This window comes from Schistocerca americana, chromosome 11 (genome assembly GCF_021461395.2).
Source record: "Schistocerca americana isolate TAMUIC-IGC-003095 chromosome 11, iqSchAmer2.1, whole genome shotgun sequence".
NCBI classification, from domain to species: domain Eukaryota; kingdom Metazoa; phylum Arthropoda; class Insecta; order Orthoptera; family Acrididae; genus Schistocerca; species Schistocerca americana.
The window spans coordinates 31447072-31591250 of NC_060129.1; the positions used below are offsets into that span (position 1 = coordinate 31447072).

The 144179-nt window shown below is 42.9% G+C and overlaps 1 protein-coding gene across 2 annotated transcripts; it reads right to left on the bottom strand.

Moving 5' to 3' along the window:
* Nucleotides 1–4831: 4831 nt before the first annotated feature.
* Nucleotides 4832–120113, bottom strand: LOC124553977 (zinc finger protein 43-like). Of its 2 annotated transcripts, XM_047128001.1 has the most exons (7): nucleotides 120020–120042; nucleotides 115191–115279; nucleotides 92236–92326; nucleotides 90983–91045; nucleotides 67951–68043; nucleotides 19971–20008; nucleotides 4832–6428 (listed from the first exon to the last, which is right to left on the bottom strand). In XM_047128001.1, exons 3-7 carry the CDS (start codon nucleotides 92320–92322, stop codon nucleotides 5090–5092), a joined length of 1620 nt encoding a protein of 539 aa, XP_046983957.1. In that variant the 5' UTR covers nucleotides 92323–92326; nucleotides 115191–115279; nucleotides 120020–120042; the 3' UTR covers nucleotides 4832–5089. The 2 variants fall into 2 exon arrangements, with proteins under 2 accessions (XP_046983957.1, XP_046983958.1); XM_047128002.1 differs by lacking the exon at nucleotides 92236–92326 and having other exon boundaries at nucleotides 120020–120113.
* Nucleotides 120114–144179: the final 24066 nt, after the last annotated feature.

A 144179-nucleotide genomic window follows, 5' to 3' on the forward strand; every position in this document is an offset into this window, starting at 1 on the left:
TCACACTGTTGAGGCAATGAACAAATTTTTATTTAGGCCCACTGGGAACAGGTTACCATATTTGGTAGCGCAGTCAACTATAGTAGCAGGTCTCTGCTGTGACCATGCATTTACACTTCAGACTTATCGAGTTTTTCTAATGGTATACGTTTTTTCAACTTTCTTATTGCATATGTAGCACACCCACCATTAGGTTATCTGCTCATATAACTTACACTACAGCTTTCAACTTTTCTGCTAATTTGCCTAAAACACCTTTTGTGCTGGCACCCAACCAACAGCCTGACTACACAACCAAAAACAATCAAAGTTACCATTGACCATGGCACTGCACACATCACTGAGAGCAGTACGCTGGAATACCTATAAAGAGTGGTTGACCCAGTGTCATCTCTCTTCCAGTCACTGTAGTTGTCCTCACAATGGTTATATGGATCATATGTAATCAAAGATATTGTGAACCATTCAGATCACGTGCCGCACGAGCAGCTGCTGTTGGGTAATTTTATACTCAAGTGGATTTTGCATCCTGGCACAATTCAGTCATGACTTGTTTACAACTAAGCATTAGGAGATGGGATGCTGGTATGTATTAGTCTGTTTCTATTGTATAATTTATTCATTTTGCAACATGTGAGAGCATTACATTCCACTTAGCTAAGGATGAAACCAATGACATATTACTTAAGAATCAATATCAATTAATTACATGAAATAAGAATTAATGGAACAACGCTAGTGTCACAGTTGTGTTAATAAGATTAGTTTATTATGGCTATATTATCTGCTTGTAATGTATCCTTCAATAACTTTGCAATTTAAACTTTTATACTACAAGCTGCAAAGATTATAGGAAAAATAATGAATCTTATCAATATGATTGAGCTAAACCTCCTTTTGTATTGAATCCATATCCTAAAATTTACTTGTCTTTGACCATTCTTGTAGAATAGTTTATTCTGTCGTGATTAGCTTCTGTTATGATTTTATTAGGTGCCGTTACACTCTTTAATTTATGGGCATGTACTGTTTTTGTAGACTCAGTTATTTAGGTAGTTTTCCACACAACCATTGAATATGTTCATTTTCTGCCTACATCTTGTGTACCAGAGAAATGCTATATGACCCATCTTTAGCTCACACAGTTATTCAGTCCATACTGTGACCTTTTAACACGTTACTACTAATTTTACTGTTTTTCTTAGAGATTCATAATATGTATATTCGCCACACATAGTAGTGTATTTTCAAACTCATTGGAATATAAGGCTATTGTCCAGAAACCCGGCTTTTCCTTCCTTTTATTGGAACATAATATTTATTACAAATGTATGTGGATGTTGCCTATTATGAATACTTACAGCAGTTATGGATGTCCTATCATGAGAAAGATGGAATAAAATGTAATCACATCACTACAAAGTGTCATAGCTTAAGTGTAGCGAAACAGAACAGTGGCAATCAATTATAACTATCTCCAGTTGTTACACATGCACTTTCACCAATAAGAAATAGGTAGGAAATCAAAAATAAAAACAATCGTTCTGAAAATAAAAATGAAGCATGAATACAGATTTCCAAAAAGTCATGTTTATTTACACACATTAAGGAAACTAACCACAATGGAAACATCTTTGAATAAAATGCAGGAAATATTTAGTACTCATGTTCCGAGCTATCCCAAGTGTTGTTCTTGTGTATACGAATAACTGGAATCAAATCGTAAGACCTAATGTTTGTATACCTACTTCATTTTGTGTAGAACTTACATGGTATTAAATAATGAAAAAATAATTAAGAGCTTTAGTGCATAACACGTACCTACATCATCTCTCAATCATGTACAGAGCTTTGTGAAACAAAATTTGCAAAAAATATAGCTATTGTGCACTGGTGTAAATGGCAGCCAAGAACAATGAATTTATTAGATTACACATTTTAGCATCTGACCCATTTATGTGAAGATGCACTGATGAGCAAAAATGTCATGAATACTTCCCGTGAGGAGAATGAATGCCATATGTTGTACATACATGATGCAATAAGCAGATTATAAGTATATAAGCAGACCAGAAATTAACAAGGAATTGTTCTACCAATTACATGTGTCACGAACATGTAAACCCTATGACATAAGTGACTTTAGCAAAGGGCAGGTTACAGTGGCATTGCAGTTGGGAACTAGAACCTAAAAAGTGGTGAAGCTGGTAGGCTGGATCTATGCTACTGTTGTGAACGTCCGTGGAAAGTGGCTGAAAGGTGATAAATCGATAACCTTACGAAAACATGTAATACACCTACCCCATCACAAATCATGGAGGTCAGAGGCTTGCCTGCTCTGTGAAGCTGGACATGTGGCAATATGTGGCATATCTAATTATAGAAAACAATACTTGAGCAACCATGCACGGTTTTGAACCCACAATTCAATGTACATCGTTGAACATAGGGCTCCACAACATATGGTAACTGTGTTTCCATACCAATCCACCAAAATGTTCAATTGCAACTGCAGGGATCATTGAGGCTACAATGAAGGTCAATGCAAATGTCAACTGTCAGGATGGATGACATTTCCTGTTACACCAGGTCAGTTGCCACATCCAGATATGCTATATCTAGGTGAATGGCACCAGGTGGAGAGCCCATTATGCCATGGGGACAGTCACTTGGGCTCGTTTGGGAGATCTGGTAGTAATTGAAGGGATCATGACAGTTGCTGACTATGTGACCTTTGTAGCCACTGCACAGATTGCTTCATGCCTGGGTGTGCTCTCCCATGGTGAAGGCATCTTCCAGGAGGAGAACTGTCCATGTCACATGTGCAGAATGACTCTACAGTGGTCTGAGTAGCATGGTACCTAACACATCTTGACCACACCATGTAGCTGATCTGAACATGTGGAATGCAAATGGTATAACATACATCCCGAAACACATAAATGACATGTTAAGTCTACATCATGTAGAACTGTCGAAGTATTGTGTTCCAAAGGTGGTCAAACATGCTATTAAGCATGTTGCTACATTTGTTGTTACGTTTACTGCTAGAGGATTAGTACTAACCAAACATAAATGTTCATCTTATTAATGACATCCCTTGAGAAAACATATCTGAGTGAAATAATTCTTATAACCATGTTTCTCCAGTGTCGAGTGTACTAGCGTGAATGAAGGAAGTGCCATTAATATATTTTTACTGTCACTGTTTCTAAAATACAGAGTTACAAGTAATACATGATGACTATGCAAGTCCTCACACATCCTTGGCCTGTCTATTGCATGGTACCTATGATTACTGACACACATACGGTTTTATCACAATATACAATCTTCCTGTCTCGAGACTGATAGGAAAAGAACAGCAGTGTTGATGACAAATATACATTTGAGTCCTGTTTCTGGAGTATTAAGTAATACAATTTATTGATATCCCAAGCTGCAGATATTGATTTTTATATTATCACATTATCTGTTACCAATCTATAGTACACATTGTTTCACAATTATAGATTTCTATGTTATTTCGCAGGCATTATAATTTATTGACCCCTTGCTTCATCCATTATTTTACAGGCCTTGAGGGCACCAACAAGGAAAACCTATTTACATAAACTACCACTTGCTTGTAGTTTCTTTCTGATGTGAAGTAATGCATATCTCTTGAGAGTGCCCAACTGAGTGAAACTTTTGTCACAGATATCACATTTGTGAGGTCCCCTTCCAATGTATTCTAATGCATCTGTCTTGAGATCAGCTGATCTAAGAATGATCACTTCATCACTTTTGTGAGGTCTTTTCCCAGTGTGTATGAATGATGTGTCTTGTGATTAGAGATGGGTCGAACTTGTTGATTCCCGTGAACTACTTCATTCATTTCACTCTTTGGCGTGAAGCGTTCAAATGAAGTAGTTCATTCGTGAAGTACGGAAGCCTGGCGAAGTTGCCCAGTTCGCCGCTCAGCCGAGGCTACGCTCGCTTCGCCTCGCTCGTACAATAAAGGTTCGTAATACTTCATAATTTTACCAACAGATGGCCAACTATACAGTAACGTGCACGCAACGTTTTACGCTCTTACAGCGTCTGAGCTAACTTAAATAGAGCGTGGTCGAAGGGGACAAAGGAAAGATAAACAGAGAAGCCTGTCACATATAAAGAAGGTATTACATTTAATCTTGCTCGACATTTTCTCATGGAACGCCCAAAAAAGTCTTTATCAGCTAAGTGAAACATTATTTGTTGTATTCATGGACTGAAAAACTAGGGCTACCAACAAAATGCAGTCTAATTTCATGTTCCTTTTAAAATTTAATCCAAAATAGAGTATGTTTACCACTGTCACGAAGTCTATATCTATGTTAAGCAATTATTCATAAGTTTTCCTGTAGATTTTATTTTGTTGAGAATAATATAACCCCCCAAATTCAAAACGTAAACTGTCACCTGTAGTAATTGGTATGATTTGAGGTAAAATCCGTCTTTCAGTGTTATTAACACAACTTTTATTTTCATGTTGGCTGTGCGTGCTCACATAGCTGACGCTGCCTTTTCCCCGCCCCTCACCTCCACAATCCCAAAACCTATCGTTTCCCACAAACGCCGCGCGATTCGTCGACAGGCAGTAGAGGGCGGACTGAAGTGAAGGGAGAATGAGTGACGTAACGCCGATGTAATGGGAAGAGGGAGAGAGGAAGAGAGTGAGTGAACTTGTAGAAAGTGTGGAGTGTGTTATCTGTGAGGAGTTTGAAGTACCAGTTCATTGAAATTGAGTGGTTAGTTCACACTTCACTGGAGTGAAGCGTTCATTTGAACGACTCATTCACGAGCTCCCCATCACTACTTGTGATAGCCTGCCCTAACAAAAGATTTCCCACAAATATCAAATTTGTGATGTTTTTTTTCCACTGTGAATTAATGTATGTTTCTTGAGATAACCTGACTGGGCAAACGATTTGTCAAAAATTTCACATTTGTGAGGTGTCTTTACATGTGAATTAATGTGCGTGTCTTGAGATTTCCCACAAATCTCACATATACGAGGTTTCCCTCCAGTGTGAAGTTTCTTGAGAACGCTTGAGAAAGCCAAAGATTACCCATAAATGTCACATTTGTTAAGTTTCTTTCCAGTGTGAATTAATAAATGTCTCTTGAGGTCCCTTGAGAAAGCAAAAGATTTCCCACAAATCTCACATTTGTGAGGTTTCTTTCCAGTGTGAATAAATCCATGTTTCTTGAGATAAGTTGACAGCGCAAAAAATTTCCCACAAATATCGCATTTGTGGGGTTTCTTTCCACTGTGAATTAATGTGTGTGTCTTGAGATTAGCTGACTGGGTAAACGATTTGTCACAAATCTCACATTTGTGAGGTTTTTCTCCAGTGTGAATTAAACTATGTTTCTTGAGATTTCCTGCACCAGCAAAAGATTGTCCACAAATCCCACATTTATGAGGATTCTTTTCAGTGTGAAGTAATACATGTGTTTTGAGTCCGCTTGACAAAACAAAACATTTCCCACAAATCTCACATTTATGAGGTTTTTTTCCATTGTGAGTTAATAAGTGTTTCTTGAGGTCCCATAAGACAAAAAAAGATTTTCCACAAATATGACATTTGTTAAGTTTCTTTCCAGTGTGAAATAATGCATGTCGCTTGACATAGCTTGGGAAAGCAAAAGATTTCCCACAACTCTCACATTTGTGAGGTTTCTTTCCAGTGTGAATTACTCCATGTTTCTTGAGATTGCCTGCACGAGCAAAAGATTTGCCACAACTGTCACATTTGTGGGTTCTGTTTGCAGTAAGTAGATTACCCTGGAAACTGACATTAACAGTTGTAGATAAAGTTCCATAATGATTTGTTTCCTCTGTATCATTTGTCATAATTGTGTTACCTTTGTCATTAGCAGACTTGTCTGCAGCTTTCCACGTTTCCTTGTATGAATTCAGCTTGTTGAGTTCTGTGACACAAACGTCTGGCTCACTATCCGAGAAGTTAGCGCTTTGATGCTCATCACTATAGCCATATTTTTCATGGTTGCCTGCAGTTGAGAAATGGTAGTTCTCACTCATTCTCAAATGTTTTTTCAAACTAACATTACTGTGAAATACTTCACCACACCACTTACAAACATACGAAGGTGGTTCCATACCATCAATGTGCATAAACACATGCTTTATGAATCTGTATTTTGAAGGAAAGCTCTGTTGGCAGAAATTACAGCTATATACATATAATTCCTTTTCCCACATACTACAGTTATATCGCGTGGCAACTGAGCAGTTCTTATCAACAGCCATATCTTCTGTATTGGTACCAAACTGTTGTGATGACTTCTCCATGTCTATCATCAACTCATCCTGGACCAGTCTATGGTGACAAGTTTCTTCACATGATATGCCACTGCTCCCACCAGTACACTGAGTCAATCTGAAGAGTAAGGAGGCGGATGTTAAATACTGATATACATACAACAAAGAAAGAATATTTAGGCGTCTGTAAATCCAGTACTATAAGAGAGAATTCATGAAAGTGCAGAAGAAATTACATATATAGTAACTGTTAGAGATTTAAAATTATAATATTCCACCAGAAGGAAGGAACTGATGAGGAAAAAATAATGATTAATCTGAGTCACTGCCAATTTGCTTTGAAATTTTTAGATGAAAATTAAAATAATTCACTTTCAAGTGTTACAGTCTTTTTAAAATACAGTGCTACAAAGTAACAGTTACACCCATTTATTAATTGTATAAAAAATTTCAGTTATATGTTTTAACTGAATAAGATTTAATTAACAGAAATAATTTTTAAATGTTCCTCTTCTATTATCTTAGCTCTGTAAATGGCTTTCCTTTGTCTGGAAAACACTTTCACCTTTGGAAATTTATTTCACCTAGCAAACAGTTTTTTTTGTTTGATTCCCAATGAGTCAAGAACCAGTGCAAGCATTATTATTTTGATTAGGTATCTTGTATGGATGTTAATCAGCTGGATAATGACTGTTCATGAACAATAATTGATGTCACATCAATCTATGGAAAAATGCGTACTGATGAATGAATGTGAATGACACACTTGCAGATGGTTTTAATCTAAGACTACGTTTTTGGCACTACAACTTATATGAAGCCTTGTACAAATGGAAATGCTGACTAAAAAGATTGAAATGGGTGTAAATTTTCCAGTATATTTGCAGTGAGCCTTTTTGAAAATTTTTACATTTGGTCACCTGACACTACAGAACACAAATGACTTAATAGACACACACATAAATACCACATCATCACCCATTAAACACTGCAGGTTGACACTACATATCGAGTGGCAGTGACAATAGCTAATGCATGAGCTACCCCTGTAGTATCTGGGTCCCATAATTCCACCTGCAGTTAAACCCTTTCCCACAGAACAGAAGTATGATGCCTTTCAGGTCTCCATGTGCATCATGTTGCACATGAAAGATCACAAACTACTGAAGGCATGCATGCTCCAGTGTTTACTTTTCCTCTGACTGTAACTTCTAACTTTTTTGCATTGTGTTTGGTATATAGTTCTGTTTGGCATGGTATCTGGTGAATTTCGAATGTTTTTAAACTCTTAATTGGGATCATACGGGTTTTTTAACGTAACCAGTATCGTTGTGTGTCAGATTCTAGAAGTTCACAACTGAATCACTAAACATTGTAGCTTTTTTAAAACTCAGTTACATGTACTTTCATACATATGGAAGTGAAGTAACAGAATATAAATAATGAAGAAAGAAATCAAAAATTATGCAAGTGAGGTTTCAAACAAATACCTTTCTATTTTTTAAAATAGTAGAAATAAAACTTACAATTAAAATTTTATACTATGCCAGTCAACCATAAAACAAACCAGAATAAGAACCTGAATTTCTGGAAAACTTCAACAATACATAAATTTTGATGGTAATTGTTTTTCAATTGTTTTAGAGACCTCCACGTAAGCATTGTGTAGGTACTGGGTACTTTACTTGTGTCATATCCTTAATCTTTACTGCCCAACATTTTTTGTGGCAGGTACATTCATAGACTACTGATGCAGTCATGATGGAAGCGCACATGTATTTTAACAACACACATACTACAGCCTGAAACAGCAACACTGCACATCTGCATGGATGTGTTGACTTAGCTGCTGCAGCTACATACAGCGCCAGTGGCCACGTAGTTTGCCTGGCTGCCGCTAGAGCTCGGAGGATCACGCTATAGTTTTAACTAAGCGCGATCCGCTGGAAAAATGCAGGATGTGGGCCCCATGTTGGATTATCAGCACACTACTTCCTGCCGCGCCCAGTTATGAGCTAATTATTTCCAGGAAGTGTGACGTATGGCGCTCCTCTTATCAGTACTTGCAGCCAGCTGAGCTGTGTTCTGACTACTTGTACTGGCTTTATATAACGAGGCAGCTGCATTTAATTTAAGTCGAGGCACCTGCATGTTTTACACATCCATGCATTATTATTATTGTTTATTCATCTTATCAATCATTATCTCTGCAGGAGTTCCGATTCCAGGGAAGGTGGCTGGGTTGTTTTGAATATTTATTTATTAATTTTATATACACTTCTACACATTGATCTTGCCAAAAGCCGAGAAGTGATTGTTCTTAGTGTTTTAGCTCTCTGGGTTACTCTGGGATGCTCTCTGGGAGAGTTTTGTATTTATTTTCTTGACTATATCTTTATCTCTTACCTTTAATTTTTAATATTTTATTTTCTTTTATATTATAAAGTTGCTACGCATCCTTATCTATCTCGTGGGGATTTTTTTTTAAATTTTACTTCAACTTTCACTTAAAATTCTTATCTTTTAGATTAATTATTTATTAATTACAAGTGGGGAGAGTGAGTGAGAGAGTGAGGGGGAGAGTGAGGGGGAGAGTGAGGGGGAGAGTGAGGGGGAGAGAGAGTGAGGGGGAGAGTGAGGGGGAGAGTGAGGGGGAGAGTGAGGGGGAGAGAGAGTGAGAGAGTGAGGGGGAGAGTGAGTGAGAGAGTGAGGGGGAGAGAGAGTGAGAGAGTGAGGGGGAGAGAGAGTGAGAGAGTGAGGGGGAGAGAGAGTGAGAGAGTGAGGGGGAGAGGAGAGTGAGAGAGGTGAGGGGAAGAGAGGAGAAGAGTGAGGGGGAGGAGAGAGTGAGAGAGTGAGGGGGAGAGAGAGTGAGAGGGAGAGTGAAGGAGTGAAGAGAGGGAGAGAGAGGGGGAAGAAGAGAGTGAGGAGAGTGTGAGAGGGAGAGGGAGGAGGGAGTGAGGGGGGAGAGGTGAGAGGAGAGAGTGGAGTAGGAGAGGAGGAGAGGAGGAGGGGAGGAGGGGGGAGGAGAGGGAGAGGGAGAGGGGAGGGGAGGGGGAGGGAGTGGAGGGGAGTGAGGGGGAGGGGGAGGGGAGAGGGAGAGGGGAGAAGGAGGGGAGGGAGGGGGGTGGGGGGGGGAGAGGGGGAGGGGAGGGGGAGGGGGGAGGGGGCGGGGGAGGAGGAGGGGGAGGGGGAGGTGAGGGGAGGGGGGAGGGGAGGGGAGGGGGGAGGGGACAGGGGAGGGGGAGGGGGAGTGGGAAGGGGGAGGGGGGGAGTGGGTTTGGGGAGAAGAGGGGAGTTGACAGGGAGGGGGAGGGGGAGGGGGGAAGGGGAGGGGGAAGGGGACGGGGAGGGGGACAGGGAGGGGGAGGGGGAGGGGGAGGGGGAGGGGGAGGGGGAGGGGGAGGGGGAGGGGGGAGGGGGAGGGGGAGGGGGAGGGGGAGGGGGAGAGGGAGGGGGAGAGGGAGGGGGAGAGGGAGGGGGAGAGGGAGGGGGAGAGGGAGGGGGGAGAGGGAGGGGGAGAGGGAGAGGGAGAGGGAGAGGGAGAGGGAGAGGGAGAGGGAGAGGGAGAGGGAGAGGGAGAGGGAGAGGGAGAGGGAGAGGGAGAGGGAGAGGGAGAGGGAGAGGGAGAGGGAGAGGGAGAGGGAGAGGGAGAGGGAGAGGGAGAGGGAGAGGGAGAGGGAGAGGGAGAGGGAGAGGGAGAGGGAGAGGGAGAGGGAGAGGGAGAGGGAGAGGGAGAGGGAGAGGGAGAGGGAGAGGGAGAGGGAGAGGGAGAGGGAGAGGGAGAGGGAGAGGGAGAGGGAGAGGGAGAGGGAGAGGGAGAGGGAGAGGGAGAGGGAGAGGGAGAGAGAGAGAGAGAGAGGGGGGGGGGGAGGATAGGTCTGAGATGACAGGAAAGCAGCTACAGCTTGAGGTCCACTGGACAAACGGGATATGGGAGGGGGTGGGGGGCGAAGGAGGGAATGAGGACTCCTCCCTGTGCTTTGGCTAATTGTATGTGTAGGGGCTCCTATTCCAAGTGCAGTTCAGATTCATGTCATATTTCACTGATATGAGCCTCTGCTACCTCCACTCTCATGGCCAGTGCTCCATCAACTTTCATGAAGTTGACACTGCCCCATGCATCTCACGTCTCTGAGCCCATTACGTCATATCATGATACTACAACTAACATGTATGAAGTGCTGCATAGTTAAATTGTTTAAAATGCCTGTCCATCCAGGAACTATGATAATTTCTCCACACTCTCCCTTATTTTGCGAGGGTATACAACGAGCTGCACTTCTTTCAATTTCTTTCGTGTCCCACACCACACTGCAATAGTCCACAAGATAATAGATAAGCATAATGTAAGCTGGTTCTTTTGTAGACCTGTTACGTTTTCCAAGTGGTCTGCCAAGGAATCAGTCTTTGGTTTGCTTTCTCCAGAGCATTATCTATAAGGATGTTATGATTTAATTTATCCATAAGTGTATTTCCTATGCATTCAGTTGAGTTCACAACTTTTAGGTTTGTATGATTTATCGTGTGAATGAAATTTAGCGCATTCCTTTCCATACTCACATGGTTGACTTCATACTCTTCATTATTTACAGTCAATTGCTATTTTCCACATCATACACATATCTTATCTATCACTCGACAATTCGTTTTGATCATCTGATAACTTTACAATAAGGTAAATGACAACATAATCTGCAAACAATCTAAGAGAGCTGCTCAGATTGTCTCCTAAATCGTGTATGTAGGTCAGGGACAACAAAGGACCTATAACACTTACTTGGGAAACGTCAGATATTAATTCGATGACTTTCTGTCAGTTATTACGAACTGTGACCTTTCTGGTACAAAATCATGAATCAGTGCACACAACTACGATGATACTCCAGGGGCACACAATGTAATCGGGAGTCACTTGTGAGGAATTGAGTCAAAACCCTTCTGAAAACCATAAATATGGACTCAATGTAATGTCATCTGTCCTACTCAGTCATTACTTTGCGAGAATAAAGAGCTTGTTGTGTTTCACAAGAATTATGTTTCCCGAATAAGTGTTGGCTATTTGTGAAAAGTGTCGTCTTCAAGGTAATTCATAATGTTCAAACAGACTATATTTTCCGAAATCCTACTGCAAACGACGTTAGTTGTATGGGCGTGCATTTCATCGGATTACTCACATTCCCTTTCTTGGTTTCTGGTGTAATTTGTGCAACTTTCCTGTCTTCGAGTACCAATCTTTCTGCCATTGAAGAGTTGTATATGACTGCTAAGTATGGAGCTACTGTATCAGCATATTCTGAAAGGAACCTGGAGGCATTGCCTCTCTGAAGTGTTAAGCTGCTCCACTATATTTATCCTGAGACGGAATTTAGGAAATCCGTCTTCAGTGACTCGCTTTAGTAGCACTGTCGTCAATAACTTTACCATTGTTATCACGCAGTGAAGGTATTAATGCACCTTTACAATTGTGTACTTTACATACAACCAGAATTTCTTTGGGTTTACGATCAGATTTCGAGACAATGTCGTTCTGGAAACTATTAAAAGTCTCTCTAATTGATTTTGCGCTAAATTTCGAGCTTCTGTAAAACTTCGCCAATCTTGTGGATTTTGCGTTCTTTTAAATTTGGCATCTGTAATTCATTGCTTCTGCACCAGTGGTCTGACCTGTTTTTTGTCAGTACCACATTTTATTAATTTGACGCGTATCTCTCAGTTATTACTCATTTGACTTTAAACCGCATCTGGACTAAGTTTAGAAAGACTTATCAGACGGAGTCGAAACTGTCTCTTCGGAATGTGTCAAGCGAAATTTTACCTGCTATAAGGGTGAATTTTGCATTTATTTTGGTGAGTCTCGATGTTACAGTATTCACTCTTGTGAACTCTTCATGGCTCAACAACATTGTGGTCACTAATCCCTGTTTGATCAGGGCTATTAAGATGTCAAGGATGTTTTCGCAAGTATTTACACTTTGAGTGCGCTTCTGTACCCATTGTTCAAAATAAATTTCAGAGACACCATTCAGTACGGTTTCGGACGACGTTTTATGCCTACCACTGACATTAAACATTACCACTGACATTAAACATTTGCTTTCGCCAATATATCGAGGGTAGTTTTTCTTCCAATTATTCGCAATATTACGGACTGTAATGGTAAAGTTTTGGCCAAGTTTCAAGTTTAAACAATCTTTAGACAAACAAAGGAGATTAGTGAGTGTAAACGTAAGCTTCCGCGTCCGTTGTTACAGTCAATAAAATTCTTCTGGGTTTGAAGCCGCATTGCCAACTATAAAATTTCGACATTTCGGCGACTGTTGCAAGACGTCTTCTTCAAACCCAGAAGATTTTTACTGACCAAGATTAGTGAGTGTATAAGATTGGCGAATATAAAATTGCATGTGGCTGTGGGAAGGTTTATATTGGAACAACGATAAGAAATGTCAATACCCGCTAAACGGAACACAAAAGAAACTGTCGACTGGGATATACTGACAAATCAGCTGTAGCGGAACAAGTTTTTAAAGACGGTGATCATGAAATAAAATTTAGTGAGACAAGCGTGTCAGCCAGGACATCTATTATTATGCATGTATGTATAGGAAAGCTAGAGAGATTCAGGAACACCACAATAATTTCAACAGAAAAGAGGAAGGCTTACAGTTACACAGGATACGGTGGTCGCCTTTCCACCAACCATTTGACGATCGATTACATTCGATGGAGAATAATGACGCTAGTCAGAGAGACTTATAGTCGGTCCCAATTGAACGTATGTTGGTGCCCTCTATATGAACGAGAATTCCACTGTCTGGCAGCCATCATTGACTCACCTCCAAAGATATTCCCGCAGTTGGCAACGAAACGCCAGGAAGTAGTAGTTTTACAGATCGAAAACGGCCCAGAGCTTTTAACTCGTCACTACCCATAATACCTCAAAGGAACTATCTACTTCAATTTCACTACAAGGTAAACTACTTCCACCAGCGATGAACACTACACCAACTGTATCTCATCTGTTCTTTGTGAACATAGTTAGGTCTCTTGAAAAATTTCAGCGGAACTTATTTCCATACCTTTATTGTGGTTGTATCTACCCTCTTTCGGTGTTCTACTTGCAGCCTTTGAAACTGAAGCCCTTTCTGCATTTACCTGAGACCCGCTAACCTAAAAAAAAGCCCCGTCTCCTCTACACATCCCCATACTTATGGAACTGCTTCCTTTGTGTAGTTGACTCCTGACCCACTTAGCAAAAAATGCATGGAAGGTTCATAGAGTGACAAATACAGGATTGTAACTGTACCAGCAGTAGCAGTTCCACATAGTGCAGGTAAAATAACCGAAGTTCAGTCTTAAAGACTAAACAACCTACTTCTAGAGTATACAAATTGTGGTAACTAAATGAAATCATAGCTCAATTACGACTGTTTACAGCTTCAGCTGGTGAAGAGAATGCTGATCACATAAACAAAATATTATCGATCTTACTTGAGCTTTGAAAAATATGCATCGTCGAGTAATTGTGGAGAGAGTCGTCCACGAGCTTTACAGATCTGCATGCAGAATACTTCTGATAATACAAGAAATGGATTATGCATGGCAGGCTGATCTCAGATACGCAAGACTACTTAAAATCAAATAATGGTTTCAAGTACATTCTCACGGTCACAGACACACATTCCAAATTTGCTTGGGCCTTACCTTTGAAAGTAAAGACAGAGAAGGAGGTTTGAGAGGTTTCTAAACAATTGTTGCAGACAGGACTAACTCGACTCCACAATAACCTGGCGGAATATGTTGGAAGTGAATCTTACGACAGGCATTTCAAAGCAGAATTGGAATGTTGGTTAAATCACTATTCAACATTCTCCCATTTGGAAACTAGTATTGCCAAATGGTTGAACTGGACCATCAAAAACCGGATGTGGAAGCAATTTAATCTTCAACGTATGTGCAAATGGCTGAACATACAGCCACAGATATTTGACAAATATAATCGCATTATTCACCACAGAATTAATAACAAACCTATTCATGTCACAAACGAACTACGGGATAGCTTTAAACCCATTATGTTCCTCATAGAGCAGATCGTAAGATGTTGAGGGAACAGGGTTTTGATGAAATGGCTTAGTTTCTCATCGAAGCTCAACAGTTGGGTAACACTCGCAAACTGCTATGTAATACGAAAAGCAAAGCTCAAACCATGCAGTAATGTGACGAGTGCTAGGAAATGTATCAACAAAGTTGGAGGTGATATTCTCGAGAAACTGCCATCAGAAGTTTGTATCTCTGGATATAATTTCTGTGGAGCTGGAACAAAATTGAAATAGCACCAAGATTATGGTGATAAGGGCTTCAACGCATTGGAAAATGTGTGCAAAGAGCACATCATCGCCTACACTACAAATAAAGATCACCATATTGCACACCAAATATTCACTGATAAGTCTGCACAGGTACGTCAAGGGACGGATATTCATGGAGGACAACCAATTTCTGCATATGCTGTTGATAAGGCAATGTTTGCTCGAATTTAAATTGGGTACTGGACTAACCTTCAAGCAATACTGAATGCATCTCACTGCATACTAAAGAAGAAGAACTATGGGATGTTTAAAAATTTGGTGACAGCTCCAAAAGGTTCCTTGAGGCAGAAAGGAAGGAAATGAGGTGTTAAAACGCCCAGGTTCCTACCTATACCAAAGACATCTGGTGGAATAATTCTGGCTTTGATACCTACATTTGCTGGGCTGTCAGCCACTGGTTTCATTAGCTAGGAGAGCTGATATATTTCAAGCACTAGAGAATGCCTGAAAAAGTGAAAAGTAATTACAATCAACTAAAAGGCATAATATGACCATGGAGTCCATCGCTATAGGTAAAGGCCTCTATTTACAATACAGAAGATGGCTTGGGTTGTACATTAAAAAACGCCCACAGCAATGGTTCTGGAAAGAAGGATTAAAAGCATAGATCTGCTTAGTCTCGTCAGAAAATTTAAAATCATGAGATTTTACAGCGCGTTTATGTAGGATACACTGCCTGAGACAATGTGCAAAACCACAAAACGTGGAACAGGAAATTTAGATGTTATTCGAGGTATGGAGCTCTTGGTGATTTTAGGCCACCTGAAGAATTGTGTTGTCACTTCACCAATAGGAACCAGCTGTTGTACAATGTTCGACGCTACCATGACTTCAGTTCATACCTCTGAGGATATTTCTGACTGATATTTTTCATGAAAATTGCATAAAAACAAGCAGTATGCAAGTCTCTGCATCATTTGAAGCTTTGATGTACTGACGTTCACTCTAATCCTAATTGGGCTAAATTGAACGCAAACTACTTTCCTCCAATATATGAGCAGGGGGTAGTTACGTACAGCATTGACTGGCTGGAAACACACGAAACCATAGCTAACGTCACTGACTTAAGGAGACAAGTCGATGTAGAACTGAAACCAATTGTAAAACCCTTGACGAAAAGGGAGCTGAGATGCCTGGAGCGAGAGTCCATATGGTTAATGGGGATAAAAAAGGCAATGATACAACGAGCATTCAGGCATCCCGTTTTGCTGGATAAATGTGTCTGACAAATCCGAACCATATAAACCTAGAGACAACTTTGTCTTTGAACACTTCCTCTAGCAAATGTGGCAGATGGCCTCTGAAGTCCCAGATGTATGGACTACAGGATACCAGAACTCCAGCAGATGTATCATCATGATTGTTCAAAATGTGGAGAGCACAGCTCCACAAGCGAAACACATTGCTGCATGCCTCAGTCCACCAGGGAACAGAACATGCTACAGTAAACTTTAAGTGCATGGTACGGAACATATTTCGCCGGTAAGGATAACGTTTGGAAGATACTTTACGTGGTCATCACAGCTGTGTAAATGTCGTGAGAGGGGGGGTAAAGCCACCAGTTGGCCTTGGAAAGCTGCCAATTGGATCTGCACTCAGGTGGGATAGGAGTTGGCAAATGGATAGCACACAGAAATTGATCACTTGAGTATGTGTCAGAGGGAATGGGCCATTCAAGATGATGAGCGAGCTGGACAGTGCAGAACGAGAAGTTCAAATGGTAATAAATGTGGTTGGAATCTGAAAGGAACGTGAGTGCTCCAGTGCTTAGATATGATTCAGGAAGTCAGCTAAGAGGGAACCTCTTGGACAGGTTCTCCCAGAGCACCAAAGCAGATGGTGGGCATTGAAGTCGCCAAGCAGCAAAAAGGCGTGAGGGAGCTGACCAATGAGCTGGAGTAAGTCCGACTTAGTAACAGCAAATGACGGAGAGGTGTAGAAGTTATGTAGAGAAAAGGTGAAATGAAGAAGGAAAATGTAGACTGCAACAGCTAGCAGTCGAGTGTTCAATGAGTTGGATGACCAGCATGGCTCCCTGGGGGAACATCACAAAGGACAAGAAGGAAACATGAGCGATCAAAGGGGTTGTGAGGACAATTTTCTTCTTGGAAGCAGAAAACAAGCGGACACTGCAATTCCAAGAGCAGCTGTAACTCCCTCCTTGTTGGATATAATGCCACGAATGTTCCATTGGAGAAGAGTGATAATGGGGAACGATAATTGGGGAGGAGGGAACAAATGAAGGTTAGTCACCTTGGTAGCTGCTGAGTGCCAGCCTACAAAAATCCACTGCTACAGGAGGCAGAGGCTGGAGAATCCTGTTCCATGAGCTCTGCAAACATATTGGCATTCTCCCTTTGTCAGCCTGTGAATTCTATGGCAGAAAACCAGTAGGCAGTGGGCACCAGCAAAATGGAGGTCAGCCATGTGAGAGTATATGTTGCAACACCACTGAAGACAATCTCTAAATCAGGTAAGGAGAAAACAGTTTGTTTTTGTTTGAGCTCTTAGAACTTTCTAGTTGGCAGATGAAGACTGTTTTTAACTGTAGAAAGTCTTTTGCAGGAGTACTGCTTTTGTCCTTTCAGCCTGGCAGTTGTGTAACAGGTTGTTTCACCACCAGGGGCAAAGATCTGATGGCTTGTTGCGCAGCTGTAGGAGCAGATGGGGATGCTACTGTGACCTGGGTGACTTCACTACTGCAATACTGAACTTGGGGTCGCAAGTCTGTGTGGGCATATCCACCATTATGCATAGCATAGCAAAAACAGTACTGTAAATGCCAATCGTAAAATTCACAGATTTTGACTAGCTAAAAACCGTGAGTGACAAAGTGGAGTTTGATGTCTACCACTCAAATCTCCTATACAGCTTGCTTGTTAAGACACATGGGAAATTCAAGGTATTACAATTGATACAGCAGAGAGGAGGCGGCAAACTGCTGCCCTCATAAGCATCTCTGCCAAGAGTAACACATTTGGCCATGTTTTGACAAGATACGTGTTTTATTATAATGTTGACACTTGTAGGAACTCGTCTGGTTTGTAATGTACGGTTGGACCGTGACGACTACATAGCCTGCCTTAATCTTTGAAGTAAAAATTACTCAGTAAGGCCATCAATCATCAGAATGTAAATAATAAAAAATACCTTGTGAAGAGTTCAGTGTAAGAGGGTTCTCCACACGAACAGGATAGTTCTGTATACAGGGTGTTACAAAAAGGTGCGACCAAACTTTCAGGAAACATTCCTCACACACAAAGAAAGAAAATATGTTATGTGGACATGTGACCGGAAACGCTTACTTTCCATGTTAGAACTCATTTTATTACTTCTCTTCAAATCACATTAATCATGGAATGGAAACACACAGCAACAGAACGTACCAGCGTCACTTCAAACACTTTGTTACAGGAAATGTTCAAAATGTCCTCCGTTAGCGAGGATACATGCATCCACCCTCCGTCGCATGGAATCCCTGATGCGCTGATGCAGCCCTGGAGAATGGCGTATTGTATCACAGCCGTCCACAATACAAGCACGAAGAGTCTCTACATTTGGTACCGGGGTTGCGTAGACAAGAGCTTTCAAATGCCCCCATAAATGAAAGTCGAGAGGGTTGAGGTCAGGAGAGCGTGGAGGCCATGGAATTGGTCCGCCTCTACCAATCCATCTGTCACCGAATCTGTTGTTGATAAGCGTACAAACACTTCGACTGAAATGTGCAGGAGCTCCATTGTGCATGAACCACATGTTGTGTCGTACTTGTAAAGCCACATGTTCTAGCAACACAGATGGAGTATCCCGTATGAACTCATCATAACGTGCTCCACTGAGCGTAGGTGGAAGAACATGGGGCCCAATCAAGACATCACCAACAATGGCTGCCCAAACGTTCACAGAAAATCTGTGTTGATGACGTGATTGCACAATTGCGTGCGGGTTCTCGGCAGCCCACACATGTTGATTGTGAAAATTTACAATTTGATCATCAGAATCGAGGAAGTACAGTACATACTGACGAAACTAAAATGAGCTCCAACATGGAAATTAGGCGTTTCCGGACACATGTCCACGTAACATCTTTTCCTTATTTGTGTGTGAGGAATGTTTCCAGAAAGTTTGGCCATACCTTTTTGTAACACCCTGTATGTGATGCTATAAGCAGTTGAGCTTGAGAATCACAATACATCTTCAGAAGCAAAGTTGTATTACATAAATGGGAATAGGATTTCACAGGGCTTGCAACTGCAACACCACCTTTCAGAATAATGCACACATTAACTGTAGCAAAGGACGGAGCACCTCCAGTACATGATACCATGAGGAACCGAGGTGCAGTTGGGAGGGTCTTCAAATCTTTAGCCTCATTCTGTTTATGTTTAGTAGACACGCACTAAGATGGCGAGTCATTGCAAAATAAATAAATAAATAAATCCCCATGATTGCCAACATCTATAATGGCATGCTCCTTCCAACTGGGGCACCCCCAGAGGGGGGGATTCACCCCACCCTAAATGACTGTTCACACCTCAGGTCACACCCCCCGATCTCCTGACAGAGGGACCAACTGGGATTTGGGAAGGTAACAGCTTAGGCTGTTACCCATTCCTCGGCCTGGACTGTATCAGAGTGTATGTGCGAACCCTACCTGTTGACCTGGAGCTTGGAATTATGCATTACCTTGTCACCTGTAATGCGTCTAATGAATGGGCCAGCCTTCAGGAACACACCGGGACGAAGGAGAAACCAAGAGATTGAGGATTCACCAGCTACTTAAGATTCTTCTTGATGGTGGCCAATACACTGTCACCACTACAAGCTTGTGTGCTTCCTGAGCACCACTGTGGCACAGCATTGAAAGAGCTGTTCAACACTATATTCATTAATCTGGAAGGCCAGGAATCAGCTCCAATTTTTGGATATATAGCCACTCACCCTTCATTCTTACTTTTCTATTGCAGTGTATTAGCTTGGACTCATCAAGATGAATCTGTTGAACTTCAGTGATTTTCATGTGACATTCTGAATTCAGCGCAATACAGCTGCTGACATTCCACCTGAACTTTTATTTACCTGTACAGATATTAGATGTTTGCTCTATTTACCTAGGAACAGTCACATAATGGTTGTTGCAAAGAATAGCATTACTGACCATACTGCCTTGTAATGTTGTTGCTTATCAGTAATACTGAGTAATTACAGTAGGGCATTTTATATCTGAGGTACTTTCACAAGTAATAAAAATTTATATTTCTCAAAAAGTTCTGCAGTGAATTATGAAAACTTACCTTGCACTATCAGATGTGTATCTTGTTGAGGTTTCCACCTGAAATATATGAAGAAATTGCCTGTGACTTACAACTGATGAGACAGTAAATAAATGTAATTCAATTAATGCCCACCAACATGAGAGTGGTCCACAAAATGCTGTAAGTGAGGCTTGAAAATGATATTAAAGAGGATATGATAAACTGTTTCAGTTAATGAAACAGAATGTTAGTAGGAATTCACTCTCCATTTCCTCACTTTGTCTTCAGTACTGTAAATATCTACACAAGCCAGTAATTTGGTTGTAGCCATACTTCCTACTAGACACTTCACAAAGAAAAGTGACCAAAACATCTTTCATCTGTCATGTACTTATGTCTTATGTAAGATTGTCATTAATTTTTTTTTTAATTATGAAAAGTGACCGATGAATCGATCATCGTGACACATTTGGGCCTTTGTGCTCTGGGCAGCCCAGACCAACTTGCAGAGGTGAGAAGTGACTTCTAACCCCAACCGTAAGTTCACACTCAGAACTACATACACACTTGGACCATTAAATATACAAACATTAATAAATATTGGCAGACTCAAAATACTTTCAGACATTGTAAGTGGACAACAAGTTAAAATTGGCATAACAAAAAAGCACATTCACAGATGAAGAAATACCACATTCAGAGAACTATAGATTTTTCACAGAGAACACAGGGAATAAATTCGTGAAACTGCTCCAGCTCTGCATTCATAAATGGCAAGTCTATTTTGCAATCAGTACCAAATTTTTTATTACCTCCAGAAAGACTCTCTCCCTGCAATAATTCAATATTTAGATGAGAGGTACACAATAATTAATGCACATGCAATAATAAATCAGGGTAACAAGGACAATGCAGAAAGTAAAACAGTCCTGAGAACAAAATTGGGAAGCATCTGATGAAGTGCTAGAGGAAAATACACAAATTTTATTAAATTTTTATCCTAAGACTGGCACAGGATGGAGATGAGAACATTTTCTGCCTAAACTGCTGTTAAATGTATTTATTCACAACTGGAATTTTGACTTATGCCATTCTCCAGTGACATTTTACTATGAACTACATCAAATTTATTAAATGTCATACCTAGTGCTTAGGGAGTGGATATTAAGATGTGCAGTATGATATGACTGACAGAAATTAGTACATGAAGTACTACCATTGTCTGGACATACAGATACGATGACTCCTGTCTTGTAATGAATATGCAATTTGTGAACATGGCTAATACAAGAAAAGTATTACCTCAAAAAGAATTATAAAGGACTCAGATGTCACACTGGGCTACCACTTGAGAATTGTACAGCTGCCAAATTAATTTTGAATAAATACATTCCATAACAGTCCAGGGAGAAAATGTTTATGTCTGCCTGACTGTGGATGTAAGAAAAAAGGAAAAGTGGTAAGAAAAAGACATTTAGCTACACTGCTGGCAGATAACCCCCCACCCACATACACCACTAAAAAGATATGAGGTCAACAATAATATGATTTGAGAATATCAGATAGCTTATGTGCCAATAACGAAGTAAAATTCCAAGAAGGTGATTTCCAGAGTCGGACATAGATACATGTTGAAATTGACTATTATCACCGAATCATGAAAGTAATATTCCTGGCCTGTAATAACAGATAGCCATGTTCACAGAAGATTAAAAAAAATTCCACGAAAAGTTCAAGGAGAAAACAACACTAACAATTCCAAAATAGGAGATATATCAGAGATAGCTTACGACAGGATGGTCCTCTGAAGGGCAAATTCTTAAGGACTAAAGGAGCAAAATACTATTGGAATACACCTGCAAAATTTTAGAAGGCTTATGACTATAAAGCAAGACTGCTTTTATTCAAACTTCTTAAAGAATCTGAAATACAGAAGACAACACGGGTCCTCTTAAAAGAACTACAGTCTCATTTGAGATACCAACAGACTTTAGCCAAGGCAAAGGACTAACTCCATTCTTCTTTCAGACCATACTAGAAAAGTGAAGATTGAACAGATGGAGCAGTTGTCAGAATCCAATACCAGAAGTTGAATACTACTTGGTTAGAAAATGGATGTCAAAATTGTCTATTCAACTATTGTAGATAATTTAGCAATACTCGCTATGTAGAGAAAGCACAAAACAGAGAGAAAGAAAAATGGTAGGAGAAGCATGACTACTCGTCTCCTCTGGTAAGAAGCAGTAGTGGGTAACAACAGGACAGCAATATCCAAATCAAATACGAAGTATCAGTGGAAGAAAAATTTTAGGATCTATGAGAAGTCATGTAGCCAAATGGTGGGGAAAATGGAGCCACAAAAGGTAGACTATGAAAGATGGTCTTTGTATTTCTGTTAACAGAAGATGTTTACAGTAAAAATTCTTTCTCCAAAATTGCAGAACCTCCAACTTGCAAGACAGTCATTTGGCCAGAATACAGATCTGCATCACAAACACTAATTTTAGAATCAACAAATAATAGTGAAAATTATGAAAAAAAAAGATATTAGGAAACAGATCACCAGGACAAACATTTAAACTCAGAAACAATACAGAAGTATTGATAAATATGTAGGAAAATAACTGGAGACAAAATTTGGCAAAGATGGCTAATGAATCTTATCATACTAAAAAGAAAAACTGTGCAGCAGTACTAAAAGCTTCAGAAAAGAACTCCTTGGCTTACAGAACTGCACCAAGACCTACAAGAAACTTGTATAAAGAAGCAAGAAATTTAAAACCAAATACAGAAACAGAATTGAGTTGATAAATATCCCACAGCAAAATAATTCCAAAAAGAGAAGATAGAAACTGGATGTCAAGTGAGTGGAAACAAGAAAGTGTATAGATGAAGGAGTAGTATAAAGAAATGTAAAGCCTTAGCTGGCCTGTAATTGAGAAGGGTAATAATATATAATATTGTTCCACATTTCTAGTACCATCTTAGTAAAGCACAGCAATTGTATTTGCACTGCAAACATATCACAGCAAGTAGGTCAAAGTGTCTCTGTAAATATGCAAGGAACAGTATTTCGAGTGTTTTGTTAGGTTACAGCAGTGCTCAGAAATACTTTGCAGTTGTGTTATGCTGTCAGTACTGATTGCATGCAGTCAAAAAGAGCAACACATGTATGTGCCACTCCAGCAACAGCTTCATGCTGCTGTGGTTACATATCTAGTGAACGAGCAAGATCATACAACAATTTAAGTATATATATATATATATATATATATATATATATATATCTGTGTGTGTGTGTGTGTGTGTGTGTGTGTGTGTGTGTGTGTGTGTGTGTGTGCACGCGTGCGAGTGTATACCTGTCCTTTTTTTCCCCCTACGGTAAGTCTTTCCGCTCCCGGAATTGGAATGACTCTTTACCCTCTCCCTTAAAACCCACATCCTTTCGTCTTTCCTTCTCCTTCTCTCTTTCCTGATGAAGCAACCGTCTGTTGCGAAAGCTTGAATTTTGTGTGTATGTTTGTGTTTGTTTGTGTGTCTATCGACCTGCCAGCGCTTTTGTTTGGTAAGTCTCATCATCTTTGTTTTTAGATATATTTTTTCCCACGTGGAATGTTTCCATGATCCAAAATTCACCTCTTTTTTCTAAAAAATTCTTTTCAGACCAAAACCGAACTTTTTGAGTGCCTAAGCCAGAGCCTGGATCTAAATTCAAATGTTTGACACTGAACATTTCTCATTTAACATTGAAACACGAACAAATATATACTTAATATTTTGCTCTGGTGAACTATATTCCTCGCACACCAAGAGAAATGCCAATAATCTGTTATCCATTGGTACTACCTTCCTGTGAGAGTAAGCTAACGACTGTAAGGCAGTATTTAAATTCACATTGATACAACTTTTGCACTAGTACCTTTGAGGAATTGTAGGACTTTTCCAAGGTCAATGCCATGATAGCAAGTAGAATTTTTGTCACACATTTAAACATACTCATAAACTCATTGATGAACAAAAGATGAATAGGGCCAAAATAAGTGAGGAACAGAAATAAACAAAGGATTCAACAAATGAAATATTCTAACTCTGCTGACCATTCTCTCAAAAAACCAGATTCATAGCTAACTGCTAATTTGTCACTTTCCAGCTATAAAATATTATTCACAAATATTACATAGAAAACCACTAAAATTGAATTCAACACTAATATATCAATTTTTATAAACACTGATTACAATAACACTAAATTGTACTACTGGTAAGCCAAAACTGCCACAAGCATAACAATACATCAAACTGTACTGTGAATACCTAATTTGTCTGGAACTCAACTGGATCCAGAGTATCTAAAATTTGACAAACTACTCAATTTGACCACAGCTAAATATACTCCACACTTCCATCACAAAAATACAGCATATTTTACACTAAACCCTTACCTTTATCCTTAGTGAATATGTCTTAAGTAGTTTCTTTGACAAATTAACTATTATGCAGTATGAGATCAAGATACGTCCACTTCAACTGGTTGTAATTCATACTTGGTATGTGCTACATAGTAACCAAAAACACCATGTAAATGAGCAGGAAATTATTATCTCACCTGGTATGATACACTTGTTCGTATAGAAATATTTTCTTGTATTTACTTATTTTGACAGTTGCATATGATGGCAGTTCATGTTTTCACTGATATTTAATGTAATATTTATCTCAGAATATTTCATAAGGTTCTACAGTGATCAGCATGTGGAGGTGCTTATCTCAAGCCAGGCTTCACAAAATCCTCACTAGAGTACCAACTAATCCAGAAGGTACATTGAGGAAGGAGGAGGGGAATATACAAAGACAGCACATGAGACACTGGAACTGCTCCGCAAAACTTACTTTCCTCAATATGCTCTGGCTGATAACGTAGACCAGAATGTGACCCCTGAAAGACAATGGTTCTCAGGCACTCGAAGAGAGGACTGGGAATTGGCTAAGGAGTGTGTCAATTTCAGTAAAATCCAGTGGGCAGTGGGAACATTCTAACTGGTCAAGCAACCTGGCCCACACGGCATCTTTCCAGCTCTCTTGAAAAAAGTAGGAGAGAATCTTGAAAGAGTCCTGTGCAGGTGATTCAGGGTTAGCCTAGCAGCAGGAGCCATTCCCAATGCCTGAAGGGCAGTGAAGGTTGTCTTTATTCCAAAGTCAGGGAGAATTGATCATAACAAGGCAAAAGGATATGAGACCAATCAGTCTGGCTAATGTACACGTTGGGGAGAGGAGGTTAACTAGGGCTCCTCTGCATTCAAACCCCAACACATAACCAGGTATATCAAGTGAGACAGCTCTCCATCTATTTGTTGGGAGGGTGGAGAAAGGACTTTGCTTTCAAGAAATAGCTCTCTGCATCTTCCTGGACATCAATGGGGCTTTTAGTAATTCAACCTTCCATTCCATGGTTAGGGCAGTGAAGGTGCATGATCTACTGACCCCTATATGTGGGTGAACTAGGGCCACACTTAGTGGAAGAAGGGTAGTGGCCTGAATAATGAATGAAATGGTAATTAACGCTACTAGAGGTTGTCCACCAGGAGACGTTTTGTCCACTTTGTGGAATCTAGTGGTGAATGAACTCATTTAGGAACTAAATTCCAGTCAATGTTTTTGCCAAGGATAAGCAGATGACCTTGTCATAGTAATACTTGCCACAAGGTGCACTTGACATTGTGGAAGACTGGTGCATTAAACAGGACCTACAGGTTAATCCTAAGAAGACTGTTGTACCAATCACAAAGAAGCATATCCAACACTCAAGTTGGAATGTAAAGCTTTTCAATGAAACCCTACCTGTGAAGGGGATGGTGAAATATCTAGGGGTAATCTTAGATGATAAACTAACATGAATTCCTCAAATTAAGATTATCTGCTCGAAGGCGAATTGTACTCTAGTGAGTACCAGAATGGCTTGTGGCAAAAACTGGGGCCTAAGACCCTGAAGTATGCACTGGATGTACACCACAGCAGTTACACTTAGGATCTCCTATGGGGCCTTAGTGTTATGGAAGAAAGTAGAAAATCAGGTTGCAGCTAAGGAGTTTGCTAAGGTGCAGAGACTGGCCTGGTTAGCCATAACAGGGAGAATTAGTAGTACACCAACTGCTGAGATGGAAGCCATGCTGGACATGCCTCCACTACACCTTTGGGTTTAGATGAAGGCAGCAGATGGTGCATACAGACTCAAAACTGGTAAAAACTCGATCTCAATGGGATATCCAGACACACACACACTAAAATAGTGAGTGGGGCAAATATAGGAATGGCTGGGGAAATGCAGGCCGACTATATAACTCCAACTGCTTCACCAAGCCTTACAATATAATAATTGGAAGCAGGGAGCAGTGAGAAAAAACAGTTCAACACCATATGGGTAGAAATCAAACCAAGGTGCTGGGGTCAAGGTGTCTCGGATTCAGCGAAGACTGGAAGGCATCATCACTCTAGGAAAACTGGCCTTGGTATCCCAAGCTGAAATTACTGAAATCAGGGCGTGTGTGAAGGAGAATATACATAGGTGCTACAAGGACCGTAGCATCTATATCTATTCAGCCAGGCAGCCTTGAAATCATTGGTAGCTCCTGCAACTAGATCTAAGATTATTGTAGTATGTCGCAGTGCTCTGGTGGAGGTAGGGGAAGCAATAGGTTAAACCTAATGTGGGTCCCTGGCCACTCAGGGATCGGTGGCAGTGAACAAGCCCAAAGACTGGCCAGGATGGGGGCAAAGACTCCATTCATTGGATCCAAACCTGTCCTTACAATCACCATGACTATGATCAAACTAGGACTACAGAACTGACTTAGAATACTGGAGCAAGGTCTATAAGCAAAAACATGGTAAGATAATGATACCAAAGCCTTGTTTTAAAAGAAGCTCTATAATCCTAGGCTTGAACAGGAAAAAGATTAAACTTATGGTTGGGATGATGACCAGCCATGAGAATTTCAAAAAACACCTACATACCACAGCAAGAGGGGCAGAAATGTTGGGGGCAACTAGAAGGGGAGAAATTGTGTCTAACGAAGAACTGGTAAAGGGACTCCTTGCACTACCTAAGGGCACTGGTTGGCTTTACTAGATACACAGGGAGCAATACCACACTAACTGTTTCAGTGCGGGCAGTGCCATGATAGATCAAAGCTGTTTTAGCTTCCCTGTCAAAATCAAACCAAATCAATCATCCTTAGTGAATTTGTGTTTAGGTATTTTTTTGACAAATTGACTATTATGCAGTGAGATCAAGATGGGTCCAGTTCAATTGGTTGTGATTCAAACTTGGTATGTGCTACATAGTAACCTAAAGCACCATGTACACGAGCATAAAATTATGATCTCATCTGATATGACAAACTTGTTTGTACAGAAATATTTCCTTAGATTTGCTTATTTTAACAGTTGCATATGATGGCAGTGTAACATTTCTTCACTGATATTTAATGTAAAATTAATCTTAGAATGTTTGATAAGCCTCAAAGTGAACATCATGGGAAGGTGTTTATTTCAAGTTGTTTAGTTTCAACAAGAACAATGTACTTTCGATCACTGTTATTTCCATTTACTTTTGTAAGATGCTTTGGAGGTTTTAAATAAGCAGTGCTGCTGTGCCTCATGCTCTTTGGTAATATATTTGTGTTTCTCACACAGTCTGGGCTGGTGAACAGTTTCTGTTAAGCCTGCGTAGGTTTTGACAGTAGTTGAACTGAAGTCTCTGGGCAGCCAACCAGTTGTGCGATTTAAGTTCTCTAAAATTGTATGGACGATATGATTTTGAGCAAAACTTGAGGATTTTCACATTTTCTCATTGTTGTATGTTTTTGTGACTGAAGAACTTTCACTTTGTGCAACTGATAGTTCTGTTTTGTGTTGAATTTTGATCAGACAGTGACACAGCATGAAATGGCTCTGAGCAATATGGGACTTAACATCAATGGTCATCAGTCCCCTAGAACTTAGAACTACTTAAACCTAACTAACCTAAGGACAGCACACAACACTCAGCCATCACGAGGCAGAGAAAATCCCTGACCCCGCCGGGAATCGAACCCGGGAACCCGGGCGTGGGAAGCGAGAACGCTACCACACAACCACGAGATGCGGGCCACAGCATGAAAGATAAACTTATATTGACCCAAAGTTGGAACTTAGATTTTAGTTCTGATTTCAAAGTAGCTCATGTAACTGGGGAATCTGTCAAATATTCTTAATTATTCACATAATTGAACTGCATTATCTTCAGTCTGAAGTGTTCAACCTTGCTATGTGAACCTATATAATTCAATTTAATGATTTTAAGTATGGCTATTTCTACTTTTGTGTCTTACATTGACAGTATACACCATTCAATTTAACTTTGCCACTGTGTTTATATTTCCTTATTATTTAGTTTTCACTGCATTTAAATTCCATTTAAACTACTTGTTTAAGTATACATTAACTATTGCAATATATACCTAACTTCATACTTTTAGATGTTGCTTGACTGACAAAATATAGTGTAGACAGCTGGTGGTTTTAACAGGGTAGATACTCAGTGGTGGATGGCTGTGACCCATGCATGGGACTGTAGAGGTACATTCCAACATCAGATTTGGTCACTAGCCTGAAACTTAGTACATCACAGGACCAATTTCAAAACATTAACATTACACATCTTAAATGAAATTTCACTGTAAGGAGTAAGCTCACAGTGTCAGTAGCTGGACTTATATCTTCATCAGTGACTCTACTGGCACACAAATTGAAGGTAACAGATACAAGGCCAAAAATTCAATTTGCTCTTCCAAAGTTATATTATCATGGAATATTGTAATGCAGTTCCTCCTTTCAGTACTGGCATAAACGTCAAAATGACAGATTTTGAGATGATCAATAACTGTTGATTTTATACTGTGCAACCACTTAATAGAAAAAAGGCACCTGGACCATATGAGATGGCTGTATAATACTGCTCATATTACAATGAACTTCTTCCTTCTCTAACAGCAGCATATCATATGTCTCTGAGCCCATAAAACTTTCCTAGTGATTGGAAGGAGGCACCAGTCAATCACATTCTCTATCTGTGTCACCTGATAGATGCACATAATCATAGCAAAATGAAGCATGTGCATGAATAACGCTGTAGGCCACATTTTGGAGTTTTTAGGAAATCAACAAAAACCATTAATAGTAATGTAATAGCAGATATGTGTTGTTTGAAGATGCAGACTGTTGAAAATACTTGCTTTTGCTTTTTAAAATTGCACTAAGGGTAGGTTTTAGAAAATAGATAACTATTGTAACAGAAAAACAGTGATATACAGCATTACTGCAGATCACTCTGTATTCTACTGTAATGATCAGGTTGCCTAGAATCTGAAAGTTTTAAATAGGTAAATTATAACAAGACACAAACGGATTTTTATTGTACACTTATTACTTTGGTATTAAAATAATAGAACATGAGTTTGTTATCAAGTTGAGACCCAAAGCTGGCACATTACACTCATATTGTACACAATGTTTTTTATAAAATGCCTGTATTTTGATTCCATGTATTTCGTCACATCCAATAGATCACTTTTATTCTCCTTACAAGTTTCAGTACCCCATTGTAGAGCAACAAAAAGCAAAACGCAACAGAATTTCTTTTACTTCATGTTCACACCCACGTTTCAAAATGAAATGGCTTCCACATGGATGAAGCATCCTTATGCCTCAAGGATCGTCACTGCATAACTTCAACCGGAGCACACCAGTAATTTTCAAAGCATGTGGTGTTTTGATAACCAGCTCAACAGATCCTGTGCCCTTGAAGTCTCCATCGTCTCCTGAATGGTCAGTTTTGAAAGTTCAACAGAGGTCTAAGCTGTGACATGCTTCCATTCTAAAGGAGCCCTAACTTTTGACCCTTTATTTTCTCAATCATAGCGAAGTTCCTGTCACAATGTAGGAAACTGTGACTCGAACATAATAACTTTTTATGTTTTTCTACGCAGTACTTGCAGTTGACCAGACCGAAATAAAGTGCTAAAATTCTCCAGTTAATCTTCTGCCCAACATGGTGGTCATACCATATAATTAGTTTGTGTTCCACACCTTCTTCAAGCATAACAAATTTAATCAAACCAGAAACTATTTTGGCTGAAGCAAATCTTGCATCAGATCCATCCCCTAAATTTACTGTGTTAGTTAAGTACCGAAGTCACGAACCATGAAATTATACCATGGCAGCTGTCTCTGGCAGAATACCACGGAATGTGCCAATGTATGACAAAGTAGAACCTGTTGTACGTCAACACATGTAACATTTATATTGTTGTTCTTTTGTAGCCATTTCTGTGTTGTCTTTTAGCAGTCTGTATGCTCGGTCTGCTTTTGCATGGCAACTGACCTAGGTTCCATGTTGTGCGTTTGTATCTCACCTGAAGCTGTGAGCATAAACGAGCGAAAAATTCTGAACAGATTGAGATTGTGGTACAGAAATTCTTTCGGAGATTTATTCCTACTTTGAGAAACTGAAACCGAGTTCCCGAATCAGAGACTTGTCATCATTTGATATGGCTGTGACCTACACAAATATTTTCCTCAAGCATCGTCAGGAGTTGCCACTCCACTTTCGAGTTTATGTTGAAGAGAGAGTTTTCATTGCTGGGTGAGTCAGAATGCGTAAAGCAATGTTTTTTGACACACTTCTTTTGACTGGACTTCATATTTCAAAGTAGCTTGTTTCAATGATGTACCGTCTGTCTTACCTTCCTTTCGTCTGCCTGGCACACCTATGTATGCGGAGTTTATCAGGTTAATTGACTTTTCATTGTGCAACAAGGCATGGTATTCTTTGTACAGCTTTAACTTAATTTACATACTTGAATGTCCTAGAATCCTTCTTTTGAACACACTTCAGTATTGCATACATACCCCACATTGTCTTTTAATAATATAGCAGTGTGTATTCTACTATTTCATCAATGATAAAGACAGAACTGTAGTTAGTTTTATCCATGTTACTTATTTTTACTATAATATTGTCAGAAGATGCAGATCAGGTATGTTGTTAGAGCCATGTACTCTACAGGCCACATATGATGTCATTCAGGACACACGTTATTCTATTAACATATGTCCTTTTACAAAACCGAAGAAACCAATCCAGCATTATTCCACTCACTTGTGTTGGTGGCTGTTTCGCAGGAATTACCTTACCTTTTGTGATTTCTGTTCCAATCCACCATCATGAAGTCTTTTTCTCTTAATATGCTGCCAATTACCCCAAGTTAATTTTCCTTTCCTGTGCATTATTTGCACTTTTTCGACCACTTACTGTTAGTGTTACTTTGCTAAACTATGCAATTCCTGTAACACCTTGCAAGCAGACAAGATTGTGGTCATCTCTCACTGTGATAACATTGTGTCCTCCAGTACCTGGTCTCCACTGATTCCACATCTGCCTCACTGTTGATGCAGCTTGCCTCGTGTGAGCCACAACATGACAAAAAAAAAAAAAACAGAGTGAGACCTACACTACTACTATAAAATGACCTTCACTCATTTACGCTGCATTTGTGCATTGCAACATACAGGTTAGAAACCACACACTTACAAAATGAACGAAACATAAAAGCAACACCAAAACAGTATTTCACGAACACTTTACCTACTCAACAGTGTAGTACTTGTTGCTCAGGCATTATGTGGCTCCAGTGGAGTGGAGTAACAGACAACTTGAGAATGTCTATCCTTAAAAGCTGTCCTTTCAGTTGGTCATAACTGCAAAGTATTAGAATTATGGCCCAAATTTCAATGTCTCATCAACTACAGCACTGATGTCCTCCAAGTATAGACTCAAGTAATGGAAAACCATTGATGGAATGTAACAATATTATGAAGAACAGAGTTAGTTGGCTGGTTGGTTTTAGGTATAAAGGGACCATACTGCAGAGTCATCAGTCCCATTCTCTTGACAAGCAAGGCTCAAAGTACAAAAAACACCCAACACCACACCTAAAAATAAAACAAATGGAACGAAAAAATGGGAAAAACATACACCACAAGGAGAAGCAGAAGTTATTAAAACCATAGAGCATATGGTCTAGGCTGGCTGATCACAGTAATAAAAGAGGATGAGCCAGCCACTCTGCAACACATTAAAATTTCCACCCCAAAAAGGCAAGGCGAGATGAATACATGTAGGGAAAACACGACCGCAAAGACAAATAAATGCAAAGAAAGTGTGACAGAGTTAAAATGGAGAGAAGGTGGCGACCTCAGAGAGAAGGCTAGACACCCACACTATATGGTATGATAAAACAACCTCTCAGGAACAAAATATAACACTAAATCTGCTGTTGAAGCACTGTTGTCCAATACTGAAGGTAAGGTGCTGGGAACGTTAAAAGTCCACCACAGAGCGACTAGATGTGGGCAGCCCAGCAAGATGTGCATGACAAGTCATATGTGAGCCACAGTGACACCGAGGTGGGTCCTCGCGACAGAGGAGGCAGCGATGTGTTAGCCGCACGCAGTTTATTGTGCGTACTGAGATTATGCCATTCCATCTCCCAAACCTGAAAAACCTTGTGGTGTAATAATGATTGCAGGTCACTTACAGGGATGCCAATCTCCAGAAGTGTTTTCCATGAAGCCTGTTTGGCTAGCCTGTTGGAAAGTTCATTACCTGGGATTCCAACGTGGCATGGGGTCCACACAAACAACAGGGATCAACTGGATCGTTCCAGGGCACAGATGGACTCCTGGATGGTCGCTACCGAAGGATGGTGAAGGTAACACTGGTCGATAGCTTGTAGGCTCCTCAAGAGAAGAAACGACTCGCCAGGGCATGATCGGATGTGCTCAAAAGCACAAGAAATGGCCGCCAGCTCTGCAGTCCAAACACTGCAGCTTTCGAGCAAGGAGTGCTGTTCAATATGACCTCCACGAACAAATGCGAAGGCAAATTGACCATCACCCATTGAGCTGTCAGTGGCAACCACTTCACGGTTCCGGTACAAGTCAAGAACCGAGAGGAAATGACAGCACAGAGCAGAAAGGTTAACTGAGTCCTTAGGGCCCTGTGAAAGGACCAGGCAAAGTTTTGGCCTCAGTGTACACCATGGAGGTGTACGTGAATGGACCTACAGCATACGTGGTAAAAGCAAGGACTCCAGACAGAAGAGATCGGATGCGAACCGCCATCTTAAGCCCTGACCTGGTCCCCCGATGTTGGAGATGAAACGCCGTGGATGGGAAAAGGAGATGGTAGTTCGGATGCTCAGGAGAACTACGAATGTGTGTAACATAACTGGCAAGCAGTTGTGCACGCCTAACCTTCAATGGAGGAACTCTGGCCTGGTCACTGGACTCGTCCTGAAACCTCCTGCTGCCAGTCGAACATCAAAGTAGCACACTGGGTCGAGTAAATGTAATGTTCAGGGTGCCACCAAACAATAAACCAGACTCCCATAGTCAGGACAGGATTGAACAAGGGTTATGTAGAGCTGCAGCACTGTAGAGTGATCTGCACCCCAGTTGGTGGTGTTTAGGCAGCAGAGGGCATTGAGGTCCTGCCAGCTCTTCTGCTTCAGCTGATGGAGATGAGGAAGCCACATCAATCGGGCATCGAAATCCAGTCGTAAGAATAGATATGTCTCCATTACAGTGAGTGGACCATCGTTAAGGTGAAGTTCTGGTTCCGGATGAACAGTATGATGCAGACAAAAGTGTGTGACACATAACTTTGCAGCTGAAAACTGGATCTGGGGGCTCAGGCCATGACTATGCGTCATGAATGGTTCCCTGAAGGTGCTGCTCAGCAACACCAGTATTGGAGGAGCAGTACAAAATGCAGAAGTCTTCTGCATACAGAGAAGCTGAGACCAATCGCCTGACAGCTTCTGCAAGACCGCTAATGGCCACTAAAAATACAGATACACTCAATACAGAGCTCTACAGGATGCCATTCTCCTGGACATGCTGGAAACTGTGAGGAGGCACCAAATTGGACACGGAAAGTATGGAGCGATAGGAAATTTTGGATAAAAATTGGGAGCGGGGCCTGGAGACCCCACTCATATAATGTGGCAAGGTTATGATGTCGCCAGGTCGTGTCTTAAGCTATTCGTAAATCAAAAAAGATGGCAACCAAGTGTTGGCATCTGGGAAAGGCTGTTTGGGTGGCTGGTTGGTTTGTGGGATTAAAGGGACCAGACTGCTACGGTCATCGGTCCCTTTTTCCAAATCCTAAAAACACCCACAGAGAATGAAACCGATTAACAGAATAGAACACAGACGACACAGAACAAGAGAAACGGAGATAAAGACCAGGCAAAACGAATGAAATCACACAGTGTGATGGTGGTTAGCCGACCATAGGAACAAAAAAAGGAAAAGCCAACCACCGAGAACACATTAAAAACCGAGTTTAAAACCGTAGGCCAAAAGCCAGAATCAATACAAAACAATAAAATAAAACACAAACACTCATATTAAATGATAAAAACCCCCTGCCTTAATAAAACGTAAAACTAAGCCAGCCATAGCAGGGTCATCAGATAAAAGGGCAGGTAGCGTGTCAGGCAGTGCGAACGTCTGCCTGAGCACAGCTAAAAGCGGACACTCCAATAAAATGTGCACCACAGAGAAAACGGAGCCGCAGCGACACAGAGGTGGTCCTCACGGCGCAATAAGTGGTCGTGTGTCAGCCGAGTGTGCCCAATGCGCAGCCGGCAGAGGACAACAGACTCCTGGTGGGAGACCCGAATGGACGACCGCCACACAGTCGTCGACGCCTTGAAACGACGGAGTTTATTTGGTACGGGCAGGTTGCGACATTCAGCGTCCCATAAATCGAAAATTTTGCGGCGTAATAGGGCCCGCAAATCAGTCGCCGGGAGGCCAATCTCCAGAGGTGGTTGACTGGTGGCCTCTTTCGCCAGGCGGTCAACATTCTCATTCCCGGGGATCCCAACATGGCCTGGGGTCCAAACAAAGACCACAGAGGGGCCGCAACGGTCAAGAGTATACAGGGACTCCTGGATAGCCATCACCAGACGAGAACGAGGGAAACACTGGTCGAGAGCTCGTAAACTGCTCAGGGAATCGCTACAGATAACGAAGGACTCACCTGAGCAAGAGCAGATATACGCTAGGGCTCGAAAGATGGCGACCAGCTCAGCAGTGTAAATGCTGCAGCCAGCCGCCAAGGAACGTTGTTCGGAATGGTCCCCTAGAGTGAGCGCATAACCGACTCGACCAGCAACCATCGAGCCGTCAGTGTAAACAATGCCAGAGCCCTGATACGTGGCCAGGATGGAATAAAAGCGGCGGCGGAAGGTCTCTGGAGGGACTGAGTCCTTCGGGCCCTGTGCCAAGTCGAGCCGAAGGCAAGGGCGTGGCACACACCATGGGGGCGTGCGCAGAGGTGCCCAAAAAGGAGGTGGAACAGGGAAAAACCCAAGCCCAGAGAGGAGCTCTTTGACGCGTAAGGCGATCGGACAATCCGACCAGGGCCGACGTTCTGGCAGATGGACGATTGACTGCGGGAACAGGACACGGTAATTTGGATGCCCGGGCAAGCTAAAAACATGGGCAGCATAGGGAGCCAGTAATTGTTGGCGTCGTAACCGCAGTGGAGGGACATCTGCCTCCACTAGTATGCTGTCCACAGGGCTGGTGCGGAAAGTACCAGTGGCAAGGCGTATCCCGCTGTGGAGAATTGGGTCCAGCACCCGCAACGCAGATGGGGATGCTGAGCCATAAGCCAGGCTCCCATAATCCAGACGGGACTGGATTAACGCCTGGTAGAGCCGCAACAGGGTAGATCGGTCGGCACCCCAGCGGGTGTGGCTCAAGCATCTCAGAGCGTTTAGATGCCGCCAACACGCCTGTTTAAGCCGTCGGATATGAGGCAGCCAAGTCAACCGGGCATCGAAAACCACCCCCAAAAACCTGTGTAATTCCACCACTGAAAGAAGTTCGCCGGCAAGATAAAGCCGCGGCTCTGGGTGGACAGTACGTAGCCGGCAGAAATGCATAACGCAGGTCTTGGCTGCCGAAAACTGGAACCCATGAGCTACAGCCCAAGACTGCACCTTGCGGATTGCGCCCTGTAACTGACGCTCAACAGCTGCAATGCCAGTAGAGCTGTAGTAAAGGCAGAAGTCGTCAGCATACAGGGAAGCGGAGACAGAATTTCCCACGGCCGCAGCGAGCCCGTTAATGGCTATTAGAAACAGGCAGACACTTAAAACAGAACCCTGTGGCACACCGGTCTCCTGGACGTGGGAGGAACTGTATGAGGCTGTAACTTGCACGCGGAAGGTACGATACGACAGAAAATTTCTGATAAAGATCGGCAGAGGGCCCCGAAGACCCCATCCATGAAGCATAGAAAGGATGTGATGACGCCATGTCGTATCGTACGCCTTCCCCATGTCGAAAAAGACAGCGACCAGGTGCTGACGGCGGGCAAAGGCAGTACGGATGGCCGACTCCAAGCTCACCAGATTGTCGGCGGCGGAGCGGCCTTTACGGAACCCACCCTGAGATGGAGCCAGAAGGCCACGAGACTCCAGTACCCAATTCAAGCGTCGGCTCACCATCCGTTCGAGAAGCTTGCAAAGAACGTTGATGACGCAAATGGGGCAGTAGCTGTCCACCTCCAAATGGCTCTTGCCCGGTTTCAAAACGGGGATGACAATGCTTTCTCGCCATTGCGATGGAAACTCACCCTCGACCCAGAGACGGTTGTAAAGGTCGAGGAGGCGTTGCTTGCAGTCCACTGTAAGGTGTTTCAGCATCTGACAGTGGAGGCGATCTGGCCCGGGAGTGGTATCAGGGCAAGCAGCTAGGACACTGCGAAATTCCCACTCACTGAATGGAGCACTTAGCCCAGACATGCGATGGAGAGACATGGAGGCCAATGGTGGACACATACCGCTCCCAGCACTCCTGCTTGCTTTGGCGGATAAGGAGGCGGGCTCGTGCACGCAGCCGTTTGAAGGCGATAAGGTGGTCTATGGATGGATGTCACTTGTGACGCTGTAGCGCCTGCCAGCGATCTTTAATCGCTTCAGCGATCTCAGGCGACCACCAAGGCACAGTCCGCCACAGAGGGGACCCAGAGGAACGCGGAATGGCAGATTCGGCGGCAGTAACGATGCCGGTGGTGACCGATTGAACCACCGCATCAATGTCATCATTAGAGAGAGGCTCAACAGCGGCAGTGGAGGAGAACAAGTCCCAGTCAGTCTTATTCATAGCCCATCTGCTAGGGCGCCCAGAAGAGTGACGCTGTGGTAGTGACAGAAAGATCGGAAAGTGGTCACTACCACACAGGTCGTCATGCACTCGCCATTGGACAGACGGTAAGAGGCTAGTGCTGCAGATGGAAAGGTCAATGGTGGAGTACGTGCCATGCACCACGCTAAAGTGGGTGGAGGAACCATCATTTAAAAGCGAAAGATCGAGCTGTGCTAATAAATGCTCAATGGTGGCACCTCGACCTGTCGCCACTGAACCACCCCACAGAGGGTTATGGGCGTTGAAGTCGCCCAGTAGCAAGAAAGGTGGCGGCAATTGGGCTATCAGAGCAGCCAGGACATGCTGCGCGACAGCACCATCCGGTGGAAGGTAAAGACTGCAGACGGTAACAGCCTGTGGCGTCCACACCCGAACAGCGACAGCCTCTAAAGCTGTTTGTAGAGGTACAAACTCGCTGTGAAGAGAGTTAAGGACATATATGCAGACGCCACCAGACACCCTTTCATAAGCTGCCCGGTTCTTATAATAATCCTGATAGCCACGGAGGGCGGGGGTTCACTTTGCTGGAAACCAAGTTTCCTGAAGTGCAATGCAGAAGAAAGGGTGAAGGCTGATAAGTTGGCGGAGCTCAGCTAGATGGTGGAAGAAACCGCTGCAGTTCCACTGGAGGATGGTATTGTCCATGGATAGAAAAGGCGTGAAGGGACTGGGGAGGCAGATTACGCCTCCTGAGCCCCTGCTGCTACTGAGTCACCACCTGTACAACAGCCATCCACTGCGTCCGAGGGACTGGCGAGATCCAGGTCCTCAGCAGACGGCAGAATCTCCACCTCGTCCTCAGACGCAGAGCTTGTAGGAAGCGGCGGGACGGGTGCCACTGCAATGTCGGTATTCTTGGGGACGTTCTTCTGTGTCTGTTTCTGTTTCCCTCGTTGTGCCTTCGGTGGTTCAGGCTTGGAGGGCTTCACAGGGTCAGCCTAAGGGACGGACGACGACCGTGAGGCCCTACGACCAGGGACTGGTGGTTGGTTGAGCCACTTGCGGGTGTCTGCTGTGCCGCTGGTCGGAACTTGCGAAGGGAGGTCCCCAAGGGACCCCTTCCTTGCGAGAGGAGCCGAAGAAGTCTTACGCTTCTCTGGCTGGGAAGGGGGAACTAATGTCCCCGATTGTTGTGGGGGTGTTGCTCCTGAAGTAGATGGAACAGGAGCAACAGGTTGTGAAGTGCCCCCCACAAGCAAGGGGGCTGGTGGATGCTGACCGATCTTAGAGCCGATTCGTGATGATGCGAGAACCGTCGTTGCAGCAGCAGCATAGGTTGACGTCATTGCCACAGGATGGAGCGGCTCGTATTTCCGTCTAGCCTCGGGGTAGGTCAGGCGGTCCAGGGTCTTATATTCCATTATCTTCCTTTCTTTCTGGAATATCCTACAGTCCAGCAAGCAGTGGGAATGGTGTTCTCCGCAGTTAACACAGATAGGAGGCGGGGCGCATGGAGTATCAGGATGCGAAGGATGTCCACAATCCCGACACGTGATGCTGGAAGTACAGCGAGATGACATGTGCCCGAACTTCCAGCATTTAAAACACCGCATTGGAGGGGGGATATATGGCTTCACATCACAACGGTAAACCATAACCTTAACCTTTTTGGGTAAGACATCACCCTCAAAGGCCAAGATGAAGGCACCGGTGGCTACCTGATTATCCCTCGGACCCCGATGGACGCACCGGACGAAGTGAACACCTCATCGTCCTAGGTTGGCGCATAGTTCGTCAGACTGCAGAAGAAGATCCCTGTGGAATATAATACCCTGGACCATGTTTAAACTTATATGGGGAGTGATGGTGACGGAAGCATCCCCCAACTTGTCACAAGTGAGCAACCTCCGTGACTGGGCAGAGAATGCTGTTTTGATGAGAACCGACCCAGAGCGCATTTTTGACAAGCCCTCCACCTCCCCGAACTTGTCCTCTAAATGCTCCACAAAAAACTGAGGCTTAGTTTGCATAAAAGATTCACCATCGACCCGCGTACAGACAAGGTACCGGGGTGAATAATCTCCACTGCTGTCTTTAGCCATGCGTTCCTCCCATGGAGTGGCCAGGGAGGGAAATGATCGTGGATTGAATTGCTTGCCGTTGAGGTTAGACCTCGATCGCCTAGAGACTGCTGGTGGAGACCCACCAGCGAGAGATGATGTACCACTCTTCATTGCGGGTCATCCAGCCTGATGCCACCCACTCCGACCAGGGGCTCTCCCCACGGGCGCCACCCAGCCGCAGCAAAGACCACCTGGCAGGATGGCCTTTGCCGGGAGTCCCGATGCCTCAGAGGGATAGGCATCGACTCCTCGGCATACGTGGGGAGGTAGCAGCTCAGGCATCAGCAGTGCGATCCCTGTGTAGTCAGGGGGCTACCACCAAGAGGGTACATGACAACCCCACCACAACGGACTGGCTACTAGGCTGGATGTCGGGTGTCGAAATATCCATGTACATCACGAGGGCAAAGATGGAAGTGCACAATGGAGGGAATGTATGCTACCCAGAACACACTGCAGCCAATGTGGCTGGACGCTCGATGGAAGTCCAACTCCATGACAATATCGGGTGTGCCAGATCTTAGGGCAAGATGGATATATAATACACCACGTAAGGCGTCCTTCCCCAAATGGTACGCACTAACAGAAAATTTTGAAAGAGAGTGGTCAAACCCATTAGGGTACCAACACATTAAGGCCGAAACGTTTGAGACTCCTTTTAGTTGCCTCTTACGACAGGCAGGAATACCGCGGGCCTATTCTTACCCCCGAACCCGCAGGGGGGTGTTTGGATGGCAGACGAGGGAAACTAGATAATCAATCGTACAGTGACCCTGACGAAAAGCACCCTGACATGGAGCCAGTAGGCCATGTGACTCCAGGACCCAACACAACCGCTGACTTACCATACATTCTAACAGCTTACAAATAATGTTGGTGGGGCTGATGGGCCGATAGCTATCCACATCAAGTGGGATTTTGCCGGGTATGAGTACTGGAATGCCATTGCACCAGATCCGGTTGAAGATGAAGAGGAGATATTACTTGTAGTTGAACAAAGATGTCTGATCATCTGACTGTGGATCTTATCTGACCCAGGAGATGTGTCAGGGCAATGTGCAAAGATGCTGAGGAACTCCCACTCTGTAAACGGAGTATTATAGGTTCAATGTGACATTCATTGAACTAAAGAGCTTTCCTTTCCATTCACCGTTTGAGGGTGCAAAATGATGGGGGATAATTCTCTGAAGCATAGGCTCAACCACAATGCTCAGCAAAGTCTTCAGCAATTGCGTTTGGATTGGTAGATAACACGCCATTGATGTTAATGCCAGTCTGATCTTTGTCCAAACTTGGGAAAGTGACTTATGGCACCCAATGGTCGACACGTACCTGTCCCAACACGCCTGTTTCCGTCTTTTTATAAGATGGTCAACGTGGGCAGCAGCCCTTCAAAAGCTATTAGCTGCTCTAGGGAAGGGTGCTGCTTATGTTACTGTAGAGCTCGCCAACGCTCTTTAATGGCCTCAGCGATTTCCAGCGACCACCAAGGTACTGACTTTCATTGCGGGCACCCTAAAGAACAAGGGTTCGTGTTTTCTGCCACAGAAACGATCGTTCTAGTGACCTGCTCAACTACCACATCGATGGTACCATGTGGGGGAGTTTCAATGGTGACAGCAGAGGTGAAAGCTTCCCAGTCTACCTTGTTTAAAGACCATCTTGGTAGACGTCTGGGGGAATGGCGCTGGGGGAGTGACAGGAAAATGGGAAAGTGGTCACTACCATACAAGTCATCGTGGGCTCTCCAGTTGACAGATGGGATAAGTCCTGGGATGCAGAGTGATAAATCAGTGGCCGAGTAAGTGCCATGAGCCACACTGAAATGTGTGGAGGGCCCTTGTATTTAAGCGGCAGAGGTCGAGGTGAGACACAAAAGTTTCGACATCTCTACCTCTGCCATTAAGCACAGTGCCACCCCACAAGTGGGTTATGGATGTTAAAATCTCTGAAGTAGGAAACGTTTAGGGAGTTGATGAATCAGTGCAGCCAATGTGTTCAGGGGTACTGCACCATCTGGAGGAAGATGTACGTTGCTGACAGTTATTTCCTGTGTCATCCTTATCCTGACAGCCACAGCTTTAAGAGAGGTTTGAAGGGGCACAGGTTCACTGCATACTGAGTGCGGTACAGACACGAACTCCACCTGACACTATTTTATTCACTACGGTTCTTGTAATATCTCCTATAGCCACAAAGCACAGGGGTTCGCAATACCAGGAACCAGGTTTCCTGGAGGGCAATGCAGAAAGCAGGTGTAAAGCCAAACAGCTGCTGTAGCTCAGGCAGGTGGTGGAAAAAGCCGCAACTGTTCCACTGGAGGACGACGTTACTGTAAGGCTGGGAAGGTATGAAGCATGCTTGAAGGCGGGTTAAGCCTCAGGGTCACCTGCTGCCAATGACTGAGCATTTGTATCCATTCCTATTGTGGATGAGGCATCAGTGGCATCCAGGTCCTCAGGAGATGCTGAGATCTCCACCTCATCCTCAGGTGCAGAATTGGTAGGTGGTGGTGGTGGTGCCACTGGAGGGTTCTTTTTCTTAGCAGACTTTTTTGTTTGTTTGCCCTCTCACTTCTCTTTAGGGGCTTGCTGGGAGGACTTCTCTGAAGTAGCTTCAGGCACAGAGGAAGAATGTGAAGCTCCTCATTTAGCAGCTTTTGGCTCCTTTAGCCACTGGCGAGTGTCTGCTGCGGCATTAGTGGAGACCTTGGGAGAGATGGTCCCAAGGGATCTCTTCTGCGCGAGATGAGCCAGAGGATGATGTTGCTTCTCCAGCTTGGGGCAGGGGACTGATGTCCCCTGCGTTTGTGTGGTCCTTGCTCCTGAAGTAGGTACTTATGATGGCGATGGTAATGTAGCTGCAGCATATGTGGACATCAACTGAGTGGGATGTAATCATTCAAATTTACGTTTAGCCTCTTGATAAGTCAAATGGTCCAGGGTCTTGTACTCCCATGACTTTCCACTCCTTTTGGAGTACTGTGCAGTCTGGTGAGCTGCGGAAGTGCTGCTCACCGCAGTTGATACAAGTGAGAGGAGGTGCAGAGAAAGTATCTGGATGCAGTGGACATACGCAGTCTCGACATGTGACGTTGGAAGTTCAACAGGAAGACATATGCCCAAATTTCCAGCACTTAGAGCACCACATAGGGGGAGGGATGTATGGTTTAATATCACAGCAGTAAACCATCACCTTGACCTTCTAAGGCAATGAATCACCCTCCAAGGCCAAGATGAAGACACCAGTAGCGACCCTTTTGTCTTTGGGTCCCCTGTAAACCTGCCAGATAAAATGAACCACCATTCTAGAGTGGCGTGGAGCTTGTCGGACTGCAAAGAGGAGGTCGTGGTGGAAAATAATCCCCTGGATCATTTTGAGGCTTTTATGGGGAGTAATGGAAACAGGAATATCACCCAGCTGGTCACAAGCAACTGATGTCTGGGATTGGGCTGAGGATGCTGTCTGAATCGAGACTGCACCACTTCTCATCTTTGCCAGTGCTGTCACTTCCTCAAACTTATCCTCAAGATGTTCAACAAAAAATTGAAGCTTCATAGGTAGAAAGGAGTCCCTGACCATTCTGCTACAGACTAAATACTGAGGTGAATATGGCTCTCTTCTTTCTGTTGCACTACATTCCTCCCATTGTGTAGCAAGGGAGGGAAATGATTTACGATCATATCTGTCAGCATTGTACTGGATCTTGCCCTTCTTAGAGACTGCAGGTGCTGTACAGTCACCAGCAAGAGATGACTTAGTACACTTCATTGTGTGTCAGCCACCCTAATGTCACCGACTCCGATCAGGGGCTCTCCCCATGGGCGCCACCCAGCCACAGCAAAAGCCACCTGGCATGATGACCATTGCTGGGAGTCCTGATGCCCCAGGAAGACAGGTATCTACTCTTTGGCATACGTGGGCAGTTTACAGCCCAAGCATCAGCAGTGCTATCCCTGTGTTGTCAGGGGACTACCACTAAACGGGTACATGATGGCCCCACCCCCAACGAACTGGCTACCATGCTGGATATTGGGCTCAGAGAAATCTAATACTGTCATGGAGGCAAAAGAGTTCAGGAGACAACGTAAGAAGATGACATACCCCGGAAAGTGTCCTCATCCAAATAGTTGAATTGCAGGTGGAGATGCAAAGCCATCACAAGAGGCTCAGGAGATCAAATCTAAGGGCACTACGGATAACTCATGCACCACATAAGGCATCCTCCCCATATGGCCTGTGCTTCTGTAGAATTTGGAAAGGCAGGTCAAACCATAAAATGGTAACTGAACTAATAGGGCCAAAAAGTGAGAGACTCCTGTTAGTCACCTCTTACAACAGGCAGGGATACCTCAAGCCTATTCTAATCCAGACCAGCAGGGGGAAGCAAAGTTGACACTCGTCATATTGCAGAGATGCTAAGTCACTGATAGGCACAACAAAAAAACTTCTGGCCCATAAGTCTTTCGTCCAAACACACACACACACACACACACACACACACACACAAAAGACTGCAACCACACTGTGAGCAGCAGCAGCACTACTGCATGATGGGGGTGGTGACTGGGCAGCGGTAATGAGGAGGCTGGAGTGGGGAAGGATAGTAGGGTAGTGGTGATGTACAGCACAGTGCTGCTGGGATGAGTACAAGGATGAGGTGCAAAGAGGGTAGGGCAGCTATGTGCTAACAGGGGGTTACACGGTGGGCAGGGGAGAGGTGGGGAAGAGGCTACCAGAAAAGAAGACAAGTAAGAAGACTGGGTGTGATGGTGGAACGAGGGCTGTATGGTCCTGCAATGGAACTGGAGGGTGAATAGGTGAGGACAATGGCTAATGAAGGATGAGGCCAGGAGGGTTATGTGAATGTAGGGAGAGTTCCCACCCTCACAATTCAGAAAAGCTAGTGTTCGTGGGAATGATCCATATGGCACAGACTGAACGAGTCATTGAAATGAAGGGTCATGTTTGGCAGCATTCTCAGCAACCACGTGGTCCACTTTTTTTGTGGCCATTCATGCAGACAGATGTATTGTCGGTTGTCATACCCACATAGAATGCAGCACAATGGCTGCAGCTTAGCTTGTAGATCACATGACTGGTTTCACAGGTAGCCTTGTCTTTGATGGGATAGGTGATGCTTGTGATGGTAGTGGGAGGATGTATGGGACAGGTATTGCATCTATGTCTATTACAGGGGTATGAGCCATGAAGTAATGGGTTGGGAGCAGGGGTTGTGTAGGGATGGACGAGTAGATTGTGTAAGGTTGGTGGACAGTGGAATACCACTGTGGGAGGTGTGGGAAGGATAGTGGGCAGGACATTTCTCACTTCAGGGCATGGCGAGAGGTAGTCAGAACAATGGTGGAGAATGTAACTCAGTTGCTCCAGTCCTGAGTGTTACTGAGTTACACGGGGAATGCTCCTCTGTGGCCAGATAATGGGAGACTGCAAAGATAAGGCACGAGAGATTTGTTTTTGTACAAGAATGGGAGGATTATTACGATTGGTGAAGGCTTCAGTGAGACCCTCAGTATATTTTAGACTAAGAGGCTGTGGGCTATAAAGTACACTTTCAATTTTAACCACTTTTTAAAAGTAGCATTGTTACAAATATTAATATTAGATTGCAAAGCCAAGCTAAAAAAATTTCTTAGTGTATAAAACCGAACAGATGTAAAGGCCCCTGAATATCAAAATTTAGCTTCTCCTTCATGACCACTGTCTTCTTCATACAAGAGATGGTCTTCACTGCCCATCAGAGCATTACTTGTGCTGTACTTCTCGAAATATTTGACCATAATGTCTTCTCTTACTCTACACCATGTCTGTCTTTTCCATTGATACACTTGATTGATTGTAGGCCTTTTCAATGCTCTCTCTGGTGATAGTCCTTGTTGGGTTTTGTCTGTAGCATGTCAACTGAATTTGGTCAGAAAAAACGTGACAGCAGAACTGAGCCGCAACAGAGCCAGCCGCAGGTGGTTGGGAGTATCACATGCTGCACACCAAAACATGACCGACTGGTGTTAGGCATCATATAGCAACAGCCAACACTGCAGTACATTAGTGGAAGTTCAGGAGCCTTTCCTCACCTGCCAACAGTCGTGTTAAAATATTTGCCTGAAGCTCTCAACGAATACAGTCTGGAATGTATAAACATTCAGCCATTCGTGTACTAAATGATTCTTCTCTCAATATCAGAGCAAACAACACCCACAAGCCTGTGACACCCAGAGTGACATTCCTAGAATGCAGTATGGGGTCAGCCGTTTGAACACTACACAGGGTAGCCTGCTATGAGGCATGAGGGAGCAGGCTGCTCACTGGAGGAAGTTCACAGCCATCATCAGTTGCACCACTGTGGTGTCATCACTGTCGCAGCCAGAGACTGCTGACAGCGGCATTGAGTGACCCCATATTCAGCCTTGCTCCTTGCACTCTCAGCAATGCCAGATGTCTACTATTTCACATGAGAGGCAATTGGAAGCCTCTACCAAGCTGTTCCTGATGCACTATGGTTGAGGGCTGGAAAAACAAAAGCAATTAAACGTATCTACAGTCGCCCTGACGTCTCATTTCACTCTCCACATGTGACAATCCAAGAGTCATGCAGCACTGATGTCAGAACTTTGTCATCTCTTTGTAGACCTATGTTAGAACCTACACCTTATGTTACAGTGAATCAAAAAACAAACAAAAAAGAAAGTTCTTATATTTTGGTCATGGAAAAGACATCTGACAGTCGTGAATATTATGAAGTAGACTGTATAGCAAATAGAGAACACATGGATATTTCTATGCTTAGAGGTAATGGAAGATATGATTAGTTTGTGATTGTTAGATGTGCACAGTGTAACCTCAAGGGTCACTAAGTGCAATGTATGAAATCACTTCTAGGAAAAGGTTACACATGTAACCTCTTGGGCCATACGACTAGACAGTGCTGGGAGTCAATACGGCTCATAATTACACATAAGAATAAAATTAATGTATTTTGTCTTCTTGTCTTGTGAACGTTAGTTCTCAATGTGAGTATTGTCAAGGACAAAGCTTCAATAAAACCAGACACATCAGGTGTGTCATAACCAGAAACAGTATGCATATTATTAGAAAATGTAGCACAATTACCAGCAGAAAATAACAAACTTTGTGGGTTGACAAGATCACTATCGTTCAACAGATTGTAAATTTGTCAGACAAAAGTTTAATTGCTACTTGTCCTGGTAAAGCAACCGACAATGAGCAGCTCTTCACCTTCAGTACCTTGCTCAGATGCAAGGTTGGTCTAATGAAGTATTATTGACTGTTCCAAAGAGACTAACAGGGGAAGTATAAACATATTTAGGGTATACAGGAGCTCTGAAGGGAGCCACAACATTCCAAGAATTTAAAAAAGGGTTAATTCAAAGATATATGGAGCAAAATATTGCAGACGCTATAGGGAACAACTAGCAGCAATAACTAAAAAAACAAAAAACTGTGGAACAATTTGCAGATAGGATGACGAAAATTAATGCATTAGGGTAGGAAGCTGAGGTCACTGACAGTTTGCAAGAAGCAGAGCAGAGGGTCTTCAATTCTTTTGTAAGTGGACTGACTGCATGCAGAAATGACAAAGTGTGTGTGTGTGTGTACAGGATGTCCCACAGATTTGCGCACAGCAGTGTGGTTAACTACAGAGTGTGAAGAGATCAATTTGTTGACTGGAATGTAGGGCAAATGGACAGTGTTTGCAACTAATATAAAACATTTCCAGTTTGGACAAACAGGCCATGTAAGGACAAAGTGTCACCAGCGTCATGGTGATGTGAATAAGTAACAGTTTTAAAAGTAGGGACAAGTAAGGTATTAAACACTAGCTGGGACCCCTGGTCCACCTATGGTCTTCCTAGTAAGGCTAGATGCTACAAAACTGTATGCAGAAGTGGATGTGATAAGAAGAATAGTAGGGAAAAAGGATTCCATGATATTATGGGACACACAAGAACATGTTTCAGACACCAGTAGCGATCTGGTGGAATTGAAGCAATTGGACCTACCACAGCACAGACTGCAAGGAGTGGGAATAAAGACATCACACCATTAGGACAGTGGACTTAGGCATCCACCTGGATACAGCTTAATTGAAACAATAATTAGAGATTGTGGCACACTAAATTGAGACCTATGACATGATTCTGGGATTAGATTTCTTTTATCAGCATTGTGCCATAATCAACTCCCAGCTACACAGGGTGGAACGTGGTAGAAAAATGGTTCAGTTAGGTTAAGTCAATGTAGAGAGGCGGCAAGGAGCGTGTTGCGAAAGGTGAATCAATTAAACCATGAACACCCATAGAAAGACTTGATACGCATGATTATGTATCTAAGGGTACAGGGAAATTACTTTGGGTCACTGTTGAGTCTAGCTTGCTGGTAGGAATTTTGTGTGTGATGGAACCATTAGAAGAGAATGAAGTATTAGATCAAGTGGGTTGCTTATTTAACAGACATATCATGTACATGCCTGTTTCTATGTACCATTTAAGCACATAGGGCATATGATTAACAAATCATTTGTTAATTGCTAATATGAATATCTTGGAGGAAGAAGAAGAATGGGACATGTGGGGAGTCAGCCATGGAGAATTGCCAGCAAAAAAGAAGCCTCTAGAGGGAAGCAATAGGAAACAGGTAACAAAACTACTTTTGGAATTCAATGATTTATTTTTTCCAAATGAACCAGTATCAAGTACACATATTACACAACACTACATACCAATAGGAAATAAATCCTCAGTCTACCACAAACCATACAGAATAGCTAGGAACTTTCAACCAATCTTGGAGCTATTAGAGATCAACAGTTGAAAGATGGACTGTAATGTCAGCGGTGGGTAGGAATAGTTGTGCAAAAAATATAGGTTTTGGTTTGATTACAGACACATAAATGCGAAAACCATAACGGATGCCTACTCTTTCCCAAACATCACAGAAACTGGATAATTTAGAGCTATGCTAATGTTTTTCAACAATGGATTTGAAGAGTAATTATTACCAGCTAGAGCCTGCACCACAGGACTGACACAAAACAGAATTTCTGGAACCCTGGGGCCACTACTAAATCAGACGGATGCCATCCTCATTAAAAATGCACCTGTAACAGTTGAGAGATTGTTGGACGCAATACCCAGAAGTCTGAAACCATGGCAATGCTCTGTATATCTTGGTGACGTAATTGTCTATGGAAGTGATATCAAACAGCATATGCAGCGATTAAGGGAAGTGTTCTTAAGGTTAAAAGCACTGAAGTTAACAATGAGTACAGAAAGGACATACCACAAGATGGAGTTAAGACAGACCCAAGATTAATTAGAGCTGTATGGGAATTTCCTGTACCTTAATCTGTAAAAGAGTTGCAATCATTCTGGACTTGTGAACTATTACCAGTGGTTGACAAAAGGATATGCCAATATTGCCAGAAGGTTACTCAATTGTTAAAAGAAGGGTACCAAGTTTGTGTGGTCAGAACAGTGCCAGCATGCTTTTGAGGAGTTAAAAGAAGCTTTAACATTGAGTCCAATTGTGGCGTTTTCTGATTTTAATAGCGAATTTGTTTTATTATGTGATGCATGAAACCATGCACCAGGCTGTATCTCATCAGAAGAGGTGGAACGTGCAGAACATTCGGTAGCTTACGCTCAAGGCAACTGAATTCTGAAGAATGAAATTATTCCACAATGGAGAATGGACTCGCATATTTCAAATTTTATCTGTACGGTAAGCATTTAGAGTAATAACAGATAATGTGGCATTAAAATGGATGTTGGGGTTAAAGAATCCTTCCCGAAAGGTTGATACGACGAACAGCAAGACTAAGATTTTGAACTTGTGCATCAAACTGAGAAGAAGCATGGAAATGCAGATAGCTGAAGTAGAAAAGCAGCAGTGTTACATATTACTCAGAATATCAGGGAACTACAAACCCAAGTAGAGGTCTTGAATACAGAAGTAGTTATTACAATGGTTGCAGTCCATAGAATATAGTGTTTCAGCTAGGGGTAAATTTGTTGCAAGAAGAGCAGTATTTAAAGCGTCTAAGGAAAGTACAGAAGGAACTGTCACCGAAGATGAGGTTCGTTTCAGAATCTGAGTGCAAAGACTTTTCCTTTAATTTGGAGTAGCCACAGCAACAGTGAAAACTGATGGAAGAAAAGTTTCCATTTCCATTTCTGTAACAATAGCAGGGAAACAAGCACATCATGAGTGCTACATAATTCATGCATAACTCGTCACAAGGGGAACACTGAACAAATTTGTAAGAGTAAAAACTCAGCGACTGTCATTAACTGCAAAAGATGAAGGAAGATATGTAGAAATGGAGGAAGCAAAGTTACAAAAATGCCACCGAGAGAAAATCATAGTCTGTCCGAGTATGGTAATAAGAGTGGGGCTGGATTCCTGTGCAGTGAAATTGCTAATGGGACAAAGTAGGAAAGAGAATGCAAATAAAAAGTGGTCCAGCCACAATCGTACTTTCAGCAGGTCAAGGCACATGGATTGTACCCTAGCTTTGAGAAGATGGTAGTAGCAGCCACTTGTTTCAAGAAATGGAGGGGCACATTAACGAGGGTAGAATGAAAGGTGAATGCCTTCGTATTAAATAGAACAGCATTCTACATAATGCGGCCTACTTTCTGCCTGTCCACCACGGCTGCAGGGATAACTGGGAGAGGTACATTAACGAGGGTAGAATGAAAGGTGAATGCCTTCGTATTAAATAGAACAGCATTCTACATAATGCGGCCTACTTTCTGCCTGTCCACCACGGCTGCAGGGATAACTCACTTGAGTATTTCCCAGTCACATTTCTACTGGCCAGAGAAGCCCATGGAAGTGCCACCTGCCACAAATCTGACCAGCTTAAATAAAACTCTAGGGCCAGAACTAAAGTAATCTATAAACACAGTTCTGAACCAGCAGGAGGGACCAATCTCCATGGAAACCTTAATGCAGCATATAAATTCATACTGTGAAAATCAGCACCGGAAAAAGACAACACTGACTATTGTCACTAGTTCTGATGAGCCTGGTGGTGTTCTGGTACATAGAAGATAAAGAACACCGCCATGTTCAGACCCAGCCATAGTTCAGATTCCACTGCGTTGGATAACCAAAACATAAAAGCAGCAGAATGAAGCAAGATGCACAGTGATATAATATGAACAATAATTTATTTATTTTCGCTTTTAAGTGGGGAGTAGAGAGTTGGAAATGACTGTGCAAGGTAACTAATTGTTAGAATGATACTTAAGAGGCAAAATAAGGCTGGAAATAACTGTCGCCAGTAACTCTGATGTAATAGGTAGTATAGTTTGGTCAACCCGAGGGACAGAGTCTTGTTAAAAAGGTCAATGTAGTGTATCAACCATCAATGGCAGAAAAATATGCCAGAGCAGAAGTGAGTTGAAACAGAGCCAGCTGCAGACAGGTGAGAGTGGTATGCATTGCAAAGCAAAACATGGGCAACTTTCTTTGCAAAGCAGAGCCAGCAGGGCATAGTATAGCAACAGCCAATGCTGCAACATGCTAGTGGAAAGACGTATGTTTTTCATCACTTGTCACCAGAGTACTATTTATAACACATGCCTTAAACCCTAAACAATCCGGAATGTCGAAGTACTCAGCAGTTTGTATACTACATGATTATTGTCCCACTATCACAGGCTATGCCACATGCCTGTGACACACAAGAGTGACATCCTGGAATGCAGTGTGGGGTCCACCAGGGCAGCCTGCCCTGAGTCACAAGCAAGCTGCCTGCTCACTCTAGATGCTAACTTCTGTGAAAATGTGTCAGAGCTAGACATACAGCAGGTCTCCAACAATAAAGGCCACTCTGCCAAAGCCATATGCACACAGTTTACTTTGATACAACACGTCCAGTGGATGCTTCAAGCTCATATGCCAGTTGCCGTGCAGTACTAAGGCAGTCTGTTGTGACCTTACAGCCAAATAACAGTCGTCTCTACTGAAGTCACACATGGTCGACCCTACCCTGGGCTTTGCGATACAGTTTCCGTTTCTATGAGCTGTCGCCCCACCCAAGAAACAGCAGAACCATTCACACTAAGCCACCAGGACACATCAAGTTTGGACTGTCCTGCTTCCTTTCTTTCTATGGTACTCCACTGCTGAGTCTAGTATGCATTTTCTCTGTGTCAAACTGCACTGTCTGCAGTTGTGTACATGGTGATTGTGGATGTAGGGTCACCCAACAAACACTACCTGATTTCATACATGCCCTGACATCATTGGCATAGTTGTCAGTTGACCGGAATGCCATCTTCCGTGCAGAACATGATCATACGGATGTCTGGTTGACAGTTTGTAGGACTGTATCATGAATTGAACGCAGGACAGGGGTGTTGTGGTTTGTTGCTTTAATTTTGGATAACAGTGTAGTTTTGGCCATTTTGCATTCAGTCCCCAATTTGCACATGTAGTATTCATTGTTTCACTTCTTCCATACTAGCATGCCAATCACAAATGGCTCTTTCTGTTGGAGGAGGACCAAAATGCCACTCAGCTACTCTGTTTCCATATTGTTCTGCATATGCTATTACCTTCAATTTATAGTCTACATCTTATGAAACCCTTATTTTTTCCATTAGGAAACTCCTAAAGAAAATACTCTTCTGTTACCAATAATACAAATGACTTTCAGTTCAAGTTCACTGGCACTGTAGACTGCAGTGACACATTATAGGCTAGACAGTTTTCTGGGTTTGTGATGGTACGGCAGGAGGGGGACAGTGTTAGCAAGCTTGTGAAGATCCAAAACTCATGTTCGTCGCATCAGTGCACTGCTGCTGGCAGTTGAATCCACTGTTGCCAGATAGAGATAGGTTCCCACAGCATTGAATATATGGCCTGTTTTAAGCCTGCAGAAATTTTACATCGTACGAATTTTTTTGAAGATAAAAGTGTGTCGTACTCCATAAAATATGGTATGCTTTTGTTCTCTCTAAAATATAAGGTCAAACTGATGATGTTTCCTTGTGAGTGACACATTCTGGGTTTCAGTGGCCTGCCCTTCTTTCCTAACCTTCCTGTATCTGTTACTAACTCTTTCCAGATGAAGGAACTAATAATTCCAAAAGCTAGGGAAGTTCCTTGTACTTTTGTGTGCATGTATTGTCAGTACTAACTATTTCACCTCCGGATGTTAAGTGGAGGCCAGCCATTTTGTCTGACCAATTTGTAGTTTTCAGCCATTCCAAAATGTAAGCACACAATTAAAATATAATTTTCTGAACCTTATCTTTGTTTTTGCATCGTGGTTGATCTGTAGTATCTATTTTCCTGTCTGAGGAGGAAAAAATGTAAATAATTTCCCTCATCTACTTTTTGAAAGTTACAAGTAGAGGTTACAATGATATGAAGACTCTTTGTCGTAACATTATATATCTAACTTACTCATCAGTATGACACTTCCTGTGTGATGATTTCAACTGCATAGACCATGTTACAGAATACATTGTGTTTGGCTACAGTGTTAGAGGCATTTTAAGTTTATATTTAGAATGTTTGCTGCCAGATATGGAAGTAAAAATACTGATTAAGTTGTGATATCCAAAGAAGAATATAACATCAAGGATTCTTACTACACAGAAGGTAGGTCAGGAAGAATGTTTAAATTTTTTGTTAGTTAACTTCAATCTAAGCAATTTTTTTAAGAAAATGTACAATAAAGCAAAGAATTTATGGGGGAAATATTTTGTGTATGAAACAATAAAAGTTTCATTTGCTAAACAGGTTACAGAGTAATACATCTGTATATGAAGGCTGGTGCATTGTTACACATTACTAATGTTACCTTTCTGTTGAAGGTAATGGATAGAAAGTTTAAGAGACTGAGATAAATTTTGCAAAACTATATTCAAATCAATTACAACTGGTTCAATGCAGAGAAAAAGATAATAAAATGTTGCAAGACTTCAGAAGAAAGGAAAGAGAGCAATTTAGCAAATGTCTAAATTTAAAGTAAAGGAAAAGAGGAAGAAAGAGTTGGGAAGAGTGTATAAAAAAGAAGTAAATGTGCAACGACACATGTCACTGGAGTGTAATCATCAGAACTCTATTTAGGTTCATACTAATCCCCATAAACTTTAGGAAAGGCAGTGAAAAGATCAGAATAGCTACATCCAGACAGCCCAACTTGGAAATATGTAGTAACAAACATTGTAATTGTTCCAGTGCAACAAATTCCATAATGTTGAAGCAAACATTAACACAAACTGAATAACAAGGTTTCAGAAAAAGAGAAGCAAACAGTTGAATTTTTTTGCAACAGAGATGACAAGCTGTCAAGCACCTGACAGATGGTGTACTAAATTATTTAAAGATCCGAAGACTAAGATGCGCAGAGTGCTGCAAAAACACTACATAGTATTTTCAGCTCAAGGAGCCTATAAGCAATTTTATGCAGATACAGAAATAGGGCAAATAAAACATTCTTTTATTCATTACACATTTTTTTGGTTTTGAATACACCTCAATGTATGCATGTAGGTATCATGCCAACTCTGTTTATCTGGTGAATGCACTGAAAACAGCATTTTTTCTTCAGAATACACCTCAATGTATGCATGTAGGTATCATGCCAACTCTGTTTATCTGGCGAATGCACTGAAAACAGCATTTTTTCTTCAGGTAATGAGTTACTGGAACATGTGGTCTACTGTTAATTCATGTATACTATGAACTCATGAAAGAAGTGTAAAAGCTATAACTCCTAAACTTCACTTCACATTAAATAATGAAGTTCACTGACAAAGAAGTAAAATGGAAAAAATGGATTGATGTTGACAGGCAACAAAAACGTAAAGTAGTTAATGGTACCATCATCACTGATGTAGTGTCTGAAATTGATAAACAAATTTTATATTTAATATTTCACTGCTTCATTAAAAACTCACAATCTGGATGCTGCGGAAACATTTCATCATGCCATCATGCCATCATCACTAATGAGATCTAACACATTGAAGTTTCTATTGCTGTGTTCATATATAGATTACAGCTGATTTAAAGAAGATCTCATGTGTCAAAAAAGTTGACAATTTGTTGAGATGGCTGTACTCCCCTATTTGAAAACAAGTACATGTTATCCAGTTTGCGTTCAAAAGTATTTAAAGTGGAAATGGACTGCTATTCTTTGCTGCATGTCATGGCAAAGTTGGTAGTACAATGAGGAGAGGATTGTGGAACCAGACGAAAAAAAGAAAATGGCATTCTGGCTGATTTTTATGAATGCGCACAAACTCAAATTCAAGGAAAAACCACGTTTGCTGGACAACTAAGTGAGCATAAATTAAATTCAGGTCAAACGTTTTGCTCATATTGAAAACTATTATTATTTCTTACCTTAAGCTATCATAATACTGTTGACCCAACCAACCTGACGCTTGAAAAAAACCAAACATCTTCTCATACCTAAGGATGCAACCCTTTAAAGATGTGCTGGGTATTCTGGTGTAAAATTATTCTTGCGGGCACCAAATGCTGCAGATGAAGACAATTGCAACAGATGCTGGCAAAGGCGTGGATGTTGATCTGATAAATCCTGGATTGTATGTCACTGCAGAAATTTTAAATGAGAGAGGTATAAAACAATTTCTATGGAATCTCTGAAAATGCAGAAGCTATGGTAATGTTTTTGAAACCCATTCCAAAGGCTACAATTTTTTCACACACTACAAAAGTGACAGCACTTTTTGTTAGAACAGAACAAATCTGAACATTAATAGATCAACTAATGATTATTGAAAAAGCAACAGGTATTACTTATGTGTTTAGAATTGGAACAAACGACTGTGTTGCTTCATTATTTTTTTTTTAAGACGAAAATGTAATATAATGAAAAACTGAAAGACTTGTGTGTTTAAATCACATGATTTATTTATAGTTTTAGTTTTTTAGATTATCAAAAGTTGCACTATGAATGACACTATTTGTGCGAGCCATGTATAGAATCTATGGAGCCCAAATGCAATTAGTTTTTGACTTTTATCTTCTAGATTACAAGTTTTAGAAACAATTACTGCATGCCTAATTTAACACATTCCTTATGTATTTGTAATTTAAAGCAAGGGTGCAATTCAAACAATTTCTGATTTAAATATAATTTTAAAAAATTCTTTCAGGAGCTATTTTTAATTCCACACAGCTAACTGTATGAACACATCATTCATTTAGAAAAGAAAATGTTACTATAACAATTAATGAAACTCACTTTTCATAGGTGTGATGCCCAAGAGGAAACTTATCACACTTTCCTCAGCTGAATTCTACTTTTGATTCAATTGACCTTTAATGAGTAAGTATACTGTTGTATTCCATAAAGAAATAATTGCATCTCTATCCACTGCGACTACCAGGAATACTGATTATACAACAAATTCAAATTATTTCCAACATCAATTGGTGGATATTTAGTGCTTCAGTCATTTCTACACTGAAGTAAACAAATTTATTAACTAATTTACAGATTCTGTCAATTCTTCATTGCGTTTTCTTCATACAAAATTAGTTCTAGAAGCTATGCCCATTTTTTGATAATATTTCAATGCACCCTTTGGGTCGATCAATTAAAATTATTTAAACCAATACCTCAGAACAAGAGTAATTAGCTTTTATGTAGGATAACTGTCACAACACAGCTGACCCCGACACTACTACTAAAATTTTCTGAGAAATAACCGTGCACAGGTTACATTAACCTCTCAACAGAGCCACATCATTTTGTGACAAGAAATTAAAAATCTTCTGTCATTTACTTAGCCATAACCTTACTGGGGGGGGATCAGAATTTTTTTGAGAAAATATTAAATTCTTTATAAGCTCAACAACTAAAGACAATATGATTCATCACTGAAGACTTAGCACACATTCACAGAGTTAACTGCATTGTGAAAAACGTGTACAATACCAATATGTGTCAGCAACATCTGTGCACAGACACTGCGCTTAACAGACCAAGTATTATTTTGAACATTATACATACTGTTTCATTATACATACTGGTTAGACAGAGATGAAAGGAAACACAATTTACCAGTAAAATGAAAAAAGATAATGCATATGTACCCTTTTGCAGCTATCACTTAGTTGGTATATGGTTCATGGCATATTACCTAATTTAAATACATAACAGATACAAATAAGAGAAACTTAAATAATCAATGAAATATTATCCTTCACTATTTACAGCAGTCTCCCAATGCTGGGATGACTTTTTCATTCTGTAACTGTAGAAGTCACCTGGTTTTAAGGCAAAGAACTCATTAAGCAAGGCTATGAGTGCATTTTCATCTGGATAGGAAGTTCCTTGCAGTTTGTTCAATTGAGAGCAGGAAAGGAGAAAATCTGAGGGTGGAAGATCAGTTGAATAAGGTAGGTGTGCAATGACTTCAAAACCCAACTCCTGTGTACTGTTTTTTTATCAGTCTAGCAGATTGTGGGCAGGCATTATCCTGGAGTAGTGTCTTCCTGGTCATTGTTCATGTACAGCATCTGCAACCAATCTCAGTTGTTGACAGCAAATGTCAGCAGTAATCAGTGGTTACAGCTCAAGGATGCAATTCATAGTAAACTACACAGGATGTACATTATCTTTTGTTGGTTGGTTGGTTGGTTTTGGGGTTTGATGGGGGCTGAACATTGAGGTCAGCAATCCCCAGTTAAAAACAGACATACTTGTAAAAGGCCCATACAGGAAAAGTGTAACCTCTGCACCCAGAGGGAGGGAACACCAAGGGGTACAGAGCTAAAATGAACACCACAATAACACAAAATAGAGGACACTTAAAAGGAGCAGAGCAAATAGCTGACTAGAGTAAAACAGACTACAGTGGTTGATGGATCACGTTAAAGGTCAACCACTCAACTACAAACGAGGAACCTCCAGTTGGAAAGTGTTGATAGAGGTACCAACACAACTTGTTACCATCAGAGACACTATTTTGGTATCCATGTCACATTTAAAAGTTGCTGGAGTGGGTCTAGCCTGAGAAATCATGTGATAGTGCCCATACTAGGGTGAGTGATAAACCCAGCTGCATGGATAAAACATAAAACTGAGTCAGCTATAGAGGCATCATCACCGAGAATTAAAGGAAGTGCAGCTGGTAAATTAAAGGACTGCCGCAAGGGGCCTAAAAGGGGGCAGTGCATCAGAAGATGGACCACTGTCAGCCCTGGATCACAGCGATACTTGGACGGGTTCTCATGACAAAGAAGATAGCTGTGGGTCAACCGCATATGTCCAATTCGCAGACGGCAGAGAACAACTGAGTCCCTACGGGTGCTCCTCAAGGATGAGTTCCATATGGCCGTGGATGACTTTACCATGCGGAGCTTGTTTGGCGTGTTCAAGACAGACCATTCAGAGCTCTAGACATCATGCACCTTGCGATGTAGGGCTGACTGGAGGTCTCTTTCCACGAGACCAAGCTCCAGGGGTGGTGAAGTGGTGGCCTGCTTGGCCAATCGACACGTTTGTTTCCTAGAATGCCGATGTGGCCGACACAAATGTCGCTGAACAACCACATTCGGCGAGAGCAGGAACAGCATCTTGAATACCGTGCACCAAAGAGTCCCAAGAGAAACACTGGTCGAGTGCTTGAAATCCACTCAGGGAGTCACTGCATATGACAAATGACTCCCCAGGGCAGGAGGAAAGGTGATCGAGTGCACGATAAAGAGCAACCAGCTCTGCAGTGAAAACACTGCTCCTGCAAGGCAGGGAATGCTGCTCAACGTAGTCGCTGTGGATGAAAGCAAACCCACTGCATCTATCGACCACAGAACCATCGGTGTAGACTACATCTGCATCGCAAAACGAGGCAAGAAGAGCCAGGAATTGTTGACAAAGACTGGCAGGTGGAACGGAGGACTTGGAGTCACAGGACAAATCCATGCAAACACGCAAGGGAGGAAGGGACCAAGGAAGGGTAGACGAAGAGGGCTGGAAGGATGGAGGAAGGGGAAAGGACTCTAGAGACGAGAGAAGGGAATGAACGCAGACTGCGATCGGGAGACCTGACCCAGGCTGCCGTCATGGGGAGGGGAGTGCAGAAGATGGAAAAAGGAGCCTGCGGTTTGGGTGGTCGGGCGAGGCATGAATGGGGGCAATGTACGACGCAAGCAACTGTTGTTGGCGGAATCGCAGGGGAGGGATTCCAGCTTCTACAAGAAGGCTAGTCACCGGACTAGTGCGGAAGGCACCTGTCGCCAGGCTGACACCACAATGGAGAATCAGGTCAAGGATCTGCAACATTGAACGTGCTGCTGAGTCATACACCACACTCCCATAGTCAAGACGGGACTGGACTAAGGCCTTATAGAACTGTAGGAGGGTTGTTTGCGCAGCCCCCCAAATGGTGTGGCTGAGGCAGCGAAGGATGTTGAAGTGCCGGCAGCACCATTGTTTAAGCTCGCGAAGATGAGGTGTCCAATTGAGCTGAGCATCAAACAGTATGCCAAGGAAGCGATGTGTCTCCTCAATACGAAGGAGTTCATTGGCTCTGGATGGAGGTGGACCATTCGATGATGACAGAAATGTATCACTCGGGTCTTGGAGGCTGAGAACTGAAAACCATGGTTGGACGCCCAAAAATGTGCCTTACAGATAGCACCCTGCAGCTGCCGTTTAGCAACCCTGACACTTGGGGAACTGTAATAAAGACAAAAGTCATCGGCATATAGAGAGGAACAGACCGATGAGCCCATCGCAGCCGCAAGACCATTAATCACCACCATAAAGAGGGGAACACTAAGAACCGAGCCCTGTGGCACACCGTTCTCCTGAATATGAGCAGAGCTAAAATAAGTGCCAACTCTGACCCGAAAGGAGCGATTGGAGAGAAAACTCCATAGAAACATCAGAAGTGGACCCTGTAAGCCCATTCGTGCAGCGCAACAAGGGTACGATGGTGCCAGGTGGTATTGTATGCCTTCCGAAGATCAAAGAAAACAGCAACTAGATGTTCTCGCCGAGTAAAAGCTGTACAAATAGCCAACTCTAGCGAGATTAAATTGTCGATCGCTGAGCGGCCCTGATGGAAGGCCCCCTGTTGCTGGGCTAGGAGGGCCCAAGCTTCAAGGATCCACATGAGCCGCCGACTCACCATCTGTTCCAAGAGTTTGCACATAACGTTGGTAAGGCTGATAGGGCGATAGCTATCAACCACCAGCGGACCTGCACCATGTTTCAGCACCAGGATGGTAATGCTATCCTGCCAACGAGTTGGGAAAACGCCCTCCGTCCAGATGCGGTTAAACAGGGCGAGTAATTCACACTGACAGTGCACCGAGAGATGGCGAAGAAACTGGTTGTGAATTTGTGGAGAGATATCGGGGCAAGCTGTAAGGGCACTTTGGAACTCCCATTCACTAAATGGGGCGTTGTATCGTTCCCAATGGTACATGCGAAACGACAACTGCGTACGCTCAGCCTGCTCTTTAATGGTGCAGAATTCTGCACTCTAGCCTGCTGTCGTGGAAATATGAGCGAAGTAATCTGCCAGATGTTCGGCGATGGCGATTGGGTCAGTACAAAGTGTACCCCGAAGAGAAAGGCAAGGGACAGACACATGAGGGCGAAAGCCAAAAATGCGTCGAACCTGTGACCACACCTGAGATGGGGAGGTGTGAGAACCTATGGTGGCAACATTCATTCCCAGCAGTCCTGTTTGCTCCGCCGGATTAACCGCCGTGCCCAGGCCCGGAGCCATTAAAAGGCAACCAAATTCTCTAGGGGAGGATGACGCTGGTGTCGTTGCAGGGCTCGCCGGCGGTCCCGGATAGCTTCTGCAATCTCTGGTGTCCACCAAGGGACTGACTTACGCCTTAGGGTACTTGAAGAGCAGGGGACAGTTGCCTCAGCAGCAGAAACAATGGTCATAGTGACCTCGTCCACTGCCAAATCAATATCACCAGGAAGCAGAACAATGGCCATAGTAGCTAAGGTGTAGGCTGCCCAATCAGCTCCACGAAGAGACCATCGTGACAGCTGGTCAGGGGGTTGGGATTGAAGAAGAGAAACCAGGATAGGAAAGTGGTCGCTACCACAGAGGTCGTTGTGAACCCTCTAACTGAGGTGTGGAAGAAGACCATGGCTACGAAGAGAGTGGGCAATGGCCGAGTATGTGCCATGAGTCAAGCTAAAATATGTGGGAGCACCAGTGTCAAGGAGGCAAATGTCCTGCTGTGCCAAGAGAGCCTCAACATAGCTACCCTGGCCAGAGATCTGGGCCCCACCCCATAAAGGGTGGTGGGCATTACAGTCCCCCAAAAGAAAGGAATGGCGGGGGGAGCTGCGCGAACAAGGCAGCTAGGTCGGCAAGAGGGACAACCTCTACCTCGAGGGAACAGATGGTAAGCTCCATTCCTGCCCGGATTCGAACAGCCACAGCCTCGAGAGCCGTGTGAAGTGGCACTGGGGCACTAGGAACAGTGGCAAGAACAAACACAGACACCAGACATCCAGTCGCATTCTACGCGGTTCTTATAGTAACCCTGGTAGCCACGGAGGGAGGGGGTCTGCCAAACAGGAAACCAGGTTTCCTGTAGAGCCAGACAAGTGGCAGGGAAGCAGCACAAAAGCTCTTTCAACTCAGCAAAGTGGTGGAAAAAACCACGGCAATTCCATTGAAGGATAATGGTATCCAACTGTGAAGACATGAGAGAACATATGGGGGGGGGGGGGGGGGGGGGGAAGCTTGCTGCCACCAATTGCGAAGTAGGCTGATCAACTTCCATAGGAGCTGTGGGTCGAGCAACATTTAGCTCCTGAGTGGATGCTAGATTCTCCACATCATCTTCAGGTGTTGTGGTGAACTCCATTTCTGTCTCTATCTCGTCGTCCTTTTGCTTTTTCTTCTTTTTGGTAGGGTCCCATTTGTCGTTCAGTTTATCAGGCTGGGTGGGGTTTTCCGACACAGTCTCATGGACCGACGAAGACCTGGAAGCCCTACGGCCCTCAGGTGGTGGCTTTTTCAGCCACTGGCTGACATCTGGAGGGGGCAGTAACCATGGAAGGGAGGGCACTAAGCGATTCCTTCCTCGCGAGGGGAGCCAGAGGAGGCGGGCACTTCTCCGGCTCAGAGTTGGGGACTGAAGTCCCCAAAGAAGGAGGGGTTGTTACTCCCGATGTTGATAACAGGGGAGCAACAGAAGAGGGTGTTCCCCAACTACCTGGGGGGCAGGAATATACGGCCGGGCTGGAGGGCCCACAAAAAGTGGCTGAGCTTGTGACCTCATCGCCAGGGATGGTCACATCGAAGCTGCTGCAGCAAATGTCAATGAAATGCGAAGGTGAAGTTGGTGGTACTTGCGTTTGGCCTCTGTGTAAGTGAGCCTGTCTAAGGTCTTATACTCCATAATCTTCCATCCGTTTTGATAAAACCGCGCAGTCTGACGAGCAAGGTGAATGTTTCTGGCCGCAGTTGACACAAGCAGGGGGCGGCGAACATGGGACGTTGGGGTGGGAGGCACGTCCACAATCCCGACAGGTAGAGTTGGCATCACATCTCGATGACATATGCCCAAACCTCCAGCACTTAGGGGGGATGTAAGGCTTAACATCACATCGATATATCATCACCTCGACCTTCTAAGGCAGGGTGTCACCCTCGCAAGCCAAGATGAAGGCGCTGGTGGCGAACCTACTATCTTTAGGTCCCCTGAAGACACGTCGTACAAAAAGGACACCGCAGCATTCCAGATTTGTACAGAGCTCGTCATCAGACTGCAAAAACAGATCACGATGAAAAATAAGTCCCTGAACCATATTGAGGCACTTATGAGGCGTAATGGAGACTGTAACATCACCGAGATTGTCACAAGGAAGCAATGACCGTGACTGTGCTGGGGATGCTGTCTGTATGAGGACTGCTCCAGACCTAATTTTAGACATGCCCTCAACTTCTCCAAACTTCTCCTCTAAATTTTCCACAAAAACTGAGGCTTTGTGGTCAGATATGTGTCCCCATCTGTTCGGCTACAAACCAGAAATCGAGGAGAATACGTCGCACCAGGTAATTTAGACTGCCGTTCCTCCCCTGGTGTGGACAGGGAAGGGAACAATTGAGGGTCATACTGTAAAGCATTGAACTTTCCTTTCTTAGAAACTCGTGCTTGCACACTATTCGTATTTCATTTCATGGTGGTCCCACAAGCAGCTAGGGGAAGGAATGTCCACCCAGACAGAGCCCCGCTTGCCTGGGTAAGCCTAATACAACCAGGGGGCGGCAGGTTCCCCAGAGGTCACCCCCTAGCAACTGTTCTACCTCAACAGCCATACATCTCCCAGACATGCAGCACACCTTGAGATTGAGGTTTTTTTTTAATAGAGGTTTATACCATCCTCGCGACCCAGGCAGTTAAGCCAAGATCCCCGGGCTCTGTACCACACAACGTTCCACCGTCACGCCTTACAGTGGTCTTTGAAGCATGCTCAGAGCTTACGGTATTGAGTTCCCCAGCTCAGGGACTCCTGGGCTGCCAAGCCCGTACCCAACTAAATGCTGAGCCCCCAGAGGGGCATTATCTTTTGTGGATGCTTTTTGCTGCTGCTTTGTTTGGGCTCAATCATTCCTTTCTTTTCCTTATTTTAGCACAAAGTCACCATTTCTGATCAGCATAACGATAGAGGGCAGGAATGATTAGTGTTGTTCACAAATAACTGATTACAGGCACGCAAGAATGCGAATATGGCCATCCATTTTTGTGATTTTGGTTTAGTGCATGTGGTATCCATACACCTTATTTTTGAGCCTTACCCATTGCATGCAAATATTGGAAGGTCATGAAGAGATCACAGTTCATCGAATTTGCCAGTTCTCAAGTACAGTGACATGGATCATTGTGAATTAATGCATTTAAATGCTCTCCATCAAGCCCTGAAGGTAAGTCACTAATGGAAAAACAATTCTCCTTAGAATGAAAAAACAATTTTCTTGCCAAGCTCTGTCCAAAGGTATTAAACACAAACAGGATGCAAATGTGTCTGGCTGCCTCCATTGCTTTTACACCTATATAGGACCCAACAGTGCTCCTATTTCTCAACTGGGCACTCCAGTATCTAGTGGCCACAGTTCCACTCAGTATCTTCAAATGACAAAATGACAATATGTAATTAAGAGCAACAGTCAATTACAAATAAAAAATGACAATTGATAAATAAACCCTCAGCAACAGGAATACCAACATGCAACACTAAAGTCTATCAACTTATGCACCAGCCTAATATTTAGGAAAAACTGAGATAATATTAGGCCATGAAAACAATAATTTCTTAAGAGTAGCTGAAAAAAACTGGGGGGGAGGGGGCGAGTGACCATTGAAATTAGATTCATCAGACTCAGTCAGGAAGTGTATACTTGACCAGACATCGGATGAATGGTCAAATCAGTCACAAGAATCATCTGCTGACAGAAGCAGGAACTCTTGTTGTTATGATTGTAACAATCAAATAACTAAAATATTGTGCTGACTTTACAGCATGACTGAAATATGCAGTATAAGTGTAGAAACCTTATTGGCATCACATTACAACCTTCATCTCTCTTTACTCGGGAAACTACGGTGTTATGGTGTTAAATGAATTACACTTACAAGAACTGAATCTTACCTTAGCAACAAAAAATGGGTCATAGTAATAAATGATACCTTTGGAGGAAAACTGAATACAGAATGGAGAAACAATCATATCATGTCCCAGAGGGTTCAGCATTTGACTTATCCTGACCTACATAAATGTTGAGCTAAAACCATTGCAGGTGCATTCAAAACCTGCAATACTTGCTGATGACACCAAGTACACTGATAACTGGCAAACACATTCATAGTAGAAACAGCCAGGAAAATAAAGGAACATGCTTTCAACTAGTTTACAGGCAACATAACAAAAATTCAACCTTTATACTTACATAAGCACACTTGATGCAATTCCAAACAAATCCAAATGACTTACAGATACAAGGAGATATCAATGACAGGCAATGAATGAGGATACATGAGATAAGTTCATGGGCATTTGGATGGGTATTAAATTAAGGAAGCACCAGCATGAGAATGAGTTAACCAAAAAGCTCGTATCTCTCTGCCTTGCAATTAATTAATTCTCTTCCAGAGTGTCAGCTTGCAGAAATGCTTCCTAGCATGCTTTCACTCAGTACTATCCTAGAGGATAATCTTATAGGACATGGCAGCTATGAACAAATTAGTATTTATCCTATACAAGCTTGCAGTACCAATGATTTGATGATGACAACTGAACATCTTGCACAAACCTCTTCATTGACCTAGGGAATCTTGCGCCCACATCTCACTATGGAACCCCCTATTGGCTTTTACATTAAGTAACAAATATTTTATTTATTTGCAGTTGGCTGTCCCAGAAGATATTTCCAAAAACAAGCCAAAACTCCAAACGACGCTATCATAATTGCCTCCAGGTGAGTAATGTTGAGGGGATCAACTTGAGAAGTTTACCATTTTGTTGATCCCATTTCAACTGAAACCCAAGTAGACACCAAGGAATTGTATGCAGTATGTATCATTTAGTCTGTGACCAGTAATGTCTACATCTTCCAGTAGCAGGTCATTTCTAATTAAATTGCATGTTATAAAATGAGTCGTCAAGGGATGACTTGAACTGGTAGCTGCAACATTAATTAGGGTAATGTGCTGTGCAATATGGGACACGAAGTTTGTTGGTAGTGATCATGATTTATTATTAAACTCAAGGGATGTGATAAACCCTTTAGTGAGATTGGCACTGAACTGAATCTGAAGAGAAGGGAATTCTGTAACAAACTGAAGAAAGTTGACAATATTAGAAAACACATAGATCAACCAAAAACAGAAGAGATGGAAAATTATCAGAAATATCATTGTTCATATGGATTGTGTACCACTGCATTGGAACCTGCACAAAAGAACATTTCTGAACAGTTAGCTGCCTCAGGGATTGATCAGCTATAATGGGCTGCAGACCTAACCTGGAAATTTACTTCATCTCACAGTATGCTATCTCTTATTGGCAGGAGTTTGTGAAAGGCTCCACCTATGTGCCTCCTCTTCCAACAACATTGGGTGAACTATGATACTACATACAAACAGCAGTGAGTTTCCTAAACTGACGTGCTTGGAAATGCATGGATCAATTCTATCGCACGGCTGCTTAAATGTGTTGAAAAGAATTTTGATATTTGTGATCAGTAAATGATGAATCTGATCCTAAACACAGCTGTTAAAAGCACCTTAATATCATATGTGCGCACACACAAATTGTAATCAATGGGAAGATCATATGGTTCCTTTGTAAATAAAGGCTTTGCAGGCATGTATAGAAGTAAAAATTGGACCCCAATTCTGTACCTATATTTAATACAAAGTTATAGCTTTGTGAAATCTGATGATTTTAGACATCCTGAAGAATTGCTTATACAGGTATAACTTCTTTCAGTAAAATGTGGGAATTTGTCTTGATGGGTTGCATCTGTTACTGAACATTTCAGAAATTTTTTCATAAAATTAAATTTGCTTTCAACACTGTAACCTCTGCTCTGGCTAGAGATGGGGTGTGAATGTTATTCATATGTTCATTCCTTGATTTACACATTGCATTCCATAAACGAAGATGTGGATGTAAGTGGGTGAGCCAGGCTGCAAATCTTAAGGCAGAAGCTCCCACAGGAATTTACCTCTGAAGTATACTGACAACCAGCTGTTTGTGAGTAGTGTTAATCTACTCACACTGCTAATTATGGGAACTGCTAATGGATTATTTTGTATGTATGTGAATGTACATTTACTACTATAAAAAATATCACTGTTGCTCCTACTACATTAGTCAGCTACTTATTTTACCAAGTATCTCCACATACATCGATACTCCGCTGTCCAACTAGTGGCGCATTGGGAAGGGTACCCCATAACCCTGCTGGTCATTTTCGTTCCCATTCCACTCGCAAATACGAGGGAAAAAGACTGTCTATGCACCTCCATATCAGCCCCGATTTCTCAAATTTTATCTTCATAGTCCTTATGTGTAATGTATGTTGGAAACAACAAAATTGTTTGGCTATCAGGTTCAAATGGCATTTCTCTAAAATTTCTCAAATAGTGTTCCTCAAAAGAACATCACCTTCCTTCTGGAAGTTCTTATTTGAGTTCCTGAAGCATCTATGTAACACTTGTGTACTGTTTGAACCAACCAGTAACAGATGTGGCAGCCTACCACTTAATTGCTTATCCAGCAAAGTATTATTTTGCAATCTTGCTCTAGTTTCTCATACAATTACTTAAGAAAATTCCCCCAATTCCACAATTTATACAGAATATTGCTGGCCATGTGCCAGTATCAAGATGGTTAGCCCAATTTTTCTGCGTCTTTAAGCCCTAGCATTTTATGCTCCTGAGACCACAAAGACTGTGTGTCACTCTGGCTGACAGAGCTAAGATGTTCACTGCACAAATGCATGTGCCACTCAAGATCACTCTTATGGTCACACATCCTATTCGTAGATTTGCTAAGGTGTCTACCACTACTTCATTAAAGTCCTGCCTACTTGTGAGGCCAATGCATCCCTTTAATTTGTTTAAAATGGCATAACGTGAGTCTCTGTGACACTCCTTTACATAATGTGAGGTGTTTCTAGCATGATTGATTGGTTTGTTGACCTGTATGCTTGTATAATCACCGCACATTTCTTTGTTGAAGAAGCCAACATTTTGTGCCTGAAGAATGCTTTGTAACTGCAACAAGTTTGTTTATGAACAATGAGATCAAGAATGAGCCAGTGCCTAACCTTCTGCTATTGTATGTTAAATGTTCCCAATCTTTGTCTAATTTCATTCCTGTGACATATTGATCAATGTGAGCATCTCTTTCTCTTACCAAGGTCGTAAAGCATATGTAAAAAATTAATCTTTCTTCTTTAGATCTGCCAGGACTCTAATAGTGAGGTCATACTCATTCACCAAAAGCCATATACAGAGTTATTCTATTACTGAAAATTTTATAACCAATACAACAGGCACCACAGAAGCTGCTACAATATGACCAGGTTTTGGCCAAAGTATCAGGGCTGATTTACAACACAAATTTTTTCTCTTTTTCATAACCCAAAAATTTTTTAGGACAAATGTAAGAATAACTATGTTTCACACAAAAGACAAGAACATCCAATGATCTTTTGAACTGCATTGATCAGAAGTTATTGAAAGTAGGAATATTTCTCAAATGACCTACACTGTTAGAACTTACACTTCATCTAAATGTGAATTTTGTGACCATCGCACACAGTCATTATACAATACACTTGATATCAACAAGGGCTACAAAAAACATGATTATACCAGCCACCAATCCCATTCCATTTCTATTTAAAACAGTCAGCACGTAACAGGTGAAATGAAAGTCAAGTGCAGGTATACAAGAATACTCTACAATTATCATCAGCAACAAGTTCCAGAAAACTGACAATCTGTGACAATTTCACTGCAATGTATCTTTTACTCTACACAAACACTTATTACTTGACAGGCAATACATCATCAAACATGTAAATACTTACAATATTCTCAGTTACACTCAGTTCCAAATTTAATTCAGGGTCCTCCTTGATAAAATCAGTGGACCATGATATTCCCAGTGGATCTTCAATGGACTGAAAGAAGGAAACAATCTGAATTATAGCTGCTTGGTAACTTCTGTGTGTATATGACAGCTCTCCCTATTCCTCTATCATGAGTATCATCCAACTTCAGAGATTCTTATCGACAGGGAAGGGTGAGTGTCAGAATGCAACCAAATCAGTTCTCTGATTTTGCTATCAGCCATTATGTAGCATTTATTTGGCAGACTTTCTATTTCTTTTCCCGTCACATAATCCACTCTGATTTCAAAGGCACTATGGCCTGCTCTATCAGATGGTCATACTCCCATATACAAACTTTATACATGAGTGTGGCAACATTTATAAATTAAACTCAGATAATAAATAGATGCAAATAATCTTCCAGCTGTAAACCCATAAACAAGAGGACTTTTTGGTCATTAATCAAATGACTATGGTATTCCACACATTATCAGCAAAATTAACCAAATTTAATGCTATTTACACAGATTCTTGCTCTGTCACCATGTATTTCCATTGCCTGTTCTTTAGGAAACAATTGAAATTTATGACGTGTACTGGATGAAAATCTTACAGAATTACATACAGCGAAAGCAGGATTTCAGTAATGATGTAAATAATACAGTGAATAATAACTGGGAACTCTACAAAATACCCATCACATATAGTTCCACATCATTTGTTATAGCACTGTGACACAGAGACGTGTAACAAGATTAACAATTACTTACAAATGGAAGTCTTCCTTGCTCTGTTGACACCAAACATGTACTTAAGGCATTCACTACATAGAATCATAATAAAAAATTAATGCAAGGGTAATGGTTTGTAAAGATATCCTTGTTACAAGTGTTGTTAAAATACTATTGGTAATAACCTACAATTAACACAGCTAACTAGAGTCAACTGGAAGACAACAAACATTCTTGAAAATAGCTGGTATCATAGTTTACAACTGTTCACCATCTACGAAAATTTACCTTTAATACCCCGTATCTGTGTCATGACATTCTTACTTCACTTACTGCACAATACAGGTGCATGTGTGAAAACTTACATTATGCTCAGATCAATCAGCATGTTGTTTCAGTTCAGGATCTTGCTTTACCCAAACATTAGGGCTGTCAGCCTTAAATGCGTCTGCAAGAAACTGAAATAGCAAAACATTGAATCAGCTAGGCTTCTGTGTCTTGTTCCTACATTACTGTCTCAGTGAGGAGCTGGGGAACAGGAATACAGAAAGGGGCAGAGGGGTGAGAGAGAGAGAGAGAGAGAGAGAGAGAGAGAGAAAGAGAGAGGGATGTGAGGGGGGGAGAGAGAGAGGAATGCAGGGGGAGATGGGAGGGAGGCGGGGGGGGAGATGGGAGAGAGGCGGGGGGGGGGAGAGGGGAGAGAGGCGGGGGGGGGAGGGGAGAGGAGAGAGAGGCGGGGGGGGGGGAGAGGAGAGAGAGGCGGGGGGGGAGAGGAGAGAGAGGCGGGGGGGGGGAGAGGAGAGAGAGGCGGGGGGGGGGAGAGGAGAGAGAGGCGGGGGGGGGAGAGGAGAGAGAGGCGGGGGGGGGGAGAGGAGAGAGAGGCGGGGGGGGGGGAGAGGAGAGAGAGGCGGGGGGGAGAGGAGAGAGTGGCGGGGGGGGGAGAGGAGAGAGTGGCGGGGGGGGGGGGGGAGAGGAGAGAGAGGCGGGGGGGGGGAGAGGAGAGAGAGGCGGGGGGGAGAGGAGAGAGAGGCGGGGGGGGAGAGGAGAGAGAGAGGCGGGGGGGGAGAGGAGAGAGAGAGGCGGGGGGAGAGGAGAGAGAGAGGCGGGAGGGGGAGAGAGAGAGAGGCGGGAGGGGGAGAGAGAGAGAGGCGGGAGGGGGAGAGAGAGAGAGGCGGGAGGGGGAGAGAGAGAGAGGGGCGGGAGGGGGAGAGAGAGAGAGGGGCGGGAGGGGGAGAGAGAGAGAGGGGCGGGAGGGGGAGAGAGAGAGAGGGGCGGGAGGGGGAGAGAGAGAGAGGGGCGGGAGGGGGAGAGAGAGAGAGGGGCGGGAGGGGGAGAGAGAGAGAGGGGCGGGAGGGGGAGAGAGAGAGAGGGGCGGGAGGGGGAGAGAGAGAGAGAGAGAGGCGGGAGGGGGAGAGAGAGAGAGAGAGAGGCGGGAGGGGGAGAGAGAGAGAGAGAGAGGCGGGAGGGGGAGAGAGAGAGAGAGGCGGGAGGGGGAGAGAGAGAGAGGGGCGGGAGGGGGAGAGAGAGAGAGGGGCGGGAGGGGGAGAGAGAGAGAGGGGCGGGAGGGGGAGAGAGAGAGAGAGGCGTGAGGGGGAGGGGGAGAGAGAGAGAGAGGCGTGAGGGGGAGGGGGAGAGAGAGAGAGAGGCGTGAGGGGGAGGGGGGGAGAGAGAGAGAGAGGCGTGAGGGGGAGGGGGAGAGAGAGAGAGAGAGGCGTGAGGGGGAGGGGGAGAGAGAGAGAGAGAGGCGTGAGGGGGAGGGGGAGAGAGAGAGAGAGAGAGGCGTGAGGGGGAGGGGGAGAGAGAGAGAGAGAGGCGGGAGGGGGAGGGGGGAGAGAGAGAGAGAGAGAGGCGGGAGGGGGAGAGAGAGAGAGAGAGAGAGGCGGGAGGGGGAGAGAGAGAGAGAGAGAGGCGGGAGGGGGGGAGAGAGAGAGAGAGAGGCGGGAGGGGGAGAGAGAGAGAGAGAGGCGGGAGGGGGGGGAGAGAGAGAGAGAGAGGCGGGAGGGGGGAGAGAGAGAGAGAGAGGCGGGAGGGGGAGAGAGAGAGAGAGAGGCGGGAGGGGGAGAGAGAGAGAGAGAGGCGGGAGGGGGAGAGAGAGAGAGAGAGGCGGGAGGGGGAGAGAGAGAGAGAGAGGCGGGAGGGGGAGAGAGAGAGAGAGAGGCGGGAGGGGGAGAGAGAGAGAGAGAGGCGGGAGGGGGAGAGAGAGAGAGAGAGGCGGGAGGGGGAGAGAGAGAGAGAGAGGCGGGAGGGGGAGAGAGAGAGAGAGAGAGGCGGGAGGGGGAGAGAGAGAGAGAGAGGCGGGAGGGGGAGAGAGAGAGAGAGAGGCGGGAGGGGGAGAGAGAGAGAGAGAGGCGGGAGGGGGAGAGAGAGAGAGAGAGGCGGGAGGGGGAGAGAGAGAGAGAGAGGCGGGAGGGGGAGAGAGAGAGAGAGAGGCGGGAGGGGCAGAGAGAGAGAGAGAGGCGGGAGGGGCAGAGAGAGAGAGAGGCGGGAGGGGCAGAGAGAGCGAGAGGCGGGAGGGGCAGAGAGAGAGAGAGGCGGGAGGGGCAGAGAGAGAGAGAGGCGGGAGGGGCAGAGAGAGAGAGAGGCGGGAGGGGCAGAGAGAGAGAGAGGCGGGAGGGGCAGAGAGAGAGAGAGGCGGGAGGGGCAGAGAGAGAGAGAGAGGCGGGAGGGGCAGAGAGAGAGAGAGAGGCGGGACGGGCAGAGAGAGAGAGAGGCGGGACGGGCAGAGAGAGAGAGAGGCGGGACGGGCAGAGAGAGAGAGAGGCGGGACGGGCAGAGAGAGAGAGAGGCGGGACGGGCAGAGAGAGAGAGAGGCGGGACGGGCAGAGAGAGAGAGAGGCGGGACGGGCAGAGAGAGAGAGAGGCGGGACGGGCAGAGAGAGAGAGAGGCGGGACGGGCAGAGAGAGAGAGAGGCGGGACGGGCAGAGAGAGAGAGAGGCGGGACGGGCAGAGAGAGAGAGAGGCGGGACGGGCAGAGAGAGAGAGAGGCGGGACGGCAGAGAGAGAGAGAGGCGGGACGGGCAGAGAGAGAGAGAGGCGGGACGGGCAGAGAGAGAGAGAGGCGGGGACGGGCAGAGAGAGAGAGAGGCGGGACGGGCAGAGAGAGAGAGAGGCGGGACGGGCAGAGAGAGAGAGAGAGGCGGGACGGGCAGAGAGAGAGAGAGGCGGGACGGGCAGAGAGAGAGAGAGGCGGGACGGGCAGAGAGAGAGAGAGGCGGGACGGGCAGAGAGAGAGAGAGGCGGGACGGGCAGAGAGAGAGAGGTGGGAGGGAGGGGGAGGGAGAGAGGTGGGAGGGAGGGGGAGAGAGAGAGATGGGAGGGAGGGGGGGAGAGAGAGAGAGGTGGGAGGAGGGGAGAGAGAGGTGGGGGAGGGGAGAGAGAGGTGGGAGGGAGGGGGAGAGAGAGAGGTGGGAGGGAGGGGGAGAGAGAGAGGTGGGAGGGAGGGGGAGAGAGCGAGGTGGGAGGGAGGGGGAGAGAGAGAGGTGGGAGGGAGGGGGAGAGAGAGAGGTGGGAGGGAGGGGGGGGAGAGAGAGGTGGGAGGGAGGGGGAGAGAGAGAGGTGGGAGGGAGGGGGGAGAGAGAGAGGTGGGAGGGAGGGGGAGAGAGAGAGGTGGGAGGGAGGGGGAGAGAGAGAGGTGGGAGGGAGGGGGAGAGAGAGAGGTGGGAGGGAGGGGGAGAGAGAGAGGTGGGAGGGAGGGGGAGAGAGAGAGGTGGGAGGGAGGGGGAGAGAGAGAGGGTGGGAGGGAGGGGGAGAGAGAGAGTGGGAGGGAGGGGGAGAGAGAGAGGTGGGAGGGAGGGGGAGAGAGAGAGGTGGGAGGGAGGGGGAGAGAGAGAGGTGGGAGGGAGGGGGAGAGAGAGAGGTGGGAGGGGGGGGGAGAGAGAGAGAGGTGGGAGGGGGGGAGGGAGAGAGAGAGGTGGGGGGGGAGAGAGAGGGAGGGGGAGAGAGAGAGGTGGGAGGGGGGGAGAGAGAGAGAGGTGGAGGGGGGGAGGGAGAGAGAGAGCGGTGGGAGGGGGGGAGAGAGAGAGAGGTGGGAGGGGGGGAGAGAGAGAGAGGTGGGAGGGGGGGAGAGAGAGGAGAGGTGGGAGGGGGGGAGAGAGAGAGAGGTGGGAGGGGGGAGAGCGAGAGAGGTGGGAGGGGGGAGAGAGAGAGAGGGGGAGGGGGGGAGAGAGAGAGAGGTGGGAGGGGAGAGGGAGAGAGAGAGAGGTGGGAGGGGGGAGAGAGAGAGAGGTGGGAGGGGGAGAGAGAGAGAGGTGGGAGGGGGAGAGAGAGAGAGGTGGGAGGGGGAGAGAGAGAGAGGTGGGGAGGGGGAGAGAGAGAGAGAGGTGGGAGGGGGGAGAGAGAGAGAGAGGTGGGAGGGGGAGGGAGAGAGAGAGAGAGAGGTGGGAGGGGGAGAGAGAGAGAGAGAGAGGTGGGAGGGGGAGAGAGAGAGAGGTGGGAGGGGGGAGAGAGAGAGAGGTGGGAGGGGGGGAGAGAGAGAGGTGGGAGGGGGGGAGAGAGAGAGGTGGGAGGGGGGGAGCGAGAGAGAGAGGTGGGAGGGGGAGAGAGAGAGAGAGAGAGGTGGGAGGGGGAGAGAGAGAGAGGTGGGAGGGGGAGAGAGAGAGAGAGGTGGGAGGGGGAGAGAGAGAGAGAGGAGGGAGGGGAGAGAGAGAGAGAGGTGGGAGGGGGAGAGAGAGAGAGAGAGGTGGGAGGGGGAGAGAGAGAGAGAGGTGGGAGGGGGAGAGAGAGAGAGAGAGGGTGGGAGGGGGAGAGAGAGAGAGAGAGAGGAGGGGGGGGAGAGAGAGAGAGAGAGAGGTGGGAGGGGGAGAGAGAGAGAGAGGTGGGAGGGGAGAGAGAGAGAGAGGTGGGAGGGGGAGAGAGAGAGAGAGGTGGGAGGGGGAGAGAGAGAGAGAGGTGGGAGGGAGGAGAGAGAGAGAGGAGGTGGGAGGGGGGAGAGAGAGAGAGAGGTGGGAGGGGGAGAGAGAGAGAGAGGTGGGAGGGGGAGAGAGAGAGAGAGGTGGGAGGGGGAGAGAGAGAGAGAGGTGGGAGGGGGGAGAGAGAGAGAGAGGTGGGAGGGGGGAGAGAGAGAGAGGAGGGAGGAGAGAGAGAGGTGGGAGGGGGAGAGAGAGAGAGAGGTGGGAGGGGGAGAGAGAGAGAGAGGTGGGAGGGGGAAGAGAGAGAGAGAGGTGGGAGGGGGAGAGAGAGAGAGAGGTGGGAGGGGGAGAGAGAGAGAGAGGTGGGAGGGGGAGAGAGAGAGAGAGGTGGGAGGGGGAGAGAGAGAGAGAGGTGGGAGGGGGAGAGAGAGAGAGGTGGAGGGAGGGGAGGAGAGAGAGAGAGAGGGGGAGGGGGAGAGAGAGAGAGGTGGGAGGGGGAGAGAGAGAGAGGTGGAGGGGGAGAGAGAGAGAGGTGGGAGGGGGGAGAGAGAGAGAGGTGGGAGGGGGAGAGAGAGAGAGGTGGGAGGGGGAGAGAGAGAGGTGGGAGGGGGAGAGAGAGAGGTGGGAGGGGGAGAGAGAGAGGTGGGAGGGGGAGAGAGAGAGGTGGGAGGGGGAGAGAGAGAGGTGGGAGGGGGAGAGAGAGAGGTGGAGAGGGGAGAGAGAGAGGTGGGAGGGGGGAGAGGGGGAGAGAGAGAGAGAGAGAGAGAGCGCTAATAAACACATATATTCTTCAATTAGAAACAGGCAGCAAGAAAATATGATGCACAAGTCTGATATTTGAAACCGAAGCTATGTTTATTCTTGAATGCAGGTACAACAATAAGCAATTTACCCCAAAATATCAATCAAAATTATTTCGTACATATCAAGCAGCAACCAGCATAGACAGTAACCATACAACTATGGAAGTGGATGTACTTTACATCAATGGGCTGAAAAGGTTAAGTTGCCCTCCCTTGAAGAGAGCGATAAAAGCCTCCTTGTGAATTAGATATAAAACTAAGCCAGCCACTGAGGCATCTGGGGGTAGCAAGTCAGGGAGATTAAATTCTGCCATAGGGTGGCTAGGTTGGACAGTACGGCAAAATGTAGACCACTGTTGAATGGGAATGACAACAGTGGGGTGGCACTGGAGGAGATGACCATGAGGCCATCAGATACAGCTGATGTGGAGCTGGCAGAGGACGGTAGAATGCTAGTGAGAGGCCTGCATGGAGGACCTCGATGGATTCATAGTCTCCTTATCATTGGTTGTTTTAAGTCACAGTGATTCATTCTGTATTTCAGGTTCCTAGAATACTGATTACAAGAGCCAGTTTACTGGTAGCCCATTTGGGCAAGCTATCAGTAAGTTTGTTCCCAGGGATCCCAAAATGACCCAGACTCCAAATAATCATCACTGAGCATCCACATTGCTCAAGGGCATACTGGGAATACTGGTTAGCAATGACCAAGGTATGCTGAGGGTAATACTGGTTGAAAGCTTTCAAACAGGTCAAGAGGTTGCTGAAGATGAAGGATCCACCAGTGGAGGAAAGGATATGCTTAAGAGCATGAGAGATGGCTACCAACTCTACAGCTTCTGGCAAGGAAAATTGGTGGTAGAGGGCCTCAGGAGGGAATGTGTCTTTCGGACCCCATGATGGGTCAAGAAAAAGCTCTGACCAATGGATTCCCCACAGAGGTGTACGTGAGTGGGCCCAGAGGAGAGGTGGAGGAAGAAATAACTGGAGTTCAGAGGGGAGGGACAGGGTGTGGACTGCGATCAAAATCCCTGAACCGGGCCGCCATTATGGAAGATGGGTTTCCGTGTTTGGAAAGAGGGGATGATATTTTGGATGCTTAAGAGAGTTGCAAACATAGGTAGCATAACTGAGAAGCTGTTGTTGGCTCTTCATACACAATGAATGGACCCCAGCCTCCACACATAATCTGTCCGCAGGACTAGTTCAAAAGGCTCCTGTAGCAAATCAAACACCACAGTGGTGCATCAGATCCTGTATACACAATGCTGAGGATGATTCCGAACCATATACCAGACTCCCATACCCAAGACAGGGTTGTTTTATGGCTTTGTAAAGCTGCAGAAGGGTAGTGCACTCTGCACTTCCGCTGGTGTTACTCAGGTGATGAAGTGTACTGAGGGGTAGCAAGCACTTTTACTTACACTGCAAAATACTGTGAATTCATGTCAACTAAGAAATAAAGACCAGTCCTAAAAAACAATAAGTTCCCGCCACATTGAGTAGTTTGTCAGGAAGATATAGTTCTGGCTGTGGATAAACCGTACGATGTTGACAGAAGACCATGACATGGGTCTTGGCAGCTGAAAACCAAATCCATGGGTGAGTGCCCATGACAGCGTCTTTCGTATGGTGCCTTGCAGTCTACATTCAGTGGCACCCACACTAGAGGAGCAATACTAAGAGGCCCAAATAGTCAGCATTAAGGCTGGCGATACTGATGATCTCACAGCTAGAGGTGACCATTGATGGCTTGCAGAAAGACAAGGACACACTGTACAGAGCCCTGCAGGAGTCCATTCTCTTGGGTATTAGGAGTGTTGTGGGAAGCATGGACTAGAACCCAGAACATACACTGTGACAGGACATTATAGATAAAAATTGGGAGTGGCTCCCACATAACCCACTCATGTAGGGCAGCAAGGATATGGCCTCACCTAGTGTCATACAGCTTTTGCAGGTCAAAGAAGATGTCAATAATGCATTGCCATTGGGCAAAAGCTGATTGGCTGGCAGACTGCAGGCAAACCAGATCATTAGTAGTGGAACAGTCTTGGCGAAAGCCACACTGGGATGCAGCCAGAAGACCCCGAGACTCAAGGAGCCACACACCTGCCAGCTCACTGCACATTCAAGCAATTTATGGGGAACATTGGTGACACTTGCTGGGTGATAACTGCTCATCTCTAAAGGTGCTTACCCTGTTTCAACACTGTGACACAATGATGCTTTCTAATTGTTGCAATGGGAACTGGCCCTCACTCCAGATCCAGTTACAGATGGCAAGGATATGATGCTGACAATCCACTGATAGGTGCCTGATCATTTGGTTGTGGATATGACCTGGCCCTGGTGCTGTATCAGGACAGATGACTAGGACACTGATGAATTCCCACTCAATGAATGGAGCTTTATACAGCTCCAGGTGGCATGTAGTAAAATATAATTGCTTTTGCTCTACTCATTGCTTGGTAACATGAAAGACAGGTTGATAATCTCATTTTAGGTCAAACCTGCAGAGGAGAGGTGGTCCGATGGTTGAAACATATAACTGGGGATGAAGCCACTTAAAGTAAATAAGATGCTCCATCGATTGGTGTTACTTATGGTGCTGGAGAGCCTGCCTACTATTGCTAATGGCCTCTGCAATCTCTGATGATTGCCAAGGTTCTCCTTTTTATGTTTAGGGCACTCAACTACGAGGGTCATCAGCGCCCAGTTACAAACGCTAGTGCACTAATAGTATAGAAAAACGCAAGAGGGCGACACCAGAATGTACTTGGAAAGCTGCAGATAAACAAAGTAAAAGAGTTAGATCTCTTTGGACAAGTCCGTCAATGTAATAAAACTAAGGACACGAGCAGCTCCTCGAGAGTCATCAGCTGAAGGTCCCTGTAAGATAGACAGCAGACACAGGACAACACAAGAGTGAATAAAACGGGGACAGGACAATAAAATATGGCGCACCATCAATGGATGACCACAGGGGCACTGCGGGGCGGGGTCACCAGACAACAACAGGTAGCGGTGGCTAAAGCGGCAATGCCCTATCAGCAACTTGGCCAAAATGACCTCCTCTTGCCAGGAAGCGCATGACGAGGTCGTCCAAGCAGTTGGGATTGATTTGATGCCCCGAAGCTTATTTTTATGGAGAGAGGACCAAGCCTCATGCCACAATGATGAAACGAGCCGACAAAGAACCCCACTAACATCAGTTGATGGGACACAAAAGGAAGCTGTCCGAGGCAGGAGGACAGCAGCCTTGGCCGCAGCATCTGCAGCTTCGTTCCCAGGCACACCAACATGGCTAGGAATCCACAAAAAAGGGACAAGTGCCAGTATCAGCAAGGGACTGAAGGGACCATTGAATTCGTTGCATGGGAGGGTGTTCCGAATATGGGTCACAGAGACTCTGAATGGCGCTCAAAGAATCAGAGCAAATGGCATAGGGAGGAAGACAATCACGGCAAATATACTGAACAGCCTGATAGACAGCAAAACGCTCAGCTGTAAAGCTTGAACACTGGTCAAGGAGCCGGTATTGAAAGGCATGAGCCCCAACGACAAAGGCACATCTGACGCCAGCAGTAGTCTTGGAGCCATCTTTGTACATAAAGACGTTATTAGTGAGCCTCGAACGAAGTTCGACAAACCTCGAGCCGTATACCGAATTTGTGGTCCTCTCCTTAGGGAGCGAGCTGAGTTCAAGGTGAATGCGAACCTGAGCCTGGAGCCGAGGTGGCGTCGGGCTCTCAGCCACTCGAAAAGTCGTAGGGAGGGTAAAATCAAGTTGCTGAAGCAGGCAACGAAAGTGAACTCCAGGAGGTAACAGGGCAGAGACATACAGCCCGTATTGGCAATCGAGAGAGTCGTCAAAAAAGGAGAAATGTGATGGGTGGTAGGGCATTGACATCAGTCGGCAGGCGTACTGACAAAGCAACATATCGTACCGGTAGTTTAGTGGTAATTCGGCAGCTTCGGCACACGGACTCTCAACAGGGCTGGTGTTGAATGCTCCAGTTGCCAGACGTAACCCTCGATGGTGGATAGAGTTTAGATGGCGTCAGATGGACAGCCGGGCAGGAGAGTATACAAAGCTCCCATAATCCAGGTTTGATCAGACAATGGACCGATATAAGGGAAGCAGGACCATTCGATCTGCTTCCCATGACATACTGCCGAAAACACTGAGGACATTTAGGGAATGGGTACAATGAGCAGCCAAGTAAGACATGTGGAGACCAGCAAAGTTCCTGTCAAATGTAAGACCTAAAAACTTTGTTGTCTCCATAAATGGGAGAGCAATGAGACCGAGATGTAAGGATGGTGGAAGGAACTGTTTGTAACACCAGAAGTTCATACAGACCGTTTTCCCACCAGAAAAACGGAAACCGTTAGCGACACTCCAGGAATAAAGACGGTCTAGACAACGCTGAAGACAGTGCTCCAGGAGACATGTTCTCTGAGCGCTGCAGTAGATCGTAAAGTCGTCCACGAAAAGGGAGCCTGAAATGTCGGCTGGAAGGCAATCCATTATTTGATTGATAGCTATGGCAAAAAGGCCCACACTCAAAATGGAGCCCTGGGGCACCCCATTCTCCTGGCGAAAGGCATTTGACAAAACAGAACCCACATATACTCTGAACATTCAATCCATTAAAAATACATTAATAAAAAGACGGAGGCAACCATGAAGTCCCCAAGTGTGCATGGCGCGGAGAATGCCTGCCCTCCAACAGGTGTCGTAAACCTTCTCCAAACCGAAGAACACAGCAACCGTCTGGCACTTACGCAAAAAGTTGTTCATAATTAAGGTCGACAAGGTAACTAGCTGGTCAACAGCAGAGCGGTGCCTACAAAAGCCACATTGGACATTGGTACGGATGTGTTGAGATTCAAGGAGCCAAACCAATCGAGAATTTACCATGCACTCCAATACCTTGCAGACGCAGCTGGTAAGGGAGATGGGAACAACAATTGCTTCACATCAGCGTGTGCAAACATGACCTTTAGTCCAGATGCGATTATACGCGCGAAGAAGAAAGCCTTTACCTGCAGGAGAAAGGTTCTTCAGCATCTGAATATGGATGCCATCGGGCCCCGGAGCACAGGGTTGGCACCAGGTGACTGCACTTTCGAGTTCCTGCAAGGTGAAGGTGGCATTGTAACTTTCACGATTCAAAGACTTGAAAGAAGGTGGCCGTGCCTCCTCTGCTTGCTTTTGGGGGAGGAAGGCACGGTGGCAATGGCAGAGCTTGAAACCTCCGTGAAAAAGCGGCCGCAGGCATTTGAGACATCCTCAGGATCCACAAGGACTTCATTCGCTACAGTCAGGCCAGAAATCAGGGAGTGGACCTTGGTGCCAGATAGCCAGCGCAGACCATCCCAGACAACTGGAGGAGGAGTAAAACTGTTGAATGAGCTGGTGAAAGCCACCCAGCAAGCCTTTTTGCTTTCTTTGAGAACACGAAGACATTGTGCACGGAGTCGTTTGTAACTGATACAGTCGCCACTCGTAGGGTGGCGTTGGAAGGTGCGTAAAGCATGTCACCAAGCACAAATAGCGTCGCTGCATGCTGTAGTCCACCAGGGAACTGGGACTCGATGTGGAGAAGAGGAAGTACAAGGGATGGAATATTTAGCAGCAGTGAGAATAACATCTGTGAGGTATGCGACCTGACTATCGCAGCTGGAGAAGTTTTGATCATGGAAGGTCGCCAGGGAGGTGAAAAGCCCCACAGTCGGCTTTGGAGATGTTCCAGCTAGTGGAACGTGTGATGCAGGAGATGGATTATGCAGAGGAAATGGTCGCTTGAGTATATGTCAGACATAGCATACCACTCAAACCAATGTGCAAGTTGGGTAGTGGATATTGAGAGGTCCAAGTGGGAATAGGTATGCATTGCGTCCAAAAGGAAGGTAGGTGCACCAGTATTTAAGTAGACTAGATTGAGGTGGTTGAAAAGGTCTGCCAAGAGGGAGCCACTGGGGCAGGATGCTGGAGAGCCCCAAAGGAGATAGTGGGCATTAAAGTCTCCAACCAACAAAAATGGTGTAGTAAGCTGAGCAATCAGTTGTATCATGTCTGCCTTAGTAAAGGCAGACGTTGATGGAGTGTAAACAGTACAAATGGGAAATGTGAAAGTTGGGAGAGTAATTAGGACTGCAACTGCCTGCAGATCTGTGTGCAATGTGATTGCATCGTAGTAGACATCATCCCAAACCAGCAACATGACCCCTCCATCAGCAGGAATACCTGCCACAGGGGGTAGGTCAAAAGACACAGAGGTATAGTGTGCCAGGTCAATACAATCGCATGGGCATAACTTCGTTTCTTGGAGACCTACGACAAGCAGGCAGTGCATTCGAAGGAGCAATTTTAGTTCATCTCGGTTGGACCGAATACCGCGAATGTTCCATTGAAGAAGTGCCATTATGAAAACAAAAACAAAAAGAAAAAACAAGAAAGGGTCACCTCGATGGCCACTGAGGGCCTGGCTTCAAGGGAGCACTGCTGCTGCAATCGATAGGTGGTGAGTCATGGTCCATCAACTAAACAGTTGCGTCTGCCACCTTCCTGAGCTGGTCAGGAGGGGCAGCTTCCTACACCTGTAAAAGGCCAGATGATCGGCTACCAGCGGTGCGGCCTGGCGAAGATGGCGAACTCTTTTCTATGAGCCTTCTTTGAAGAATTATGTTTTGTCGAAAGAACAGTTGATGGCTGTGAAGTTTGTGTACGCAAGAAAAATTCGCGTGTCGGTTCTTTCTTGAAGGTTCAAGCATCTAATTTAGAGGTCCTCGTCTTAGCAGTAGCAGATGTTTGAGCCTTAGGGTTGGTGGGAGGAAGAGGAGACGTTGATCGAGCGATCTTAGCACTGGCCGACCTGACGACCGAATCGTTAAATGTTAGATCGCATGTCTGTGTAGCTACCTCCATGGTAGGCCTAGGAGAGGTGAGAATGGGAAGCACAGTGGGCTTTCTGCTATTGAACAACTTGCGAGAAGCTGAGGTTGACACCTTCTCTTTTACTCGAATTTCCTGTACACTTTTCTCATCTTTGTAGACAGGGCAGTCACGAGAGGAGGCAGCATGGTCGCCCATACAATTGGTACAACGAGGGGATGGAGGTGGACAGTCACCCTCATGGGAGTCCCTGCTACAGGTAACGCATTTAGCTGGATTTGAACAAGACTGCAATGTATGGTTAAACTGCTGACATTGGTAACACCTTGTAGGGATGGGTACATACGGCTGAACAGAAACAATCTCATAACCCGCTTTAATTCCTTAAGGTAATTGCACATTGTCAAATGTCAGAAATATGGTTTGGGTCGGTATGAGGTCCTTGTCGCCCCCGACCTGATGGATGACCGTCACTCCCTGATCAGAGAGGAAAGACAGGATCTCCTCATCAGTTAGTTCATCGATTGACCTGGTATACACCACGCCACGCGACGTGACGAATTCAAGGTGCGGTGGGCCTCCACCCGTACAGGAAATGTGTGTAAGAGAGTGGCTCAAAGTAATTTTTGGGCCTGGAAGGCTCTCTCTGGCATCAACAGCAAGGTACCATTGCACAACCGAGTACAAGATTTCACTGGTCCTGCAATTGCATCTACACCCTTCTGAAGGACGAAAGGGTTGACTGTTGAGAGATCGTGACTGCCAGATCTGGTGACAACAAGAAACTTTGGTGCTGGTGGTAGAATTTTTGGAACAGGAGTCACATCTAGCTTTCTTTTTTGGGCAGAAGACAGGGAAGAAGAAGAAGAAGAAGAAGAAGAAGAAGAAGAAGACGAAAAATCTATTGCAGATGAATACCCCATGATTGCCAGTGTCTCCGATGGTGGGCTCCTTCCTTGTGGGCCCCTCTCATAGGGCACTTCTGCCTTAGGTGATTGTTCACACCTCAGGTCACACCTCCTGAGAAATGGACAGAAGGACCAATTGGCATGTTCGGAAGGTAACAGCTCAGACAATCACCCCTCCCTAGGCCTGTCCTTTACCAGGGGGTACGTGCGTGCCTTCCATGTTTACCCAGGGCAGGGAATTACGCGTTACCCTGTCACCAGCCATGCGTGAAACGCGTGGGTCGGCCTTCAGACACGCACAGCGAGGAAAGAAGAGAGAGAGAGAGAGAGAGAGAGAGAGAGAGAGAGAGAGAGAGAGAGAGAGAGAGAGAGAGAGAATCTCAAACGCCGAAGCGGAGAATAAGATTCGGAGAAGAGGACAAGGAGAATAGGGCAAGGAGAATGAGGCAGAGATAGAAGTGCATGAAAGCAAAGATAAGAGTGAACGTAGGGAAAGACCAATACAGGAAAAAGTGTGATGATAGAGAAAAACAAAGGAAACAGGATCCTGGAGTTTTCAAATGTCCATCTCCGGACGAAAGCTCGATACATTACTCCCAAGAAGAGGGAGTGTGAAGGGGAGGTAAAGGGGGGGGGGAGAAGGATCGGGGATGGGGAAGGGGGTAGTGCAGCGCGGAAAGGAAGGAGAACTGATTCTAGCTCGGGGCCCCGTGCTCGCCACGCACGTATCCACGAAAGAGTTCTAGACGCCCTGGGGTAAGGTACTCTGTTGTCAGAGCTGGCCCGAGGAACAGAGGATTGCTAAATCAGCTGGCAAATGAAAGGCTGTAATCATATTCTGGGCTTCCTTGTTGATGCCTCCATGCGGCGGGGAGAGCAGGCCGACAGCAAAGGCAAAAGCACTCCAGTCACCCATGTTGAGAGCCCATCTGGGCATGCATCCAGGGCAATGATGCTGGGGGAGGGACAGGAAATTGTGGATTGGTCAATACCACACAGGTTGTCATGAACTCCCCAGTGGATGGATGGGAGAAACCAAGGGCTGCAAATAAAAAGGTTAATGACCAAGAAACTTCGTGTGCCATGTCAAAATGTGAGGGGGGTATCAGTATTTAAGAGGCAAAGAAAGTTGTGCCAGTCAGCCTCTAAGGTCCTTATGATGGCCAGTGATCATGGTTAAAGCTCACAAAGGGTTATATGTATTGAAATTGCCCAAGATTAGGAAAGATGGGGGAGCTGAGAAACCAATGCAAACAATATCTCATGAGATGCTTTATCATCAGGAGGGAGGTACACACTGCAGATACTACTATGCCGAAATGCACTTACATGAACAGCCACAGCCTTCAAAGCTGTAACAAGAGGCAAAAGTTTGGTATACAGTGTATCCAAAACATATATGCGAACTCCTTTCTGAGTACCATTGTGTGGTTCAAACTAGGGTCTCAGGGGTTGCTGGAATCTCTGCCTTGGCCACAGGAGTTGAACAGGTCAGATCTGCTAGTATGGGGGGCCCACTGGAAGGTCCTCCTCCTCTAAACACTTTTCTTGTCTTTTCTCTCCTTACAGAATTTCGATGATACCAAGGGCTTCTCTGAACCAGTTTCAGGCAAAGATGATCATGAAGCAGTGCAACCAACAGTTTGTGGTTCTTTCAGCCACTTGCTGGTGTCCAGTTGATAAGTACAACCCAGGGAAGGAAGTGTCCCCAAGGACACCTTCCTGGCAAGAGAAGCCAGAAGAAGCTTATTCATCTCAGGCTGGGAGGTGGGGACAAATGTCCCAGGTGGATGGAAAGCTATCACTCCCAAAGCAGGTGTGGAAAAAGCAGCAAAAGGGGATCCCCCAAATGATCAGGGGGGCAGGGATGGTTCAGTGGCCCTGAAGGCCCACTACAGAAAGAGTAACAGGCAAGAGTACCACCAGCAAAGTGGAAATGTCTTTGTAGCTGTAGCATATGACATTGTGTACATGCTGGGGGCAAATGCTTGCACGTCCTTTTGGCCTCTTTGTCAGTTGGTTCGTCCCGAGTCTTGTATTCTTGTTCCTTCTTCCCTCTCTAGAAAACAGTGTAATCTGGTGAGCACAAAGTATGGTGCTTTCCACAGTCGACACAGATGGGGGGAGAGGCACACGGGGCATTTGCAGGCGATACTCATCCACAGTCTCTACAGATGAGGTTAGTGATGCAATGCAAAGATGTGCCCAAATTCCAGCACTTTAAGCACCACAGGGAGGGGAGGGAAGAGATCTACGATTTCACATCACATCAGTATACCAACACCTTGACCTTTTCAGCCTAAAAGGCCCTGGCGGGGAGGGGGGGGGAGGGGGGACATGGAGTGAAAGGTAATGGCGGTCGAGGAGGTTAGAATTGGAGTACATGCATACCCAGGTGAAGCCAAGAAGTCCACTAGTTTTCCTTAAATAAGACCTCCTTCATTCTGAAAAACAATGCCATATCATTATTGTACAAAACGTAAGACATGTAAGATATCATGACAAGTTTCTGCTTCTTTCCAGTGTCACAGTCACGGTAGTGATGTGGTGAATTATGGATGCTATGTAAGTTACAAATTTAATTCTCTTACAATTGAATGTAATTGTGAATTTGTCCTAAATCTTTACAAATAAATATAATCATTTTGCTTGCACCACTAGCAAATCTTCAGAAGTCACAGAAAACAACTCACATATTCCATCTGGACACCCACTGTCATTGTCCTAGGAACCCAAAACTAAAGACAAATTTTCCATGATAATGAACAGGCACAAGGAATGGCCTTTGATGTAAAAAGCAGTGACCACTTGTTTTATGTGCAGTAGAGTACAAATTCACAGCTGGTTTACTCTCCACTTTGACTAGTCAAATGGTGGAATGATGCAGTCACACTCTTAGTACACTTATAGCTGTCAGTGAATATCTATGCAAGCCATCAAAGTTAAGATTACAGCAATTTTCCTCTTGTTACATCCCTATTTGTTCTTCCATGATTTTTCTGAAATCTCCTACCTGTTAGAAGAACTTTCCCTGCATCCACCATATCCAGTATCTCAAATGTGTCCCTATAAAAGCAGTGGCATAACAAATTCTGTTTTTGGACCACTCAACTGAAAGATTTTCATGGCATTTGCTGAGAAAGAAAACTAATTGAGTGGTACAATGTAAGCAGAAAAAATACAGCACTTCTGCAGTTGCAGTGTTAGCAGGTGCATAAATATATTTGTGTTAATTTCCTTTTACTGTATCTTTCTGTGTGGAAACCAATATTGTAAGCTTTTCTCTATCTGTATCTGTATTTAGCCTTTCCTTGTTTGTGGGAATGTGAAAGCCTTGCACTCATTTACTAATTTCGTAGTTCATCTTAACCCTGCTGTAGCTGCCACTGCAATGTGACAGACAAGCACCTGTTGAAAACTTAGCTCAGAGGGACAGCAGGGGGGGGGGGGGGGGGGGGACATCACCAGTGTGACTTACAAGTGGACAAAAGTACATTTGACATTCTGGCAGTGAATGTTCTCAAAACAACCGAGCCACATATGAGAAGCAGAGTTACTGCCAGGTAGTCAGTTTGAAAGCTACAATCTTCGCGATAACATGGAAGTGATAAAAAGTGACCAACTGCATTATTGGTTATTACCGCAGACTTCAGTCAGCATTGTGCTTAGTGATATTAGAAATATGGGGAACATGGAGGAGAGTGTTTTAGTGCTAAGTGTACCTGTGTTGCATTTTTCATTGCGAATAAAGCGTTTATTCGAGAATAATTTGCATCTAATTTACCTACATCAACACAATATAATAAAATGGATTGCTATGTAATAAAGAAAAAAAAGTAGAAACATCTGATGATTCTAGTCACCATTCAGCCGCAAAAACCCCATCAGATGTAAAAGCGGAGCCCAGCATTTCGTCGAAAGTGCCTCAACGAAGTTCATCGACCAATTCCTTTAATCACACAGGTATTCGCAATTAATAGGATGTATCACCATCAGGATATTACTGATGATATAAAACACAAGCTTCTCACAGCTCCAAGGAAACCTGCAAACGGTTGTCTTTCCTAGGTCTAAGCACAACAAGGAAGGGCGGATTGAATCTAGACAAGTGCATGATAATCATTTTAAACAGTACCATGGCTGGTGTTCTCCCAAGTTAAAAAGGGACTTCGTTGCATTAACTGTTCACTTTTTGTGAATAATAAAATGGCTGGAGGAAAGAAATCCATTATCGCCAAAAAACTTGTGACTGAACCACTAACAAAGTTTGCCAAACTTACTGCTAAAGATGGTGACCTTGAGACTCACTCTCAACTAAAGTACCATGTTGGAGCATCAACAGATGCAAAATTAAATTGCTACACTAGGAACGCAAACTTCATGCCATAAATCCATTAGAGAAAACAGAGATCATCTTGTACCTATAATAAAAACAAACATATTTCATGGAAAGCAAAATATTCCCCTGCGTGGTCATACAGATGATGGGAGTCTATTAGAAAACGATAATGATCGTGAAAGTATAGTGAGTAACACAGGAAACTTTAGAGCTCTTGTAAGATTTAGAACTGACGTTGGAGAGTTGCAACTAAACCATCACTTTGAGACCAATAAAGCAAATGCCACTTACATACATAAAACATCGTGTAAGGAACTTAATTCATGCTGTGAAACAGTGATGTTATCGAGATTACTGGAGGAAATCGAAGATTGTCATTATTACAGCATAATCTTCGATGACGCTACGGACATAGAACACACTCCCCAACTGAGTTTAGCTGCAAGATATGTTGATGGTGATGGCAAATCGCACAAAAGATTTTTGAGTTTCATTGACATCATTAAAGACAAGGATTGTAGTGGAAGACGATGAACCTCAAGTGTGTCAAGATGAAGAGCGTAGCGTTACTGGTGAAGTATAGGTACTACAATTCTAAGGAGAATGGGAAGCTTTTCTCTGTCCCTGCGGAACTGTGTGGGTATAGGCTGTGACGGTTGTTCAGTTAATATGTCAGAATCAAAAGGAGCTGTGGCTACAATAAAAAAGAAAGCTATCAACGTGGAAGTAGCACCATATCGAAGTCATCAGATCAGTTCAACCTCACTGCCTCTTGCAGCTGCGAAGTTACAAGTGTGAGAAACTCACCTGGTACTATTGAAGTAGTAGTATCGTTCTTTACAGTGTCTAGCAACCCTCCCCATTTATGTAAATTAATGCCCACAGACAACCCAAGTCTCTACTTCCTTTGTCCCCTCAGTCATTGTGGCTGCAGGATCAAAATACTGTCTGTCCCCTTGAACATGTTCAAAAGAATAGACAACACATGCATATTTGATGTGTGAAGATTGGATATGAATAAAACTTTATTTTGCAGTGATAGTGACTCCTTCCATTTATGTTTAACCAAAAATATGTAACTTTACTTATGGCTAACCTTTCATGACCTCGTTTAGTCAAAAATCTCTGCTCCTTGAATGTAGCATTATTGAGCACCCAAATTCTGGCTGAAACTACACCCATAGCAATCAAAACCAATTAGCATGTATGCCTTACGTTACCATTACTTAAAACAAAGATTAAGCGAGCACTTTATTCGACTGCTAACAACACCGTGATTTAATTGCTGTTGTTTCAGAATCAAGATACATATATAGTGCTTCCCTCCCCCTCCTCCTCCCCCTCTCTTTTTTGATTACATTCCTTCCATGTCTTTGTAGTCAAAAGGTGCAATCCCATATTTTAGTAACTTTAAAGTGTATACGCGGTCTGTTACATAGCTTAATTCTTTTGAATGAACAACTACACAGTGCAGTAATGCATTAGCCTCCACTGGTGAAACGTCAGAACAATAGCAAGTTAGCAATATTGCTTTCTCTGTGTGTTTTATAGTTAAGTCTTGAATAGTAGTGCTGGAATGGAAATAACGTGTGCACGCTGTGTGCAGATGGAGGAGCTGACCTCAGCTAAAGAGCAGCTGAAGATGCTTTTTGCCATGTTCAGCAGCATTCAGGCTGCTGCCTACTGTAGTAGCAGTGGCCAAGAATCTGACAAGTCAGATGGGATGCCTAAGGTGCCACCTTTTTGCCCAATGGCTCTGCTGTCAAGACACCTTGTGGTGTACCTAATGTGGCCGAGTTATCCTCATCAAATGGTGAGGGATGGGTGGTAACTGTTAGCACTGAAGCAGAGAGTGAATATGAAGGCTGGCCTCACCCACTGATCCTGTGAGTGGACTGGCAGGTGTTCATTCACCAGGGTCCAAACAGCAACAAGGGGGGAGGGAATTGCTTGTTAATCAGGAGCTCCAACATTAAATTCATTATGGAAATCCTTAGGGAAATGGTGTCCAGGACTGGAAATGAATCCTACTTGTACTGAATATGTCTGCCAGGGAGCCTCATCTGAGATGTGGAGAATGTCCTGCCTGTGGCTATCAAACATGCAGGGTGCGGCTGTCTCCAAGTTGTGGCTCATGTTGGCACCAATAATGCCTGTCATCTGGGTTCTGATGTGATCTTCAGTTTATATGGACAAGTAGCACAAATGGCGAACAGCCCCTGAGCCACACATGGAGTGCTTGCAGTACACAGTTTGTATCAGCATTTCCAGAATTGGTTCAAGTCCTTTGGTTTGAAGTGAGCGGAGGGTCTAAACCAAAGGCTTCATCGATTCTTTGACTGTCCCGACTGCAGACTGCTACACATGTGTGGAGAATTGGAGGAATACTTGATGGGTCTGGGATGCACTACACAAAGCAAGCTCTTTTAGGCTAGGCAATAGTTTGAGGTCCTCTGATGAATGCACACTAGACAGTGCGGAGATACAGAAAACAGACTGAATAAAAAGTAAAGACCATACTACCATCAAAATATTGAACAGTAAATTCTTGATGTATTTGTAGTTCCTGAATGTAATGCCCTCCAAGAAAATTGTCATCTTCAAAATACTCTTGGAACAAAGCTGGCTGAAACCTTGAGCAGAAACCCTTGAAATATTTAGCAAGCCATGGAATGTACACTGAAAAAACAATTACACACCTCTGGTATGGTAGCATCAGAAGAGTGGAGAGGAGACAAAGGGCAAGAATGAATATGGATGAAATTTGTGCAATAAATGAAAGCCTATGCTATTGGTGGTAAAGCCCAAACAGTAGTGAAAGTACGATTCTCAGACTATCATATTTTTATATTGCCAACATATAACTATAGTTAAAATACTTTTTGCCACAAGTAAGTAGGCTGTTATGCAAACATTCATTTTCATTCTATATGTTTTGTGTGCTAGCTATGACTGTTGGACACCAGCACAAGAGAAGGTACCGGGCAATGGCAGGTACTTCACACCTATCAATTTGTACCATTCAGTTCTAATGTATCTTACTGTTTTCGTGTAATTTAAGGCATAAAGAAATGACTAACTGCATAGCAGAAGGGCTGTGTCATTGAAAGGCACATCAACTTTGCTAGCTTTCCCGCAGATACTGCTTCAGAACTATGGTATCATTTTACAGGCTGACTACATTGTGGCAGCACTGTGAATAAGCAGACTCAATAGTTTCACATGACCAGTAGTTATGGGATCCATTTTCATTCTTGCAGATGAATTTTTTTTTTCAAGAACCATCATACAGAATCACAAAATCATTCAAGAAGATTTTTACACCAACTAGGTATGTCTGTAGTTTTGCACATATTTAATGTGACTTTTCTAACAAACTGGACTGACCTCTGTCTTTTTCTATACATGCGACAAACCACTGTTCCATAAATGAACAATTCGGATGGCAGAGAGGGGCCAGTTCAGCAACATTTTTTGTGTAACTGAATTTGCTAACTACACTTTGTCATGTGGGTCTTTTCTGTCTGTAATTCAATTACTTACCATATACTTTTTCAGTGTGTGATTTACAGACCATTTAACATTTGCAAATATTTCTCTATGTAAATTATACTGGAAGTAAATGATATTCACTCATTGCCTACATGGGATGCTAACAACTACTAGCCCTGCTCTTTCTAGCAAATCTATTCAACTAGCCTCCTTGAAAGATTCAGTAATTTCATTTACTATTGTTGCACTGGCATCATGATCACTAACCCCTCTGTGCACTAATACCGTCTGTAAGGACATGCCTGTTCATAGTTACAAGGTCTAAAGTATCGTAATTTTGTGTCGGCTACTATACTAGCAGCTTATCACAGCTTTCAGAAAACTACTCAAAAGTACTTCACAAGACTGCCTGGCCGCAACACCTGCAGTGTATGCACAGACGTCTTAGTCTCTACTCAGTAGGTTATGATCACCTACCTTTTCTGCACTACTTTGTGTAGGTTTTCCTAGAATAATTCTGTAACTGTCACAGCAGTATCGCATGGCAAATAAAAACATACAATGCTGGAGTTCAAATACATGGAACTATGAAGAGAACTACTCATTAAAACAGGAAACCATAGCTTGAAACTTGGGACTTGGTACCAATTTTCATATAACTTCATCAATGCAATCTCACGTAATTCTTATTTGTGCTTATAATGTAAAGAAGCAATTCTACGAACTCACAAGCTAAACTACTTCACCTGCTCAAAGGCAATGTTTAAATCCATATGGGTATACTGTAACAAAATGTTCTACTTCACCTGTTTCCTCATTTCCAACCTGTGGCATACTATAATACCTTAAGTCTTGTCATCTTTACCTTAAAGTAAACACAGGACTGCTAAAGTGAATACACACACAATTGACAACCATCTCATTATTTTCACCACAACTCAGCAATGATTAATTCCATGTGGTCATATAAATTCTATAATTACCTCTTTATTTGCACCCTCCTCCAACTCTTCTTTTACATTCATGCTGAATGGGTAAACTTGGGCCTGTGGTAAAAATAACAAGCTGTAATTAATACATTTAAGCAGTCACAGTCCTCCCATATTATATAAAATGTATAACATATACATATACTTGCTAACAACTAAATAGTAGTTCTGGTTAATTGTTATCTTCTGAGTTCGAAATTCTTGGTGACGAGTTCACTATGGTGTATTTCAATGGGAGGCAGCAAAAAATTTTAAGACTGATTAATGACAACACCTTTGATAATTCTTTACGATCTTCAACTTCAGCCTTCTTCCTATGCCATTGTTTTCAATCATATTATCTAGCTTCATTATCTTCATATGCATATAATGGTAGTGTAATCAAATAAAATAACACAGCTACTACCTCAAACAATGAAATCAATGTTGTTCATATCAAACGACACAATACAGTGTACATCAACTGTGTGGGGAAGCAGGAGCTGGACTGTGAAGTGCCACATCACTCCTACTACTATTACGATCAGAATCATAAAATGTCTGGAACAGTTACATCAAAACTGTTTGTTTCACAGAATGCTTATTTATGATAAAATTATTAAAAAACACACACACCCTACCTTGGCACACTACTTACTACTTTTCTAACTTCATTAATTCCTTTTGGTGGGACAAGTACATTTCTAACAGTAAAAAAAAAGAGCGTAGGCTACAGACAGGCTGAACCAGCCCTATTCTATGGATCGGAACTATGGGTTTTACTTGCTGATCTCAAAAGAAGACAAAGTTCTAGAAAGATTACTTATGGAGCAGCACCAGCATATCAAGACGGAAAAACCTGCAATGTTGAAGTAAGTGCTGGAATGAGAACAAATGAAACAGTGATAGCATAAGAAGAAAATCATTAAACTGATAACATCTGTTGAGGATGTTAGATAATTAGCAGCCAAAGAATAATTTTTGATTGGAAGTCACCTTACTGATAGAAATAAAGTGGACCACTTAACTTTCAGAAAGAGCATATCAACAAAATAATAATGAAGCAACATGGTGTATGCGAAGAGGATGCCTTGAAGAGAGATCCTGGGCAGGAGATAGAATACAGCAACATCATGTTATTAATTGATCTTTCTATTAATTAACTGCCTACAATAATACTAACATACTAGTACAAATAACGATAATATGATTTTATTATTATTACTATCTGAGCCATGACAGGCTCCCTCTGACTTCCTGTCCCGCACCTGGTGTATGTCATTTCTTTTCCTTGGAGCTTGTGGTGCCATGGGGTATGGTGCAGCCGCGCAGGGTACATCGACAGTATCTGGCATTCATCTGAAATTGATAGACTGGAGTGACTGGTAGTTAATAGTTGCAGGCTCAAGCGTTAACAAAAGATGGAACATTGGTGTGGTCTTGGCTATCTGTATTTACTGTTGGTTGTTCTCTGTGGAAGTCACATTATGCAAGGACCTTTCTCATCCACAAAACTGCTTGATTTAGATTGTGTTGCACGACTTAATACTTTGTGGCATTGCCTTGGAAGGGGTTAGGGTAATGTCCCACAACCAGACAAGTTTCTTATTGCTATTCAATTCCTCATGTTCAGCAGTGGATTCTATGATTTGGTAATCCTGAACACCATTTTAAGTGTGACCATGTTTAGCCTTAGACTAAGTTTTTGATGAGAATCATATGACAAGTCCATTGATCTGTGCAACTACTGTGGTCATGTGGTTGTATTAAGTGAGAATGACAGTGGAATTTAGATGCTCCCTTAGTCTGCTCCAGTTTTCTACTGTTGTGACACACTGACTGTTTAGGACCTGGACTCTTAGGGCCTGCTCATCATACTGTGGCTGTTAACACTGCCTTTGTACATCAGCCTCATGGAATGCACCACTGCCAGCTACCGATGGACTGCTTTCACTCAAGTTATGTAAATTACTATTTGAAATGTGTACTAAAATTTTGTACATTTTCATGTTTGGGGGTTTGATGGGATGAGTGCTCTTCTTGTACATACTGCTGAGCACTGTTAGAATGGCCACATGCTGATCAGCTCTATGGGAATCATGTCATATTTGGATGTCATCCAGACTTGTGAAAATATAGCCTGTTGGCACATTTGAGGCTCACAGGCTGGAACAAGAAAAAGTGTGTGAAACTAAGTCTTACTGAGCTCGGAACACTTTTTGTGTGTTTGTTCACTGGCCATTTGTGAGCAGGAGAGTGAAAGAAATTTATTCCATCTCAGGGCTAGTTACTGCTTTATAGATTTAATTGTCCAACTGTTTGTTATTTTAAAGTTGTCATGGGGGTGACCTTTCCTCACCTTTTTATTTATTTACTGCTAAATGTTGGTTCTGCGTACTAATTACTGGTTTTCCTTTTTAAAGGGCATTCTTGAGCTCCTATGCATGCACATACACTTACTGAATCACTTACGCATCTTCTACGGTACACCTTAATAGAATTTTCACTGTGTCTGAAGCCAGTTATATCAATCTGTGCACACTAATTTCAGTTAATGAGTTAACTGCTCATTTGGGGGCAAGATTTAAAGCAACTTGTCCTGTCTGCTGAAGGCAGCTCCAGAAATCAGTGCACCTGTTTACTTTATTAAATTATCTAGATGCACTTTGAGGTGTATTTTAAGAATTTCCTTTTTCCAGTGGTCCCGAGGCAGCTATAAATTGCTCTGTCTTCCAGTATAGCTATTCAGTTTTAACCTTTGAGATGAGTTATGCTCCTGTGTTGTCTTAAAGAGCCATCTGTTTCCAAATAATTATCTGTCCATTTGTTGAAGCATTTTCTGAGTTGCGGTTTGTGAAGATGGAAATTTTGAATCTCAAATCTAAGAACTGGTGTCAGACACAGCTTTTGTCTTTAACTATTGCCTTATTTAAATTGTCACTAAACTAAGGTGTGTAATGTCTTAAATTTGAAACTTCAGAGTGTTGTTTGTAATCCTGCTAATGTATCTGATTTTAGTTATTTTTCTTAAATAAAAACATTTTAATAAACAATGGAGATGCATGTGAACTCCAATCCATCCAGTCGTTCCACTTAATTTCCCTTTTTCCTGCTGGATGTTTGGTTGGTAATGGAGGATGGTTATTTTCCTGGAACTAAAGGGGGAGGTTATCCTCATACTGTCTTTCACCATGAGGTGTGCATTTGTAGGTATCCACTGCTGAACACGGGACCCCATGACTGTCTCAATTTGTCGTTATTGAAGAAGCAACAGTTTATCTATGAATTAAAAGTATGTCAGCTTCCATGTAGTAAGGGCAGTGTGGCAGAACTTGTGGCTCGTCTGCATGCCGGTGTGGACAACCCCTTGGTGATTAGTACCAACTGCACCGGAGAGATATGTTGCACTAGCTGACTGAGCTCCGACCATGACAACCTTGTGTCAGAATGTAGAGTGTTTAGAAAGTAGTCAGCCCCACCATAAGCAAATACATACAATCCAGACACAATAGAGCCAATGGGACAATCACTTGTGTGGTATTCCACTATGTAATCTCTATCCTGAGCAAGTTACATTAGATCTGGAGTTAAAGGGGCAGGTGCATGATTTGCTAAGTGGGGTCAGCCACCTTGATTTAGACAAATTACGAGCAATAGGTGGAGAACAAGATTCTCCCACCAACAGATAACTGCTGTAAGTAGTAGTAATGCTACAGACACCTTTAAGGAAGAGAAGTGAATTCATTTGGGAAATTACCTTACCAAATATGTTACTCCATCTAGCTATAATGGAACTTTCAATTTAGAATTTAAAGACAGGTGAAGTCCATCCAGTGGATCACCAAATTTATGTTTGATGCTGACACTTTGGCCATCTCCAATAATGTTGTTCATCAGGCATTGTACCCCCTGTGTTAAGTCATGTTTTCAGTTCAATTTTACATGGAAGTGCAACATTGAGGGAGTTGTGGGAATCAATTACTGGGCTGACATTTCACCTCATATTTAGAGGCTGCTCAAGCATGAACATTTTGGCTAGTGCAGTTTCCTCATGAACCTTTCAATAGGTACACAGATGAATGCATATGGTCATTTCATTCTTGGAATTGCAAGTCACAGAGATACAAATACTCAATATTATATTAGAAAAAATGCAGCCACAGGACCGTTCATGGATTACCTTCACTAATAAATGCACATCTTTTACTGACTTACAGGATTTGGTGTCTGCTATGAAGCTTGAATTTTGCAGACCAGCAGTGATGGGGTTTAAGTGTCATTATCAGGATGGGAATCAAGATTCTGGGCAATTTAAAAGGGGACCACCCATATGGAACAAGCGTAGGATTTGTTTCCAGTGTAACAAAGAGGGGCATTTTGTATAGCAATGTCTGGTTCCATGGAAGGAGAGTCAAACAGCTGGCATCACAAGGAATGGAAGAGGCATGGTAGTGTTCTACTGCCAAAGTGCTGTCTCTGTGCCAAGTCCAAGGTAGGGGAATGCCTGCCTTACCTTTGGGTATAACTTATCCAGGAACCAGTGTACACACTCCTCAGCTCTGGTAGTTCAGTTTCTCATTTAGATAATCTGTGGTATTTGGAGTTCCACAATACCTGTGAACTGCCTCATTTGCATCCATCCTCCCAATGTCAAGCTCTCACTGGGCAGATGTTGCCTCTGATTGGCAAAACTGAGTACTGGAAAATTTTCTTGGCCTATGAAGTGGATAGTAATGAAAAATTTTTCAGTAAACTTAATTTTGGGGTGTGTTTTGTAAGTGGTAGTGGGTTTGTGTTAGTTTGTCAACGCAGGTTTGTTTATTTTAAATTTAACCCAGCTGAAAAATTCCAGTTGTGCTCCTGTCAGGTTGCCACAAGAGTTCATAGTGTGTTACCACAATATTCGCCATTTCAGCTCAGTCACCTTGGTCCAGTAGCGGTTAAGTTGGTACTGGAAGTTCTTGATTGTTTACCGCAGGTAGTTAACTAACAGATTTGACGTCACCAATAATTTCCTGTGCACAATTCGCCTTACAAATGACATTCCAGAGAGGCAGGATCTTTAGAGGCTTTCTCCATCAAAGACAAAATTTATATGTGCTTTGATTAATAATACATTGTTCGATGGGGTCATCAGGCCCTCAATCTCAGCCTATGCTTCTCCCATATTTTCAGTATCTATGAGCAGCAGTGGGGTGTTTCATCCAGTTGTGGGTTATCATATGGTTAATGAGAAGGGAGTTTTGGAATCTGTGCCACTTCCCAATCTGCATATTTCTTTTACTTGGTTCAGTCGGGATCAGTATTTTACTGTCCTGGATCTCAACCTCTCATATTATTAGATCATGTTAACAGAGGATTCCAAGCATATTACTGCCTTCGGTACAGGCTGAACCCTCTACGATTTTAACAGGGTGCCCTTTGGTATGTCAATAGGAGTTGCCATTATGTCTTGCCTTCTAGGTTATGCTATCGGTGATTTCCCATTCAAGTGTGTCTATAAACACCTAGACGGCATGGTTATTTACTGTTCTGTTTGAACACCTGCAACATCTTGAGGCAGTCCTGGTTTACCAGAGGGAGGTGGGACTTACTGTGAAACCATCTAAAATGACAATGGCACATAGGTTTCATTCTTGGGACATCTTAGTTCCACCGATTGCATTAGAATTGTCCAGGAGCATACTGGTGACTTGCGAAAATTTCCAGCTCCTAGAAATAATAACAGTGTGGCACAGTTGATAGGCATGACAAATTTTTTTCGAAAGTTTGTGCCCAATTTTACTAAATTACTGTGATGCCTTAATGATTTAAGAAATTTGAAATGGGATGAAAGTCATCCAGAATCTTCTGAAACCATTAAAGTGGCGCTTTGTAGCCCACTAGTATTAGGCATACCCAATTTTGAGCTCCTGTTCTTGCAAATGGGCACCTACTTCTTCTAGGGTAGAAAGTGGAAGCTGCCCCCCTGCAGGAACAGAATGGGAGGGGAGGTGGTGTGGGTTGATGACCTGTAGCCTATGGACCTTGGAAACTTTCACCCGAGGAGATGAAATATTGTATGTATGAATGGGAAGCCTTGGTTCTGTTTGTCCTTGAGAAATTCAGATTTTATTTTAAATACCAAGATTTTTGTTTAGAGACTGACAACCTCTTAACTAGGTTTTGGCTCATTATTTCCTTAACACCTTCTTAGGCAGTCATCTGGGCATTTATAATACTGTTGTCAAGATAAGACAACACAACACCTGGTCCTCCCTGTATAATGATGTTCAGACGTTGGTGGGGGAATGTGAGAGCTGTAAGTGAGGTGATCCCAACACGAACTATGTGAAGGGCTTTTGGAGTCTACCCATCAGAAATGTCTGATGCATAAATTTTTTATTGATTATACAGGTCTGTTTTCTCGTATTTGTGGGTATTAGGCACCTATTAGTTATCATGGATGACTTTTCTCGCTTTTTGACTGGTTCCAAGCAGAGAACTGACCATCCTGGTAGCTATCCAGCATTTGTAATGAATTCTTTCTGTTTACAGGCCACCCAGAATGCTTATTAGCTTTTGTTTCCCAGCTATTCGTGTGGTTCTGCTTTGACAATGGAATTAAGGATGTGACCACAAATCCTTATTACCATCATACTTTGCTGACCAGGTGAACTGCAAGTTGAAGGCTGTGCTTATCTTTCACAACAAGGCTCAGACGAAGTGGGACATGTCAGTACCATGGCTCAATTTTGTCTTTAAAACTCTGGATGCTGCTCCAGTATCCCTTATGCTAGCTCATCCAGTCAATTCTCCTCTTGTCAACCAGATCTCAATCAATGGTTTGCTTCCAGAACAAGTCACCCTAGCAGTAACACAGCACAACTAGAGCCAGGCTAGGCATAATACCAAAATTGCCCATCACAGGCTAGCTATCTGCTGCAATCAGGGGCTAAATAGTTCATTGCAAAGGCTGGGGACAGATTGTTAGCCCAAAACCCCCATTGTTCAAAAAGGGGAGTTAGAGTTCGCTAGCAAACTAGCTCCTCAGTTCTTGGGACCCTGTGAGACTGTCAGGGTGGTGAGCCTGACAAACCTCCTGCTTCTGAATTTATGCACGCATAAAGCCTCATGCATGCACATTACCCATGTCAAGGAGAGTCATATGTAGAGGGCTCCTCAATGGTGGGGAAGGGGGATTTTGATTTTGTGGGATCCCTCTTTGAATTCCAGCCCCATGTGCCTGGCAAATGTCACATGCCACAGCTCAGAGTTCCTGGCACCAGTGGATGTTGTGGAGCCAAAATGGATGTAGAGCAACAGCAGTGCATCTCAAGGGCAGTCGGTGTCTTGAAGCTGGACTAGAGGGTGAGCCATGCAGCGCTTGTGGGCAGCATGTGCTGTTTGGCCAAACTTAATGTGCCACTATCATTATCACCATCACCACAATAAAACAATCTTCTTTCAATAATGTTAACTGCCATAGTCTGATCAGCCCCAAAATTATCATCACTCATCTAAAGTCTGGTACGTCCACCTCTGGCACAGATAACAGCAGGGAGACATTGTGGCATGGAAGCAATGAGCCCTTGGTAGATCACTGCACACTCAAGTCATCTCACTCCCATAAATTCTAAAAGGGGGGATGATTTCTGACATTTTAAATTACATCCCAGATGTGTTTGACCAGGTTCGCCATCACATCAATTGGAACTCACCACTATGTTCCTCAAACCATTCTATCACACTCATGGCCTTGTGAAATGGTGCATTATTTTGATGAAAAATGCCACTGCCAGTGGGAAATATGATAGTCATGAAGGGTGGACCTTGCCACTGGTAGCGAGGCTTGCATGCCTCAGTGATATAGATAGCTGTTCTGTAGGTGCAGCCCCAGCGTAGGGTATCTGTTGAGGGGCCAGACAAATGTGTGGTCCCTGAAGAGGGGCAGCAGTCATTTCAATAGTTCAATAGTTGCAGGGGCAACAGTTGGGATGAACGACTGATCTGGTCTTGTAACATTAACCAAAACAGTCTTCCTGTGCTGTTAGCAATGAGAAACTATAGCCATAATATTTCCCGAGGGGATACAACTTTACTGCACGGATTAAATATTCAGGAATTAAAATAGGCCGCCATTCAGATCTCCGGGCAGGAGTAACTCAGAGCATCGTTATCTGGAGGAAGAAAACTGGCGTTCTACAGAGGGGAACATGGAATGGCAGATCGCTTAATGGGGCAGGTATGTTCGAAAATTTATAAACGGAAATGGATAGGTTAAAACTAGATATATTGGGAATTAGAGAAGTTTGATGGTATGAGGACCAAGACATCTGGTCCGATGAACATAGAAATATAAAAACAAAATAAAAAAATGGTTCAAATGGCTCTGAGCACTATGGGACTTAACATCTTTGGTCATCAGTCCCCTAGAAATCAGTCCCCTAGAACTCAGAACTACTTAAACCTAACTAACCTACGGACATCACACACATCCATGCCCAAGGCAGGATTAGAACCTGCGACCAAAGTGGTCACGCGGTTCCAGACTGAAGTGCCTAGAACTGCACGGCGACACCGGGTGGCCAATACAATATCAAAAAGGGGGAAATGCATGAGTAGGTTTAAGAATGAATAAAATATATGAGCGCAGATAAGCTACTATGAACAGCTTACTGAACACACTGTTGTAGCTGAGAGAAACACGAAGCCCTTGCCTACCACAGTAGTACAAGTTTATATGCCAACTAGCTCCCGAGACGAAGAGATTGAAAAAATGTATGATGAGATACAAGAAATTATTCAGATAGTGAAGGAAGACGAAAAATTAATAGTCATGGAGGAGTGGAATTCGATAGTAGGAGAACAAAGAGGATGGGGGCAGGGGAGGAGGATGAAGGCCAAGGCCAAGAGGGGGGCGAGACAGAGGGGGGGTGAAGGCCGAGGCAGAAGCCGTGGCAGACAGGGGGGGGGGGGGAGACAGGGGACAGGCAAAGGCAGACAGGGGACAGGCAAAGGCAGACAGGGGACAGGCAAAGGCAGACAGGGGACAGGCAAAGGCAGACAGGGGACAGGCAAAGGCAGACAGGGGACAGGCAAAGGCAGACAGGGGACAGGCAAAGGCAGACAGGGGACAGGCAAAGGCAGACAGGGGACAGGCAAAGGCAGACAGGGGACAGGCAAAGGCAGACAGGGGACAGGCAAAGGCAGACAGGGGACAGGCAAAGGCAGACAGGGGACAGGCAAAGGCAGACAGGGGACAGGCAAAGGCAGACAGGGGACAGGCAAAGGCAGACAGGGGACAGGCAAAGGCAGACAGGGGACAGGCAAAGGCAGACAGGGGACAGGCAAAGGCAGACAGGGGACAGGCAAAGGCAGACAGGGGACAGGCAAAGGCAGACAGGGGACAGGCAAAGGCAGACAGGGGACAGGCAAAGGCAGACAGGGGAATGGCAAAGGCAGACAGGGGAATGGCGTCACCCTCCGTTTCTGGCGGTGGCGCAACTGTGGCAGTCGCAGCTTTGGTGTCTCCCTCTGGTGGGAAAGGGGAAAGGTTGCCTGTTCGTGTGCATGTAAGGGGCGCTATGAGCTCACCAGTTGGCCAGTTGGGGTCAGTCTGGGTGTGTCTGGAGTCAGCCTGGGGTTAGTCTCTCGTCCCCAGCCTGCTAGTCTGTCTCTCATCCGAATTTGTGGTGCAGTGAGAGAACTCAATGAGTGGTCGCCCCGTCGCGGGCTTAGTTCCTGCATCTGAGGCTGCACTTTAGACCATCAGTCTGCTCGAGTTGCTTAGGCAATGGTCATTGGTGGATGGATCAATTGTTGGTCGGTCGCGCACTGAGACACAAGATGGCTTGTCCGCCTTGAGTGTCAGCACGAGGTCGTCACCTGAGTCCAGTGGGCCGCACTGTATAGCGAGGGGTAATGGCATTGCGGCCGACACGAGAGCAACAGGAGTCAACCTACGACACCGGTCTCGGCAGTGCAAGCTGCGACGCCGTGAGACGGGAGATTGTCGCACCTTCCTGCGTCTGTTGAAGTGGCTGGCAGCAGACGGTTCGGGAGAGTGTTTTGGAGGTGCTGCACCAGGTCTTAGCTAGAAATCGCAGTTTATTAGAAGTTAAGTGATTCATGATATATTGTTTTATTTACTTGTTAAATTCTACTTGTTTCCTTGGCGAGGTCACGAGGCGCTTTGTTTTGGGGTCGTCCCACTATTCTTCTCTGTTTGCCCACCCGTGGGAAGGTGGTTATTTATGAATTGGGTGGTCCGTTTTTCCCTCGTGGATTAGGGGTGAGTTAGAGCAACCTGCAGTTCAGGTTGTTTGGTAATCACCTTATCAGTCTGCCGTACATTAATAGCTGCCTCTGTCATGTTTGTCGGATTCGGTGTGTTAACGAATTTATTGCTTGAAGTGTAATGGTCTAATTACAGAAATATGTTTTTATCTTGCCTATCATCTTCAGAGGTTGTATATGTGGACTGTAGAATGTGTTTGGAAAACCTTGTATAATTTTATGAAAGATTGCATTTCATGGGCTTTTATCTAAGTGGTCATTTTTGTATATAAAGTTGCCACCCTTCCACCATAAGACTTTTCTTGGAAATTAAAATCAAGTTGCACCTTCGGTGGCAAGTTAATCTTTTAATTTACATCTATCTATGGGGTGCATACTTTGTGTGCTTGTGTGAATTGTTAAAACTTTTACTTTAAAGTAATCTGGTGTGTTGCAGATTTGCACCTGTGTAGTCTTTCAGAGGTGGTTGTTAGCGGCCATGACTATGGCCATGTCAAAAGGGGGCGGCAAGGCTCTCAGCCCGAAAGATCATACACTCAAAAATTTGTTTCTTTCTGCCTCTGAATAAATTTTAACTTGATATTTAGAGGGTGCTTTCTGCTTATAATTTTAAATCCGTTTCTTAAAACAAAGGCTTTTAGGAATAAAATTCTCATTTGTTAAAAGCAATTTCATTTTGATTTCATCAGTTACTCCCTGGCAACTAGTTCCACGCTCACATAGTGTGATCAAATGTGTTAATGTTCTTGATGAATCGCTAGTAAATAAAGTAAATTTTTAAGAAAAAGTTCTGAAAGTAAATTCACGGTTCACAGAGAAGGAAAATTAGTGGGTGAATACGGAATCGATATGAAATGAAAGAGGAAGCCATCTGGTAGAATTTTGGACAGGGCATAACTTCATCATACAGTATGTGCTCAAAAGTATCTGGACACTGCCAGAAACATACTTTTTCATACTAGGTGCATTGTGCTGCCACATACTGCCAGGCACTCCATATCAGCGATCTCAGTAGCCATTAGACAACATGAGAGAGCACAATTGGGTGCTCTGCAGAACTCATTGACTTCGAAAATGGTCAGTGATTGGGTGTCACACCTGTGGCACAGCTGCAAAATACTAACATGAATTATTTACAGACGAATGGAAAAGCTGGTAGATGCCAACATCAGGGAAGATTAGTTTGGATTCCATAGAAATGTTGCAACACATGAGGCAATACTGACCCTACGACTTATCTCAGAAGACAGATTAAGGAAAGGCAAACCTACATTTCCAGCATTTCTAGACTTAGAGAAACCTTTCGACAATGTTGACTGGAACACTTTCAAATTCTTAAGGTGGCAGGGGTAAAATACAGTGAGCGAAAGGCTATTTACAATTTGTACAGAAACCAGATGGCAGTTATGAAAGTCAAGGAGCATGAAAGGGAAGCAGTGGTTGGGAACGAAGTGAGACAGGGTTTTAACCCATCCCCAGTGTTTTTCACTCTGTATGTTGAGCAAGCAATAAATGAAACAAAAGAAGAATTTTCAGTATGCATCAAAATCCAGGGAGAAGAAATAAAAACTCCGAGGTTTGCCGACAACATTGTAATTCTGTCAGAGACAGCAGAGGACCTGGAAGTGCAGTTGAACAGAATGGACAGTGCCTTCAAAGGGGGATATAAAATGAGCATCAACAAAAGCAAAACAAGGGTAATGAAATGTAGTCTACTTAAATCAGGATATGATGATGAAATTAGGAAATAAGACACTTAAGGTAGTAGATGAGTTTTGCTATATGGGTAGCAAAATAGCTGATGGTTGAAGTAGAGAGGATATAAAATGTAGACTGGCAATGGCAAGGAAAGCATTTCTGAATAAGAGAAATTTGTTAAAGTATACATTTAAGTGTCAGGAAGTCTTTTCTGAATGTACTGGTATGAACTGTATCCATCTATGGAAGTGAAACGTGGGTGATAAGTAGTTTAGACAAGAAGAGAACAGAAGCTTTTGAAACATGTTGCTATAAAAGAATGCTGAAGATTATGAGTGTATCACGTAACTAATGAGGCGATATTGAATAGAATTGGGGAGAAGAGGTATTTCTACATCTGCACTCCGCAAGCCACCCAATGGTGTGTGGCGGAGGGCACTTTACGTGTCACTGACATTACCTCCCTTTTCTGTTCCAGTCGCGTATGGTTCGCGGAAAGAACGACTGACTGAAAGCCTCCGTGCGCGTTCGAATCTCTCTAATTTTACATTTGTGATCTCCTCGGGAGGTATAAGTAGGGGGAAGCAATAAATTCGATACCTCATCCAGAAACTCACCCTCTCGAAACCTGGCAAGCAAGCTACACCGCGATGCAGAGCGCCTCTCTTGCAGTCTGCCACTTGAGTTTGCTAAGCATCTCCATAATGCTATCACAGTTATCAAGTAACCCTGTGACGAAACGCGCCGCTCTTCTTTGGATCTTCTCTATCTCCTCCGTCAACCCGATCTGGTGCGGATCCCACACTGATGAGCAATACTCAATTATAGGTCGAACGAGTGTTTTGTAAGCCACCTTCTTTGTTGATGGACTACATTTTCTAAGGACTCTCCCAATGAATCTCAACCTGGTACCCGCCTTACCAACAATTAATTTTATATGATCATTCCACTTCAAATCGTTCCGCACCCATACTCCCAGATATTTTACAGAAGTAACTGCTACCAGTGTTTGTTCCGCTATCATATAATCATACAATAAAGGAACCTTCTTTCTATGTATTCGCAATACATTACATTTGTCAATGTTAAGGGTCAGTTGCCACTCCCTGCACCAAGTGTGTATCCGCTGCAGATCTTCCTGCATTTCGCTACAATTTTCTAATGCTGCAACTTCTCTGTATACTACAGCATCATCCGCGAAAAGCCGCATGGAACTTCCGACACTATCTACTACGTCATTTATATATATTGTGAATAGCAATGGTCCCATAACACTCCCCTGTGGCACACCAGAGGTTACTTTAACGTCTGTAGACGTCTCTCCATTGATAACAACATGCTGTGTTCTGTTTGCTAAAATCTCTTCAATCCAGTCACACAGCTGGTCTGATATTTCGTAGGCTCTTACTTTGTTTAACAGGCGACAGTGCGGACTGTATCGAACGCCTTCCGGAAGTCAAGGAAAATAGCATCGACCTGGGAGCCTGCATCTAATATTTTCTGGGTCTCAGGAACACATAAAGCGAGTTGGGTCTCACACGTTCGCTATTTCTGGAATCCATGTTGATTCCTACAAAGTAGATTCTGGGTTTCAAAAACGACACGATACTCGAGCAACTTGACTAGAAGAAGGGATCGGTTGGTAGGACATATTCTGAGTCACAAGGGATCATCGATTTAGTACTGGAGGGAAGGGCTGAGGGTAAAAGTTATAGAGGGAGACCAAGGCATGATTACAGTAAACAGATTCAGGAGGATGTGGGTTGCAGTAGTTATTCAGAGATGGAGCAGCTTGAACAGGATAGAGTAGCATGGAGAGCTGCATCAATTCAGTCTCAGGACTGAAGATCACAACAAGAAATGCATCCTCCCAAGGGCATGATGAATGTATTAGGATTCATCATCAGACTATGCAGTGCTCGCCCAACGTGCCAACAACCAACACCAACAGATACATGCCTATTTCAGTTGTAGTTGTCGATGTCATGACATTAACACTGGCACATTCATGGGTCATCAGCTGCACAGACTCGTCATTAGGAGTGTTTGGAGCATTGTGCATGCAGACACACTTTTACTCTGCCTAGCATTAATGCCTGATGTTAGTTATGCCACAGTTTACTGCCTGTCTTGTTTTACCAGTCTGCCTAGCCTATGATGTGTACCACCTGTCATGAGCAGTACTTGCCCAACCCCCATAATGTCTGGACATCATTTCACCTGTGTTTTGTCATGTGTTGAAGACAACTGCCACAGCACTCCTCAAACACCCAACAAGCTGTGCAGCTTCCAAAATGCTCATCCCAAGCCTTCAGGCCATCGAAATCTGCTCTCAGTCAAACTCAGATAGATTGTGTGCATTCCCTATTTTACACCCAGACAGCATGCTCACTCATACTCCATGCACCGTGTGTGTGTGTGAGACTAGAAGACAATGTGAGGTGCTATTGCCTGGTTAAGTTTATATTGATAGCAGATCAGTGGTCATAATGTTTTGGCTGATGTTATGGATATAGTATTATGACTTCCAAATGGATGCTACGCCATGCCAAGGGAACCATTCAGCAACATTCAAGGCAATTTTCAAATGCATCAAATTACTACAAGAGTGTACCAGAAAATAATGCCTCCTAAACTTTGATTCTGTTCTTCATATCAGTTGTCATGCACATTACTCTGTTGATGTTACGACTTTGCTGACACAAAATGCAGCACCCTCCTGCTGAAGAGTTCTGAACTGCAGTGTGTAATGTGTGTGTGTTAGTTAACCGTGTCAGCATGTCAGAAAACACTCAGAAAACAGAACACAAATTCAAATAGTTCATCCACATGTGGAGTACCCTCTCCTTCAGCATGACAATGATAGACCATACACAACTTTGTTTTCCACCTGCAACAGTCTGACACCTTTGATTTGTTGTTATTGTTTATACTTCATAGTGTTCCAGTTTGATCAAGTTAATTTTCAACTATTTGCAAAACCTAAAGAACACCTTCAAGAACTTCACTTTGCCGGCCAGTGTGGCCAAGCGGTTCTAGGCACTTCAGTCTGGAACTGTGCAGCCGCTATGGTCCCAGGTTCGAATCCTGCCTCGGGCATGGATGTGTCTGATGTCCTTAGGTTAGTTAGGTTTAAGTAGCTCTAAGTTCTAGGGCACTGATGACCTCAGATGTTAAGTCACATAGTGCTCAGAGCCATTTTTTTGAACTTCACTTTGATAGTGGTGAATTGATGTGAGCAGAGATGAGGCTGTGGGTCTGCCAACAAAGTCAAACATTCTACAGTGATGACACCAACAACCTGGTGTCTCATTGGGAGAAAGGTGTTCAGTGACATGGTGACTATGTTTGAAATAAATATTTAAACACTATGAATAAAGATGTAAAATATTAATAAAGTTTGTATTAATTAAAATGCTTCAATAATTTTCAAATAAAAATTGTGTACCATTACTTTCCAGCATGTGCTCATGCCCAAAATATACAGCATTTAAAAACTAAGCTTTATTAATTTGACCAAGAAGGTGGCTTTCAACTAACAATGTCTACATGCATCTGTTAAGGTCATAGGGAAGTTCAGTCCCACTAACACACCACACAACATAATAGAAGACTTCTCGTAGTTAAAAGTTACATTCTGGGCACAATTTGGATTTTTTGGTAGACATTAGGCTGTGCTACTGGTCAATTTGTTACCACATCCTTTACTTGGCTTTCACATAGCAAGGTTTTGTCAGCTCACAGCCACACTGCCACCGTTCAACCTAGACTAGGCCTTGAGCTCCACTATGTATCAGTCTCGCGTTCAGGTCCAAGGTCAATGACACTTCAAATTGCTTTTCATTTACATGATGTGTGTTGTGCATACATATCAGTCTGTATGCCAAACCATCATTGTGTCAGGGATGAAAGCCAAGGCTTTAACTATGCTGGGTCTAACCACTCTTTTACTGTATTTAATAAAATTTAGTATATTTACTTTCCTATCGTTTCCTCACAGTGATGGTTTAGGATTACTGTTGTGATACTCCTTGACAAATGAATTGCAAGTTGATCACATAGTTCCTAAGAACTATAATGAAGCACTCACATATATTCAAATGCAAATGCTGCATTAATGCTATCACAGTACTTCTGCAGTTACACCCAAGATGGGTGTTGAAGCAGACTTGTTCAGCACAGACAGTACACAAGTAGTTTGCGCGATTGTGTCACGACCCTCAATTCTGGTAGGCACAATAAAATTACTAGTGGCACCAAGTGAATTTGTTTTCCTGCTGATAGCTGAATACCCTACAAATAGCTGCACTGCATCAGATTTCAAGTGACGTGTGTATGTAAGATTATTTACATCAGTAACTGTAACATTCTGGCAGTTTCACAGAAAATGTGTGACAATGTGCAGCAAACACAGAAAGGGGTTATGAACAAACCTGTCAATATTTCATGTGTAATACCATTGCTTCCTGAAAACTTCACTGCCAACATATAAATTCATTCTGCAGATACAGGGGCTGTATAACAATTTCTGTTTTCATGTGGTATTTGTCTGAAATTTAAATTTATTATTGGGTCATTTCATGTCAAGTGACCTAAATTTAGGCAAGTTCCCCACTTGGCCATCTCCAATTTTATTAAATTTTTACAGGATGTACATACAGACCTTACATGAAGCACTGCCAAATTACAGCTTCATAAACAGTATGGTGGGGCTACCAGCCACCTTTTCGTAAAGGCTCGTTTTTCTCATTGCGGCTGAAATGAATCAATGATCAACTTTGTTTTACCACTGTTCAGGATCCAAGAGACCTGTTGTGCTTAAACTTCGTGATCCTGTTCAACTTTTTGGGTACAATAGCTTCATTTTAGTACAAAAGGTCGAACTATGGTAAATTCATCATAGTGTGCTATCAAAGTGTTCCATAAATCATGTTGTATCAAATAAACTCACATTTATATTACATTAAAAAATACATGTACCAGTCGTACTCTTTATGGTTCTGAAGCCAAATATTTCAGTTCTTATTAATTCATTTGCTGAAATTTGTTACTAATAGAAATTACTGTTGATTCTAACAAGCTATAATGTCAGCCCATTCTTGTTGCTGATGGAGCTGGAATGACAGAAATAATGTGTTGCTTTGGAGTCCAGCAAGCATCCTGCCTAGCTGGCCAATAGAATGAATGTGCAGGTCCATTGGGGTGCATGAAAATGACAAACATTTTCCTTCTTCTGAAACTTTGGACACATTACCAATCCACCATTTTCCATCATATATACAGGCAATGTATTGGTCCAGTTGTAAGGCTTTAGTATTTCTGAATGAAACACTTTGGTCAACATTTGCCACAAAAAAGTTTGTATCATTGAATACTCTTCTAATACAAACTTGCTTTTCATTTAATGGCACGAAATGGCGATTGTCTCTTGTTCCTGATACTGTGCAGCCATTTTTTAACCTTGCTTCCTGCTCAGTTTTTAATGTTTCAATTTGTTCTTTGAAACAAAATTGAATTGGATTCCTCTGATATTCTTTGTACAGTATTTAAACAAGTCAGTTGGTGTCAAAATCTGGCCCTCAGTTGGTCTCTGAAGGCTTGCTCTTGCTGCCACGCACTTTACAGTTCCTCCATTCTATCACATGGAGATTTTCCGTGGCTTGTAGCAGGAATGTTCCATTCAGCTGAGATTCCAAAGTCATTCTGATGGCGGCAGAGATTCAGAAAATTTTAGAAGTTTTTGTGCTGCACTGCTGATCCATCACTGAAGTAGTAAATGCGTGTCATTTTTCCAAGGAGACACTTTAGATCTTCTATTAATTTCACTATACAAGCATTTACAGCAATTGCATTATGTTTCAGGCTGTCGCTTATTATACAGTAGCTGATGCTGCCGATGTCCAAGTTATTTCTGAAGTACACAACAAATGGGTGTAAAGTTGCTTGGCTGTTATTCCAGTGAAAACCTTGAACTGCATCCTGGACAATGAAGAAATAATTTTCAGCAAAGTCCATTAATGTGATCATTTCAGTTGACTCACAGTTTTCTTTTATGCATTTTAGGTGCTTGCTCTGGTGCTTTGCAACATATTAGTGGAAAGTTTGTCAACTTTTTGAAATCAGATCTTCAATAAAATCCTTAGTGGTCATCTGCTTTGTTTCTAATGTATCTATCAGTGTGCACCCACTGTTTGAACTCAATGGTATCATCTGGATCACTGTCTTCAAAGCTACTTTCTAGAAACTGTTCAAGTAGTTCTTCTCCCGGACAGATTTCACGGGGAAGAAGCATGCAGTCTGGATTACAAATCACACAGTTTTAGCAGTCAGAATCTTATAATCTTATTTAATTAGAGTGCTTGCAAGCATCAGTTTCACAGTTTGGTGTAAAGTGCAACCAGAAACTGAGTGGGTTCCTGCAGCACCCACAGCGATGCACGATTTTAGCCTCAATTCACAGAATTTGCCAAATCCAATTTCAGGCCTATGCTGAAGTTGATATGCAACAAATATTTCTTACAAATTATTCAGAAGTAGGTATTTTTGCATCAAAACTATCTTTCCTTCTATTCTAATTGATACGTAGTCTTTTTACCTGGAAAAATTCGACTAAATTCTTCATTCTGAAAAAATGTTACCACTCTCTCTTTTATGGCATCTGAAATCATCTTGCCACACTTGTTCTTTGGCAGAGTTAGTACACTATTTTCTGCCTGTAACTTCCTAGCTGCTTTTACCATCCTCTCTGAAACACTGAATTCTTGCATTGTCTCTTTCATAGTCCAGCTTTGTGGTACTAGTGTCAGTATCTGCAATTTTTCAGGCTGCCTTGACAATTGCAACTTCTCTTTCAATTCCGTAATCAGCTGCTTATAATCTTCACAATCAGGACATGTCTTGCTTGTACTATGTGTTTGAAGATCTTTTGGGGCTAATCCTCCAGCAGCAGCAATGTTATTCGCAATTGCCTGTTGAGCTTCGCTTTTTTTTCGTTTTGCGTAACCTTTCACATCCCTTTTGGATATTCTCCGATATTTTAGAGGGGAGACCCAAAAAGCAGTTAGAATTGAATTGACTGATACTTCTGGACATGCTCCATCTTCTGACTGGTTTGAAGTTCACTGTGATTTCTCTGCTTTCTTTGCTAAAAATTGTTTCTGCAAGTTGGACAGATCTTCCGACCAGGTTTGACATTACTCTTACAGCTTGCAATTGTTTTGCCATTCCCACATTGACAATCCGTAAACCCTTTTTAACAGAATGGTTCTTTGCACCAAAACGATTACAACAATATCTCTATAGGAAGTCATGAATTCCTATTACTCTACTGAAAATTCTTTGATTGGAATGAAGCCTCGATGTGTGTATGTTTTCAGCTGACCTGCAGAATTATATGTAGGACCAATTACACACAGTACTGAAACCTCATTGGTATCCATTACACTACAATTAAATTTATGCTTCCAATTGCCGTTTGTTTCAATATTAGATAAAGTAGAATTGGTGTATATTTGCAACTGAAAAATATTAAACAATCCTAGCAGGGTGTATTTGCAGACATGAAAAAAAAATTCCTGGATTTCCCGGTTAAAAATACACTTCCTCCCAGGAGTGCGAATATACTTTTTCCCTATTAACTGACAATGTATTTTCTCTCGGAACTGTATATCATCAGTCTTTTGAATGGTTACATACGGTCGTAGAATTTCCCGGCGCTTTAGAAAATGAAACACAGGGAAAACAACACGTTTAGGAAAGATCTTTGATGACCAGCAACATGTACACTGCATATTTTCATATTACGAAAGTCTAAATTCGAATTCCACCAAACACCGCATGTTACTTTCCAAAGCATGGAAATCAAGATTGTAATGCGCTTTTGTAAGCCAGTCATAGCTCATGTCACCTGATCTCGCCAGCCGATGACAGCGGGTATTCAGAACTGAGGATACGTGATGTAGTCGGCCAATAGTGACATCACTGTTAAGAAGCGCGAACGCACAAATTATAATGTAATATATATTACACAAATGTGCCAGCAAATTTTTAATAACGACGTAAATGTCTTGTCTTCTGGGCTCGAAATTCATCTAAATGGCTCATCATCAAAGAGTTGATTTTCAAATGAGACTCAAATGCTCTGTGATTTAAGAAATTCATTGTACATTCTCGCACATAGTTCAACTTACGTAGAAGGATATTTACCTTGAACGTAACACTTTTCAAACCACCATTCAGAATATTTTCACGTGAGCTATTAGAAATAGGCTCATTTGTGCACTTGCCAGAGAGCGCCAGATGACAGGTGCCACCGGCCTTGCGCAGCTATGATGTCATAGGGATCCCGTATGTTCGAAAGTGTAATACATTGAAACATCTTACAGTATCTCGTAAAACAAACAAGACATCAGAGGATGTTCTAAGAGCATCGGAATTTCGTGACCCATACTAAAATGTGCACATTTAAAGTGCACATTCGGAGGTCCAGATTCCCAGTGAAGTGGGCCATGACCTGATATTAAGCTTTTCAATGTAGTTTTTGGAACGTAAATTTTCTTATAATACCATTACTATGTTATCTCATGTTTGGTTCTTTATTATGGCATAATGCCATACGTGTTACAAGTTGAAAACGTGCACTTGAAATGATGTAGCAAACAATGTGCGGAATTAAACACTTCATTTCAAATATATTGTCTGCCTCAGCAGAAAAGATTAATAAAAGAAAATTTCTTTAGCAAATCTACAAAAATTGCTTCATTGTTCAGCAAGGCAATAAATGCTTTACTGTCAGAAAGGTGGAAATAAAATAAGATCTGCAACTAACAACACATTTTAGCCTTCCGTAATTATGTGTATGTATTTTAATTCACTTGATGGCCTCCCACCACAGCAATCTGTTTTGTTTTCATTTGATGTAAGAGCAGTAAACGAAGAGGAAACAGCAAAATCATTAAATGTATACACGGATCACATGGAGACTACACACATGCCCACTATAACTCAGACTGCTCTGTGCATCAGCCCCGAATTTACGATATTTACGAACTAGGCCAATACCCCGCCATTCCCTCAAGCGTTTGAGATAGGATGTCAAAAACTAGAAAAAAAACGAATTTTCAAAAATATATTTGTTTTGTAGCATGCATCTTTCTGAAGAGTCTAATGCATAAAACATATGTGTTCGAGGAAATGTAAGGCATGTTATTTGGTCGTAGGTGTGCCAAAGTGCAGTGCCACACTTCTTCACACAGCATTCTCCTATCGCACTACACTGTATTTCGCTCTGTGGAATTGAAACGTGTATATTTAGCAATGGATGCCATAAAACCATATTCAGGACAGTGGAAATTAAAATGTCCTGTGGTGTCTCTCATTCTTACAGTCGGTCAATTTGACATCCTGTCCCTCTTTTTTTCTTTTCCTTTTTTTTAAAAAAAAATGAACATCAGAAAAGTTGCACTCTTTATTCCCTAGCAGCTAACAACTTGCTGCTTTGTGTGACATAAAATTAAATATAGGATACATAAAACTAGTAAACACATGAGACAAGCACGACAATTCACATATCTTCAATCCTTAGCTCCTAGAATTTTTTTCTCTCTAATCTTGCTACAGCTTTACATGGCATGCTTTCCTTTCTGCGAAAGACTCTGTTACCTCATCAAAGTTCGTCAAATGTTTTGCTACATGAAAAATCGAAATGTCGTTGTCTACTACTGAAAAAGCTGTTAATACAAATAGGACCCAAGACTGGTGTGGTTTCTCGATCTGATTATGTCTATTTTGTCACACTCTGCTAAATAAAAAAAAATAGGCCTTTCTAATACTGCAACAATTGTAACACACACCAAATAAACGAGACTGTTTTGGCACAAACGGTAATTTTTTAATGACAGAATACAACTCACTAGCGATCTGGCCAAAAACTTTGTTAAAATTTCATTTTATTGGATACACCAAGAAGGTAATATGTAATCGTCGTCTGCAGTGGATGAGCAGTTCTAGGCACTTTAGTCTGAAACCCCGTTACCACTGTGGCCGCAGGTTCGAATCCTGCCTCGGGCATGGACGTGTGTGATGTTCTTAGGTTAGTTAGGTTTAAGTAGTTATAAGTTCTAGGGGACTGATGACCTCAGATGAAGTCCCATTGTGCTCAGAGTCATTTTTATATGTAATATTTTTACCTGTTATTTGTTTATTTCCACTCCGGTAGTTTGAATCTATAGATTTTACTAGTAATTATAACAAAGCTCATCATTTGCAAACCCAATCAACCACACAATCAGACAATGGTTGGCATTCATTCGTTCAGCCTTACTCCGCTCAGCTCGTATAGCCCCTTTTGTCTGTAGGAAAGTTTGTTTCTACATGCGACAAGGATTCCCCTGACAATCATATACACTATGCATGCATTCACAGATCAACTTACGATTCATTCAGAAATCAACTTAGTCTGTGTTCAAAAATGTTCAAAAACCGACAGGGATGCATTTCAAAGTCATATGAATAATCGATAGACTAATGTGCCCTGGATGCTAGGTGCTTTGTGAAACAAGGATTTCTCCCTGAAGAATATGAATTTGCCGCCCCCCACCCCCAGATCTGGGCCTGCTGTGCACGCATGAATCGGGAGATGCTGCTACTCAACTGGGCATACGCATGATCCCGCTCATAACTGCTAAAATGAATCTAATGTAAACAGTTGTGATGTCATGCTCATCGGAGGCAATTTGTTGTTACGAAGCCTTGCATAGTCTTCCTCAAGCCTTTGACACATTTTGCTGTTGGCAGACACTTGTATGAGCACTGCGTTTTGTTGTTGTATAGAGCGCATTTCCTTTGCAGTTTAAGTTTTATTTTCGTTTTTTCTCTCCTTCATGATTATTGCTGCATTATTACTCTGCAGTAGTGGGATACAGTAATATCCTTTGTTAGAGTATCGATTCTTACCAGTCAAAATTACAAAAATGTAACTGAAAACAAAAACAATGACAAATTCCCGGAATTCTAAAAAATTCCTGAGTTTTTCCCGGATCTCCCGGGTCGTATACACCCTGCATAGGTAATGGAAACTTCCTTGAGAATATGTCAGAAAAAATTAACCTAGTAAACCCACTACCTTGAAATAATTTTTACTAACCCAGAAACAATGTTTATCCAGTAATAACACACTTTACATAATTTAAAAAGGCACACAACTTCTGAACACTTTTCACTACACAACAATGTCGTTCAGACTGATTGTTGAAGCATGTTAAACTGGTCTGTCTCTAAAATAAAAACTTTTTCTGATCAGACAAAGTGAGCTCAGATAACTCAGTTATTGTTTGAGCAATTTGGATGCCACTTGCAGAGCATTATGACATGCTGCAGATAACTAAAGTACCAGCTTCAGTAAGTTAATCCTTTCAGTAGATACAAGGCAATGAAGTACAGTCAAAATTTTATACAACAATATGTATGAGCCACTTTGACAGCACACTATGATAAATTTACTATAGTCACAATGTCAAAAATTGAGCCTTTACGAAAAGGTAGCTAGTGGCCCCACCATACTATTTATGAAGCTGTAATTTGGCAGTGCTTCATGTAAGGTCTATATGTACAACCTGTAAAAATTTAATGGAAACTGGAGATGGTCTAGTGGGGACTCTTAGGCCACTTGACATGGAATGACCCTGCTGACCGTTATCCTTACACTTTGTTCACATATTCAAGGTCAACACCTAATGTTAATATTACTACAAAATTTACGTCTCAGATTAGTGACATGCAAATGTCACTTCAACATCAATAAATTACATTTCTTATTCCATACTACAATATGCAATAACTGCAGCCATACCATTTATAAATTTAATGGCACTGCTAAGATTCACTATGGTCATAGTTATTCTTAAGTTGCACATTAAGGCTGTCATTTAAAAGAAGCATATCAGGGCAGAATATACCCACTTTATGGCAACCACGTTATCAGTATAACTGAATTGTGCATTAAAAAAGTTTTCCATGTTTACTTAACATTAAATTGAAACTCTTGCTGAATTCTACGTGAGGTTTAATAACAGGCTTAGTTCAATGCACTGTGCAAAATGTCATATTTAAGAGTGAAAGTTCATCAGTTGTTTAGTAAACAGAATTACTCGTGTTTCCAGCAGCATGACATCAATTTTATGTACTCACGCACCATACTGGACACAGAAATTAACGAAACACTGTTACGAAATACAAGTAAGCCACTTACCATGAAGCGTAACTCTGTTTTTACTTCGTCCGTTTCCTCTTTTTTTATCCACGTAGATGGCTCCTGGTCCATTGCTTTAGTTCTGCAATCTGAAAAAAAAGCAATCATATAAGAACAGTGGTACTCAGTTTCTGTTGTTACCATGAAGTACAGCTCAAAGGCAGTATTTTCACTCGTCTAATGGGTGCAGTAAATGGGTGATTACACAGGAAACAGATTCAGAAAGGATGAGGAAAAGTAGGTTCAGTGATATAAACTCATTTACATTTCTCAGGTCATGGAGAGTGAGAACACAAAGTAACATGCACTGGAAACAGAGTATTTATAGTTGGTACTGCTCTTTTTCTAACACTGGCTCATGGATACTTTTCTATTGAAACAATTATGGAAGATGTGTATTTTTTGTGCATGCACGAACTTCAGCATTACAAACAATCAGAGCGGTCAAGACATTGCAGCAAAATTACTGATAATCCATTCTACACTTTGTTCGTTGTGTTAATTTCAGTCTGATAGGGACATCATGAGACTCTGTACGTACGGATTGTTTGTTTATCAGTGAATATGCATTTTCAACATAGGTATTACCTTGAAACTTCTTTCACCTGTATTCCTCATGGATGTATACACAGTTTATAGAAAGCATCATCAGTTTGGAATCTTGGGTCGACAGAAGCGTCCGATCCCTCGCGTCGGCTTTGACCCGTGACGTCATGACGGTGCGGAGTTTGGTTTGTGAGTGTGGCGTGTTTGTAGATGATGTCGTGTTATGGTTTTTTGTGGTTTCTGGTGGTATGTTCAGGATTTTCGTTTGTGTGGTGTAATGGGCTCAGTTTGCTTTTGCTAAGTATCCAGAATTGTTCGAGTGTTGGCTGTGTTTGTAATGGAATTCGTTTCAGTGAGTTAATGATTTTGTGTGAAGGTTAATTTAATGTTGTTCGCTGTACATCGTGTGGTAATTTTAGTAAAATTAATCGACTGTTGTTTTTGTTCAGGAATGGGTATGATGGATAAAATTAACCGTGCGCAGGTCAAGGGAAGTGTTCGATCCCAGTGTGTGGCTATGTATGTTGGTATTGGTATCAGGAGATGTTTTTGAGCTATATAGACCAAGGGAAGTGTTGGATCCTAATTTATGGGATCGGGAGCTGCTCTTGAGCTATATACGTCAAGGGAAGTGTCCGATTCCAGATGATATGGTGTTTAGTGGTATTTGGGGAGTTTTGTGAAGTCGGTTTTTTCGTCATTTTGTGTGGTGGTGGGTGTCTAAATTTGTTTATATTTAGTTTGCCCCCACCCAAAGTCACCCCATTTTCCGCCCTTGTCCCGTTAGTGTCATTAGGCTTTTTGTGGAAAGTGTGTGTGTGTGTGTTTTTCGATGTATTTTCGTCCTTATAACGTGTACGTACCGACTTTATGTGCGCCATATTGGAATCGTGGTTTATGGTCGTTTCTGCCATATTTGTGACGTCATGGGTCAAAGCAGACGGGTGGGATCGGACGCTTCCATATTTCCGGAATCTTTACCTGCTATTAAAGAAAATCACATACATGTACCATAGATTGCTCACTGCAGTGCGAAAGTTGTCATTCTTGATTAACATTAAGTTTAAACAGTGGTTCGTTTTTTTCTCACAAAACTGATTTACTAAAACGACTTCCTACTAACTGTAACTATGATGAAAGATCTATTAAGTTCTGATGACATGTAACGCTTTATGTTAGACAAATTACAGTTAATTTGTACCTCGTATTTCGCCAGTTCTTAAATTACAGTATTCTTATACAGAACTCCATCAAAACCCACATGCCACAACAAACTGGTATTTACACATGATTAGATGAATACTAACAACATGAGTAACCAAAGCACAGGGAAAACTAGCAAAATGCAACAGAATTACAGCATTTCCTTTCATGCGAACATACTCAAAGCATGAAATGATGTAACTGTGGGCACTTGAAAACAAGCTTACGTTAGCTCTAAAATCTGAAGCCGCTATATGTCTACATCACAGCAAATTATCTTCACAATTATTATAGCTAAGTAAGTCAACATAACCATACTAACATAGCGAATAGAGGTGGGCCAAACAGTTATTCTGGAGTAACCATTATCACAGTTCCAGTTATTCTTTGATAACCGTTATTTTTAACTGTTATTAATAACTGTCAAGTTATTTTTCGCTAGCGAATACCGAATACTCCGAGGGGCTACAGTTAAATAATGACATAGTTGGAATCCTTCAGTTTAGTTATCAGTATAACTGCGAGTAGTGTGAAATGGCAGGAATGTCTTATGAAACGTGTCATAACCTTAGCTTATTAACTCCGGGTACATTTTAGTTGATGTTAGAACGATTATTAGTGTTTCATATTATGTGTTTGTAGGTTATCGGTCGCTATTAGAAATATTATCTTCGCGCAGCTGCAACAGAAAGTACACGGAACTTTGCCACAGCACTGTTTAAGTAAAATATTAACAATGTGTGTTTTTAAGTATGAAGTAATATGTAAACCGAATACTGTAGGTTAAATTCGAAGCTTAATTTCTTGTGCTGCTCACTCAATAGAATAAGTGTACAGCCTTGTAATACAACAAAAAATATATGTAATGTGACAGATTCGTTTACTCCTGTCATGTAAAAGACAGCCCTTTGGGGAATGTGAGAGTACGCTAATCCAAGTTTTATGTGAGATTAGCAAACTGCTCGATTTCTCCAGCTACAACAGGTTTATAACATATGAAGGCATGCAGATCGAAAAGGTTGACAGTGTTACATTTGTGGGAGTACAGCTCGATAATAAATTCAGTTGCGAAGGGCATACCACATTTTTTCACTATTATTTCGTAGGGGAGCATATTCTGTGGTAACTCATCAAACGTAGCAAAAGTTTTTCGCATCTAAAAGTGTCTAATAAAAATCATTTGTGGTATAAATTCAAGACCATCATGTAGGAACCTGTTCAAGGAACTTTGTGTTCTAACCACTGCTTCCTAGTATAATTATTCCTTAATGAAATTCGTTACAAGTATTTCCAACCAATAGCTCAATACATAATCAGTACTAGAAATAGGAACAGCAATCTACATAAAGCATTAAAATCACTCACCTTGGTCCAAAAGTGGCCCAATATTCAGGAACATGCATTTTCAATAAACTGTCAGCAACCATTAAAAACTCGGGTTCAGATAAAGCACGGTTTACAGTGTGTTTGAAAGACTTTTTGATACAGAAGTGTCTGATTCCACCCGTCTGCTTTGACCTGGGACGTCATCAATATGCCGGAAATGGCTATTTTAAGTGTGTCTATGACATCACTACATACACATGGCAACAAACATGAAGATCCATACAAATAATACAGTAACATCTCCCACCAAAAATACAACCAAACCAACAGGACAACTGTGGGAAGTTGGGGTTTTTAGGGTGAGGACAAGCTAGAACAAAAACACCATGATCCCAAAACACAAAATGGAGAACAAAAAGAAAAAAAATACAGCATTCTGGTACACCAACAAAAATCTGCAGGAATTGGACACTTCCCTTGAACAATACAGGTCAAACATAGGTTAGAACACCAATACCCACAACTAAAAGTACGAAAATTGGAATCAGACATTTCCCTTGACCTACATAGGTCAACCTCAGATGACGATACCAAAACATCAACACCTACAACTATGAAAATGGGATTCGGTCATTTCTGGTTACCTATATAGGTCCACCACAACTAGTGACACCAAAAAACCAACACAACTGCGAAAAATAAAACCACAATCCCAAAAATCCACAAATCAAACATCCCTACATAAATTACATCACATTCCATACTCCATAAATACACAAAACATCACAACTAGAAAAAAAAAAAAAATAATTACCACCAGCAAATTCCGGCACTGCACACTAAATCGGCTAGCCCCCCCCCCCCCCCAAAAAACCAACTCAAACACCGTGCCGTAATGACATTCACACACCACAACACCTTTACGTCGAAGCAGATGGGTGGAATCAAACGCTTCCGTTGACCCCTCCTTCTACTCTGTAGATGAATATCGTAATAGAGACGGTTAGACCAGTTTACGTAAAAATTCTGCTATATTTCAGATTTGACAACAGTTGGTAGCAACAGTCAAGATGGGGGAATCTGTGATGATAAATTTATTAAAAGTACGTAATTGTGTTTTATTCTGACAGTGTATCAATTCTGTAAATATTAGCAGTTACTGTAATATATTCACATATTTTGACAATTTCCCGTCAAATGTTAAGGTTAATAATTATTATATTCAACTGTATTATGTTATACTTTCTGACATATTTGTCATTCGCGATGGCCAGCGGCATTTCCGAAGAAGTACGTAAATATTTGTTCGCTCCGGTAACTATCGTCTCTGAAATATCACCGAGGGCTTCGACTGGAGTCACTGTGTCAGGAGCACAGAGACACAGTTATTCCGTTACCAACTTCCAGGTTACCTGTAATGATAGCCCGGTAACTGCCAAAAACAACAAGCTCTAATAACTCTGGTATTTAGTTATGAACATAACCTGAAAATTTATAACACTCGTACACCTTCACCAAGCACACTATAGGTAATGTGATCACAAATACACAATAAAATCTCGTCCTTATGTACCCATTAAAAAACAGAAACCTCAAACATAGCTTCCACAACGTCATCACAAGATATTCGCGAACTATTACATTCGTCAAACTCAACTGTTAATGTGTTAGAAATGAAGTAACGCGCTAATTTACTTGCGAAACAATTTTCTTCATTTACTCTAGCTTGCAGTTTATAAACGCTTAAAAATTACCTGGAGAATATCATACAAATTTCCGCTAAACCACGAGCTTGCAGCTGACTACACAGTACAGTACACTGAAAGAATCCAGCTAAACCAAAGATATTGCAGCAAGACAAAGCACTCTGCCGTGGGCTGCGAGATAAGCAGTTTGGAAAAACCGGAAAGATAAAATGCGAAAATTAAATTAAGGTAGAACACCTACTCTATCCCTTTGGTAAATCCTTATCGTTATTTTAACTTAAAATATCTGTCATTTCTCGGAATTTTAAATCTTAACTGTATCGTGTGGGAAGCATTGATCTCGACGTAATTTTCCTTTGTTACAGGCAGGACGAGCATGTACAAACCGTTTGACAGTGAGATCTTGTTAATTTTCCTTGTTTTCTTGTTAGAGTTATGAGTCTATACTCTTCGTCAAAGTTTTCTTTAAATCGCTTAACAAATGGACGCTGTTTTATGACATTCCCATCCGAAGAGGGAAGGAAGATTAGATTTAACGTGCCATCGACACCAAGGTCATTAGAGACAGTGCAAAGCTCGGACTGTGTTAAGGATGGGGAAGGAAATCGGCCGTGCCGTTTCAAATGAAACATCCCAACTTTTGCTTGGAGCGACTTATACAAGTCACGGAAAACCTAAAACTCTATGGTCAGATACTGGTTTACAACATAGTTCTCCCAATTGCGAGTCCACTGCACCGCCTCATTCGGTATTACCCATCTAACTGGTTTCCTGATCACATCTCCTTTCGTTGTTGTTGTTGTAATCTTCAGTCCTGAGACTGGTTTGATGCAGCTCTCCATGCTACTCTATCCTGTACAAGCTTCTTCATCTCCCAGTACCTACTGCAGCCTACATCCTTCTGATTCTGCTTAGTGTATTCAACTCTTGGTCTCCCTCTACGATTTTTTACCCTCCACGCTGCCCTCCAGTACTAAATTGGCGATCCCCCGATGCCTCAGAACATGTCCTACCAACCGATCCCTTCTTCTGGTCAAGTTGTGCAACAAGCTCCTCTTCTCCCCAATTCTATTCAATACCTCCTCTTTAGTTATGTGATCTACCCATCTAATCTTCAGCATTCTTCTGTAGCACCACATTTTGAAAGCTTCTATTCTCTTCTTGTCTAAACTATTTATCGTCCATGTTTCACTTCCATACATGGCTACACTCCATACAAATACTTTCAGAAACGACTTCCTGACACTTAAATCTATACTCGATGTTAACAAATTTATCTTCTCCAGAAACGCTTTCCTTGCCATTGTCAGTCTACATTTTATATCCTCTCTGCTTCGACCATCATCAGTTATTTTGCTCCCCAAATAGCAAAACTCCTTTACTACTTTAAGTGTCTCATTTCCTAATCTAATTCCCTCAGCATCACCCGACTTAATTCGACTACATTCCATTATCCTCGTTTTGCTTTTGTTAATGTTCGTCTTATACCCTCCTTTCATGACACTGTCCATTCCGTTCAACTGCTCTTCCATGTCCTTTGCTGTCTCTGACAGAATGACAATGTCATCGGTGAACCTCAAAGTTTTTATTTCTTCTCCATGGATTTTAATTCCTACTCCAAACTTCTCTTTTCTTCCATTTACTGTTTGATCAATATACAGATTGAATAGCATCATAACAAATTACATGATACTGTCAACTGACAACCTTCTCATGGGTTGTTCCATGAACAATATAAGGTTTGTCACCCCCTTCTTCTCGCGTATTCAGCAATAGCATTGCAGTCAGCAGCCAAGTCCACTTTTACCAACTTTTTTAAAATTCTGTAGTGACTGCAAAATGCAATGAGATACATTCCATTTCAATGTGATGAATAAACATGAATTTTAAATCGATGAATTCTAGGTTAGATTTTCCAGTGTTTGATTAATTCTAGGTTATATCTTCCAGTGTTTGATTAATTATAGGATAGATATTTCCTGAATAGCGGACGAGCACATCAACAAATTTGTTGGGTTTCTGTCTTCCACAACAATCACTAAAATGAGCATTACCATTGCAGGTAGAGACTTCAACATCCATACACATAGTTTGCTATCTCATATCTTCCTCGTTTTCCCTGTATTTCAGACCACATGAAACACTCTTCTTGTTTTGACTTTATGTCATTGTCTGAAAAATTAAAAAAAAATTCAGTCGCTGCTTATAAAACAAACCATTGTTAATGGGATCAGTTGCTGTCAACAAAACTTGCTGGAAACAGAAGTTTCAGCTTACAGATGTCCTATATAAGGTTTGGGCTGACTCCATCTCCTGTTTCTTCTCCTCTGCGAGCACTGTCTGTTTCTAAAAGATGAGCATTATAATTAGGTGTCAGTGCTCCTTTAATGACCCCAGTGGTACTCTAGGCAATGTAGAGACATCACTGATCTTTTTTTGGGATGATGAAAACAGAGACTATAATCCTCTGAAACTGTCTTTCTGTAAATATGGTCTGTATGCACAGATTTGTACAAGTGTAATGTTTTAGTGACAATCTGAGGTATTTTATTATTTTTCCAGTGTGAAAGTAGTAAGACTGAGCCACTGAAAAACTTTCAGCTTGATTCCTCACTCCATTCCAAATCTCTGGTCAATTAACATTCCTTAGATGATGGTTCTTCTGCCTTCTTCACTTGTGTTTTCGACTGCTCTTTTCTTCATCGCTGTTACCACAACACCTTAACAGATTCCAAGTTTATTCAGAAACATGGCCTTGCAGTCTTGAATTCATTCTGTTCTTCATAGGAAGTAGAAAATAACAGTAAAGTTTCTTTTGGAGTTCACTCATGTGCTAGCTTTTTTTAAAGATCTTACTTGAATTACTGCAAATAAAGTCTCTTTTTTATACATCTCTAATCTGTAATATCTTTAAAATTGCTCAGCCTTTCTGCATGGACATTCTTGTTATGACATTTACTTCTGCAGTTGTCTCAACATGGATCTTTCATGTAAGCTCCTGGAACATGGAGTTCCCTGAATGAAATGTAGGATTCTTTGCACTGGTATCTGATTTTGAAAACATTTATATCCCTGAGTTATCAATGTTTTTATATTTTTTATGGCATTGCTTGTCCTCTAAAGTGTTTCTCCTATGTCTCTAAATTCTGTTCTTTAAAGGGGTGCACATCAGTAATGTCACCTTCATTGGCTGTCTACAATAGCTCTGAACTTTGTTACCATCAGTTGGTTTTCATTGCTTCAAATTAACATTTGCTCATTTTTGTGGCTCTTCGTCTGATTCATGACCAGATGTTATTTGATATTCCAAAATAGAAGGAAATTATAGGGAAAATGACTGATATGAGTGGTTTCTCACACAGGAAACATGAAGAATCAAGAGTACTTACAGAAGAACAGAAACATATTCTAGTGTATTGTGCATTCTATATTTCAAACTTTCCTTACTCTTCAGCTTGACAAAATTAAAAAAAAAAATGTTTCCACTCTGCATCCATAGAAAATGAAGGAAACAGAACAGAGGAATAAAGTGTTGAAATTTGATTTCAAAGCTACAGTATTTCAGAAGAATATTGTTATACATACAACCAAGAAAATGCAAATTCTATAGAACAAATTCCATCATATTTTCTCTCTGGAACTCATAACTAACAAATTATTACTACAAGAGAGCTCTGAAACCAAACACCCGCGATTTTTTCACTCTTTATGACATGTTGTTGTTGTGGTCTTCAGTCCTGAGACTGGTTTGATGCAGCTCTCCATGCTACTCTATCCTGTGCAAGCTTTTTCATCTCCCAGTACCTACTGCAACCTACATCCTTCTGAATCTGCTTAGTGTATTCATCTCTTGGTCTCCCTCTACGATTTTTACCCTCCACGCTTCCCTCCAATACTAAATTGGTGATCCCTTGATGCCTCAGAACATGTCCTACCAACCGATCCCTTCTTCTGGTCAAGTTGCGCCTCAAACTTCTCTTCTCCCCAATCCTATTCAATACTTCCTCATTAGTTATGTGATCTACCCATCTAATCTTCAGCATTCTTCTGTAGCACCACATTTCGAAAGCTTCTATTCACTTCTTGTCCAAACTATTTATCGTCCATGTTTCACTTCCATACATGGCTACACTCCATACAAATACTTTGAGAAAAGACTTCCTGACACTTAAATCAATACTGGATGTTAACAAATTTATCTTCTTCAGAAACGCTTTCCTTGCCATTGCCAGCCTACATTTTATATCCTCTCTACTTCGACCATCATCAGTTATTTTGCTCCCCAAATAGCAAAACTCCTTTACTACTTTAAGTGCCTCATTTCCTAATCTAATTCCCTCAGCATCACCCGACTTAATTAGACTACATTCCATTATCCTTGTTTTGCTTTTGTTGATGTTCATCTTATATCCTCCTTTCAAGACACTGTCCATTCCATTCAACTGCTCTTCCAAGTCCTTTGCTGTCTCTGACAGAATTACAATGTCATCGGCGAACCTCAAAGTTTTTATTTCTTCTCCATGGATTTTAATACCTACTCCGAATTTTTCTTTTGTTTCCTTTACTGCTTGCTCAATATACAGGTTGAACAACATCGGGGAGAGGCTACAACCCTGTCTCACTCCTTTCCCAACCACTGCTTCCCTTTCATGTCCCTCGACTCTTATAACTGCCATCTGGTTTCTGTACAAATTGTAAATAGCCTTTCGCTCCCTGTCTTTTACCCCTGCCACCTTCAGAATTTGAAAGAGAGTATTCCAGTCAACATTGTCAAAAGCTTTCTCTAAGTCTACAAATGCTAGAAACGTAGGTTTGCCTTTCCTTAATCTTTCTTCTAAGATAAGTCGTAAGGTCAGTATTGCCTCACGTGTTCCAGTGTTTCTACGGAATCCAAACTGATCTTCCCCGAGGTTGGCTTCTACTAGTTTTCCCATTCGTCTGTAAAGAATTCGTGTTAGTATTTTGCAGCTGTGACTTATTAAGCTGATAGTTCGGTAATTTTCACATCTGTCAACACCTTTCTTTGAGATTGGAATTATTATATTCTTCTTGAAGTCTGAGGGTATTTCGCCTGTCTCATACATCTTCCTCACCAGATGGTAGAGTTTTGTCAGGACTGGCTCTCCCACGGCCGTCAGTAGTTCCAATGGAATATTGTCTACTCCTGGGGCTTTGTTTCGACTCAGGTCTTTCAGTGCTCTGTCAAACTCTTCACGCAGTATCATATCTCCCATTTCATCTTCATCTACATCCTCTACCATTTCCATAATATTGTCCTCAAGTACATCGCCCTTGTATAGACCCTCTATATACTCCTTCCACCTTTCTGCTTTCCCTTCTTTGCTTAGAACTGGGTTTCCATCTGAGCTCTTGATATTTATGACATAAACAGGACAAAACCATAAAGAATGGGGAAAAATACTCACCAAACTTTTGTTGCCAATATAAACAGAAAACAAATATTTCCCTGTATGAAGTTCAGGCATTACAGTTGTGCAGTTCAAGATATCTGCCTCCGGCATTACAGTTATCATATCATTCACAGTTCTTGTTAAGGAACACCTGGGCAATTCAAGATAGTTATTTGTAGCAGAGAAATGCTCACTGATATAATATTTGCATATTTGTTGAAGTGAATATTGTGATCTAACAGTAAGTCCTGAAAGATACCTAGTTATAGCAGAGGGAAGAGTAATAATGATGACTCAAACGTGAAAAAGATCGAGCAACCTAGTTATTGTACTAATGTGACGATATTTTTTAGCAGTTGTAGAGATAGGTTGAAATACTATGAATAACTGTAAAGCAGCTAAAGACATAATGACCACAATAGAAAAAATAACTTTATTCAAAGCAGCCGTCAATATTTGAAAATGTCAATAGAAAAAATACTAAGTTACAAAATATATTATGAGGAAAATAGAGGCCATAGCCTTGGAATAGTTTAATCTGTATTAAGGTATGATATCTCAGCTTAACATTTTATCTGGAAGCATCTATCAGAATTTAAAGAAATTCAAGTAAAGCAAGCTTGATCCCATTTTAGCAATGTTATCCTCATTCAAAAAATCTTTCACCCAGAATTTAAATGTATTTCAACTTGAAACAAAATGCAGTTTCGAGAATTTTCGGAAGTTGCAAATGCTATGCTTAGGATATTTCGTAGTAAATCGTCGTTTGTGTTTATAAGAACAGTTTTTCGTTCTGATGGGATCTGATGTCAGTTCAAATTAAGCTTTAAGCATCTGAAAGCACTAATAAATTTTATGTTGCCACTTCATTCTAACATTTGTGACCGAAAAACGAAAATGAATTTATTATGCTGGAGTTAAGAAATCTTAAAATACTAATAGTTGTGCAGTAATGTAAATATCTATGTTCCTATACTGAGTGTTTTCTAAAACTATTGGCAGTCCTTGATAAGGAAAGTAATTGCTAAGTATAGAATCAGATTCCTTTCACAAAGTTAAAGTATATTTTGCCACTTAACAAAAATTTTGTTTACATTTCATACTTGCAAAATGATTGCTCAGAGAACATGTTAAAAGAATGTCTATTCATTAACTAATTAGTATCAAAACCCAATAATAGGAAGTTGCAACATCAGCTACATTTATACCGATTTACCTAATTTCCTTTTCTTGTCAAAGCTATAGGTTTCCTTCTTCTGTAGTGTTTTACTCGTGTTCAAGTGCAGTGCAAAAATACGTACCACTCGTACTACGCTCAGTATAGTTTGCATATAAAATGAAGTTTCATTTTTTGAGAGATGTATGTGCCAATTATGGACCAAATTGAAGTTGACTGTAGTCTCTACTAAATTAGTGGCAAAAGTTACCTGCTGATACTAGACACAATAAAACAAAAATCATTGTTTAGATGGCATGTGTCTTTTTTTTGAATGACAGCAGACAGGCAAATACATATTAATTAAAACATTGGATGAAAGTGCACTTACAAAGCCAGCTGTCAACTGTAAATCTAGAAGCTCATTCTGAATTTTCTATGGCCCCTAAAGAAAGTTAGCTGGTATTTTATTCTCTTAGGTTACAATTTAATCACTTAGTCACAGTTTTTGGCCAAATCGGAAATAAGACACGCAGGTAGATTACTGCAATGTGAAACATATATCTCAGGCTACAGCACACATCAGTTTTTTATTTCAGTTGTACTTCTGTCTTGAGCGTCATTGGCTTTGTAGCTCACAACTGAAATGTCACATTCCAATGTTTCAAGGTCTTGCACTACTAGTACTCTGCAGATTAGTCTGTCAGCACACCTACATTTTCTTCCATTCACATTTGTTGGCTTCGCCAACTCATGGTAAAGTGATCAAACTCCAGCCCTAACCTAAGCCTCAGGCTTCATTACAGGTCATTGTGGCGCTACATCTAGTTTTTTCCATTCATCAAACAACTAAGAAAATCAGTAACCCACCCTAAAATTCATAATAACCAGAAACGTATAAGTTATTTTGGCACTCTGCATATTAAAACTAAAACAATCAATTCATTTCACCTACTGAAAGGAATAATTATGTTAAGCAATTCTTATTGGCTTCCATATACTGCTATCCAATTGCCTGTGACCAGTATCAATAAATTTCCATCAGCACACAATCAAGAGCCACCAACCCCATATGTGTACTCCAGCCAAATTCTGTAATGAAATATTAATTAGCTGTTACACATCAGGTGCATCTTAGGTAATAGTAACAAATAATTAAGCCGGCCGTGGTGGTCTAGCGGTTCTAGGCGCTCAGTCCGGAGCCACGCGACTGCTACGGTCGCAGGTTCGAATCCTGCCTCGAGCATGGATGTGTGTGATGTCCTTAGGTTAGTTAGGTTTAAGTAGTTCTAAGTTCTAGGGGACTGATGACCATAGATGTTAAGTCCCATAGTGCTCAGAGCCATTTGAACCATTTTGAACAAATGATTAAACTCACCAGACTGTTATGACATGTAATTTACTTACTGTTACCACGTATCATTATTCATACTTGTAGATATTTTAACCATAATGAACATCAAACACACAAAAATGCTAAACAAAAACTAAAATTTGTTCACATCCTGCAGACATGCATCCATCATTAACATGTACCAACGAAAGCTGATAGTTTGCTACACACACAACAGAGATGCAACGTGCCCAACAAATACTGGATGTCAACCTCGAGACACATCTAGTATCACAAGTCGCCCCCACCCTCTTCTGTAGCATGTCAAATCTTCAAAAAGTATGCTTTTGCAAACAGTTGTCAGGGACTGTGTAGCATGAAGGTGTCATCAGTAGAGTATGTTGGTGTAAGTGTTGCTGCCATCTGTGGTTCGATGAAATTGCTCATCCCTTTTTGTAACGAACGAGATTGGTGATAAATTGGTAATTGGTCACTGTGTAACAGGTAAGTTGTTTTTACCCTTTCAAGTGACGCTGTTTTTGGGTTATCATTGTATACTGCATACAGTTAATGCAGACAACAAGCCCACTAATTTTGATTTTACATAGCCTAAGGAAACCTTTCCCCGACGAGGTTTTGGCAGTTAGAATTATTAGTCGATTTTCCACAGATGTGAGACATGTTAAAGGGACTGAAAAGATGGTGGCCAACTATTTTTCGAAGTCAATGAAATTTGTTATTCCATTGATTGGCCAAATACGTGTCAGAATAAGCAGCCAACATGCAGACAGATGAGCTCATGTGAGTGGAGACATGTCAAGTTCAGCTCAGAAGAGCTGTATTTTAAGGGAGTAAAAAACTTCATTGTGGTGTAGTACATCTCAACTACCTCCCACACCTTATCATGTCTGCTGCTGTTTTTCGCATGCAAGTGTTTATCATGGTGTACAAGAACAGTCACTCTGGAGCTAATACCACAATTAAACTTGTCAAGGACAGCTACATTTGGCCAAGTACTAGGAAAGGCTGTTGATCATGCACTAGATCATGTGTTTCACTTCAGACAGCAAAAGCTACCACTATGTACATTGGCCAATAGGTCGTTTTTCTGATTCCACACTGCCTTTTTTCTATGTACACATTGAATTTATATGACTACTGCCTCCAGCAGAAGGGCTCTGGTAAGTTCTCAAGGCAACTGAGAGATAAACCTGTTGGGCTGATATGACTCCAATTATGTACTTTTCTGTAGAAAAACCAGCCAAGACTTTTCTTTCTACATGTCCCACTTGGTTTGACTGCCTGGTACTCATTACAATGGGCCACAGACATCAGTTCATGTCACCATCATTCCACAAAATGGATAAGTTGTGAGGTTTCCAACAACATATCCCAACTTGTTATGAAAATCTTGTACAACACTGTACCACAGAATATATTTCTCCTAAGTATGCTCTCATCAGGAAGAAAAATATGTTATTATAAGATTAATATCTGCCACATCCTGATTCACAGGACTAGCATATTAAGCTCATTTTTGGTTCATGATCCACTAACCTAACCCCCCCTCCCCCAGAAAAAATGGCGGGTAGTTCAAACTCCAATTGGATAATGTACCACACCACGTTTATCTCTACTAAGCAAAGAAAATCGTGGGAAGATAACTCACTTGGGCTGCCTCCACTAACCTAAGTCACCCGACCGCCACTTCCTCCTATGAACTGGCGCCAAGTTTGAATTTTTGAGGTAAACAAAGGTCACTTGGGGTTTCTCTACTAAGCTAAGAAAATGGCACGGAAAAAAGGTCACTTGTACTAATCTCAGTCACCCGACCGCCACCTCCTCCTGAGGATTCGTGGGAAAAGGACTTGGACATAAGCCCTTACGTAAACAATTTCATGCAGGTATGTTCGCCGCTTAGTACACAGCGCCACCACCAGAGGGCTCTCTCAGCCGTTACATAATCCAAGATGGCGGTGGCAAACGCTGTGTTAACCACGAGGTCCAGAGCCCAACTGACTTAGTACACAGCACCACTGCCAGAGGGTGCTACCGTGACATCAGTTGATGAAACAAGTATCGTTATCCAAGATGCTGCAAACAGTGTTTCACCATGAGGCCTAGTACATATTGGCACCACCAGAGGGCTCTGTCATCCAAGATTGTTACTGTGACATCAGGTGATGATACAAGTACCATTATCCATGATGCTGGCAAAAAGTGTGTTCACCACAAGGTCTAGTACATATTATGACCGCCAGAGAGCGCTACTGTGACATCAGCTGATGATGCGAGTGCCACGACCACCTGGACTAGGAATGAAATAGTTAAAGCCTCCACCATAATATTCAACTGACCTCCACATCTCCCTACCAATCCATGTAGGTGGGCTGATGTGTACTAACGTGAACTAAAGTGTGCTAACATGCACTAATGTGCACAGCGTATGACCTCACCCAAGATGCCCCAGGGCCCCCCCGTCCCCCCCCCCCCCCCCCCCCAGGGCTTGAAATTTGAATTTTGGATGGAAGATAGGTTAATTGGGCTATCTCCAATAACCTAACTCGCCTCCCCTCCCCCAGAAAATGGCAGGAAGTTCAAATTCCAACAGGATAATGTTACCTCTACTATCCTAAGAAAATAGCAGAAAGATAGGTCACTTGGACTACCTCTTCCTAGGGATTGGTGAGAAAAGGACTGAGCCCGCAATGGGCTGGTGGAGAGAGGGAGGACTGTACTTTATTTATTTTGGACCAATTTATTTAGGGATGGAGTATATTTATCACAGTACACATACTCTGGCATGCTTGGGACCACGCCACACAGACTACAGAAATCATACACCAGTCTTTATTTAAACAATTTCATCCACTACATCCACCACAAGATCTAGACTCCAACTGACCTAGTACGCAATACTGCCACCAGAGGGTGATGTCATCCCTCCTGTGACATAATCCAAGATGATTGGGGATAATGGAGGAAAAATGACTTTGGACACAAGTCTTTATTTTGCAGGCAGTCTCACCACCACGAGATCTAGAGTCCAACAGACCTAGTACAAAGTACTGCCACCAGATGGTGTTGTCCTCCCTCCAGTGATGAACTCCAAGATGATGGTCTGTAGGGGAAAATGGCGCGGAAATGACTCAGCCTGCACTGGGCTGCTGGAGAGAGTAAGGAAGGAGTACACTCTATTTATTTTGGAACATTTTATTTAGGGATAAAGTATATATATCACACTGACACAAAACACTAGCCTTGATGTGCTTGGGATCACAATACACAGTCTGCAGACGCGCAAACAACTCCTAATTTTCCTAACAATTTCAGTACAGACATGCAAACTGCTCCTAAATAATGCAGTACACAGATGCATAGACACATACACCAAAATGTCCAAATAACTCATAGCACAGCCGACAGGAACGCTCGCAAAATAATGCAACAGACACGCAAGCACCCTCCGCCACGCCACATCCCGTGGAGCACACAGGATGTTAGAGGTAACCACCACGAAGTGACGTGGCTGTCAGCTGTCAAACCACGTACAGATGCCCTCAAGCGTGAGACGGTGACATCCCATTCACATTTTATACCTGAGAAATTCCTATCCAAATACGTGTTCACCTAGACGCTACTGATGGCGCGACCGGACGTGTAAGCTGTCACAAATGCGAGCCGCCACCGGATGCAGGTGAAAGTTGCCTCTATTTCTGAGTATACAGTCTCGGTTATACCGATGTCGCAGAACTCCAAGGCGCATCCCCTATATGCGAGATACCTCAGGGCAGCACTTGTCTTTACCACTGATAGCAGAATAGCACAGGCTGCTTTCTCCCTAACCGAACATATGAGCTGCGTACCCAACCCAGTTTCACTGACACCTCACTGAGAAACGTCCACGTGGCGACTCGCCATCTAAGAGGTCCTCAATGTTATTCTTAAGTCACATGGCTTTGTAAATAATAACAGACAAGTCGACCTCTCGGGAATTGTATAGTGTCCCAGAAATAGTTAACGCTCGCTTTCTTGATGTTTCAGCTTGTATGCACGAAAATTACTGCCCTAACAGAACCTGTTTACGAAAATAGCGCAGAATAACATCGAATGCACTCTTCCCAGCGCTCCTAACGTGATAGTCTTCCTGCTCCCAACATATGCAAATGTTCTCACCACTTTGTAGAGGCTCCTATATCCCAGACAAAGGATGTGAATGAATCGAGCATTATGATTGGCTCTTATCGAATTTACCCACCGAATTACTGATGCTGCCGGTATCGAAGCACCATCAGCCTTTTTTTCCTTCTGCAGACGAGACTTTCAGCAGTTATTTTACACTGACCACCATATTGCACCCACAACTAAAACTCGCAAAGTGCCATACATATCGTCAAGTACGGAAAGACTCTTACTCAATTACACTGCTCCTCCACCGATGACAGTAGCTCGAACATTGAGCTACAACGACTACATGATAGGATGAACTCCAAGTGATGTATTTCAGGGGAAGAGTGTCACGTACATTAACGTACATAAACGTGTAATAACGTGTACTAACGTTCCTTAACGTGTACTAAATTGCACTCGTTTTCCCTCAGCACAAACGCGTTACTGTTTGTGCTTCCTTGCTTGTACGCTTTTCTACGCACGTCTCCAGACTCGGTGATTACAAGAACACACGTATTTCCGCATGGTTTGCCATAATATTATACCATTTTCGCGGTACCTCTCGATATCAAGCACTAGTCACCATCCTACCGATCGATAACGCTACATAATTCCCAAGACAGAGACTGGAAATTATTTCTCTACAAACTCCAAACTTTAGCGAGGTCCAGCGTGCTGTAAACCACTGAGTAACTAGAAACAAATAGAGGAAACTGATATTTCCACTCTCGAATACCGATGTCGGTGATGTAACATTCGAAATCATTCCTATAATTTATAGGTCAACTCAAGTCTATCCGATGCCTTGAGAACCGGCAAACGTGTCTTCCACACACCACAGTCGATCTTCTCTCAGCCAAATAAAGGCACGAAATGTGCAGAAGCAGTCAACCGAACAATTTACATGGGAGGGAATAACAGTCCAGCCCAAACGCAGCTCCACCTTCAATCTTCTCAAATTTCCACTTGATCACAAAAGCCGGCCAACACATACTAAGTATTAGTTCACTATTCTGTCGTCTAGAGGACGGCGAAGTTAACTCGATACATTCTTACACTCCAAAAGGCCTCTGCTTTCGGACGCCTGCTGCCGTTAACGGGAAACATGAATCATTCCCGCACAGGTCACTGGCGCTGCAGGTCGAGCATGCACAGGTACAATCAATCATCCTAAGAAATCGTTAACATATATATTTTATCCCTGTACTTATAACCAAATGTTACGATCGTGGTCTCAATTGAATCGCATTCGACAATGAGCGGAGTATCGAAAATACACCCTGCTGAAGGCTGTGGCTCTGCAAATGTAAATATCTGTACCTTCCTTACTACTGGACATAGTCATTTCCTTTCCACGTACACATACTTTATAAGCCTCATGCTCAAATGCGAACATATCATGCACCCCCCCCCCCCCCCCCCCCAATACCACTAAGTATAATACTTCGTCAATAACTGATTGCCTATGATACGAAATAATACTGAGATAAAATTAGCGATGGGTGGACATGTCTCATAAGTTTTTTCTTGCGAGTCCTACCACTGTGTCTTAGAAAGAGAGACGTAATCGGCCAGATCGCAAGAACTACTGTATGTTATTGTCACAAGTGGTCTTGGCTCTACAGGTGCACACAAGTATCCATGTTAAAAGCTATACCTGCTTTCCAAATCTAGGTACGACATTACTTCTGAATGAGGTGGTTTTTCTCCAGACAAATACCGTGACGGTAACAGTAAGAATGCGTATTATTAGCCCATGATGCAACCTCGTGATAAAATCATTGAACTTTGAAAGTGATTCGGCTAAGGAACGTGGTATGTAAGCGGTATTTGCGACTCCCCCACTCCGCCCCAGCTAGATAATTCTATAGTATTTGTAGTGCATTCTTTCTTGAGACAGTATCAGAGGTTCTGCGACACATCCACTGGGTTATAGGCGATGACTGATTGAGAAGGAACACAAACAGTAGTAGTAGATGACGTGCTGCTTGAGGTCGTAAGAAAATGTACACTAGCTTTCTAGATCTCTAGTGTAACGCTATCTGTTAGAAATAATATCCATGATTTGGAATTGAGTCTTTCCATTCAAGCACATACCTGCGTTGGATTCTATTGACAATTCCTTTAATGATTACAACCACTACTCAATCATATTTCTGACACTTCCATATCTCGAAACGAGTCACCTGTCCCTGAGCCTAGCTGCTACAGTAAAATTCCAACATGGTTTTAGTCACCCCCTACGCATCTTGCAACTGCTCCCATTTCTACAGCTTCCTGTATGTGACCGTTCCAATTTAAGTTGGAACTGAGTAGAAGTCGGAGATAGACATATCCACCATCTTCTGCAACCCATGTAGAAACAGAACGACCTGAGTTACTGCAACAGGACCTTGTTTTGACCATTCGGTGGAAATGCAAGCAATATGGTACGTCCCCAAACTAGATGCAAGTACTAGAGATCCAAGTCCATTCAAATCAATCAGCCCAACAGATAAAAATTACGAACTATACGATTTAGAAGTCATCAAAGCACCGATGCTGGCGCAGTGATGCGTAGCTGCAGTGTGGTCCAGTGCTGAGAAAGAGACTTCGCAATACTCCGTAAAATAGCGCAGTATGCAACCATCCAAGCATTCCTAACGGTATACCCGGTCCCTCACCGAATTTACATCTCAAACGGCTGCTGCAACTGCCGCCTATTAAATATATAGGCACCGTAGAGGCCACTTTAAAGTTTGATCACCTATGCTCTAGGTGAACGATCATATCCCACAGATTATACTAAATCGCATGAGACGCTCCATCTGGTGCTGTTTAGTTGTTTCAAACACTGTTTTCTAACGCGCTTTTGTACAATGCCAAACATCTCGTTTTTTCTGTCACGATTTAGAGGTCTGTGCCACATTCTAAACTGACATTAAGATGTTCTGATCCATGGCCTTTCACAGGAAACTAGACATTGCATGGTGTAAATAATATTCTTATGGCGGATAGCATAACATGCCACACATCAGCTGATTAATTGAAAGACAGTTATAACATAAGGAAACTGGAAGAGTTTTATGGTTTTGGCATAGGTTTCCAAACTACAGTCCAAAGGTGATTCACGAGCTCCAAATTTAGACTCGTCTCTCACTCTGGCAGAATAGATGATGTCTCTGCATTTCCTTCCACTATTTCCTCATATTGCACTCATGTACGCGATCAGCATTTCGGTGCTATCCACCCCAGAAGATGCTATCCATCCACCAAAACTTTTTCCCCAACTCAAACAAGAGGTATCAGTTAATCATAATGTGGTAACCAACAGTATGCCAATGCACAGACGGGATGGAAAAGACACCATCGAGGTACTCTAATAATGAGCATCGCAGTTGATAGTGCAAACAAGTTAAGCAATTTTACAGTAACTCCAACACCAGCCAATGATGTGACAGCATGTCTCCCCGAGTTTCAGTATCATAACTAAACCACCCCTTCTCTACTTTGCGAGTTTCATTGCAAATGTATATAGATGACTACTCAGTACATCCTTTCAGTGTTAATTCTCGAACACATAAATTGTCAAAGTATACCAGACGGCGCTCTACATATTTCTAACACCTCGAGCATAGTGCTTAATTTACGATCTACCTCTCTTCGTATGAGGGTCACAGAGCATTATCACTGTCTTAGGGTAAAATTAGAGAATCAAAGACCTTCCTCACACTGTCATTGACCAACCTCTCCTGCAGCACCATTACCGAATTAATCTGCAACCAATCAGAAGAAGACCGCTAGACTCCACGTCTCATGACTGAGTGGAGCTTTCCGAGTCCTAACCCCTCCAAGTGCACGAGATTTCTCGAGATGCGACCATGTCGAGGAGCTTAGCACTCCTTGTCGATGTATAGTAAGTGAAAGTGCCATGGTGAAATAGCAGACAGTTAAGAAGAGCAAGAAACGATTATCCACTCTATTGTAATAGAGTCTAGGATCGGTACCTGGAAGGTATTGGTAAGAGAGAGAACATAAACACATGCGCTCTGCACTTAAAATGGGCCATTATTAAGTGAGATGTTATGGCTTTAAGCCACGTCAACCTAAAATGAGCTGACACATTTATATGCCGTTGACATTACAATTAAATACATTTTTTGATGCTGTTACATAATGTGAGCACACATTCCCATATGCCATGAAACAACATAGTCTGTAGATACACATGTTCATTAGCCCATCAGGCTACCAGTAGCCTGTAAACAGTAATCTGCCGCTGCAGTTCGGTGCATAAGTGACTAGTGATGGGCTAATGAACATGTGTATCTACAGACTACGTTGTTTGATGGCATATGGGAATGTGTGCTTACACTATGTAACAAAGTCACCAGTGTATTTAATTGTAATGACAGTGGCGTATAAATGTGTCAGCTTATTTGAGGTTGACATGGCTTAAAGCCATAACATCTCACTTGATAATGGCCTAAGGCCGAAATTGTAATTGTGAAATTAAATAAAGTGTTACAGTCACTGATGCAAATATGATGTCTTTATAAGGTTACAGGTAAGTTTGTGGTCACACCAGGGCTTCTGATCTGACATATTTAATATTGTTTCTTTACATTTCTATGACATCTATATTAAACAGTCTACTCAGGCTGTCTTATTGGTGTCGTTGATTACTGTTTCCCTGAGTCACAGTGCTTCCATTCCGATTTTTTTCTCATATCTCTTTTGCTGTCACACACTCGTTTCCATGAACAAGAACTTGCCAGCAGTCAACAGACACGTAAATACTCTCTCATTCTCCCTCAATTTTCCCGCATTTTGTCGTATCTCTCCTGAGTTTATATGTACTTTCCCTCACTTTTCGTACTTTTTTACAGTTTTTAGCTCATATTCTCCACATTTCTTCTATATGAATATGCTCATATTGCTAAGATAACCAGGTGTGCTTTGATTTTATACATATAATATACATCAACCTACTAAAAAAATTTATACGAATATCCCTCTTTCTGATGATCTACATGCATCCATTTCCGATTGAATGAGCATGAAAGCAATCGAACTACATAGCTGAAAGTATAGTAATAGTCGTTCTGTAGCTATGTGAGACTCTACGAGTGCAGAATGTGAAGGATATAGTGACAACTCGAAGCCTGGAGACATTTCAGTATCTGATACTGATACATCATAGAATGTATCAGCAGACTCGCGTAGTGCTGCAGTTGACAGGAACTCAAAAGTCTGGAAAAGTTATGCATGCTGACTTCATCCCCACTGCAAATTGCAGGGAGGTACAACAAGGATATCTCCTTGTTGTACCTCCCTGCAATTTGCAGTTGGGATGAAGTCAGCATGCATAACTTTTCCAGACTTTTGAGTTCCTGTCAGTAGTGTACACAGGTCCATGGGAGAGACTTCAATCACTGATGGCCTGCTCCAGTGCACAAATACATATTATTTAATGAGATCACCACTATGGTCGATGGTAATACGCAAATGCTATTTATTTCCGATATATCGGGAGAAAGAGTTGCAGTAAAATGTTGTTGAGTTGTCTTGCACGTTACGTTCGCGTAGTTTTTATAGTTTGTAGTCTTACTCCGTTGGACATTACAAAAATAAGGAGGAAAGAGAGTGAGAGAGAGAGAGAGAGAGAGGAAGGCGGTGGGAGACACTGTGCTGTCAACATTACACTGTCGTATTTCTAGCGTGATAAACACTGTTGTCCCATACCTTACAGTTACGACTTCTTATCGTGCTTTTACTTTTGTTATTCCTTTTCTTGGTTCATTCTCCTGATGCTTCTCAATTGCAGACATTAGTTATGTGTTTCATACATGGAACAGAAAATACACGTGATTACAAACATGAAATTGTAAGAATTATATACACAATATGAAAGACAACTTCAGGTTGTAAACTATTTTTATATCATAACGAGAAGCAATGGCGGCTACGTTAAAAGAAACTGGAGCTTCTTTCATTAAATGATTGATTAACTTAATTCAGAAGTTTTACAAAAGTTAATGCAATGTCTTCTGAAAGTAGCAAATGACCCACAGCTTTGGCTCGGAGAGGAAATCTTTTGGTAAAATTTCTAACTGACTGTGAATTGAAATATGTGTCCTTGCAGAAATTAGTATTAAACTGATTATCGGACTTTGTGATATTAAAATAAATGCAGGTCTGTCGTATTTCACAAACAAAAGACTATGGCGCATGAAATATAATAACCAAAAGAACAGCTTCCAAGAAAACACACAAAATTGTGAATCTGTAAAGGGAGGACAGGTTTATAAATGAAATATGATTAAACTTTAACAGTATATTTTAATGAAATAAAAGTCAATTTACACTATTTCACACACTATAATATTGAAAACAAAAGATCCTCTACATGAAATGAGAGATATTCAAACGCACGCACTTGGTTTTCTGATTTCTAGTAACAGTTGCAAACAAGTAAGTAATAATCTAAGAAAGATCTTTAGATTCTTCAAATTCATAGAATTAACTGCGTAATGCGAATCAAACCAACAGAGAGAGACAAACACAATGGCAGAAAGAAAAGAGCAAAGGAGCAGAGCAAAAAACGAAAGAGAATGGCGCCCTTGTTTGAGGACTGTTTATACTACTTACACGCTATGATCTTCGTATGATGATCGATGTATTATCTAGAGGTGTCTGGCATAGTTAGATTGCTTTGGGTAAATTTTCTATAAAAGTTGGGGACGTTATAAAATGCCCCATGAATGTTGAGATGATACTCTTTTGACTGTTGGAGATCAGCATTTAACTAACGTCACTTCATTTGTTGTTTTCATAGTACATGGGCACAAATTCAGTTTTATATGTTACACGGATATCACTTCTTCATTTCAGAAAAAGGGCGATAATTTGAGTACATTTACATTTACACTTTACTGTCGCCCATGTTATTTGACTGAAGCCTGTCTTCTAACTTGTACCCATCTGTAATTACTACTCCACCTATTCAGATGCAGTCCCAAGGAATACAAGGTAAAAAACCAAGGGATGGTTTTACATTCCTCAGTCTACCTTTTTAACTGAAAATCATTTGAAATTAGGATAGTGAAGTACAATAATATGTAACATGTTACAAGGCAGTACAAATATTATAGAAATTCATAGGTATTTTGTCATGTCATTTTGAAAACACGTTAGATTCTGAATTCCATAAAACGTTCATGATAATACATGACAAGTAGAATTATTACATAGAACATTCAGTTTTTAAACAGTTCTTTAGTGCAAGAGTCTGTTACACAGCTTTTGCGTTTAAAGGTCACATTATGTGATTTTGTAATAAACGTTCTTTCTCACAAATCAAAATCTTAAATCTTTACAGAATTGAGTATGATTAAGAATTATCACATTTTTACAACATCTAACACAATTGTTTGTAGTTGCAATGATCGACGTTCCAGAACGATGGTTCTTGCTGATAGACGTTAGTTGATGCCATGACCCTCTGGTGCAGACAGGAACATTGGAAGACATGGCAGGATTTGCTGCTGGTTACTGGATACTGGTGGCTAGGTCTTACTCTCTCACAGGACAGGCATCTCGGGTATGGAGTACATGGAATACAATAGATTAAGCATATAATTGTGCGGTTTGGCTGAAAGAGGATGTATTAGTACATATATTGTCTTATGGATCGACATAACGACTGTATATTCTGTTTGTGATGATAGTTTACAGTTCTTTCTTTCCATTTATTTCTTTTGTTTGCGTTTTGTTTCCTGCAGTGAGCTTTTGCTACCTGTACTGTTGTCCATGTTGTCGCTTCTTTTCGATTGCATCATGATTGCTATTTGTTTGCAAAGAGCATTGCAGTTTATATATTGACATATCATGCTATCACTATTTGCACTAAAACAGCATTCATAGCTTGGCAGTAACAAGTCTATGTTTTGAATTGCTGCGTGTACTGAGCGATCATATAGCTCGTATTTCACATCAACGTTCCAAAGCTTCATATGGAACATTGTTGAGGTATGGTTTGCGTTGCACTCTGTATACACTCGGTTCATAGCAGTGTGAGTTCCCTAGAACAGCTGCTTGTGCTTTACCTAAGAGTTTTTTTATTATTATTTATTCACATGTCAAGTTCTGTAGAACCAAATTGAGGAGCAAATCTTCAAGGATATGGAACGTGTTAGTACATGAAATTACAACATAAAGATAATAAAAAATAAAAATAAAATGTTTATGAATCCGAAAAAAGTCATGCCATAAGTTTCAGTAAACGCAATCAACAATACAACAATAATCAGCTTAATTTTTCAAGGAACTCTTCGACAGAAGAGGAGTGACTCATGAGGAAACTCGTCAGTTTCAATTCGAAAGCACGTGGATTGCTGCTAAGATTTTTAAATTCTTGTGGTAACTTATTGAAAATGGATGCAGCAGCATACAGGATGCTGCACCAGCACGCAATTAACACTTTACTGAAGTTAAGCGTCAACGTTATTACACACTTTGCAGGACTAGTATTTTCACTTTTCCGACAGGCGAGTTCAGTTGCACAGTTTTGTTTATTTGTACATAAAGCCCACTTACTATGGCTCTCTCTGAAAGTCTTTAATAGCACTGACTTTCGCATTCGCTTTGTTACTCCACTGCAGTTACATACAGTCTTTTGTGTCAATTACGCTGACACTAAAGCTATGCATTTCATCTTACGTCCAAATTGGCTTTTTTGTTTTCTGTGTCGAGAATCGTTGGATCGGACATCCCTTTACACTACTTGCTTAACATTTACATTGGAACACGGCTGCACATGAACGTTAATTATATCAGTTTTGGCAATATCTTTGAAAATTCGCGATGCATACTCTTTGGCCATTGTTTTATGTGTTCTGCGGCCTTGATTACATGTATTTGTTTTGTTCGTATTTGGCTACCAGTTTATTTCTGTATTCCAAGGAAAACCCGGTTCAAGGGCCATTTCCAGTTTTGTACCTGTAGCGACGCTGCAGCGCGCTAATTCAAGCTCGCCCGTGTGTGTGTGTGCTGTGCGCGTGTGTCAGTGCAGTGGTGTGCGGTCGCAATTACTTTACGCGACGTTGGTGTAGTTCCGCGCCCAGCCTCTAGAGGCGCTGTGTTTTCTATCTTTTATATACGTTCGGTTTATTGTTATTATTCCTTGTTTTTTTGAGTTAGGATTAGTTCCTTGCCTCCTGACTTGTGTGGACGAGTACTGTTTCCTCTCCTAATTACGGAAGTTTTCCGAGGATTAAGGATACTCTGTATAGGCCGGAAGCAAATTTTATAGCTCCGATCTGTCCATGCATGCCGGGCGTCGCAAGATACGCGCTCGCAATAAAGTTATTGTTACTCAACTGAAGGTCTTCATTTTCCCGAATCACGTTAAGCAAAGGTCGGACAGCCACCAGTTTAGCTGTACCCGACAAGTGGTGACCCCGACGTGATTCAAGCAGAGACCGACGTGATTCAAGCAGAGACCGACGTGATTAAGAAGAAGCAGCCGTGAGCTACGTAAGTAACGAGCACATAATGACCGAACAGCAGGCCGTCTCCAGGATTGCAGTCCGTTTGCCGCCGTTCTGGCCCGACAACCCGGTACTCTGGTTCGCGCAGGCAGAGGCTAGTTTTAGCTGCGCTGGAATAACGGTCGAAGCAACTAAATTTGCGCTGATTGTGAGCCAACTCGACCAACGTTATGCAGCCGAGGTGCAGGACATAATCACAGCACCGCCCGAGGCTGGAGCTTATGCCAGGCTAAAATCAGAGATGATTCGACGGGTGGCCGCGTCACAAGAGGACCGGATACGTCAGATTCTGACACAGGAAGAAATTGGCGACAGGAAGTCTTCTCAATACCTGCGACATCTACGCAGCAAAGTTGACACCGTTACTGTGCCAGACAGTCTGCTCAGAACACTGTGGAGCAGTAGGTTGCCGCCGCAAATAAAAGCCATAATCGCCTCACAAACGGACATGCCGCTGGATGACGTGGCGCAGCTAGCAGACCGGATTCAGGACGCGATCACACCGGCTCCGGTCAGCGCAGTCGCGGCGTTGGACAACAGTGCAAACAGTACCGCGTCTGTAGCACGAGCCGACCATGATTCTCTCGCTGCCAAGGTGGAGCTTTTGTGCGCCCAGGTCAGTGCGCTGCTGGCACGTGACGACGACAATAATAGAAGAAGCCGATACAGACGGCGGCGTTCGAGAAGCAGATCTTCCGGCGGTACTACCACTCCGCAAGGCGAGGTACCGTTGTGCTGGTACCACCGACGATTCGGCGATCAGGCAAGGAAGTGCACATCGCCATGCTCGCACCCAAACGCCACCGGCGGTCGACAATAGGCGCAACCGACTGCCAGTTATCCTCCAAGCGCCTGTTCGTTACCGATAGGAGTTCCGGCGTTAAGTTTTTAATAGACACGGGGTCGGACCTGAGTATCATACCACGAACAGCCATACATCGTCGCCGGCCGCCAACTGCCTTCCGTCTGACGGCTGCCAACAATTCTTCCATCGCAACATGTGGCACACAGAGGATGGAGCTTAATCTCGGCCTACGTCGCGCGTACGAGTGGAATTTTACAGTGGCTGACGTCACGGAGGCGATCGTCGGGGCTGATCTTCTCGCACACTACCACCTGCTGCCGGACGTCGCGAACGCACGCTTGGTAGACAGCGTCACTGGCTTAGCAGTCACGGGTTTCCGTCGCGACACCGCAACGCACAGTGCCAAGTTGGTCCATGCTACGGAGGGTGAGTACACTGAATTACTGCTTAACTATCCGAACTTGACCAGGCCGCCCGGCGCTCCCAGGTTCATACCACATGACACGGTGCATCACATTCAAACGACGGATGGTCCCCCAGTAGCATGCCGACCTAGGCGTCTCGCTCCGGACCGATTGAAGATAGCGAAGGCAGAATTTGACGCCATGATTCGCGAGGGCATAATGCGGCCATCTAAGAGCCCGTGGTCCTCCGCATTACATCTTGTTCCGAAGAAGGGTGGAGCTTGGCGCCCATGCGGTGACTACCGTGCGCTTAACGCGCGAACAGTGCCGGACAGATATCCCGTTCCGTTACTGAGGGATTATAATCACGCTTTACATGGTGCCACGGTGTTCACAGTTCTGGACTGCGCTAAAGCGTATACACAGATTCCGGTGGCCAATGACGACATTCCAAAGACTGCAATAATAACGCCTTTCCGTTTATTTGAAAGCAAATTTATGACTTTCGGTTTACGCAATGCCGCTCAGACCTGGCAAAGGTTTATAGACTCGGTTCTCCAGGGGCTGCCGTTCTGTTTCGCCTACCTGGACGATGTGTTAGTGTTCTCTGCTGACCACGATCGACACCGACAACATCTGCGAGAGATTTTCGAGCGGTTGGAGCGTTACGGTGTCGTCTTGAACGTGGACAAGTGTGTTTTTGGGCAGTCAGAGGTGACATTTCTTGGCCATAAGATTTCTGCTGAAGGCTCTCTTCCTCTGTCCGAGAAGGTGGACGCTATCTTGCAGCTACCCCGACCAACTACGATCAAAGAATTACGTCGTTTTTTGGGGATGCTCAATTTTTATCGACGACACCTTCCTCACGCTGCGGAGCTGCAGGAACCTTTGACGGCGGCATTATCGGGCCCTAAAGTAAATAGCAAGTCTCTGATACAGTGGACAGAGGACATGTGTTCTGCGTTCGAGGCAACAAAGAGGAGCATGGCCGACGCGGCGCTTCTCGCACACCCACGGCTCGACGCGCCATTAGCAATTGTCGTAGATGCGAGCCAGACGGCGATCGGTGCCGCGTTACAACAATGGTCCGACAACGCATGGCAGCCACTGGCGTATTATTCCCACAAGCTTTCGCCTGCACAGAGAAAATGGAGCACATATGACCGTGAGCTCCTGGCAGTATACCAGGCAGTGAAATATTTTCGCCCCCAAGTGGAAGCGCGAACTTTCACGATATATACAGACCACAAGCCACTCACGTTCGCCTTCCGTCGGAATAGTGTCAACTGCTCTCCCCGTCAATTTCATCACCTTGAGTTCGTGGCCCAGTTTACTGCCGACATTAGACATATTTCTGGGATCGACAACATTGTTGCGGATTGCCTTTCACGGATCAGCA

What these genes read in the sequence shown, in the direction of transcription:
- LOC124553977 (XM_047128001.1), bottom strand. Translation starts at nt 92,322, where the DNA reads ATGCCAGATACTGTCGATGTACCCTGCGCGGCTGCACCATACCCCATG. An exon ending in AAAGAAATGACATACACCAG is followed by an intron (nt 91,046 to 92,235) that starts GTGCGGGACAGG and finishes TTTTTACCACAG; the next exon opens with GCCCAAGTTTACCCATTCAG. An exon ending in TGAGTGTAACTGAGAATATT is followed by an intron (nt 20,009 to 67,950) that starts GTAAGTATTTAC and finishes CATATATTTCAG; the next exon opens with GTGGAAACCTCAACAAGATA.